Genomic DNA, 144,179 nt, shown 5'->3' with positions numbered 1-144,179 from the left:
TCTTTTTGTTTTTGTGAAAAACTTTATGTGAATATATTTTTTCTCGTGATTAATAATAATAATAATATATAAATAAATCAAATGAAAATTATTTCTTAACTTCTCTTATTTAGTTTGTGTGAAATAGTGTAGTTTTTTACTAAATATTTTTAGAAAATTATTCTATTTCACACCAAACTAAATAAAGGCAATAAAATGATAGTTTTCCAATTGATTTTAAAATGCTACCAGATATGAGAAAATGAAATAGTTTTTTAAAAAATATATTTTTTGAAAATTTTTTTATTTTCTAGAAAATATTAATGTAGAAACAAACGGACTTGGTAATATTTCTCTAAATCTTAAATTAGAGTAATCAACCTTTTTTAATTAGAGAATTAGTTGCAAATTTTTTTAACTGTAACAGTGAAAAGCTTCAAGTCTATCAAGATGTTGTAAACCTTAATTAGTATAATTAATTTCTTCTGGATTGTTTTTAGTCAGATACAATACAAGCGTAGATGATAGATCTATTGAGTTTATATCTCAACGCAAGTGCTAAGAATTACATAATCAACATAATTCATTTGTTATTGGTTTCAGATTTGCAAGCCATGCATACAACCATGGATGGCAGCTCCTACATTTTTACACACCGTCTCTTTTTCACTCGTTATCTTACATAAACAAAGCCAAATAAAGGGAAAATCAAAGGAAACATAAAGAGAAATATTGGAGGTAGCCATTGTAAATTCTAGCTAGCTTTTTGGCCCACAGATCGATCTTTTAAATTGAGAAGGTTACGTTGAGGGGAGAACATAACCTAATTAATTTGAGGACCACTCCCAGTGCTTAATGGTGGCCTTGGAGGCGCTCTCACGGCAACTGTACTCGCGGCAACTTCCTGCACATAAATGACACGTTAAACCAATATTCATAAATGGGAAATGCTAATGAGTGACCCATTGATTAACAATCCATTTTAAAAAAATTTTGGCATCATTTTTATAAGAAATGAAAAAAACTGTCAAAACATTTTTTTTTCTCATAAAAATTTTCTTTAATTGGATTGTTAACCAATGTCTTAAGGACACTCGTTAGCATGACCCATATTAAAATAAAAGCTAATTATTGTTTGGACAGTGTTGTTATACACACCTAGTTACACCCAATTTCTTTTAATTAAAATCCTGAGTTAAAAATACAATTTGAAAAGAAAAAAAAAAAAGTATTTAATAGGGTGTTTAACAGTTTTTATTCTTATTATTTTACAGTCCCTTAATTATGTGAGATGTTTCATATAAAATTGTTTGTGCTTTCACACCAAAAATCTAAATTTTACATGTGAAAAAAGAGAGTGAATATTGTTAGATGTGAAACAATTAAAGCCCCTGAAAAGAAAGAGAAGAGAGGGAGAGGGAGAGAGAGAGAGAGAGACTTACAGCGGTTGCTGTGCTTGAAGGAGGATCAGCTTCAGGGTCTGTTGTTGAAGATGGAGGATCAGGGTCCGTTGATGAGGGAATTTCTGAAACCTCTTCAGTGGTTGAAGAAGGGTCTTGGGCATTTGTTCCATTGATGTTCTCATCTTTTTGGTCTGAGCTTGAAGATTCCTCTTGTTCTTTAGTATCAACACCCAAACACTTCAAAATAGCCCTTAGAGCTTCTTCAAGAACATGGCATGGATTGAAGGCAGAGTAAACAACCGTTTCTTTGTTGACGTCCTTAGCTGCTGCTGCTGATGATGATGATGACGACTCCATTTTTGAGTCCTTAAGCTTTCTTGATCTTCCTCTATAACTTCACCGACCACATGCAATAGATAGCTCTTTAATTGAATTGCTTGGTGGTCAACTTTGCTCTTAAATGAACTGTGTTCTTTCACTTGGGCGAAAGTACAATGTTATCCTCCTTTTTGTCTTCTATATTCTATTACACCACGCATGCATGGCAATGGCATGGGTGGTTCACTTTGACAAGCTACATGTTCTACTTTTATGTTATGGTTTGATTATTTCCTGTTTGACCCAAAAAAACCCCTTGGGCCAGCATTTTGTAGTGGTGTCGCGAAATGTCATTGCTTCATACATTCTTGGCTAAAACAAATTTCGAGCTACTGCTAGCTTTGAAAAACCAAAAAAGTTTTAAGTATACTTGTCCATTTTTTGTAGTGTATGCCATATTACGGTGCATTTTTACATGTGCAATAAACTACATTTGATGGATGGTATCGTATTACTTCACAAGCTTTGGAATTGTTAAGTTAGATAGGATTCAGTTTGTGGGTAAGGTTGTATCAATCTTTTGGCGTGGACATATCTGTTCACTATAACACATATATCTGTTTCCAATAGGTGTAAGTTTGCCTTAAAAAAAAAAAAAAACAGGACAATCTTTTGGATCGTTACATAATTATTGGCAGACTCACACAAGACTAAAGTATGTGATCACCATTAAGAGAACTGCCATCCACGTTTGGGGATCATCACCTCCATCCAACACAATTTCTCTCACCTGCTAATGCTATATATATATATATATATATTCCAACTAATTAATTAAGCAACCAAAATCCATTCTGATCCAGGAATATGACTTTTTTATTATTAATTTCTTTCAAAATCAAGAGCATTTTTATATTGGGAAATGCTAACGAATGCCTTTAGAGCATTGATTAACAATTCATTTTAGAAAAGTTTTGACATCACTTTTATGGAAAATGAAAAAAATTGTCAAAATATTAATTGTTTTGAACATAGGCTCATTAAGTGGTTTCGCTAATACTGTTCACAGTTGTTGGGGTTGGGGGCAATGTTGTGCTTGTTTCATAAGCAGAAGGGCACACCAACTTCACTATTAATTTTACATCATTCTCCATTAAAAGAACATAGTTTAATTAATACAAGTGGAAATTAATATAATAGGATTATATGAGAGAGAGAGAGAGAGAGAGAGTATGAGTCAATCCTGAGGGCAATAGAGTAATGTTGAGTGTAGATGAAGATGATAGTAAATACATAATTAAAGAGGCATAACAGCTATGCTACCTACTCCAGTCCCGTGCAAGGATGTCAGATGACAGGTATTAACTCATGGATGTTCGCTCCTTGTCTTCTTACAGTTAGACCTAATCTCCTTTTTTAACTCTTCTAATTACTGATCCACCTAATTTTTTCAGATGCCATTGGATTAATGCTAACCAAAAATAAATAAATAAATAAACTTTGAGAGAAAGAAAATTCACATGATCAGGATCATGGTCATGGTCGCTCTTTTTTAATGATTTTTTTTTTTTAAATTAATGATATTTTAAGGATATTGATTAAGAAAAACTTTTTTTTAATTATTATTTTTGTCGTTAGAGCCAAGTGTCACAGTTTTCACTTTTTATTTTTTGATTGAAAAAATTGTTTAGCAAGGAAAGCAAAATGCTGTCGTTCATGAACAGCAAAGCATGAGTGGATTTATGTAAAGAAGAAGGTTAATGGATTATATTTTTACAAATGCCATAATGAAATTAAATAAGAAGGTTAGCCAATTAAATCAAAGTCGAATTGGGGCAAAGAGTTAAAGGAATTTCACACTAAATCCAAGTTCAATTCAGCATAACTTTCAGCTCATATATCAAATTGCGATGATTCAAGTTGTCCCTTATATCCACGTGAGTATGAATGAGCTTAAAACCATGGCTCTTCATGGATAGGCAACATCTTTGTGTAGGAGAAGCCGTTTGGTCTGAGATTTGGTTTTTTGTTTTAAATTTTTTATTATTTTATTATTTAAGTATTTTAATGAGAATTTTATTCAATGTGGTAGTCCCTATTCTTTTAGTTGCTAAGTTCTAAGGTTGCACTGGCATACTGATGAATCAGAAAATTCCCATCGTCCAAAGAAGTTGTACATTTAATGTGTGAGCCGTTACGCATAGACGAACATAAAGGCACGATCGTTGGTAGTATCTTCGCCCAATTAAATGGCTCGAAGCATTACAAGAAGACATTAAAGCCACCATTGAAGGCCTCCAATGGCTAGAAAGGTTAATTCCTATATAAACTACATCAGACCTCAAGAAAAGGTACAAACACATCTTTCATAATCCTATTAGTTCATTATCATCATCTTCCCTAGTGCTTGACTTTATCATCGACTGGCACCACACCAGTGACCCTTTTGAGAGAAACACAACTCTTTGGTTTTGTGCAGGATTCTAGGTTCTTTTGGCCATATTCCATCTGGACAAACCTATCAATTGACAAAGTTGGCTTCATTAGTTTGGCACCGTCTGTGGGGAGACTTTCAATCTGTAGTTTGGAAATGTAGCTCTACCATCCCCAATATCCAGATGGAATCCAATACACCACAGGATCCAATGGCATTGGCCTTACAGGTTCAAATGCTAACGGCCAATATAGAATAACTCACTAGGCAGAATCAAGAGATGAGACAGTAGTTGCAACAAGAAGGGAATCGTTCGCGAGCAAGAAATGACGTCAACAAGAACAAAGATGAAGAAAATAGCAACAAGAGAGATGGTTCAAGGAGGACGGAGCCATCTAACAGGGCAAGTAAAGACCTCCTTAAAAGCATGAGGAAGGAGATGGATGAGCTAAAGAATGTCATGAAGGAAAAAACGAATAAGAATTTGGACAGAATGGTGAAGAGGACTAACTCTCCTTTCACCACAAAAGTCCTGGAGTGCCCTTTGCCCCCTAAGTTCCAGTTTCCCCAGCTTGAGTCGTATGACAGCCTGAAGGATCCATTGGATCACATAACAACCTTCAAGATGACCCTAAGCTTGCAGTAGAGCCCATATGAGATCCTATGCCATTATTTCCCAACAACCCTTAAGGGAGCAGCACGAGTGTGGTTTAGCAAATTGGCCCAATCATCTATAGATGACTTTGAGCAGCTGAGCAATTCATTTGTACATCATTTTGTCGGGGGACAGCAATAGAAGAGACCAGCAGATCATTTGCTCACGATTAAACAAGAGGAAGGGGAATCACTGAGATCATACGTAAAACAATTCAATAGAGAAGTGCTGGAAGTGGACGAAGCAGAGGACAAGGTACAACTGATCACCTTCAAAGCCGGTTCAAAGTCCAAGGAGTTCGTGGTTGCATTGGTGTGGGTGCAAGGGGAAGTCAAAAGAGTCACCACCTAGTTTTTGCAATGGCCTAAGAACCATATATATAGCGTCCTCTCGTGGGAGGATCTTTTGATCTTACTACCAGAGATATGAGTTCAGAGTTAAGGTACAGTCTTGGAAACCTTAAGATTGGCTTCCCATCATTGTGTCCTATGTCTTAACCCTATTAAAGGCACACTTAATATTGTTATTCTAACTCACATACACACTAACATTCAACTAACAATCAACATGGCATCAATCATCCCAAAAGACCTAATCATGCATCTATCATGCTTACAAACAAAGACATAACATTCATCTAATCATGGCATCACATATCAAAGGTCCTAACACTTATCTAGCATGGCATCAAAGCATTCATCACATCACCAACCCTAATCATACATCTAGGCATGCTTTATCATAAGCTCCATGTTATTCATCCAAATCAACAATCAAATCATGGCAAAAACATAAACATAGAAAGATCAAAGCAACATGTGATTGCATCTACACATTGGAAATACTCATCCAAACAAGCATGTTCGTATACATTATCAAAGCAAGATCATATCACAAATGCATGAACATCACAAATGCATGACAAACCTTTCCTTACCTTGTAGCAACTCAGCACCTATGGCATTATGCATGAGCATGTGAATGCATGTTCATAGCATTAAAGCAATATAACCCTAATTCTAACATGTGAAAGCAAACAAACAAATAAACATGGAAACAGAGACTTTGAAAGCATAAAAACATGAAAAAAGAAGCTAAACAAAACAAACATGTGAAGGTAGGATCAAAAACAGATGAATAAAATTAGGGTTTCTAGGCAAGTTCATGTGCATGCATGAACAAGCCTGCATGCGCAGGCAAGATTATGCATATGCAAGTTTCTGTCCAGAAACCCTAGAAACACAGCAAAGACTTAAAACACTAAATTTAACATCCTAACATGCATTTTAAACATACAAAAATGTAAACCTAGACTACACAAACATGATAAAACATATTATAACAAGAAACTAAGGTAAACAGAAAGATTAAAAAGCAAAAAATGAAAGAAGAGAAAAAGAAGGGTTTAAAACTAATACCTCAAAGAAAAACTCTCCAAACTTGATTTTTAATTGTTCCCCTCAGTTAAATTTATTCACAAGAGTGCCATAGGAGTAGGGGTGGCAAAATTTGACATGACCTGCGAACCCGACACCATTAACCTGTTTATAAACAGGTTATGAGTTGAGGCTAAACGGGTTCGGGTCATATTCGGGTCATTTAATAAATGGGTCGGGTTCGTGTTCAGTATGCAAACCCGTCTGACTCGTTTAACCCATTTAGCTTATAAAGTTATTAGTTATTTTGATATTATTACTTAATTTATGGTTTTTTATATGTTTATTACTATATTTATAATTATAATTGTATTTTAATTTTATATACATGGGAATTGATAAAGATTATATTGGTTAAGTATGAACTATTAATTAAATAGATTATAAAACAAGTAATTTATATTGACTTTTACATAACTTGTTAATTAAACGAGTTAAATGTGTCAGGTCGGATTGACTTGTTTAATAAACAGGTCATGTTCGGGTTAAGGATTCCTGACACGTTTAGTAAACAGGTCGAGTTCAAGTCAACCCATATAACCGAATACTCATAACTTGACATGACACGAACCCGTCCTGCGAACACGAATTGCCACCCCTACATAGGAAAGATAAGGATAATCAATGGAGGTCCAACAACAGGAGGATCTTTCAAGTCCCTCAAAAAGCCACAGCAGAGACAGGTCAACAGTGTCCACATGGCACCACCATTGAAACATAGAAGAAGAGAAACAACGGACATGGTGTTTTTAGAAGAAGATGCTAGAGGAGTGAAATAACCCCATGACAACCCGCTGGTTATCATGCTCATGATAGAAGGATTCAACACTAGGCGAGTCCTAGTGGATAACGAGAGCTTCGCAGACATCATTTACTTGTCAGCTTTCTAGTAGTTGAAGGTAGATTTAAAGAGGTTTCGTCCTTTCCAATCTCCCTTCGTCAGCTTCAGCGAAGATAGGGTATACCCGAAGGGAATAGTGACGCTGACGATCACAGTTGACTCACACCCACTCCCAGTAACCAAACAACTTAATTTTTTGGTTGTGGATTGTCCCTCATCCTATAATGTGATCATAGGACAACTCACACTCAACCGTTGGAAAGTGGCAACTTCAACATACTGCCTGAAGGTAAAATTCCCAACAGAACACGAGGTGGGAGTGATAAAGGGAGACCAAGTTTTAGCTCGCGAATGCTATTAGGCAGTACTGGCCTCAAAGGAAAACCACACATGAATGATAGAGGAGAAGACCTCGGAGAGGCATTGGAAACAATCAAGTTGGTAGCAGGAGAGCTAACGAAAGTAACAAAAGTAGGGACGAGCCTAGATCCCTCGATAAAAGAAGAGATAATCAAGTTCATGAAGGAGAATCTAAACATATTTTCCTGGAGCCACAAGGACATATCCGGCATACCCTAAGATATTATTCAGCATTGCTTGAATGTGAACCTTGAAAAGAAGCCTGTCCAGCAAAAAATGAGAGTTTTTGCTCCTGAAAGAAATAGGGCCATAATAGATGAAGTAGACAAATTGCTGGTGGCCAATTTTATCAGAGAAGTCTATTACCCAAACTGGTTGGCCAACGTCATCATGGTAAAAAGGCAAATGGAAAATAGAGAATGTGTGTGAATTTCACATATTTGAATAGTGCCTGCCCGAAGGACAGCTTCTTATTACCAAGAATTGACAAACTCATTGACTCAATGGTGGGACATAAACTCCTGACATTCATGGACGCGCTCTTAGGATACAATCAAATTCAAATGTCAAAAGAGAATCAGGAAAAAACAGCATTCATCACCAATCAAGGACTTTATTGTTATAGAGTCATGTCGTTTGGGTTGAAAAACACGAGAACCACTTACCAGAGGTTGGTAAACCAAATTTTCAGCAAGCAAATTGGAAGGAACATGGAAATTTATGTAGACGATATGCTCGTCAAGAGTAAGGAAAAAGGACGCCATCTGGACGACCTTAAGGAAACTTTTGAGACACTAAGGCAATATAAGATGAAGTTGAATCCAACGAAGTGCGTATTCAGGGTTTCCTCAGGGAAGTTCCTTGGCTTCATGGTATCACAACGAGGAATTGAAGCTAACCTAGAGAAGGTGAAGGCCATACTAGAGATGTCGTCGCCTAAAACCGTTAAAGAAGTAATGAAGCTGACGGGAAGAATCGCAACCCTCAACAAGTTCGTCTCTAAGGTAATAAACAAGTGCCTTCCTTTCTTCAAGACTCTCAAGCAGGCTTTCGTAAGGACAGACGATTACAAAACAACATTCCAAAAGTTAAAACACTATTTGAGTAACCTACCACTTTTGAGTCCGTCCAAAGAAGGCAAGGACATATTCCTATTTTTAGCTATATTAGCCACAGTTGTAAGCATTGCATTAATTCGAGAAGAGTCCAAGGTCCAATGCCCAGTGTACTATGTTAGCCAAGCTTCCTAAGGAGTAAAGGCAAAATACCCATGCATGGAGAAGATCACCTTCGCCTTGATCTACGCTTCTTGGTAATTACGCCCATATTTTCAAGCAAATCTGATTTTAGTTGTGACAGACCAACCAATCAAGAAGGCAATGAACAAACCTAAAGCAGCAGGGTAAATGGTGCAGTGGGCGATTAAGCTGAGCTAGTTTGACATCGAGTTAGACCTCGAATAGCGATCAAAGCCCATGTATTAGCTAAGTTTATCACCAAATTTACTTTTCCAGAAGATGAGAATACACAGGACATATCAATGCTGTGGACGGTTCATATTGATGGATCGTTAGTATAAAAGAAAGGTGGAGTTGGAGTCATCATTACTTCTCCAGAAGGAGACATCCTAAAATATGGGGTACAGCTTCAGTTCCCTGCTACCAATAATGAGTCAAAATATGAGGCAATATTAACAGGGCTTAGGGTGGCAAGATCCCTTAAAGCCAAAAATGTACTCTTGAAAAGTGATTCAAGGCTGGTGATAGGACAGATCAACGGTGAATACGAAACAAAGGAAAGTAGGATGCAAAGATACCTAAAACTGACAAACCAAATGATTGGAGAGTTAGAGAAGGTGAATTTCATACAAGTTCCTCGGAGTCGGAACTCGGAAGTAGACGAAGTGGGTAGATATGCATCATCAAACGATAAAACAAGCTTGCCCGAGTCTAATGCTAGAAGTACAGAAGTTCCCCAGCATCGAGGAGTTTCACACGTTTTCGATAAAAGGTAACATCAGCTGGACAACCCCAATCCTATCATACCTCAAAGATGGACAGTTGCCACCGGATTCAAACGAGGCAAGAAAGATTAAGAAGTGAGCTACTACATTCACAATCCTGAACGGCATACTCTACAAAAGGGGTTTCTCATTGCCTTACTTAAGATGCGTTGAGCAAGAAGAAACTAAGTACATCATGGAAGAAATTCATGAAGGTACATGCGGAGATTACTCAGGGGCAAGGTCATTGGTAGGGAAGATCATCAAGGCTGGTTACTTCTAGCCCATAATACAAAAAGACACAAAGGAGTTCGTTAAGAGATGTGAAAAATGCCAGAGATATGGAAACATCCAACAAATGCCTGGAGAGATGATGACGGCCATAATGTCACCATGGCCATTTGCACAATAAGGAATCGACATAGTAGGGCCTTTGCCCTAAGGTAAAAAACAGGTAAAGTTTTACTCGTAGCAATTGATTATTACACAAAGTGGGTAGAAGCAAAGGCCCTAGCATCCATTACAGAAGCCAGAATATAGAACTTCGTATGGAAGAACATAGTTTGTAAGTTTGGCATACCAAGGACGATCATTTTAGATAATGGCTGCCAATTTGACAGCCAGGGTTTTAGGTCGTTCTGTTCAAGCCTCAGTATTAAGAACCAATTCTCGTCGCCGGGACATCCCCAAGCCAATGGATAGATGGAGGTAACTAATTGAACATTGCTGAAGATCATCAAAATTCGACTAGAGGGGGCAAAGGGTGCATGGCCTGACAAACTGCCAAATGTCCTATGGGCCTACCGAACCACGGCCAGAACCCCAATAGGAGAAACACCGTTCAAACTCACCTACAGCACTGAAGCAGTAATCCCTATCGAAGTAGGAGTCACCAGCATGAGAAGGGAGTTTTCCAACGAAGAAGGAAATGACGATCAACTGAAGGTGAACTTGGATTGCCTAGATGAAGTAAGAATGGAGGTGTCCCAAAGAATAGCAAAGTACCAGCAGAAGATGGCTGGTTACTATAACTAGAGAGTGAAGCTCAAAAGATTTTGCGTAGTAGACCTTGTCCTACGAAAAGTCACACCAACAACCAAAGATCCCACATAGGACAAACTAGGACCAACTTGGGAAGGCCCCTACAAGATCATCAACTACTCAAGACAAGGAAGCTATCATCTGGAATCTATGGACAGAAGCAAGTTACCTCGTCCATGGAACATTGAACACCTCAAGAGGTATCATCAATAGACGTCAAGTTTTGTAATCATTAATAGCTTTTATTTATGTGTTAAAATAGTGCAATAAAAGAATTATTCAGCCTCAATCATCATAAAGGTGTTCAAATGAATGTTCAAAAGAAGAACCAAACAGTGATGAAATCCTTACCAAAAAGGATATAAATCAAATGACATGGCCAATGATAAAATCCTTACCAACAAGGATATAAATCACATGATGAGACCAGTGATAAAATCCTTACGAAAAAGGATATAAATCACATGACGTGGTAGTGATAAAATCCTTACGAAAAAATATATAAATCACATGATGAGACCAATGATAAAATCCTTTCAAAAAAGGATATAAATCATATGACGAGGCCAGTGATAAAATCCTTACCAAAAAGGATATAAATCACATGATGAGGCCAGTGATAAAATCCTTACCAAAAAGGATATAAGTCACTTGATGAGGCCAGTGATAAAATTGCTAACAAAAGGAATGTGAATCACACTAAAAAATAACACAAATTCTCTTGCGGAGAGTGCAAACTAAACGAACTAAAGTGATATGAGCTCTCCTAAAACCAATCTTAACCTTCACTAAGGTTCAGGATGACCCAGAGCGACGCAAGTCCCCCTAAGGAAGAATGCAAGTCATCTGAAGAGGGAGAGTGCGAGGTTACAGGGTAGCAAGTCCTATCAGATAAAGGCTCATAAGCCTTCATGCAGCTCAAAAGAACAGAAATCAAATACATACAAAGTATAATGCAAAAAATATAGAAGCAAACCCAATGACGAGCATACAAGCAGAACATAAATTAGCTTCAATAAAAAATATTATTCAAAAGAGCAAAGCAGGTGAGTTGTCTAACAAAAAAAGAAAAGCCCAAAAACAAGCAAGGCACCATAAAAATTAAAAAAAAAAAAAAAAACACACACACACACACACACACACAAAAGAAAATATCATGCAATGGGGGCATCGTCTCCAACAACAGGTTTAGGGACTTTGTCCTCAACCTCAAATGCATTGCCCTCGACAGCAACGACAACCTCTGCAGCTTCGTCAGCTTCTATGTCCTTGTTCACCGCCTCAACACATCCCTTATATCTGCTCTTCAACTTCAGACGAATAGCAACTAAAGGACAAACACAAGATAGAGGTTAAAGTCAAATTCCACAACAAAACAAAAAAAAAAAAAAAAATATATATATATATATATATATAATTAAAAGTTTTTTGTAGAAACAACACACCAAGTTTTGGGACCTCCTACCTACGCAACAATCTGGGAATATCACCCCAGAAATCATCAGACGGAGTTTCCCAACTACTATCAGAAACAAAGAAAAACCTAGTTTCCAATGTTGAAAGGACGAAGGGAAATCAACTATGAGCCTAGATTTCCTATCCCAAGGTACGAGCTCATAATAACCAAATTGCTTAGACTCCTTGAGACGATATAGGTATAAAAGCTCATCCATCCTAATCATATCCCCGTCGTTTACAATCAACCAAATGGTCATGCAACTAATAACGGTCTGCCACGAGTTTGGCAAAAGTTATCCCGGAGCGATGTTAAGACGGTGAAAGAGCTCCATTATGAAGGGATGGACAGGGAACCTAAGGCTGCACAAAAAAGTAGCCTCGTAAAAGCAGACTTAGCCATGAGCAAAGGCACAAGCTCTCTTGTTCTTGTGAGGAAGACGAATCCTAGTTTTATTAGAAAATTGAAACCTATCCTTGAATCTAAAAAGCATATGTTCGTCTAAACCACATGGTTGATTGAGAGCATGGAAGGACCTAGGATTTTTAGAAGATGGGGGTTTTGAAGAAGAAAGTTTAAAGGATGAGGGTTTCGAAGCGGCGGTATCTATCTCCATTTCCGCCATTTTATCACTGGAAGATAAACCTGTTTCCATCTCGCTAGACTTAACCACAGACCTCGGCCCCTCTTCCATAGACACTGCACACAACAGACGATACCAATTTAAAGATTGATGCAAAAGTGGGTACAAGCTAGTCAAAATTGGTCTGAATGCACTATCCCTAGAGACAAAGAGGCCAACGTGGGGGCAATGGCTACTTGAAGCTTTAAGAAAAGCTCCTAGGCGAGCAAAAAAGAAAGAGACAGAGGGGTAAAGATTCCTAACCTCAGAAAATTCTACCATTAACACATTGAAAAGAAAGTGGAAAGGGTTAGAGAAGATCATACCTGAAGAGAAAAAGGCCTAGGAAGCTCTAGCTTAGAGAAGGAGAGATCTACAGAAATAAATTTCAAGAAAATAACATGGAGAAGAAGAAAGAGGAACGAAAAGCTTATAAACGCCCCCAAAAGAAAAACTGAAGCGCAGAAAAACCAAAGGTCTCGTCGAGGGACGTGTCCACGTCCAACCAACCAACACCTGAAACGTGGCCACAGTGCATGTGGCGTCATCACATCGCATTAAATGTGAAGGAAACGGAATCTCAAAAGCTACAATCGGAATGGAGCGACCTCTCATATTCCTAAAACTGTCAGTACTTGTGAAGATGATCGTGGAATAGGGGGCAAATGATGAATCAGAAAATTCCCATCATCCAAGGAAGCCATCGGATGATCAAATCACCATAAATAAACATTTAATGCATGAGCCGTTACGCATAGACAGACATAAAGGCACGACCGTTGATAGTATCTTTCCCAATTAAACGGCTCGAAGCGTTACAAGAAGATATTAAAGCCACCACTGAAAAGCCTCCAACGGCTAGAAAGGCTACAGGTGAGTTTGGCTCAGCTTTTTGATATTGTGCATTTTTAAAAAGTGGGAGTTTTAAAAAGTGCGGTATGAAATTAAGCTTTTTGTAAAAGCTGAGTGTTTGATAAAAGCCGTTAAAAAGTACTTTTTGAAAAAGCTGAGTGTTTGGCTGGCACTAATAAAAGTGGCAGTTTGAGAGGTAAATTACCAAAATTGACAATATATATATATATATATATAAGGAAGTTTATTTCATACTTAAATCAACTACTTCATATACTTACTCAAAAATCAATTTTTGAGTAAGTATATAAGGGATTTTAATTTTAACACACCACTTAAATTAATTTTTTCTCACGAATATTAACTAGTAACAACCCATTATTTAAGATTTATTGTGAAAATATTGTTATAGTATTTCTCAATTTTAATTTCTTATTCTTTATTTTATTTTTCCCTATCTCTTTAATTTTTTTTTTCATCCACACGTTTCTTTTATTTATTTTTCCTCTTTTTTTCTCCTCTACACACATAACTCTTTATCTTCACTTTTACTTTTGCTTTTCTTTTCTACCACTGTACACTCTAGAACATATGAGTACCAAAAGCTCTCTCTCTCTCTCTCTCACTCTCACACAATTACACACACAGAGATCACCAGCGGATGTTCACGCATGCTTGTCCTCTTCCCCACCACAGCTTGTCCTCCTCCCCATCGCGGCTCAAATGGGTCAGATTTGCTTTGTCCTTTTTTTTTTTTTTTCCTGGTTTGATTAATTTTGAAATTGTGATTTGAGTTTGTGTTTTGATTGAGATTGAGTTTAGAGATGTTTGAGAGAGAAAAGATTCAAAATGATTTTGTTGTTAACCGTTGTAAATATTGAGTAAAAAAAAAAAAATATATATATATATATATAAGACATAAATAAAATTAAAATATATATATATATAGAGAGAGGAGAAGAAGAAGAAGAAGAAGAGAGAAGAAGAAGAGGAAGAAGACTTTTACCTGCAACAACACGGAGAGGATTGTAGCAATATGGAGAGGCTTGTTCTGTAGCAAAGCAGAGAGATGAGAAGAATCCAGCGTGAGGTGAGCTCTAGAGAGGTGTTATCCTTTGATTTATCAAAGGGTAAAATTGGGTTTTTAATAAAATATTTGGGCAATTTGGTAATTGAACATTGCCTCCAATGGTAATACTTATGAAACGCGCATTGGCTTTTACAAAAGTCTCTGAGAGCTGTCCATTGTTAAAGTGCTATTCCTTCACATTTTAAAATGCAACTTTTTCGAAAAAAGAAAAAAAAACTTTTAAAACCTTACCAAATGCACATTTTATTTTTTTGGTTTCAAAAAATGCGTTTCAGCTTCTGAAAGATGAAACAAACGCACACTAAGTCCTATATAAACTACATCAGGCCTCAAGAAAAGGTACATACACATCTTTCATAGTCCTATTAGTTCATTGTCATTCTCTTCTCCAGTGCTTGATTTTATCATCAAAGGCTCATTGGTTGGCACCACACCGGTGACCCTTTTAAGAGAAACAAAACTCCTTGGTTTTGTGCAGGATTCTAGGTTCTTTTGGCCATATTCCATCTGGACAAATCTATCAACTGATGAATTTGGCTTCATCACACACCATTATTGGAGGGTGTAAAAGTTCCCTTTTAAATTAGGATTTTTTTTAAATGTGACTCTTCCTTTCTTTCCTCCTCCTTCTTCATTACGTATTAATAAATATGCATTTGTATTTTTTTAAGCATCTTTTAACGTGCTTTCCATGATTATAAACCAAATTAACGAATTAATTTTTGTCTATTTATTTATTTATTTATTTTTAATTAGTGATGTACATGAGTCAGGTTAGGTCAAATTGTTTTTGGGATATTTTCCATCCAACTGGATTTTCTTAAGTTAAGAAATCTCTTTCCTGTAGTTTTATGTTCAAATATTGAAATTCTTTCATATCTAAAAAATAAATTTTAAATTAAAAAAAAAAAAAAGTGTTGTGAATTTAATCTTGTGAACAGGGGGTGTAACAATACTGTTTTAGCCTTAGCCGAGTATGCTTGTAATTATTGTGCCACCTTTTCCTTCCCATGTCACGAATTTATGGCTACCCAAAGCCAACAAATTTGGCTCTACAGCTACCGTGCATAGCAAGTGGCTGTGCAGTGTAGCTAAAAAAAAACATTATTAAATTATATGTTCACACTACTTGATATTAAATATATTATTTTATTAATATGTTCACATTATTTGGTAGTGAATATATTATTTTATTGTATTGTTTATGTTATTTTATTGTGTTGAAAGCTAAAATAAAATAATGATATCGGATGTTTTGTAAAGTGAAAATGTAAGATAGATAAAGTAATTTTTTATGGAGTCATATTACTAAATTTATAACTCCACTAATGTGAATGTTCTAAGAGCAACCCCATCAACTCATGCAAAATCTTGCAAAATACAAAAAGTAGTCCATTTTACACATTTTGAGCAAAAAAAACTCATATCAATAGATGTAAAATTGTGCATAAATGTATAAGTGCTATAGTAACCGTGCATATATGCACGGCTATTGTAGTTTATGCATTTAATAGATAGACCGATGTAAATGTTTTGTAAAAAATGGTGTATAAATTTTTTTTTTAAAAAAAGTAATTTTTTTTGTGTGTAAAATTGACAAAAAATTTGCATGCAATTGCTCTAAGACTTGTTTATTGCAGTTATGCAATAAATAAATAAATAAAAATGATATAATAATGAGAGAAAATAAAAGCTTTAAGTAACATTTAAAGTTTGAACACGTGAGTGTGAAAAGACCAGGTACTATACATCTCTACGAATTGGTACAACAAAGATAGGAAGCAAGCCAAATTAGTGGACACGTGTAAAGATGTCAACCTATATATGCATAGCCCAATATCTCCATTTTAGAAAAAGGCCATTACCTTTTTAATGGGACCCCCCACCAATGTTTGAAGATTGTGACTCTTTGGTTTCTCTACTCATTATTCTCCCCATTTCATTTGGCCTTTTTTTTGTTTTTTTTTTTTCAGTGTTGGCACTTGGCATGACTTTCAACAACAGTCAACTAACCAAAAACAATAAAAAAATTTACCTAAATAAGCTGAGAAAATAAAAAATTGACCAATAAAACATAACAAATAATAGGCACTAAATATATAGAAGTAAACTCGATGAATGTATCATATAATGTTTCATACAAGTTTTATGCTCAGTTTATAGGCAGATATTTCATACGCTGGGAATGTAATGTATACGCTGCAATTTTTGAATCATATGGGCACAAAGTAAAGAAAAGTGCCTATGAAGAAAAAGTATGATAACCTCGACCTTTCTGTAACACTAGTACATGTCAATTGGAAATTTGGAATACTACAAAACCCCACTTGTACCTCTAAAAATTGGGCACTTCAAAGGAGTGAAAGATGCCATCATTTTATTCAAGAAAAATGATGCCCGAAAAGGACAGGTTGGACTCAACATATACAGTGAGAAAGTCGATAAATTTTTCATCCAATTAGTTTTGTCATTAGGAATTGGAACAAATTTCAAAGTAGTAAGCTCTTTCTTCCCTTGTAAATAATGGGAAGTTTGACCAATTTTGATGTTTACCCGAAAGTGTTTGAAAGAATAGTTTGATATGAAAGAAAGCACTACGGACAAAAAAAACTTCCAACAATCTTTCAGGTATAACCTAACTTTGTAAGACCCCTTCCGGTTGATATCAGTAAGTACCTTCATTATTCAGTGCACCTGTGCAAGAAAATCCTACCAGAAAATTTGAATAAGATGGATTCCTAGGCAGTTAAAAACAATAGTGAAATTTTTTTTTTTTTTCTAAATCTAGTTATATCTAAATTTTATGGTCCTGAAGTCTGCTAACCTCAAGAAAAATTCTTGGTCCAGAGAAATAGTTGAAAAAGGCAAAAAGATCAAAATTGTTGTTGAGAGGACGAAATGCATTGTTTTATGTGAGCATGCCCTTCAAATATTTATGTTATGATGGAAGTCAAACAATTTGAAATGCAATCATGAAACACAATTACGTGATTGCAGGGCATGCCTTATTTGATAATTATAATGTCTGATTTAAGATAACTATACTTACGATCAAATTTTGGACAGTCTGAGAAAAGAAGTCCGATGGTCAACCTTAGTGGCTTTTGACACCCAGGAAGCATTAAGTTAAGGACATCCCTTCCTCTCTCTCTCTCTCCCTCCCTCACAAACAAGTCCTTCTAGCGGTAAAACTTCCTTGAAGTATTTTTAAGGAGAGTGACAATAGAAACCCCCTTTTTATCTTTTTATTCTTTTCTTTTCACAAATATATAATAAAGTTTCATATCTTAATTTGAATATATATAAAAACTTACCATATATAACATAAAATGAAATTCTTAAAAACGAGGCCCCCCCCTACCCCCTTTTATCCCTCAATGCATGAGGACATTCATATATCATGATCCATCCACTAATGAAATTCTCTCTCTCTCTCTCTCTCTCTCTCTCTCTCTTCACACCGTCAACGAACCCAATTCACCAACAATGGTTACTAGCCAAGGACGAGGCCACGTCAAGCTCTTTGACGATAAGGAATTGGATTTATTTTTCCCTCCTTTTTGATACTCTTTTGTGGAATTTAATGACTTGGAGTTTCTGTTAAGTTCTACATGTGTATAAATTTGTTGGCAAACACGTGAACATAAATTTGTCTAGATATAAATCTTAGTGTTTATAGGTATGATTACACAATACTCAAGCTGCTGCCAAGACAATGTACAAGAATGTGAAGCTGTAGATTATGAAAGTTTCGACTGATCAAAACTTAACTTCAACCAATCGAGAGATGAATCTGCAGGATTTATTTTGCAGCCCATCAACCATCAAACGTTTAGGGTTTTAGTCCTGCTTCACTTAGTATATAAAGAAAACCCTAAGGCATATTTTCTATGACTTTGGAGCTTTTGATTTGAGATCTAAAAGGTTTTGCGCCTTCTAAGTCACTACCGAGAATCAATCTACATACTATCAGAACCGGTAGATTTGAAGTTGCTGTAAACCAGTCATCAAAGGTGTTGGATCTAAACCTTCAAGAGTGATCTTGGAGTCGTAGACTGAAGGTCTATGTTGGAGAAAACCTTCAATGGTGTTCTTGAAGTCGTGAATTGGAGGTTCCTATTTGGAACACATCTATATCAGAGAAGTTTGTGGGATTCAGAGCTAAGTTTGTTAACTTTAGTTAGGTTTACTATGAATTGATATTTAGACTATAAATCTTCATCTGATAGTGGATTATTCATCTTAGGATTAGTCTCCCATGGTTTTTCCTTTAGAACAAGTTGTTTCATAAGGTTTCATGGATCATCATATCTTATGTTATTTACTTTTCCACTATGCATGATATGCTTGATTATTTGTTTAACCTAAGGCTTTCATAATTGATCTAATTAACAACTTGGCCTTAAAACTAGTTAAACACTATCTGTTTAGGGGTCTAAATCTAACAATTTCAATTAGTTCATTAAGGCTATGATCTTATCGCATATACTAGTGTGATTCTTGTGAGGGTCCTTTTGGACGGTGCCCAGGCCCAAGTAGGAATGAGGACCTCGGGCCTTTTAGTTGTTGTTTTTAAGGGGACTGGGCTTGGTTCACCGCAGCTAAATGGGTTAATTACAAACCAGATGATGCACAGAACAGGAATCCTACAACATATACATACTAGCAAACAAGAAATATATGCATTGAACAGCAAGAATCAATAAAGGAGCAATGCGATAGAGAAAGACACAAAGTAAACGTTAAGGGTCCTTAAGATATTGTGTAATATTTCATTAATTTCTCAATTGTGTAATACATCATGCTCACTAGGACGTATCACAAGGTCCAAATAAGTTCAAAAATCATAGACTTAGATGGCTTTTCATGCCTCTATGACTTGCAAAGTTTGAATCCCTTTGAATCCCAAGTGTGTTCTCTAATGGCTATTGGAGGATACTAAGCGGTATTTCCTTCTCTTTTCTTACTTTCTTTTAATACTAACAGAGTTTTCTCAATGATTCTACTCTAATTCACTGTTGCTGAATGCCCCTTCACTATTAGCTGCTTCCCCATTTTATAGTGTCATCCTAGGGCTCCGAGGTACCTGACCCCTCCCATTTGCCCCTCTTAGGTACCAGAACCAATGTAGTGTCAGCATCCTTGGTGGCTGGTCCCTTCTTTATTTCTAATAATTTTCTCATTTTGGTGCTTCTTCCTCAAAAGTTTCCTGCTGACTTTCCATTCTGAGGTGTCCTTAAAGAGCTGACCTTTGGCCCTTCTTCCTTCAAGGCCTCTCACCCTTTTCAGACTCAGCTTTTGGCTGCCTTTCCTCTTGTCATTTTTCCCAAGTGAGCTGATTCCTTCCTGCCAGGCTGAAAATCTTCCTAGCTGCTTCCCTTCATGGTTCTTCATTCTGGGTTCTCCGAGGTACCAGCCCCTTGCTCATGAATTGTTGTTTTCCAAGCATTCTAGTTCTTTTCTGCATCATTGGGTGGCTGATAGGGATGTATCTATTCTTGTTCCTTGTGTTTCTTGGCACTCCTTCTGACCTGTCTTGATCTCATCCTGGTTTTGCTGCACGTCCCTAGGATCCTGAGTTTCTGGTTGTCCCTGGGTATCCTGGTCCAATTCTTACCTGGACTACCTAGTGATTTTCTGACCTTGGTGGGCTGGGCTTTTTTTCTTCTTCCCTTTGTTTCATGAATTCTAAGGCCTATTTATTCGTGGGTCTGGGTTCTTCCTTAAATCCTTTAATGGAGTTGGGCCTACCATCTTTTTTCTTTATTGCGGGCTCAAGTCTTTTATTTTCTCATAGAGTTCAACTCTCTGTGCCATTTTGGGCCTTGGTGCATCATGGTGACTTTTTTTAGACCTCAACAATTCTTCAACTAAAAGAATCCACACCAATAAGAGAAAGAAAGCATGAGAGAGATAGAGTCGTTGGCAAATAATAATAATAATAATAAAGTTTGGCTACAAACTTAGTTGTAACTTCCTTTAAAAAAATTAGCATTGCTATATATATTTTGAAAATTTAACTGTTAGGTTGCATATTCTTTACGCTCATAACATGCATGTTAAATTTTGTTATAATTGAATGTTATTTACTATATAATCCATAAACTTATTTTTAATGCCTAATTTTAAACTACAAAAACTTGCAACTTAAAAAATTTATTGATGACATAACTATTGATCTTTAATCTCCTAAAAATTAATAAAAAGAAAATGTAATCCAATGGTGAATTTGTCAAAATTCATATCCAATAAAAATATATTTAGTGAAATTGTAACCTTAAGTTACAATAAAGTCTGTTGGGAAATTTAGACCCCGGTGGATATAATTAACAAGTTTTAAATCCAAATTGTTAATTAGATTTATTATGAATAAAACTTGTTAAAACAAACAAACATCAATATCATGTCGAAAATATGCAGCGGAAAAATAAATAAGACATGATAACCCAGGAAAACCAATGAAATAAACTAGTTTCACAGTAAAAAACCTGGGGGGAAACCTTCCCAAAAAGCAATCCACTATAGTAAAGAGAAATTTCAGATCTAGTACAAAACATTTGTCCCTAGACTCTACAATTCCTGTAGATGAACTTACAGCAGAAACCTTCTACTGCTTCAGAACCTCTGAACTCTTCAATATATGAACGCTACCCTTTGATGCACGAATCCTAGTATATGACTAACCAATTGCACGGATCCCAGTACGCGACTTAATCATCAATTAGAAGAAGATGTTGGTTGCAAAGTTCTTCACTTCATCAACAATGAAGATCAAGAAGCACTTGGTTACAAAACCCTAAGGCACAAAGACGCAGTAGCTTCTTTCACAGAGAATAAGGCATCTGTCACCTTTTGCATATGTTCTCCTTGTATTCTCTTATGTGACGGCCTCTAAAATAAGCCTTATATAGGTCTAGGGTTGTGAGAAAAGAAACTCTACACAAATACAAAAGCCTGGCCCAAAAATCAGATCTGAAAATTCTGATTTTCGTAACCTCGATAGATAGCAGGTGTCGAGTAGGTGTCGAGGTTTAAACTTCGACAGATACAACTATCGAGGAGGTGTCGATAAGGTGTCGAGGGGACAGAAGCTTTCTGGATCAATCCACCAACTGTTGAGAGGTGTCGAGCTATCTGTCTGCAGGTGTCGAGCTATCTGTCCAACTTTAATGAACAACTTTTCTTCACTTGTTTTTTGGTCCAATCTTCATGGCTTTAATACTAGAATTGAATAACATGTTTTTTGAAGTATTAAACATATCCTAGATCTACCCAATTACAAGTAAAGTGTGTTTTGTCAAAGAATTAGCTAATTATACAAAATCATGACATATGTTCTTAACATGTGAACCACATATGTCCTAACAAAGTCTATAGCCAAACTTTGTCTTAATACTAATAGCTCAACTACGATGGTTTTCTCAGTCTTAAGAGACCATAGAAAATCAAAGATTTTGGGCAATGAAAGATAGTTTGTTAGAGTTTTGTTTTCAAAATTTGATGTTTTTTTTTTTTTTTGGCCACTATCTATTGAAGATGACCATATGGGATAAACAAACTATATGCATAACCATCATTTATTTTGGACTTGATAAAAGAAAAATCTAATGCATACTTAGTATTGTTGTTAAACTTCATTACTCTCTTTCAAATGCTAGCAACTCAAGTTGTTACAGTCTGTTTGGTTGGAATGAAAATAGGAAATTGCATTGCATGACCGATTGAGAAATGTGTTTCCCCCTAGATCAAGAGTTGTACAATAAACTCGCTAGTTACAAATGAATAAAACATAAATGAATAAAACATCTAGATTTGCATTGCATGACCAATAGTAAAATTACATCTGTTAGAAATTATAAGGCTTTACTTCCTAGTTACAATCTACCAAAATGAAAAATTACATTGAATAAGGTATTGATCTAGAACCCAATATTTAGGTTCGGAGATGAGGTTACAAAGTAGGAAGGTGTTAGGTACCCACTTTACTCAATAAAACTGGTCTTTTAGACTAAAGATAGTCAATCACATATCCACTAGGCATAAATGGTAAAAAAAAAAAAAAAAATTACTCAATCATGTTAATTTAAACATTAAACAATACAAGCACTTGAAATTCATGTCATTCATTTATTAGGTTTGTAAATCTAAGATTAAATTTTGGACTAAAAAAATTCATAGATCATATTTAAAAGAAAAAATTTTAGATTTGAAAACATGTAGAAAACTATTTGACAAAAATAGATTTGAATTGCAAAAAAAACACATATGGAATTTAAATGTAAAGAAAACTCATTTGAATGCATAAAAAATCAAATCTGAAATTTTGTTGAGAGAAAATACATACATATGCTAGGAGGATGAAGATAGAAGATTATCTCTGTGAGAAGATGTTGCATCTGCCACTTATGGGGAAGAAACCTGATAATATGAAGGATGAAGAATGAAAAATGGAACTTTCTTGATAGACAAACACTGGGAGTTATTCGATTAACTTTGTCAAGATCAGTTGCGCACAATGTTGTGAAGGAGAAGACCACACTGGATCTGATGAAGGCTTTGTCTGACATGTATGAAAAGTTGTCGGTTAACAATAACGTGCATCTGATAAAGAAGTTATTCAATTTAAAGAAGGCATAAGGCATTCCTTTAGCGCAACATCTAAATGAGTTCAATACGATCACAAATCAATTATCCTCGGTGGAAATTGATTTTGATGATGAGATTCGTGCATTGATTGCTTTGGCTTCTTTACCAAACTGGTGGAAAGCCATGAGAATGGTAATGAGTAATTCTGTAGGGAAAAACAAACTCAAATATAATAATATTCGAGATTTAATTTTTAAGTAAAGAGGTTCGTAGGAGATACGCGAATATAGACAATGCATAAGATCAAGCTTTTGTCACGGAGAACAAGAGCATAGGTAGAAGCAGAGAACCTAATGATCAAGCTAAGATCAATGACAGGTCAAAATCAAGAGATAGATCTTAATTTAAGGAAACTAGATAATGCTTTTATTGTGAGAAAAAGAGCCACATGAAAAGAAATTTTTGGCATTGGAATAAAGAACAAACTGAAAGCAAAGAAAAATATATAAAGAATGATAGTGAGAAAAATACTACAGCTGTTGTGATTATTGAGGATGTTTTGGTGCTCTTTGTTGAATAGCAAAAGTGTGGGCATATTACTAATAATGATGTTGAGTGGATTGTTGATTCGGCATCCTCTCACCATATTATCCCTATGAAAGGGTTGTTTACCACGTACAAAGCAGGGGACTTTGGTATAGTAAAGATGGGTAATTCCAGTTATTCAAAATTGTGGAAATTGGTGATGTGTGCATAAAAACTAGTGTTGGTAGCACCATAATATTGCAGGATGTGCGACATGTTCCAAATTTAAGGATGAATGTGTTTTCTACATTGGTTATGGATTGAGTGGGTTATTGTAACCACATTGGTAATGGAAGATGGAAACTTACTAAATGATCATTGGTCGTTGCAAGGGGGCATGCTTGTTGCGGTATGTACATGACTCATGTGAAGACCTATAAGAAGAAGTTCAATGAGATCAAAAATTTTAAAAAGACTCCATAGATGAGAGTTGGGATTGATGATGATGATGCCAAGAGGGTAAAATTCACATTGCCTAATAATGCTTCAGATGAGGAAGTAATAAATGATGAAGAATATGAAGATGCTAAGGCTACATGGGATGATGATGAAGTGAAAGACCTTGGAGGTCTTGAGTAGGGGGAGCAATATCCTCCACTAAAGACTGATGAACCTCACAAGAAGAGGACTAATGAAGAATGTCGAATTGTTAGCTTCAAGAATGATTGGGCTTCTGGTGAGAGAAGGGGGGGGGGGGGCAAAGGATTGGACTAAGGAAATCCAAGATGAGATTAATTATTTGATAATGAAAGGTATTGATATTGATGAGGTGTTCTCAGTATTGGTGAAGATAATGAAGAAGGTCAAACTTGGTTTTGGCTTGATCAGCATGGATTTAAATTAAAGAGAAAGATTGAAAATCTACTTCATTAGTGGGCCAGAGGGGGAGATTGTTGTGGGTCCATACCACATAGCATTAAAGCCCATCTATGGGCTTGTTTGTTCTAACCATGACTTGCAAGCATCCTAATTCAAGTTGAATTAGGATCCGTGTGTAGTAGGTGTGTAAGGCAACAAAGGTTAATATATAAAGACAATTGTATGTGGTTTTTAGGGTAAGCTGAACAAGAGAAAAGAGAGAGTAGCCAAGAGGGAGTTGCTTAGAGAAAAAGAAAACAACCAAGAGAGAGAGCTGTGTGAGGAGAAGAAAATAGAGAGGAGAGAGAAAAGTGTTACCACCTTCAAGATAAATAATTAGTGTGTGTGAACGTAAAGAAAATAAGGAGATTTTCTTTAGCCATGAGACGTATAATAAAGGATTTATTATTGTATTTGGTGAATCTCAAGTCAGGCATAAACTTGAGAGTTATTGTAATTGATTTAATAATAGTGAATTAATTCAGAGTTTTTCTCATGGTTTTTCCCTTTAAGAAGAAAATGGTTTTCACGTAAATATTTGTGTTCTTGTGTGTGATTGTTATTTTGAATTGATTATATTTGTGATAATATTATTTGGGACCCAACAAGTGGTATCAGAGCTCATGGTGGTGTGGGGCAAAGGTGGCAAGGTTACTAAGGTAGTAAAGTTCCTTTCGCAGTTGGAGCGGGAACAGGATGCGTGTACTTGGAGCCCTTTCTCAAATGGAGCAAGGATAGGTCCCTTTTGGAGTTAAAACAGGGACAGTATATTGCACCAATCAAGCCCATAAAAGCCCACACAAATGATCTTGGAAAAAGGCCCAACAAAGGTGTATTATTGCCAATGGTTCTATTCAACGGTGAAGTGCAAGGTTCCCATGATGGATAAAATGATAGGCCAAAAATGTATTGACAACTTGTGATGAATTAACCAATCAATTAGTCAAGTTAATTAATTAGATTCAATTACATACAATAAGCGTGGTAGTACAAACAAATCACCAACTAAGTTAAATGTAGTGAAAAATAAAATTGACACGGGTGATTTGTTTATAAATGGGGAAAACCACCGAAGCAAATCCCCACCAGGTGAATTTAAGATCACCATTCCCGAGAATCCTCTATTATCAAAACAAGCGATTACAAGTAAAGGAATTCCAGTACCTTATACCAACCTACAGTTGAACCCTTACACCAATACCTCATTGGACTTGTTCTGTAGTGACAATCTCTCATTTTCAATGCACGGCTCCCAGTACATGACTAACCAATTACACGGATCCTAGTATGGGGCTTGATCACCAACTTAAGAAGGATGTTGGCTACAAAATTCTTCAGTTCATCACACGATGAAGTTGCTTGGTCACAAAACCCTATGGTGTACAAACACAGTAGCTTCTTCAAGAACTAATGCAAACTAGGTTTTCGATCACACTCTTCTTCACATTGTGGAATTGTGCTCTTATGCAACTTGTGTCGCCTTTTACGGCCCTTAAAATAATTCTTATATATGTTTAGAGTTGTGAGAAAAGAAAGCCCCAACATACATTCACGGATTGAATGAAAATCAGAACTAAAAATCAGAACTTCATAAATCTCGACAAATACCCTATCTATTGAGCAGCTGTCGAGCCTCAGGCTAAAACAACTCTCTTTAAACCTCGATAGATGCTAGCTATCGAGCTTTAAAATCCTACACTTTCTGACTTGATTCTTGGATAGACTTGCATGGTTTTAACACTTGGACTTGAAACATTGTTTCTTAAAGCATTAAACACATCCTAGATCTACCCAATTACAAGTAAAGTACGTTTTGTCAAAAGATTAACCAATTACATAAAATTATGACATATATTCCTATCATTGAATCACATATGTCCTAACATAAAAGACGTGTAGGGTTGACATGTGGAGGCCCATAGATGATGCACTAGTGAAAGAAAAAGTCCATTAGGTAAGGGGGGAGGGGGAGTGAGTAGAACTTGTTCATAGCCCACGGAGAGGTCTTGAAACCCACAGAGAAGTAGAAACTCATAAGTGAGGGAAGATTGTTGGGTATATACGTGTAAGTGAAGTCTCACATTGAATAATGATGAGAAGAATGAGTAATTAATAGAACATAATTGAGTACAAACTCATTGGGCTTAGACCTTTTGGGTTAAAGTGTGTCTCTATATATTATATTAATTATTTAATGAAACTCTCCAAGGTTTTTTTGTCCCCCAACAAAATTTTAGGGCGTTTCAAAGGAAACTTTCTTGGAAATTTTGAAAATCTGTGAGGCTTTTATCGAAATTTTTTATTGAATCTGGAATTTTATTTTAACCAACTAAGAATTTTTTTTTTTTTTGGAGAAAAAATTGGATGATTGAAAATTTTTTCTCGAGAATTTCTTTTGATTTTTAATTTCTTTTTGGAGTGAGTTAACTCAAGTTTGAGCAAGTCAATTCAGTCAGTTCAACTTAGACAAACTTGAGTGTATTTATTTTATTAAAAAGGGGGAAAGGGTCGAAATATTCATCTTTTTTTTTTCTCTCTTTCTTTATTCCTTTCTTCTCGACTATTTTTACTATTCACCAAGCTTTCTCTCTCCATTCAACAAATCTTACTTAGAAATTTACTTCTTTTGGTTTCTAAATGTGAGTTTTAACATTGGCATGAAGTTTTCTCTGCATTTTTTAGTGTCTTTGAAAAGCCCATTTTGAGAGAGTGAATAATACATTTTGGAGCATAGTAACATTATCTTCTAGGAGTAGAATGACACATGGATTTCCTACCTTTAGTGGGAAATGATATGAACCTACCGATTGGGAGGAAGATAACGACCTCCTTTAAGACCCAAACTCATATATTTCCATGATGGAAGATTATGTTGAAGGTGGTATTTCATGGTGGCATTTGATGATTTTTTTTTATAGCCTCTTTTGTTTTTGAAAACTTAGATTGGAAATTGGTTGAAGTGTTTTTTTTTTTTTGGGGCATTTTTAATGCTAGGACTTTTATGTAGGGTAATCACAATTGCAAAACACAGGGAAATCTTATCATGGTAGGAGATTGCTGGGATGTGCTGTCTCCAGATACTAAGGAGATGATTTGCATGTTTAGTTTCAAAACTTTTCTCTTTACATTTTCTAAGAATGACGCCTCGGAATACAAAAATATCATGCTAATTCTAGCCTCATCTAAGCATTTCTGGGACACCACTAGCATATTCATTTCCCGAGTATTGGAGAGGTAATGCTAACATGTTATGATTTTTCCATAATCCCTAGTTTTGAGGAATGGTGCCAATTGAATCGAAGTTTTTGATAACATTTCTCCGGAGGAGGTTGAGCTTCTTTTAGGAGTGAATCCTCCTAGGGAAAATGATTGTTGTGTTGCTGTAAGGTGGCTTACAGAGCATTTCCACAGTTGTGAAAATGTGGGCACAAATGTTCGAATGTTTATGCTCCTTTTGATTGGTGGTGTGTTGTGTCTAAATTTGAGAAGTTGTCAGACTCTGTTATCAGTGGTCTTTGAAAAATATTGATCAAATTGGGAGTTTTAATTGGGGGAACATGGCCTACACAACTCTTTTGCATTATATGACTCAATAATCTCGGCAAGAACTTTCGATTTTGGGTAGTGCATTATTTGTATGGCTGGTAAAATTTTCAATTTTGATTTTGTTTTTGCATAGGTTGTTTATTCAATCTTGATTTTGTTTTATATGTCTTTCTTTTTTTTCTTTTTTTCTTTTTTGGGCAGATTTGGATGTATGAATACTTTAAAGTTGGTCCAAAGTTTCGAGAGAACATACTTCATGACTTTCCAAGATTTCTCTGTTAGTCACCTAAGTATATTCTTAGCAGTGCATAAAAACACTCATTGGCTGAATGAAGGGCTATTATTGAGGGCTTAACCATTAAAAAAGTGAGTTATTTTTTTTGTATTTTTTAAAAATCATTTGTTTTGTTTTATTGTAAAAAACTTTTAAGTTTGATGCCTTAGGACAATTTTTTATTAATGGATTTTTAATCTTGGAAAATTTAGTTTGTGAGCTCTAGATGAACTTAAACCCTAAGGAGGGCCTAGTGACCCCTTCTGAATGCTTGACACTTGATAGCTTAGAATTTGAATGATAACCTCGTTTTATTTGAAACTAGATTCAGGCGATATTGGTATTTGGGGAATCGAGTATTTGCACAAGTGTACCATGTATATCATCATGCGTCAATTTGGTATAGTAATTTCTCAGTTGCGGGAGGATTTTTTTTGTCACCCGGGGGGGGGGGGGGGGGGGGGTGGCTTTGGTTTTGGATTTGGGGATGATTAAGATTGCTTTGAGTCTGTAAATGAGTGATGTGTCAAGGAAGAGGTGTAATTTTTAAATATTAAAAATGTTGTCATATTACTAAAAAAATGCAAAAAATGCTATGAGATTGTTTTGTAAATAAAAATACTAATAATAATTAACCAAAAAAAAAATTTGAGAAAGAAAAAAATAATTAATAGTGCTTATTTGAAATTAAAAAAAAAAAATACTTGCTGAAATTTCATGGACCAATCCTATATTTTAGTCTTTAAATAATATTAAAAAAATACATGGAAAAGAAATATGCACCGTCAAAATCGAACAGTGTGTACAAATAATGACTAAGATATACTTTGAGAGTTGGGACTAACCATTAATATCCGAAAATTCAATTCAATCCAATTTAATGGAATGCATCCGGGCCCGTCAAAAGCACACGGATACAACTTCTATGATACCTTCCAGAACGGAATGTGTACACAGTACACACACTAGCTAGTCAGTAGTCACCGAGTATAAATGTGTGTAATAAAGGCAAAGCCCATAAAAACCCATTTTGACGAAAATTGGACCGAATTTTGACATGGCAAAATTGTTGGTGGGGTAGATGGGTCCCAAGCAAACAAAATTTGACCAACATGCAACAACAATAGCATCAACAACAATAACCTTCTTTGGGACATCCGATAGTGAGTTCAACATATTTGAAAGGGAGATATATCCAAAAATCTCAAGTTTCATTCACCACATAATTAATCTAACAAAGAAAAACTAAACGTTTAATTCTTTTAGTAAATACACTTTGTTATAACTATTGTCATATCTTAATAACATGTGTGACTATAATGGATGAATCAACAACTCTTTTTTTTTTCTTTTACAATTACACATGTCACAAAAATTTGGGTTCAACTTTCTCGATCGACAAAAAGAGTAGTGATACACTCATCACCAACTCCTAGGGAACAAACTACTACGGGTTCTTCTCTGAACCGACATCTGACATTACTTTTTTTTCTCAATATTAAGGATCTGTTTGGTGAATGAGTTCAAACTCATATTTTCATATTTTAAATAAGAACTCACATTTTCATATTTTAAACAATATTACACACTTTTTCACTTATATGTATTTCAAAAAATTCTAAACAACAATTCTCAAATTACTCTACTAAACACCACCTAATTATTTATCTTATAAATTTTGTTTTGAAAATATTGTAGCTATAATTCTTTAAAAAAAAAAAAAAAAAAAAAAAAAAAAAGAAACAAAAACAATAATAACGGGGTTTGCCTCTGCCTGTGTAACCCCAACCCCGAGTCACGTCACTTTCCACGATATAGCGCGCAACTAGTTTTGACTGCGTTCGGGCAGCGGTCAGCACCGTTTCGGGCAGGTCCCTCTCCTCCTACTCTCTCTCTCTCTCTGTCTGTGCACTCAAAGTTCTCACTAAAAAAAAAGGAAAAGAAAGAGAGCAAAAAAAGAAAAGAAAAAAAGATAGATAACAATCCCACACATTCACTCACACTTTTAGAGAAACAGAGAGAGAGAGAGAGAGAGAGAGAAGGGAAAGTTTTAGTTTTTATTTATATTTATTTGTTAAAAAAAGAAAATGCTGTGAAAAATCTTTGCTTGATACTGTTTTTGAAGTGTTCTTTCATTGCTGGGTTTTTGAGGCACTCTTCTACTGAGCATTCTGAGTGAGATCGGGTTTTTGGTTGTTGTTATGTGAGATTTGGGAGGTGGGTTTTGTGTAGGAGGTTGTTTGTGATGGTGGGTGTGGAATACCATTTGGATCTGAGAGAGATTTACTGAAAGAGAAAGGGAGAGTAATGGAAGGGAACTTTGTTATGGCTTTTCTTTCGCTCTTCCTCATCTTCCTGCTTTCTCCATTATGCTTGATTTCAGCTAACATGGAAGGTTTGTTTTCATATTCATATACTTGCTCTTATTCTTTTAGTGTTTTTCTTTTGCTTTGATCTTTGTTTCTTAATTTCTGGATATGGGTTTTTTTTCTTTTTTTTTTTTTCTTTTTTTTTTTTAAAAATTTTGGCAAACTAAGAAAAAAAGAAGAAGAAAAGACTGCTGTTTTTTGTGTTGGTAGTGGAAATGGGTATGTTTAAGTTGGTTGAATTACTTATGTGATAATTGTATTTCTTAGTAGTTTCCTTGTCTTTTGTTGATTGGCTACTGTTACTGTGTTTGTATTCAAAGTAATAATTTTGAGTAGATGGGTACTCAGCACAGCTTTTTTATGGTTATGGTCAAGAGTTTGAAAGAATTTCCAAAGACGATTCTTTCTTTTCTGGATGCCCTTATGAGATGCTTCAGAGATGGTTCAAGCTGGGCGCTTAGATTAGTGTACATTAAAATAATGAGTGGATGATTTGTGAAAATAACGGCAGTTTTAGAAAATTTGAATAGCTTTTAGTTTACCCTTCTCAAGATGGCCATAAAACCAAGCTATTTGATACAAAAGTATCATTTTTTTACCACTTTTCCATTCTTTATGATCAACGAGGGATCCGCTAGTTTATTGGGATCTGACATACATTTTCTTTACATTCAATATTAAATGCCTTTCAATATCCTCGAATCTGTTATTGAAGTGTCTTACTTTAAGCAACATTTAGCTTTCTTCTGATTTTTTTAGAGATTTAGAGGTGTTTCTGGTAATTGGAGATGAGTATACTTTCTCACTGTATATTTTCAAGTTCATGATCACTTATTATCAGCACGTAATGGAGTTCACTTACATCTTGAAACAGGTGATGCTTTGCACAGTCTAAGGACCAATTTACAGGATCCTAACAATGTCCTACAGAGTTGGGATCCTACCCTCGTTAACCCCTGCACATGGTTTCATGTCACCTGCAACAATGATAATAGTGTCATAAGAGTGTAAGCTGCCGGCCTCTTTTATGTCATTGAAGTACATGCATATGCTGTAACTTTCGGTTTTTATTTTTTATTTTTTATTTATTTAGAAATATTTCATATCACATTTTGCAAAGGAAGCCTATTCTGATGCTTCTTTGAATGTGTTATCTCAGTGATCTTGGAAATGCAGATTTGTCTGGTTCACTTGTCCCACAGCTTGGCCTGCTCAAGAATTTACAGTATTTGTAAGTCATACTTATTAAAAAATCCTCATTGCTAAGAGTGGCAAGTCTATAATTCCACCTATTTATAACTGGCCAACAAAGAGAGAGGGATTGTGACTGACAAACCCTCATTGCTGAGTGTGTTTAGTCTATGATTCCATCTATTTATAATGACCAACAAAGAAAAAGGTCTTATAACTGACCTGACTCTCTGCCTTTGTGTATTTCATATAGGATTGAACTAAAGGAAATGCTATTTTATGTTCAGGAGTTTTAGTTTTCAACAGATTATTTGAGCCTGACCAATATTGGACCAACCTATCCTGCTTAACAGCTCGTCTAGATAAAAATTATTAAACCATCAATAAATATATATACATACACCCACACACACATATATGATTTCAAAACTAATAGAAAAGAATATTTTACTACTAGTTAAGCTGGCATGTCTAGAGGCCTTGATGAAAGCTAATCAATTTATAGAAAGGATTTTGGTTTTGTGAAACTAATCTGTTGTCAAACATTCTAGCAGGATTCCATTTATCCTAGGTGGGTTTGGGTCAAGTTTTACCATTTCAAGATTGAAATACCATATGTAATGAATGAGATTGCTCCATGTAAAGAACTGCCAATGGGCATGTTGTGGTCTTGATAGCTTGATAGTTTTAAGTTTGCTTCCTACCAAAGCTCATTTGGTGTAGTGCTGTTCTAAATTTTTTTTTGATAATTTGAGGTAACATTTATTTTTTCCCCATTGAGTGGCTATTGTAGTACGTGGGTTAGCCCAACCCCATCACTTAAAATATCCGGTCCTAGTTGAAGGCAATATTTGATTCTAAGTCCTAACTCATCCTTTATCATCTGCCTCTACACTTAATCTAGACAGCTGTTTAGTGAATCAGAATATTCAATGTTAGAGAGATGCAAATTCCCGAAGAAAAATTGTTAGTTTCTCATATGAATTACTGTAATTACTTGTGAATGTTATCCCAAGCTACATTCCATAAGTATTGAACAGGCCAGAGGGACATGGTATAATACACATTATAGGTAAGCAATATAGGCTCTTCGGAAAACTTGAAATTTTGATTTGGACTAGGTTCATAAAAATTTAACCATATAGAAGTCTTATGAATTACAATTTGTTTCTGTAGACATTATATACCACTTTTAACATTTCCGTGCACAATTCATTTATTTAATTTTTCTGACAGGGAGCTCTATAGTAATAACATAAGTGGAACAATTCCCAGTGACCTAGGGAATCTTACTAGCTTGGTGAGCTTGGATCTATACTTGAACAAGTTTACTGGTCCCATCCCAGACACATTGGGCAAGCTATCAAAACTGAGGTTCCTGTGAGTGTACTTTTCCTCAATTTTTTTTCCATGTTGTTCGTATACTTTCAATACCGTTTCTTATATTGTGTCATTTTGTGTATTTTTCAATATCATTTCCTGTAGAGTTAAGAGTTAGAGATAAGTAGAGATCTCTTTGAAAGAAATGCCCAAGTCAATTCGCTGAATATACAAGGGTTGAGGCCTAACAAAAGGTCCAAGAACTGCAAAGAGCACCTTGAGAACTAAGACTTAATGTAATGTGTCTGTATATCATTCAATACGTTTAAATATATCGAAAGAAATAGAAATAGTAACATATGTTATTACTTGAAAAATCTACATAGCAGGACAGTAAAACTTTCAATTCTTCATGTTTAAGATTAAAATTGGGGTTTTGATGAATTGCATCTTTCTATAGAGTATTCTTGGGGCAGTAAAGTGTGAACAAAGTTTGGGCTTCTGGATACCTAGTCCTGTCAATTAATAATAATCCCTGTTCAGTTTGATTCTAATTTGAGTAGCATCCCTTGATTGTTTTTGGATCTCAACATTATATTTTCTTGTAATGTTTGTGTAAGGATAGTCGGCTCAACAACAACAGCCTGTCAGGACCAATTCCTATGTCATTGACAAATATCACAACATTGCAAGTGCTGTGAGTGCAAGATTTTCTAATATTCAATCTATCTCTCATGAGGGTGCGTGTGTTGGGGCATTTTATGATTGCAAAAATATTAAGTTGTCACATTGCATTCCCCAAATGCAGGGATCTATCAAATAACCATCTCACTGGTGTAGTTCCAGACAATGGCTCCTTTTCATTATTCACTCCCATAAGGTTCCTCATTAATCATGTGAACTGTAATCTTCTCCAGTGAATTTGATTTTGAAGAGTATGCTGATAGCTATTTTCCTATCTGCAGTTTTGCTAACAACCAGGGTCTATGTGGCCCGGTTACTGGGCACCCCTGCCCAGGATCTCCTCCATTTTCTCCTCCTCCTCCTTTTGTACCACCGCCTCCAATTTCTGCACCAGGTGATCTTATTATTGCTACTTACAATTTTAGTGCTACTTTTTCTCTCTTCATGTCCGAAATCTGATTGGCTTGGCTGTTACATTTGTTTTCCATTGATCTATCATTGTCAATTTCCATTTGAATTTTTTTTTTTTTAGTCTTTAATTGAATTCTCATTTTTATATAGCAGCCACACATTTTACTTTGTACTTCCTTTGCTTTTTGTTAAATCTTTATTCAACTCCAGCTGTGTAAGAGCATATCATAACTAGCAGTGATGTTCATTTTGGTCCTCCAATTTGCTGGTCAATTGCATTGCATCTTGCACGGGCAGATATCTCTTGTTTTTCTCCATTCCTATTGATTTTATAGTACCTTATTACCTTAAATCCTTTTGTTTTTTTAACAAAAAGTACTTTAGTTCCAAAATTGAGATGAACTTCCTCTCCAAATGAGTTTTGAAGTAACCCATTCTCTAAGGCTAGAAATTTATTATGTGGATCACGTCTATTCTCTATGTGGGCTTTTGATCATGTTTATGTTTTAGGTTGTTGCAATGTACATCAGGAGATATGATGTAAACCAAATGTTCTAATTTTTCATTTCAATCTCATTTCAGGAGGGAATAGTGCCACTGGGGCGATTGCTGGAGGAGTTGCTGCAGGTGCTGCTTTGCTGTTTGCTGCCCCTGCAATTGCATTTGCATGGTGGCGTCGAAGGAAACCTCAAGAATTTTTCTTTGATGTACCTGGTTAGTCATTTTACTAAATGTTTGTTCTTTTGAACTTGGTTGATGGATTGACTGTCACTTCTTCACATCTCTCTACAGCTGAAGAGGATCCAGAAGTCCATCTGGGGCAGCTTAAAAGGTTTTCACTACGAGAATTACAAGTTGCAACTGATAGTTTTAGCAACAAAAACATTCTGGGTAGAGGTGGATTCGGGAAGGTTTACAAAGGACGCCTGGCAGATGGTTCACTGGTAGCTGTAAAAAGACTGAAAGAAGAACGTACACCTGGTGGTGAGCTGCAGTTTCAAACAGAAGTAGAGATGATCAGCATGGCTGTTCATCGAAACCTCCTCCGGTTGCGTGGGTTCTGTATGACTCCAACTGAGCGGTTACTTGTTTATCCCTACATGGCTAATGGAAGTGTTGCATCATGTTTAAGAGGTATAGCTTGTTCGCATTTTCTACATTTTTATGATATTTTTACTGCTTCCATATAGACTGTTTCGTTTGTCTCGTTGATTGGGAATATTTTGCCTGTTATTGACTTCCAACTTCTTACCCCTGCTTACTATTTTTTTTTTTCCTTCTTTAAAATGTCTTATGTGCATATATTTTCTCAATAAAATGTAGGTGTCAAATTACCGTTTGTCCCAAAAGTTTTATTATTAGGAAATTGTGAATTTAATCATTTAACCATAGTTCTAACCGTAAGAAAATAATGTAATGAATTATAATTGTCAATCACTTCACATCTTAGCATTTGGAATGATCGTTGTAATTTTCAATTAATCTACTCATGATTTTTTGGTTCGCATTCCTGTAGAACGCCCACCATCTCAACCACCACTTGATTGGCCAACACGAAAGCGGATCGCATTGGGATCTGCAAGGGGTCTTTCTTATCTGCATGATCACTGTGACCCAAAGATTATTCATCGTGATGTGAAAGCAGCAAACATTTTGTTGGACGAAGAGTTTGAGGCTGTTGTTGGGGACTTTGGGTTGGCTAAACTTATGGACTATAAGGATACCCATGTTACAACTGCAGTACGGGGCACAATTGGGCATATAGCTCCAGAGTACCTCTCTACCGGGAAGTCGTCTGAGAAGACAGATGTTTTTGGCTATGGGATCATGCTTCTGGAGTTAATCACTGGACAGAGGGCTTTTGATCTTGCTCGGCTAGCAAATGATGATGATGTCATGTTGCTTGATTGGGTATGTTTATCTACTAACTGATGTTTCTTGGTTCAATTCACTTCCCTCTGCCATTTTATTTCATTAGCTTACTCCTAACCATGCAACTTGTCCAAGTTCATCTTGATTTTGCATTTCCTTTTTCTTTGGACCGTAGGTTTTAAATTTATGTACCAGGTGTTAGGCAGAGGGTATTGTTACTTAATGGTCAACTTGCAGTAGATATCTGAACCTTATGCCTTTCAGTTATTCTTTAGCCTCCAATGAGCTTCTCAGTTGGTATTTCATGGTGTCCCCACCAGACCTCTTCTAAAAGAGATTGGTCCTATCTGAAGTTTCTTCAAAGTTGCCAGTTCAAGCCTGCTTTTAGTGCAACAGAAGTAAATAAATGTTTAGAGGCAATGAGGAGTAATAAAACATTACTCTCTAGGCTTTGCTTGGTTTTTTGGTTCCGTGACTTTCTTGCCAAATTTTTGTTCTCCACCAGAGAAAAGAAAACATAACCAAGCATGTTAGTCTGGTGAAAAGAATTGCAATAAAGAGAAGAAATTTGATGAACTATATATATATTTTTTTCTGCACCAATAGTCTTTTTTTTCTTGAGCTAGAAAGTGCTCTGGTTGTGAACATTTCAAATATCTGATATGACCTAGTGATTTCTCAGGTGAAAGGACTTCTTAAGGAGAAGAAATTAGAAATGCTAGTTGATCCTGATCTCCAGAACAATTATGTGGAAGCTGAGGTAGAGCAGCTAATCCAGGTTGCACTGCTTTGTACACAAGGCTCCCCAATGGATCGGCCGAAGATGTCGGAAGTGGTGAGAATGCTTGAAGGTGATGGCTTGGCAGAGAGATGGGATGAGTGGCAAAAGGTGGAAGTTCTCCGGCAGGAAGTGGAACTTGCTCCTCATCCTAACTCTGATTGGATTGTTGACTCCACAGAAAATCTACATGCAGTCGAGTTATCTGGTCCAAGGTGACCCTGGCACAGTAGAAGTAAAGAAAAAATTACGACTTACTTTTTTTTTTAATTATAAATTTTTCTTCCTTTTTTTTTTTTTGGCCCTCCTTTTCTTAATGACCATATTCTGATTATGTATCCTGTAAGTCAACTCTTGTATTCATTACATTTGTGCATATGAGTCAGCTTTGTCAAGGTGCAATTTGTATCATTTGCTGTAGTTTGATGAAGCCTTGATGTTTTTTGCCTAGATGAAGCTGTGGCAATTCAATCTTTTGTGCACTCAGTTTAATTGTTTTTCTGATCTGTTTATGATATGGGATAGGAAGCGTACCAAAAAATCCTCATAGTGGAACTTCCCCATTGGCCACTGAAAACGTTTATGCATTATGCCCCACAATTGGAGACGTAGTGATTATTCCAATTGACTAACAAACAGACTGAATCATCTCAGATGGGGAATATTTAGACTTAATTGTTTCAAAAAATAAATATGCGATATCTGAATATATCTGTGCTTCATCTACGTCCAAAGTTGGGGATTCTATTTCTGTGGTATGAAATATTTCTATTAGCCTCGGGAGACCAACTTTTTGGTACAAAGTTTTAGTGCTATGGCATCAGCACTTTAAACCCACACCATTCCTATTCTCCTAGGCCCCTCACCATGATTAATTACTATGGTGGATTTTGATTTTTGAGTTGCCTTAAAGCCTCTACTATTTTTCGGTTTGGTGGAAGCTGGTTGACTAATCTATAGATTAGAGATTTTTTTTTTTTTTTTTTAATTTGGTTAGTCAATAATAGATATGAAGTTTTTTTTTTTTTTTTGATAATCTAATAGATATAGAAGTTGCTATCCATGTCAATGTTCATTACATCGCGCAGTTAAATCGCCTAGTAGCTAAACCATATTCCTTCCTGCCCGAATTAACTTTACATAAATTGACAAAATCAAAGCATCTAGGACTAACGATCAAAAACAAAGAAAAAAAAAAGCATCTTGGACTAGATATAAAAATTTAATTATTCAATGCTCCAGGAGCATAACAAATGCATGATCTCCCCCTCACATAATAGTAGATCTTACTAATTAAATTCATAATGAGATTCACTATTCATGTTAGAGCATGTATATATTGTGCTCCCGAAGCATTGTATAATTACTAGATATAAAAAGATGTTAATAATGTGATTAATCAAAAGGATGTTATATATGGGTCAAATTTCTATTTATTCAGCCAAAAAAATAAGTTTAACCTGTATATAATTTAGAACCTTTGATTTTTTGGCACCCCCCAAACAAGTGAAATAAACAATAATTCTAGAGTTTTACAATATATTTCATAATTATTGACATGCCAACTTGTAATGGTAGATAATAATGTAATGTTAGTGGTGAGCTTAAATGAGAATCAACAAAAATTTGTCAACTCAAATATTATAATAAGTGTTCTGAAAATTATTGTGCCGGTAATATTAATTGTGAAATAATACCCACCTCCCAATTGGCACTTACATCGCAGACAAAAATCTACTACTAATTAAGAATAACTACTAATTAAGAATAACCACAATTATATATATGCTTTTACCTTATAAATAACAGACTTTATACATTCAGAGTATTCCATACAAGCATCACAAATTCGAATTGAGTCTTCATATATGTTGTAAGTTTAGACACATGAGTTTTCATATAAATATAATTGACACAAAATTAGAGTTTAATTGGAATGACACTAGACATGAAATTGGAGTGCATTTAAAATCTAAATACACTTGGCATCAACTTATAGTGCAATTAGAAGGACACTAGGCACAAAATTAGAGTGCAATTAGAATAATTCACATTGCTTCTATAAATTGTTGATCACATGTCACATTATCTCGTTACATTCTTCTTACTTGTAAAATATTGAGATGATCAAGCATCAATTACTATTTCATCTTTAAATGCCTAAAATTTTTGTATTTTTAAAAAATTATACAAAAAATTGTGAGTTTACTAATCAAATAGTAAATAACTTCTTTACTATTTAGTGTTCTTGTTGAAGATGAATATAGATCTAAATTCATAATTTTGTTTTTTCTTTTTTATTTTGTTAAAATTGATAAGTTAATTTGTTTTTTTTTTTTTAATTGGATGTTGATGTGGCATTTTTATTATTATTTTATTGGCCACATCAGCATTTAGTGTGCCAACACAGCAATCTATTTGCCACGTAGGATATTTCCGTTAGTGAGATAACAGTAAGGACCAAAATGGTACGCAATTTTCATTTAGGGACTAAAAGCAATAAAATAAAAAAGTATGGACCAAAATGAGAATATGGTCAAAATGTAGGGACGAAAAAGATATCTACGCCATATATATATATATATATATATAGAGAGAGAGAGAGAGAGAGAGAGATTAATATTAAGTAGAATAGAAAGATAAATGTTGAGTATTATGCAGGTGTATGTAAATATGAGTTGGCTAAAATAGAAAGTGTGAAGTTTTTATATCAATTTAGCCAGGCTAAATTGTGTTGATGCTGAACTATTTCATAGAGTATAATGAGGAATATCTAAATATATAATTTGCTTCAAAATTAGGACAATAAGACAAATCAACTAAGAAACGTACTTAAACTTCACTATAGATTAGTCTTATATCGGTAGGAGGGGAAATGAGATTTGAACCCTAAATGTCTTTGTTGAAAAAACTAAGAGGTGTTAATCAGTTGAGTTACAAGACTCTTGGTAGATATCATAACATTCTTAAAATAGCCTAGCTATTCACATACAAGTGACGGTCATTAAAAATTAATTAAATTGCAAATTTTAGTGGGCCCATATGTTAGATGATAGACTAATTTTAAAATATTGTGAATTTTTGTTGTGTCTATAACTCTATATTGATAAGATATCTAGACAATCTACTCTATTGTTTGAAAGATTAACCAACAAAACTTAAAAAATAAATAAATAAATAAATAAATAAAAATTATTAGGCAAAACAGCTTACTTTTTTTTTTTTTTAACATTTTAAGAAATCAAGTTGCTTGACTTCGCAAGATTGCCAAAAGCATTCATATCAACTAGTGCAAATTTTTGTTTATTTTTACTTTTGAGTATTAGAACCTACATTTTCTATTTTACATACTCACTAAACTCCCCACATCAAATTATCTGTTTGCACTACATTTCATTAAGGACCTTATTCAATATCTTTTTATTAGAGGTAAATTTTGAGAATTTCACCTTTAGATTACATTTTCTTCTTATATCTTCCATGATTGCAAAATTTCAAGAAAATTAAAAATCAATAGCTATACCATCAATAAATTGTTTTAATTGTTAGTTTTTGTAAAAGATTATGCAAAAAATATAAGCTTATAGATCATATATTAAATAATATCCGATTGACGCAAAAATTTTAAATGTGTATTAAAAATGTAAAAAACATGCAATTTAATGATTAAATTTTCAAAATATGCAGTAATGTTTATTTTTTTAATTTTTTTTAATTATTTCTCTTTCTTCACACACAACCACCACTGTCCACTCCTTTCTTTCATCCTCGAGATATTTAAAAAAATAATAAAAAACTAAATGCAAAATGAATACTATCAATGTAAATTTACACAGTTACTAAAGCAACTATGCATTTTTACACAATTTTGCATAACCCAATATGAGTGAATTTTAGGTTTGATTGGTTAAAATGCGGTCATTTTTCTATTATATAAGCACTTATGCGAGTGCTCTAAGCATGGATTTCTGACTTAGTAGAGCTTAGTATAGAGAGGAATCACCAAAAAAGAATTCTTACAACATGAATTCATCATTCTCTATAGCATACTATGTCAGCAACTTCCCTGACTAACCCATTTGAGTAAACTGCTAGACATTAATAACCAGATCACTATGATAATAGCAATAAATGTTTGTTGGCAACAACAAACAAAAGCAATACTTGGTTATTCATCAAAAAGCAATACATAGTTGTACACTCAACGATCCTTTTGGCTTGCCAATATACTGTAGCATCAACTATCAAGAATGGTTTTTCAACCACAAAGGCAGTTCCATATTCTTGATCCTACCACAGTTCATATAAACACAAAGGGAGCCCTTTAATGTAGATTACACTCCTATAAACATCTAATAACTGCACTCTTTACAATTAAAAGTAAAACCACAATTAAAAGTTCTACGATACCTCATACCATAACATCCACTCACCAGTATGACCATGAAACAAAGATGAACAAAGGCCTTACAGGTATATAATTCAACTTAGAGCTAATGGGTGGATCGGGAGTTATCTATGGAAGAATGAGCAGCTGATCCAAGATTTGGATTCTGTGATGTCGTAAACAAGTTTGGGTATGAGAAGTATGGATCATCATCCATTGAAGTCGATCTCTGGGGCTGGTGCTGACCAAGCTCATTTTCAAAACCATTATCATTTGGAAGAGAGGAATCAAACTCAGCTTTGAGCGTGTCAAGAGAAGGAAGACTTGATGCCTCTGATCTCAGGGAGTCTTCATGACCCTGATGGGCATCCAGAGAATTTAAACCAACATCAGAATTGCCAAATGAGTTATGATGATCAAAATGAGTCCTTTCTTCATTGGCTGACTGGTGAGGAATATCGTTACAAAACACGTTCTCACAGCTATTTTCAGGGACACTGTCACTATTTTTATTGGTAAGCTCACTAATTCTGATCTGTGCCAGACTTGCTGCTGAGCGAGCTGCAGCTGCTGCACGTTCAGCACTCTCTGCAGCAGCCTGAGCAGCAGCCAAGACATCCTGCAAATCCACGTTGGCCTCACTTTTTGCTCTTGAGAGTGGTGTTGGTGATTTACTTTGTGTCACAGAAAATGATGCAGAAGATAGTGATGGAGCAGAGGTGAATGGCACAAATTGTCTATCTTCCATACCACCAACTGGAACACTAGGTTGTTCATCTTTGTTAGCCACTGATCTTTCTTGCATCACTTCCTCAGTTTCCAAGTGTTGTCCATGTGATGGATTTTCAATTCCTCCAATACTTTTTGATGATTCGTGATCCATATTGGGGTGTGAAGTAGTTTGTAAAGATGGGAACACGGCTGGTGCAGACGCAACATTTGCACTTGGCTGTAATGATACCTTAGGAACTTCAGGAAAATCTAATGGATCAAAGCTGGAATCAGAATCTGGCTGTTCTTTGTGCGGTTGTTCAGGGGAAGAGTACAATGTTTCATCGTGTTTTTCATCAGGAAGGGGCATTGTAGACCCACTTACAAACTGTGTTGGGCCATTCTGACACCCAAAAAAAAAGAGAGAGAGAGTAAAGAAGACATGCAAAGTAGGAACAGAAATTAATAAGGATTTAGACAGAGTAATAGACAGGGAAGTAATTCAGATACCAATAAATCTTCATGTGGTTTTAAAAACTCAGTTTCAGAGGCAGCAGGATCCCAATCTAACTCATGCTCTTCAGCTATTTCTTTCAGAAGCTTTAGTTTCTTTTCAGGTGAAGGTGCACGAACGGATAGCAGTTCTATTAACTGCAGTGTAATTCAGAGGAAGATATCATACAAAGTTGAAGAGTAAATATTAGTCATCTTCACAATTAAGTCACACTATCTTAAAAATTCATCAGACCTGACGATTAACACCGCAATCTGGCATGAGCTCTGTTGCAGCTGCCACAAATTCCTTCCCATATTTGGATGCAAATAGCATTTGAACCTGCAGCAACTCTGGTAGATCAGCACATCTTGGTGCTGCAAAGCACACACTGGATATTGCTTCCTTCAAATCTAGAGGACATTCCCTGGAATAAAATTGATGGTTTAGACTTTCAATCGTTGAATATTGGGTGAGTCTTGACTGTGAGTAACCAGAAAGCTCCTAAGAGTAATAGAATTTTCTGTTTTAAGGGTTACAAGAAATTAAATGCTGAATCTAACAAAACAAGTAGCATGCCTAAACACGCATAATAACATTCATGGCACTAACAGGAACAGGTAGTGGGAATATTGGAAAGCATAAACAAATTGACAGTGTGAAAAACTGTGAAGCTCCAAGAGATACGAAGTAATCTAACCAACGACCTCTTGTGCAGAGGTTGTAATAAATTCAAACACTGACTTAAACAATGAAGTGGCTGATATAATGGCATTATGCCAAATGAAGCGAATAGGGGGATACACAGATAAATCAATGGTGTGAACTAGAGTAAAGCTCCAGTAAATCCAAAGATAACTCATTGGGCTCATCACAAGCTTCTTCAAAAACCATGCCAAGCTTCCCACAACCAATGGCATTGGTGACCTAAATGAATTTTAAACCCAGAAGGTCAAAAGTCACAACCACCAAACTACATCAAGTCAGGTAGTGAGCAACTTACTCAACCCCATGTTTACCTTCGGGGCCAACTGGGCCACTACCAAGCAGGAATTTGTGAATGACTAAGCTCAGCTTCTTGTATGTAGGCTATAGCACACTACTATAGATGTCTATAATGCACATATTGACATAAATAAATCTGTCTGGCAAAAACTGAACCAATGTAATTTTTTACCCCCTGGAGAGGTCCATTCTAAGATTTAAGCTGAAATAATAATTAAAAAATTTATACATGTAGCTGCATGGGGGTGTGATAATTAACTTGTTTCCTTATACATGTATGCATGTTTATACAGAAACTACTTTTAGTGTTAGCCTACACTCTCTGTGTCTGTGCATCTGTCTGACAATGGGAGTTCTGATGTTCAAGGATAGCCACTTGAACTTGGAAGTATGAAAATCCTGATTAATGACATCTGTAGAAATATTTGCTAAAATGTACTCCCCATGTGGCAGCTATTTGAGTTTTTCAAAAAAAGATTAGTTTTTTTTTTGTTTGGCTATTCAGATGTTGAAAAAATAAAACAAACACAAATGTCTTAATGGAAGGAGAAGTCTACTTGCTCTCTAAGGGATAGGATGCAGAGTGCAGTTCCTCTATGTCTGATGTGGATCATTTGGCAAGAACAGAATATTGCATCTTTAATAGTGTTGAACACACACTGAACAATATGAAATCTTTGTTTTTATGATGCTTGTATTCTTTTTTTCTTTTCTTTTTTTGATAAGTCGATCCTCGTATGCTTTGATGACTATTTTAGGCAGTATTCAATGCTCTTCATTTTTTGTATTAAATATATATATATTGCTCTCTTTAATATTAGATTGTAAGACAATGATGTACACTCCCAATGCACCATTTCAGCTTTTCAATAGATTTATTACATATGAAGAACAAAAAAAAAAAAAAAACAACCAAGTTTTACTCAAAAACTTTGGAATCAGCTATAGATCCTCAAAAAACTAATGAGGGTTGACCACATTCATTCTTTTCTACCGTCCTATCATGTAAAAAATCATACTCTCTATCACCATACTAATTGACATTTGATTTTTTGCTAAATACTACTTTTATTAATATTATTTTAGGTTTGATTTAGTTTTTTTTTTTTTTTTTTTTTTTTTTCAATTATTATTGGCAAGTTAAACACACACATGATGTGTCTTGAACTCACAACTACTCCCCCAACCTAGGACTTATAAGGGTGCCAATTGAGTTAGAGCTCATTGGCTTTCTAAAATTTAATGATTTAAATTAAAATTATACATAAATGTATCAAGAACCTTACATTGCTATTGTTTTTACTTTTATCTCACAAACATCCAGGCTATATTCCATTTTTTGGGGTCTCAATTCAAAGTTCACTAAATTGCCCATGTTTGTTAAATTTAACTTCTAGTGAACTTTCAAACCACTTTAGCTGAAAACTTATGTTTTTCACAACAACCCTCAATTTGATTCTAACAACACCATGAATGTAATCGAAGAAGAGTCATATTCTAGGTGCTTTGTAAGCTGGATATAGAAAAGTGTTATGATCATGTGAATTGGGACTCATTATTTTATCTGCTGGATAGGATGGGATTTGGGGAGAGATAGAGGAGTTGGATGAAGTTCTGTGTATCCACTGCTCCTTTTTCTGTTCTAGTTAATGGCTCTCTAGATAGATTTGTAAGTAGCTCCCGTGGTTTGAGACAAGGAAACTCTTTGCCACCACCTTTATTATTTCTATTGGTCATGGAAGTGTTGAGTAGACTATTGAAAAAGAAAGAGGAAGGAGATTTCATCCATGGCTTTCACGTGGGGCTTAATAATTCCGAGTGGGTGAATATTTCACATCTTTTGTTTGCAGATGATACCATTCTTTTCTGTGATGTTTTTAGAGAGCATTTGTTATATATTCGGCTGGTTTTAATCTGTTTTGAAGCTCTTATTGGCTTTAAAGTTAATGTGGGGAAAAGTGAATTAGTGCCTGTCGGGGAGATGAGTAATTTGGCTGCATTAGCTAATGTTCTCTATTGCAAAATTGGTAGTATGCCAATGACATATTTGGGAATGCCTTAAGGTACAAACTATAAGGCAACCTCAATTTGGGATCCCATTTTGGAGAAGATGGAATGGAAATTTTCAAGCTAGAAAAGACTTTATTTGTCTAAGGGAGGTAGACTTACAATATTAAAATACACTCTCTCAAGCCTTTCCACATACTAATTATCCTTATTCACCATTCCCAAGTCTGTGGCTGAGATATTGGAGAGGCTTCAGAGGAATTTCTTATGGGGAGCTTTGGAGGAGTTTGAATATTCCTTGGTGCTGGAGATAAGGTACGTTCACCTATCAAATTAGGGGGTTTGGGGATTAGGAGGCACGTGCATTTTAACCAGGCTTTGCTTGTAAGTGGTTGTGGCATTTTGGGCATGAAGTTTCTCATTTGTGATGACAAGTGATTGTCTCTAAATATGGAGAGGATAGGGGGATTGATGTAAGAAAATTGTTAGAGGCACTCATGGGTGTAGCTTATGGAGGAGTGTATGGGCAGGTTGGAATAGTTTCTCTTCGCATGTGGCTTTCACTGTTGGAGAGGGTAACCGTATATAGTTTTGGCATGACCGTTGGGCTGGGGATCTCCCTCTAAAATTGCAGTTCCCGAATCTATTTGAGTGTTCAGTGGAGAAGGATGTTTTTATTTCTGATGTATTGGAGACTCAACCAAATGGACAGGTATGGAGTTGGAACTTGGAACGTGAGATTTCACAAGGCCTTTCATGATTGGGAGATGGATGTTGTTTGCTCTTTCTTTGAGTTCATTTATTCTCGGGTTCCTGAGGGAGGGGATGGATAAGAAGAGATGGTGTCTTAAGGGGAATGTAAAATTTGATTCCGGTCTTTTTATAAAGAGATTCGGGGAGCTACTATTGTCATCTTTCCCTTGGAAAGGTATTTGGTCTGTGAAGGTTCCCAAGAGGGTGTTGTTCTTTTTGTGGACAACAGCATTGGGAAAGATTCTTACTTTGGATAACCTTACAAGGAGGGTTTGCCATTGGTAAATTGGTGCTGTGTGTGCCGAAGTAATGGGGAAACAGTGGATCATCTTTTAATCGAATGCGATGTTGCTTATGCTTTATGGGGGAGATGTTTGGGATTCAATGGGTCTTGTAGGGGAATGTTGCTTCTTTGCTATTTAGTTGGAGAAATTGGTCTAGCAAACAAAGTTCAAATATTTGGAACATGGTGCCAGCTTGTTCAATGTGGCTAGTTTTGAAGGAGCAGAATAGTCGTACCTTTGAAAATATGGAGAGATCCTTGGATCAACTGAAAGCTTTGTTTGCTTGTACTCATTTTGATTAGTCCCGGATTTGGGGTTTCACACATTGTTCTTCAATTTTAGAGTTTCAAGATTTTCGTAGATTTTAATTTTGAGTTATCTATACTTTTTGTCACTTTGTTTCATTATCGTGAACATAAAGGTTTTTATTATTATTATTAATAATACTACATTACTTACTTATAAAAATAAATAAAAATGAATGTAATCAAATCAGCTTTATAGAGTTGCACATCACTATTTATTTAATTCAACAAAGCATAAATCAGAACAAGAACCCAACATTACAAACGAAAATAGTAAGTAAACACAAAGCGAAAAAACATAGTAGAATACAGTAATTAGTTACCTTTGAGATTCAATAATGGGAAGGCGGACGGAAATAAGCTCAGAAAAGAGCTCGAGGATCTCCTGAGCAGCCATCATATTCTCTTCTCTAATAATATGCTCTACCTGGAAAAGGAATTGGAAATCAAACCTCAACAAATAATAGAACCAAAAAAAACAATGCCTTAGTCCCAAATATTTTGGGGTCGGCAATGGACTATAGCCTCAACAGAATTAGTCAGGGTCGGTCACAGGTATTCTTTTCCTCCATTCTATTCTAATTGACATGTCCTTCTTAACTACTTATCCTAAAGTTATTTTTGGTCCATCCTTCCCACACCCAAAACCACGCCCTCCTTATGTGTCAACTAGCGATTGGATTTTAGAACTTTCAAGTGGGTCCACCGCACGTACCTGAGCACTAATCACAAGTTGACACATATGCAGTAGTTGGAATTGGGTGTGTCCCTAGCATTACTCCAATTCGAATAAACTCATGTTTGTTTCGCCAATAATGTTTTCTAAAAAATGAGTCAATTTTCAACCTTAAATGAGTTAATAAGTAGTCTCTTAACTTCTTTTATTTAGCTTGCTGTAAGATAGAGTTGTTTTTTTAAAAAAATTTATAAAATACAATCTCTAAAAATAAGCCATACTTTTTCTGTTATCCAAGATAGTTTTCTTTTAACTCATTTTGTCCGATACTACCAAACACTAGTAACATGGAAAATTATCTTTACATAAGATTTTCCATTGAAACAAACATAATGAGCATTACAAGGATTAATGGCTCAACAAATAATAATAATAAATAAATAAAAGAGATACCCGAATGCGAGCAGTGGCTTCTTGACCGGTTTCAAGAAGCTTGGCAATGTCACGGCGCATCTGTCTTATCTGAATCTCTCTCCTGTTCCTCAGCAACTTTATCCTCGGAATCGTCAATTTCAGAAGTGTTTTACTGTTTATTTATCATTCAATTTTCAAAAGTATATATAAATAATTTATGAAATCAATCAGAAAAGAAAAATACATAATAATAATAATAATAACAATTAAAAGATAGAGACAGACCATTTGGCAGCTTTGAAGCCCTTGCTAAAAAAGGAATCGAGCATCGACATGATCAAATCCAATTCTTCTTCTTTTAGATCACAATCAGACTCTCTGAAGAAGAGAGGGACAACTTTTATTTGAAGAGTGAGGGAGAGAGAGTTGTTTATGTATATCTATATATATGAATGAGTTTTTGGGGGTTTTATCGACCTTACATACGCGTATATTACGTATTAAAAATCAGCTTTAAAGTGTTTGCTTATGGGAGAAGGTAAAGGATCTAAACTTCTAATAGAGATAAAAAGGGGGTCTTAATTTCTAGTAGAGATGTGAAAGCGCGTCAGTCGTCACTACGTTGGCCTGTTCCTGTTTGTTTGCTCAGCTGTGGATGGTTTTGGTTGTAATAAGTAATAGATAGGAGAATTGGACACATTTAGGGGGGTCCCAACTAGGTAGCTTCTGGCGATGCTGCCTTGGGCTTCTTCTTTTTTTTTTCCTTTTTATCTTTTTCCTAGTATTGGGCCTTCATTTTTTTTTTTTTTTTTTTAACTATCCTTTTCGGGATTTGCTTTGCCAAACTGTAATAATTTTTCAAGGTGACACTTTATTCTCCTCGAGTTACTCCATTAACCTGGCAAAATTTGCTGAATAGTAATTTTTAAGGAAAATTTTAGGTGGAGAGCATGAAGGCGAAGTTATTTAGTTATGTAAACTCTTTGTAAGACTCGAGTTTGTCAAACTTGAATTCCAATTCAAAATCGAGTTTATCAAATTCGAGTTTCAATTAGTTTAGGTTGCGTAGTAGTTTATCATTATATAACAAATTGGAATTCGAGTTTGCTAATCTCAATTTTGGGTCGGAACTCGAGTTTGTCAAACTTAAGTTCCAAAAAGAGTCTACATAACTAAATAACTTCACTCACATACTATTCTCCTAAAATTTTTCTTAAAAAATACTATTCAACAATTTTTTCCCTATTAACATCATTTGATATTTTATGAGAATGGGAATCCGTAGAAACTTACTAATTCAATAGAAAAATATTGTTAAATTTTTTTGTGTACAATTCTTTTCCCACTTAAAATTCTCTCTTTTTCTCTTATTTTTAGATAGATGAATGACGTCCGGAAGACAAACAATCCAAAGGTTAAAAAAAAGTACATGTCTTTCTTTGCCTCTTTCTCCAACATCAACATTGTCAACCTGAGCATTATGAGTTTGTCACTCACACTCTCATCACAATCTCCCTATATATCACCATACGCAAAGGCAAAAGCAATAACAAATTAGCAATGGTAGTTTCACAATTCTCAGCAACTTCTACGAGATGATCAGAGGCATTACAATTGCAAAGTGATTCTCGCTCTAGATTACTCGACGGTGTTTCTCAGTGAAGAACATGTCCAACTGGTCCAATTTTTTTTTTTTTTTTGAATGATCCAATATCCAAGGTCTCTCTTTGCCCTGATCTTGAGTTCTGACTTCAAATCAATTCACTTTTACCCCTTATTCTTGGGGGCTGCTCTATGTGTTGGTGAGGGTGGTGACGTGAGTTGTTATTGACTACCCTACAAAGAAACTTGACCACCCTAAATAAAAATTTGAGTCTATTAAAAATAAAATTTGACCTCTTCAAAATTTAGATTTGTTGAAGGTTAATTTTAGTAATTTGCATTAAAACAACAATTTTAGATCAATAGCTCAATTGTCAAACTGCACTTTTATCAGATGTTTAATTATGATTTTTAAAATTGTGTTTTTAAAAGGCATATTTTAAAATCTCTATTTTTTATAATAAAAAAATCACACTTTTTCAAATAGCTTGTCTATTAGTAATTGTTTTAGTCTTTAGTTGAATTTCTTGGATTTATGTGATAAATTTTGTACATATGCATATGCACTAAAATAATACTTGAATGTTTTATTGAACATGATTAATGTAATGGTTGAATGCCTAAGTTGAGTATGTTAAGTGACCTTATAGTTTATCCTTTTTTCTTTTGCTAGTATTATGGACAAACTTCTTATAAGAAAATCACTTGTATTGTAAGATGCATATCCTAAGTGAATTTGTAATGAGTTGAACAATTTTCTTTTGGATCCTAGGATATGAGAAAAGGTCTCATATTTTCATCATAATGATCATGATGAATTAAGAAGAGGATATTTACAAAAAGGTTCTTCTTAACCTCTTACCCATAATTTCCCTAAATTAAAAATTAGTGGAATGTTGCATCGATTTAATCATGATTGGTTTAAAGAACACAAAAATTGGTTGGAACAGATCATAAAAAAATGATGATGCATTTTGTTTATATTGTTACTTATTTAGGCAAAATGTTGGTAATTGAATGGGAGATCAGTAGATGAATGATTGATTAGTTATGTACATTGAAAAATATGTAATTTATAGCAATGATAATGAAACTATTATTCAATGATTTCACTATTCATATATGAAAACTCATAGAATAAAATTTTAAAATTTTACATATTTGTGTGTGTGTTTTTATTTTTATTTTTTATTTTTTGTGATGTCAACATATTCAAGTTTTATTTTTATTAATTTGTTAAAAAAAAATATAAGTTTCTTAATGACCACTTTAAAGAAAATTCTTGGAGCCGCCACTGCTTATTCTTTGACAACTTTTTTGTCTTGACACTAGTGGTACATCTCTCAAATAATCAAACATTCTGTAGACATGTAGAGATTTGTTTGGATAGGAAAAATCAAGGTGGTCTTCCATAAACCCTAGACACCTTCTAACATTAAATACACAATAATTAATAAAAGCGTAACTAACAAAGCCATTAATCAGGATTTATATATGACCATTACATAACAACTAGATAATCCATAATAGCTCCATCAGCTACATTCAGACCCCTAATCACCCCAATTAAGAGAGGCCACTTAAATGGCCCTTTAAACAGTCACATTAGGCAAGTATAAAAGCCTATCTATAGCAACCAAAAGAGATAGAAATCATTTTTATTTTTATTTTTTTAAATTCAATTTTCAATTACATAAAATACTTAAATATCTCTGTTTGTGTTTAATTTTCTACTTTTTTTATATATAACATGTTTGGATGATGTATCGTTTGAATTAGATGACATGACATGAGATTGACCACCTTAGCCTAGGAGACCGATTTTTAACAGGCAAGATGGTTGCCTAATACCTTCCCTTTTTGTAACTTAGCCTTCAAACCAAGATCAAGGATTCTAGGTTGAGAAAGGTTTTCTTATTTTTCCTTGTAAATTAAATAAGTGACGATTCAATGTAAAACACTTAATCTAGGAGTGAAGAGATTCATAGTGTAACAGTCCATTTTGAGCGACGACCAACATGAATCCCACCCATTCGCACAAGTTAGGCCTAATTGTAAAAAAATGGTGTTGACACTCAATTTTGCACCCATGATTTAATCAAGGAGAATGATTAGAATGACCATCCATGTACCCAAAAAAATCATGATTGCATTACATGCATTAATTTGTTCATTACATATCATAAAAATGATCTTGAGATTCTAACAATCGCGACGGTATGCTCGGTTTCCAAGTCAGACCGTCGGATTGGAAGATATTGCATGATCACGTTTGCACGGTCAGCATACATTGTGTCTAGGTGGAGTCGACCACGCATGATTAATTTAAATTAATTCTGATTGGCTAAACAATTAAAATTAATTAAATAATTTTGTGATTGGTTGATGATTAGTGTCAAAAATAGGATTGTTTGCATGGGAATAAAGGGGATGGTTGGATAATAATAAAATTATGGATAATCTAGACTTTATCAAGATTTATTTTAGAATATTTATCTACAAAATAATTGTTGCTGAAAAGACCTAAATTATCAAGAAAGGAGTTAAAAATCTTAGAATACGGATTGAAAACACGTCTAAGTGCAAGTCCCGGCTTAAGAAAACCTAAAAAAGGAGTCCAAAATGAACCCGAACACGAAAGCGCAATTGGCATCCAAGAGTGCCATTCGGCACTTTTGGAGTGCTGATCGACACTTTCAAAGTGCCAAATGGCACCTATTAAGGCTTTGGCCTAACAGTCTTTGGGTGACGATAAAACACATCCTTTTCGACTTTTTAGCAGAAGGACGCGTCTCGATTCGTATTCTAATCGTCTTTGCTTATTTTTTAAGCATTCTAGCCTCCATAAATAGGGACTGGATCTCAAAATTCAGCACACTCTTTTACGCTCTCAGAGGGACAATTTTTCACGCTCTCAAATTTCTCATTTTTCTTGACCCCCATTTTGAAATTCTCTCTCTTAGTTAAAAAGGTTCTGGAGGCTTTAGTCTTAAGAATTTATTTTTTGTAAGCAAGGGTTTTTAGGTTTCAAAAAAAATTGTAAAAATTTCTTTGAATCCAAAAATATCCCCTCAAGAAGAAGAGTACTCCATGCAATGAAGCACGGGTTCGTTTCCGGGTGCAGGTGCGTGACTCGGCAATTTTTGAAAAAGTAGGGTGCGGGTGCGGTGGGGTGCGGCGATCAAAAAATTATTAAAAATATTTTTATTTATATTTTTAATATATTGCTAAGCATACTTTTTCATATTATATAAACATATAACAAAACATTCCATGATGTTCATAAATTAAATACAACCCACAAGTTTGAAACTAAAACATTCCATGATGTTCGGAAATTAGAATACAACTCACAAGTTTGAAACTAAAACAAAATAAAAGATAATTAACAAGACAATCAAACACCCTCGTCATTATTGAATGTTCAAATAGTGTGTAAAACACCTATGAACATTTAGACCCCCAAATTACAAATTACCAATTCAAACTTATTATTAAACAATGTATGTGCGGAATATAAAAATAAGCTAAAACAGAATTGATAAAACAATCTAAACCAAAAATAATCACAACCACAGCAGTAATTAAATGGTAAAGATTAAGAGAAGAGAGATGCAAACACAAAGACAACACAGCGATGTGTTATCGAAGAGGAAACCGAAGTTATCGGCGTAAAACCTCTCTGCCGCCCTCCAAGCGGTCAATAATCCACTAGAGAATAAAGTTGGGATACATGAATAGCAAAAGACCCTCCAAGCCTAATCTACCCAATCCACCTAAGCCCTCCAAGTTTCTTGCTCCAACAGGGTTACGCCAAACCTTGTCTTCTCTAGCTTACCGGATCCCGTAATAGCCCATTACATCAACCAAAATGAATTGGTCCCTTTTGAACTGCCTTCCAAGCACCAAAATACTTTCTCACAGATATGGGTATGGTGAGATAAGGATTTGGCTAAATGTACCTCTTAAGGATGTAACAATAGAGAGGGTGAGAGTAGAGAAATTTGGAGAATCAAATGATGAAGATTATGGATGAGTCAATCTTGTTTTTCTCTAAGGTTTCTCCCTCAAAATTCTCTCTAGAAGTTCTCTACATTCCGTGGGTATAAGGGTATTTATAGTAAGGTATATATGGAATGCGAAAAGTCAGTTACAACCAAACAAGGTGTTCTGGTGACTCGAGCTCGTGACTGGAACAAGTCGCGAGTTTGAGTCACGAGTTAACTGTCTTGCCAAATTGGAGGTTTTGTCCTATAGTGCAACAGCCGGCATGACCCTTCAGCTCCTCTGCATGTTTCACACATGTGCCACTTCTAGTGATTTGCCAGTCGCGAGATTCAGTCATGAGGCTCTTCTTGATTGCACAGTCTTGAGCTTTTCTTCACACTCTCTCACACACTACCCTTACATGATTCCTACCTAAATACAAAGTTTCTAAATGCTAAATTATAAGAAAATTTGGCACGAAATAAAGTTAACAAAATGATTGAATAAATTCAACCTTACAATCATCATCAAGATCAATAGCTTCATTTCGAACTTCACTTTCACTAGTAGTAAAATTAGTGCTAGCATTCCCAATAATCATGGCCTCCAACTTTGGCTCATCAAGTGTAAGGGCTACATTCTCAAGAATTCCTGCTCCTCCATGTATGTTGCTCTCATTCTAAGAGTCTCCTACAATATCCCACATCTTTGTTGTTGTCTTTACGTACTCCTCATTGTGCCTTGACAAGAGTCGAAGATTAGAATGCATATATACCAAATTCTTAGCGCATGCAGGAGCCATTTTGTTTCTTTTTAAGGAATGAATGAATTTGTATATACTCCAATTCCTCTTAACACATAAGGATGAACAAGGTTGTCCAAGAAGTTTAAGGGCAAGGGTTTGAAGAGTTGGAAATGCGGAGCTATGGTATTGCCACCAAACCAAAGGTTTTAAGGCCCACCTATCTGTCAAGGCATCTGGTGAAGGAAACCCCCCTCCTGAAAATGTAGCAAACTCAAACTTCACCACCTTTAATTCATTCTCATCTTCAAAGTATCGATCCAAACACTTGCTCCTTTCCATAGAAATTTCATGATCCCGATGTGGAAAGATGCGTCTTGGATTCTCTGAAAGCCATTCAATGGAGTAATACATAGTTAAAGATTAAAAAATAAATATAGATGAAACGTGTGTTTTACAAGAAGGGGAAACTAAGGAAAATAGAAAATAAATGTACTTACTTAAGATTTAAGGAATGAGCCAAGCAATGTAGTGGTGTACAATTTTTAGTCCATCAACCAATGAGTATATCATACACCACACCCCAAAATGAGCTATACTCATCATCTTCCAAGCCTTCGTGCCGATATGTTATTGCCTTCACCTTCTCTATCATTGAATCCCACATCTCATACACAAGATGAAGACAAGACTTATCTGTGTCGGCTACTCATAGCATATCATAAATAGGTGCTATGAATTCAAGGATTTAATCAACATTATCCCACTAAAGATCACTTAGAATTATATCTTTCACCTTTTGAGTTTTTACAACATTATCCTCCCTATAAGAAGCCCATTGGTCACTAATAGCCATGGCTTGAAGGTATCTTTTTATCAACTTCAACCTTTTCAGCATTACAAAAAATGAAGCAAATCTAGCATCAGCAACTTGGAGCAGTTTTAATGAACAAAATTCATTAAACATTGCCAACCTCATTGAATGGTTCATGATAAAAACTCGTATGAAGGATGCATCATCAGCAATACGTGTAATCCAACTACATTCCTTATATGTAACTTCATTCTTTTCAGTGTTTTTTGCTGCACAAATATTCTTCAAAACTAGATTGAGAGTGTGGACAACACAGGGTGTCCAAAATATTTTAGGATACTCACCTTCAATAAGAGCTCCAACAGACTTCATCATATTAGCATTATCAATGATGACTTGGACAACTTTTTTGTGTCCATTTTTTTTTATAGCATCCTTCAACACCCCAACAATATAATGTTTGTCTTTGAACTCACTTGACCCCATCAATTGCCTTTATAAACATTGGACCCCCATCTGATACAGCCATAATATTAATAGGAGGCCTCCTTTGTGGATCTGACCATCCATTAGAAACTATATTTACACAAATTTCAAGCCAAAAGTCCTTAATTGGTTTCAAAAGTCTTTCAACATGTGCTCTTTCTTTTTACAAAAGTGTTTTTCTCAAGACATTGTATCTAGGAGGTACATAACCCTGAATGCTATGGGTAGCAGCATATGCATAGGAATTACGATAATATGGGTTCCTTGCAAAGTTAAATGGAAGCCCACTGGTGTAAAACATCCTAGCAATTACTATCCAATTCATGTCTAGCATTATTCTGGAATGCTCTCTCCAAAGGAGAATTTATAGTCACCTTCCTCCTCTTACCATCAACCGGATTCGTACTATCACTCCCTTCCTATCTCCGAAATGGGTAAATAAGTATAGGCCCACAGCCTGGGGGAGGTGGGGGTAAGGGAATTTCACTTCCCCGTTCTTTCTCTAACTTATCATTCTCAACTTGATCATGCATTTGTTGCATTTCCAGCTTATGGCTCGGTGTCACCTTAGGGCATGCTTTAATACCTTTATTAGGAATTTTTAATAAATGAGCCTTAACCCTAGAATAGGATCCCAAATAAACTACACCACAATAGTTGCACTTAAAGTATGTGTTTCGACCTGATTTAGCAGTAGAACCAGGTGGTTTTCCTACTTTATTCACATACTGCCAAAGAGGAGCTGCATCATTTGGCACTTCTTGATTAGATGATGGTGAAGTTTCTATGCTAGTAACTTCATCCATTGCAAATTCAATAGATTCAATTTAACCTACAAATAATAACTATTAAGTATTGTGAGAGTGCCTTTTTCTTTAGCACACAGGCCCAAGGATCCTGGGCCAAATAATTGTAGTTTGGTGAACTGGGCTTTGGTTCACCGCAACTAAAGGGCTGTTTAAGAACCAAGTGGTGCACAGTGCATGTTTCCTACAATACACATAAACTAGCAAATGAGAATATTTGTATCGAACAACAATGAGAACAGCAAAAGGAATGCAAAGTAATCAGGAAATACACAAAACAATAGTTAGGGATACTCAAATTAATAAGAAATACTTCATTAGTTTTTCTTTATTATGGTTACAATGTGCTCACTAAGACGTGATGCAAGATTCAAATAAGCTCAAAAATTACAAACTTAGATGGCTATCCAAGCCTCTAAGACTTACAAAGTTTGAATCCTTTTGAATCTAAGTATGTGCTATAGTGGCTGTTTTTGGGATACCGGGAGATATTTTTACTACTTTCTTTGAGTTTTTCGACAGAGCTTTCTCAACGATTCGGTTATGATTTTCTATTACTTTCTCACAAAAATTCCTCCTCTTTGCTGGCTACTTTCCCTCTTTTTTATAGTGTTACTCTAGAGTCCCGGGGAACTATTGATTCCCCTGTTTTGCTCCCTGGGTACCAGAGCCCGTTTTGTGCCCATCGCCCAGAAGGTTGAGTCTTTCCCTGTTTCTTATATTTTTCTCCTTTTGGTGCTATTTCTTCGAAAGCCCATGGCTGACTTTCCATTCCGGAGTGCACTTGTTTCTAATGTCACGTTCCTTATGGTTCAGCTTTTGGCCGTCCTTCCTCTTTGTCATTTTTCCCAAGTGAGCGGAATCCAACTCTGTTGATTCGAAAGTTTTTCGCTGCTACTTCCTTTTTTATAACTCCTTATTCTGGTTCCCCGAGGTATCGTTCATTTGCATTGTGAGTGGTTACTCTAGGCTTTCTCCTTTTTCTTGTTGGATCTTTGGTACCTGAGAAGGACGTATCTGCCCTTCGTTTCTTTTGTTTTTGGCATTTCCTTTGAGCTGTCTTAATCCTGTCTTAGCTGTGCTACACGCCTTGGGGATCCCAAGCCTTTGGCAGCCTCTTGGGATCCCGACTCAGCTCTTTTCGCTGGTTTTTCTCCAATCTTCTGATCTAAGCCTTTTTTCCTTTTTCCTTTTTCTTCCTTCTTTTCTCATAGGCTTTAAGGCTTGTCTCTTTATGGTTTTTGGACTTCAAGCCTTTTGGGCTTACCACCTCTTTTTAATTTCATTTTCTATGGCCCCTTGTGTTATTTCTTTGGGCCTGGGTGCTGTGATTTTTTAGACCTCAACAAGTATTAACTAAATAAATTAATAATAAATCAAACCCAAGTTCACAGATTCACAAATCACAATGAGTAATAACTACTAACTAAATAAAAAATCAAACCCAAGTCACAACATTATTACATTACAGCTTATATAAAAAATTTAAACAAAAATTAAAAAAATCAAATCAGGTGAGGTAAGCCTCAAACTAAAAAATCAGATAAGCTTGAGCTTAAAAAAAATTGAAAACCTAAGATTGAAAGCTTTAGTTTAATACCTGAGTTGAGACTCTTGAGAGTGGGTCAAGCTTAAGAGTTGAGACTTGAGTTGAGTTGAGATCTTGAGATTAAGAGTAGGTCGGTGAGGTTGTGACTTGTGAGTGAGTTGAGAGTGAGATTGTGTGTGTGACTGAGTGGCTGACTTGTGAGTGAGTTGAGAGTGAGATTGTGTGTGTGACTGAGTGGCTGAGTCTCTTATAGGGGAGACAGAGAGCAGAGACAGAGAGGAAGAGAGCACAGAGAGACGAGTGAGAGAGAGAACTGAAGTTTAAAGTGAAGACTGAAGACTGAAGAATGCGTGAGAGAGATTAGGCCATTAGGGTTTGTTATTAAGTTCAAACGGTGCATTTTGCACGTTTTTTTTTTTTTGAATTTCAGCCTAAATCGGCCGTTTTGGCCGGTTTGGGTGTTTTGCCCGATACAGACCTATACGGCCTGAGTCGACCCGAGTCTGTGCCGCGTTGGCGTGAGTCGACGCAAGTAGTGAAAAAAAAATCTAGATGCAGCACCGACTAGCAGGCAGCGGTGTCCCTCACGCATCGCCACATTGGATGCAGGTGCGGCTCCTCCAGCGCTGCGTTCGTGCTTTCCAGACTCCATGCAAGAGGTTGTTTCTTATTGACCCTTTTTCTTATATTTCTCTTATTGTGATGATGCATGTTTATATATTTCTTTAGGTTTAGTTGTTTTAAATATTCATATCATGAATTGTTGATTTATTTTATTGAAATATGTTCTTGATTCTTTTTATTATTCTCATGATCTATTTTTAATTTAAAAAATATGCATGTTATCTACATCTTTTTTTTAAATCAAAAATTGATCTACATCTTCCTTAGATGCAGATTTGAATTCTTCTCAAATAAAAAACTGATCTGCATCTTCCTTAGATGCAGATCTGAATTTTTCTCAAATCAAAAACTGATTTGCATCTTCCTTAGATGCAGCTCTGAATTCTTCACAACTAAAAAACTGATCTGCATCTTCCTTAGATGCAGATCTGAATTCTTCTCAAATCAAAAATTGATCTGCATCTTCCTTAGATGCAGATTTGAATTTTTCTCAAATAAAAAAACTGTTTTACATCTTCCTTAGATGTAGATCTGAATTTTTTAAACAAAAACTAATTTGTATCTTCCTTAGATACAAATCTGAATTTTTCTTATTTAAAAAATTGATTTATGTTTTTTTAAGATGTAGATCTGATTTTTTTTTTTTTAACATAGCCAATTTTGAAATAAAAAAAGGGTCATGAGTGGTTTTGTTTGTTTGTTTAGTGCATATAGCATAGATTTATTCATGAACAAATCCTCTTCTTAAAAAATCTTTTTCTTAATATTGTTTACACATATAAAACCAGATTTGATTTTTTTTAATATACAAATCTAATTTTTATATATATATATATATTTATATTTATCACAAAACAGATCTGATTTTTCTTTCATCAAAAAACTAATTCTTTTAGTTCTCAAAAATAGATCTGATTTTTCTTTCATAAAAAAACCAATTCTTTTAATTCTCAAAAACAGATCTGATTTTTCTTTCATCAATAAACCACTTTTTTAGTTCTCAAAAACAGCTCTGATTTTTTTCTAAACCCAATTCAATTTTTTATCTCAACACATATCCGAAAAAAAAAAAAAAAAAAAAAAAAAAAAAAAAAAAAACAAAGAAGAAGGCATATTCATAAAATAGATTCATGTGATGCAGTTTTGATTAGTTTTGTTCATGTGTGCAACATACCATTTATGTCATGCATAAAAGGGGTATATTGGTCACGAGAGTCTAGAAGACTAGACTCTGTCTGGGCAGAATGGGTGCCTAACACCTTTCCATTTCGTAACCTAGCCTCCAAATTTAGTGCATTTGGATAAATAGACCTAGGCTATATCTTTATTTTTATTTATTTATTTTGGATAAATTATAACTAGGACAAAAAACCATGTAATTATTTGGTAGTTTGTAATTAGTACCCAATTTATCAAGCATGTATTCTTTTTTATTTAATCAATGAGAATGAAACAATTCAGTCATGTATTTTGTATTTAGTTTTTTTCTTATTTTTTTTGTATAAAAAATAAGTGGTGACTCTACACCACTTACCTAAAAAGAGAGGTGCCCCTAAAAGCATTCAAAGATCTCTCTTTTTTTTGAGGCACTTTTGCAGTCTCTCACAAATGGTAGGCTGGGGTCACTCACAGATGCTGAGTGATAGAATGGACTAAAACTCTAAGGGTCTGTTTGGATACAGTTGAAAACTAAAAATTGAAAACACTGTAGCAAAATAATTTTTAAATATGTAAATAATACCGTGTGACCAATTTTTAATGAAAAAGTTGCTGAAAAGTGAAGTTTGTGGGTCCCATGAACAGTGCACATGTAGACTGTTCACTGAAGAAAAGTCAACAATCACGGCTTAAAAAAAAGAAAAGAGATAAAAAAAAAACGCAAAACGTGGACGTGAGAAGCGCAAAACACCCTTCCTAAACGCACACTAAGGGCCTGTTTGGTTTGTAATTCATCACTCAATTTTCATCACTCAATTTTCATTACTCAATTTTTATCATTCATCACTTAAAATATCTCAATTTCCCAAACCCCCTGTTTGGCACCTTAACTCAGACCAAGTTTTCAACTTCAAAAGTTGCGGCTGGGTTTCACCAAAAAAAAAAAAAATCAGAGAATTTATCAAACATTGCGGCTAGGTTTCACCAAAAAAAAAAAATCTATTTGTCAAACATTAAGGTTGGGTATGTGGGTATAATTATGAAAATGCCATTGAAAATTGAGTTTTGGAAACTGAAAACACCTAAAATGTGTTTTCAGTTTTCATAACTCATCACTCAAAAATCAGAAAATTGAGTGATGGAAACAATGATCCAAAACTCATCCAAACAAATGCTCATCTGTGGGACCCACATGATTTAGATGGTGGAAACAAAAAATTGAGTGATATCACTCAAAACTCATCCCGTCCAAACAAGCTCTAGAGACAAGGGAGACTTAAGAGATATTTTGGGACTCACTAAGTGAGAACTGTGAGATTGAGAAAGTTTGAGACTAAGAGAGAACCAGATGAGAGAGAAGTGAGAATGCGTTAATCAAGTTAAGTGAGAAGCGAAAAACTGAAGGAGGAAAAAAATTACATTTCAAGTTCAAGCAAGTTAGGTTAATTGGTTGTGCTTAAAATAGATCCAAGATCGACTCAAAACTAAAACAGGCTAGACTTTTTGGACTCAAAATCGATCTGGGATGCGACCTAACTAGCTTGAAATGTTGCAGGTTAAATTGAGTTGGGCAGACGGGTCAGTTTCTGGGGTTTCTGCTAAGCCCTATGCATGGTAACTAATTTGAACCGTTGAATTGGCTAGCAAATGGTAAGAAAGCACTAAAGATTGTGTAAACACCCTTGCTTGAAATTGGCCATATTAGAAAATCCTCAAAGTTAAAAGATAGTAAAAGGAATATTGGTGATACGTTCCACATCAGTTGAAAGGGAAATTGACTACCACAAAAGGTACATTATACCACTTTGGATCTTGATTAATCAAATCCACCACCAAGGCATTTGCATCAAGTCCGTTTAATGGTGTAATTTGCTAGGTATGACTCAAGAGAGAAAATCCAATTATCTTTTTGCACTAGAATACTCTGCCAATTTCCAACACACCAGCACATAACCTTTTCAACAATTGATCTAGCAAACAAGATACTCTGCCATGTGTAAGAAGGTCGATACACCAAAATTAGTAGTCAAGAACATCCTAGTTGGGAAGTTGATTGATATTAAAAATTCTAGGACCACAACAAATTCTAAACTCATTTTTGTGACTGATTGTGAGTAGTGAAAAAAAGAAGAAAAAAGTAGTGGATTTATATAAAAGTGACAAACAACTAATCACAATTTCCCATATAAGATAATTGTGAATATATATATATATATATATATTGTAAGGACTCGATTTGTAACGACCCCAAATTGGTGTATTGGGTTCGAACGTGAAAGGCCTAAACAATAAAATTTGTAGAGAGTGGGCTAAAAGGCTAGGCCTTGGTGAACGAACAGCCGTTAGTCATGGTGTTCGTAATGATTGCTAAGAGGTGAACTGAGCTTGTCCAAGAAGACTTTCTCTCCGGCACGGCCTGAGTGGCTCTGGTCATTGGACCTCGTCCGAGGAGCTTAATGTTCTTATTATTCCTTTTACACTAGGTTACAATAGTCCAAGAGACGATACCTCATGCTCTTGTTTTTCTCCCCCCCCCCCCCCCCCTTTTTTATACTAGCTTTTCCCCTCTCTTAAACGTCCACGTGTAAGTTTAGCTTTTTAGGGTTGATACTTGTCTTGTCAGCCCATACCCAAAATGGTTGGAGGTGGTTGTAAAAGCTGAAGAGCATGGCCCTGTTAGGCGCAGAATACTTAATTGCAGTATTGGCAGCCTTTCCCTTGAACCGCCCCTACACTGTACTCGCCTTTTCTTCTGGGAGAGCTCTGGGGGCTGCCTTTGATGGCGTGCCATTCTTTCCTTCTAAGTATTGGGATGTCGAGGACAGAATCATTCTCGGCTACACTTCTAGGCCATTTGGACTTTCATTGCACGTCCTCTGCAAAGTCTCTCCTCGGCTCGGGCCTTGGGCCCTAATGTAAAGTGGACCGAGATCACAAATTCTCTGGCCCCACAATTGCCCCTCAAAATCCTGCTGTCCAGCTCCTCGGACGGAGAGGAGGGTTTTGGTGACATCGGGCCTATGTCACGGCTTGCCAAGTCATGTCCTTCACCAATGCTGGAGCCTCTTTGTTTGCCTAGGACACGCTCCTGGTTATGAGACATTCTTTTAGTTTTACCCACACCGCATTCCTGCTGTTTCGGTGCACGAGGTGCGTCTTTAATAAGGTCTCTTTTACGAGGCGACGTAAATCCAACGACTGAAGACAGCTTTGGGAATTGAGCGGACTTATCTCGTTTGTAGTTTCTCTTGGAGATTTGTACAGATTAAATGTCGCAAGGCTTGCCCCCCATATAAGAAGCACGGTGAGGGGTCATTTCCTTTATTTGCAGACCTTTTAAGCTTTTCAAATCCCTAACCCTCCAGTTGTGCCCCTAGTCCCTATTACTAGTGTGACTGAGCCTTAAGGGGTGATATGGTCAAGGCCAGGATGAGGGTGAAGGGATCACACCCTCTCCAAAAGTCTTAGGTTTCTTCGAGACTCAAGATGGCCCGGTCAGGGCAAGGGAGATAAAGACTTAAACCACTTCTTCCCCTTGATAAGGCAAGAAAGAAGCCTCTTCTTCCTTCAGCCAAAATCCGAAGCAAGTGGAAATCGCATCAGATTTTTGGTGCAACAACACCGAGATTTCTCGTTGTCGGTACCATCCATTCTCGCTCAATTGCTGCTAATATGATACTTGCTCGATTGCAGTCAGAGCTGGTACGAGGATTTGGTATCCCTGCTTCTTCCTCTCTTCCATCACTGGTGCCACCCAGGTGCCTCCGCTTCTTCTTCTCTTCCATCACTAAGGCCACCTAGGTGCTTCTGCTTCTTCTTCTCTTCCATCACTGGTGCCATCCATACTTTCTTAGCCGCAGCTAGAGCAAAATTGAAGGTTAAAGGGTCCATCATTTCCGTGTATCCCCCTCCCCTTTTTTTTTAATTTATTTTTTATTATTTTTTTTATGCTTCTGTAGTTAGCTTTTGGTATAGGCTTGTTTAAGCCCCTTATTGTACGCTGTACTACTTCTTTGTCTAATAAAAGATGACTTTATCCCATTTTGCGTGTTCTTTCTTTTCTGCAATAATTATTTTGTGAATGGATATACTGGTGTCCTTTTCATTCAAACAGTACTTAGGGTCGAAACCCTTGTTAACAAAGAATTATCAATTTGAACTTATTAAAACTGACGGGCACCATAATGCCGACCTGAAGTAAGTTAACCATATGAGACTAACCGGGATAATAGCTGAATGTTCTGTATTGCATATGGGGTGATCATCCGAGGATGGGTAACCTAAAAGGAACTGTCCGAGAGGGTCGCCGGGCACTAGGGTGCTTTGCCACGTTCCCGACGACATTCATAGCCTTAACTTGCTTTGGGCATCTGGTCCGAGGACTGAGGTATGATTGTACCGGGGCTAAACGCTCGGTTGTGTTAGCTTCCTTAAGGCTGGGGGTACAAGGATTGCGCAGGATTTTCATTCTGTCTAGGACTTAAGCCTTACTTGATTGTAGTTAGTTTCTCGTAGGTTTGAGTCCGAGGACCATGCAAGATCTTGGTTCTGTTCAAAACTTATATTTTTTCTTAAAGTAGTTGGTTTCCCCATAGGTTTGAGTCTGAGGACCATGCAAGACCTTGGTTTTGTCCAAAACTTATATTATTTCTTAAAGTAGTTGGTTTCCCCATAGGTTTGAGTCCGAGGACCATGCAAGACCTTGGTTCTATCCAAAACTTATATTTTCTCTTAAAGTAGTTGGTTTCCCCATAGGTTTGAGTCTGAGGACCATGCAAGACCTTGGTTCTATCCAAAACTTATATTTTTCTCTTATAGTAGTTGGTTTCCCCATAGGTTTGAGTCCGAGGACCATGCAAGACCTTGGTTCTGTCAAAAACTTATATTTTGTCTTAAAGTAGTTGGTTTCCCCATAGGTTTGAATCCGAGGACCATGCAAGACCTTGGTTCTGTCCAAAACTTATATTTTCTCTTAAAGTAGTTGGTTTCCCCATAGGTTTGGGTCCGAGGACCATGCAAGACCTTGGTTCTGTCCAAAACTTATATTTTCTCTTACAGTAGTTGGTTTCCCCATAGGTTTGAGTTTGAGAACCATGCAAGATCTTAGTTCTGTCCAAAACTTATATTTTTCTCTTAAAGTAGTTGGTTTCCCTATAGGTTTAAGTCCGAGGACCATGCAAGACCTTGGTTTTGTCCAAAACTTATATTTTTTCTTAAAGTAGTTGGTTTCCTCATAGGTTTGAGTCCGAGGACCATGCAAGACCTTAGTTCTATTCAAAACTTATATTTTCTCTTAAAGTAGTTGGTTCCCCATAGGTTTAAGTCTGAGGACCATGCAAGACCTTGGTTCTGTCCAAAACTCATATTTTCTTGTACTGCGAGGATTAGCCCCTTGGCATATGTGTGGGGCATAAACTTTCTGTTAGAAGCCCCTAGAACTGCCCGTGCCACTAGCGCTTCGAAGCGAAGCCCTGAGTGGGAACTGAGTTAGGGCAGCAGCCGCGTGCTGCTGGAAATGATGGAGAGGCTTTCGCATGGCTCACACCACCGCCAATACTATTTCTTTTGAGGGACCCTAGTTGACAGGGGCTTGATCCCACCATGATTAACTGCCACCTGTGCCAACACACAAGTCTTCCTACAGACGACGCCAATTGTAAGGACTCGATTTGTAACAACCCCAAATTGGTGTATTGGGTTCGAATGTGAAAGACCCAAACAATAAAATTTGTAGAGAGTGGGCTAAAAGGCTAGGCCTTGGTGAACGGACAACCGTTAGTCATGGTGTTCGTAATGATTGCTCAGAGGTGAACTGAGCTTGTCCAAGAAGACTTTCTCTTCGGCATGGCCTGAGTGGTTCCGGTCATTGGACCTCATCCGAGGAGCTTAATGTTCTTATTATTCCTTTTATACTAGGTTACAATAGTCCAAGAGACGATACCTCATGCTCTTGTTTTTCTTCCCCCCCCCCCCCTCTTTTTATATTAGCTTTTCCCCTCTCTTAAACGTCTACGTGTAGGTTCAGTTTTTTAGAGCTGATACTTGTCTTGTCAGCCCATACCCAAAGTGGTTGGGGGTGATTATAAAAGCTGAAGAGCATGGCCCTGTCAGGCGCAGAGTACTTAATTGCAGTATTGACAGTTTTTCCCTTGAACTGCCCCTACATTGTACTCGTCTTTTCTTCTGGGAGTGATCTGGGGGCTGCTTTTGATGGCGTGCCATTCTTTCCTTCTAAGTATTGGGATGCCGAGGATAGGATCATCCTCGGCTATACTTTTAGGCCATTTGGACTTTCGTTGCACGTCCTCGGCAACGTCTTTCCTCAGCTCGGGCCTTGGGTCCTAATGTAAAGTGGACCGAGATCACAAATTCTCTGGCCCCCCCCCCCCCCACACACACACACACACACACACACACACACACACACACATATATATATATACATACATACATAATTAGTTATGGTCCTAAATTAACTCTTAACAAGAATGAGTCCCAATAGATTGGTATCACATTTAATAATATTAGTTTTATTACATGCGCTCCGCATATGAGCGATAAAGCTCTTTTTTTAAGGATAAATAGCAAATTGCATTCCTAAAGTTTGGGAGTGATTGAATTTTACACTCCCAAATTCTGAAACTTTAGGGTGTGAAATTTAAATACTCCAAAACTTTAGGGAGTAAAAATTAGGATTTGAAATGGAGTAAACTATTAGGTTTAGTGTGTACTAATTTTTAGGAAAAAAATGTATTAAACGTGCGTGAGATATATTTAAGAGAAATGATATATCCACAACATTTTTACAACAAATTTTAAGTGGCAAGTTGTTACTAGTTGTTATTATTAGGGAAAAAAAGAAATCTTAGTGTCAGGTTCAAATTTGAACTAATAACAACTAACCACTTACGATTTGTTGTGAAAATGTTGTGGACATAACAATTCTTTTTTTCATATTTAAATAAAAAGTGTGTTAATTTTTAGGGAAAAAGTTTATTACTAATTTTTTTTTTTGAATTTTGTTGAATTACAATTTTAACCATATTTTTTAATTTTTTAAGAATAAGAATTATTTTATTAGGTTAAGGATACTTTTGAAATACTTTTTTGACTAATGCCACTTTAAAATTTGTCATATTCCTATTATCTCTGGAAATAACTATTTTCATTTCCCTTAAAAAAAAAAAAAAAAAAAAATTGCAAACAAGAAAGAGAGGGATTCGAAAACCCTTGAAAAACCCTCTTCAAGGGTTGGTTCTGTGCGGTGTAAAATCTTGAAACAGCAATAACAGGAGAAAAAGAAGAGGAGAGAAATGAACAGGGCATCCCCACACCACGAAGAAGAAGAAGAAGAAGAAGAAGAGAACGACGCCCAAGTCTTTCTCGACGAATCCGACATCATCCACGAAGTCCCACTCGACGAAGAAGGTCCTTCCTCTCTCTCTCTCTCTCTCTCTCTTGCTTTACGTGTATATGTATATATCTGTGTGCATGTTCATTCATATATGTATGTGTGGATTGGCAGATCTTCCTGATGCAGATGACGAAGCCGCCTCTGATGCTGAAGTTTTCGGTACCCAATTCATCCATATTCTTTATTCTTTCTACATTTTTAGATTCTCTTTGTTTTTTGCTTTTTCTAATTTATGAATTCAATAAATGGGTGTCTCTGTTTTTGTGGTTTCCAGAGGAGCCTGATGATGATTCTGTGCACGTCTTCACTGGTCATACTGGTAAGATTTTCCAGTTCTTCTTCATTATTATCATTTTTTCTTAAGTTTATTTATTTACTTATTTATGCCTTTGAGCAATTTGAAACTATCTAGATTTGGTTAATGAATTCATCCTTAACCAAAAAAAAATTATGTCTTGAAAGCTTAAAATGGAAGTAATAATTAAACTTTCTGTGTCATGTCTCTTGTCATGGTTACTTGATAATCTACTATGTTTCATTGACATAATTTACAGAATTTTAATGAGGTTATGAGATACACTTATACCCACTTTCTTCTTCTTTACTGGGGTGATAACAATAGAGAGGAGATAGCTAGAGCAATTAGAGGCTACAACCCCTATGCTTGTGATGTGATTGTCTTAATACACTTGAGCGATTGACCTTGCCTCTATGGAAAGGCATTTCCTTTAGTTGAAATGATGGGGTATCTGTTTTTCCCCCTAATTCTTTGTTTGTCGGAGTCCCACATGAATGAATTAATAGAGTTTTAATCCTCCTTGTGGATTTTGGGCACAATATGGCTTTGTTTTTTCACAACTTGATGCTTGATACGAGGATACTTAATTTGGGGACGGTCTTGAAACTCACTTTTGGCTTGATTAGTGGATGGTGAGTCTCCTCTCCTTGAGAGATATCCCAACCTCTTCCAAATAACCCAAGACACAGATGCTAAGTTAGCAAATTGCCTAGAATTCAGAAATGCCTGCTGTTCTTGGAATCCCATCTCCATTCAACCAGTGAATGATTGGGAACTAAAATCTATGGCACAACTGCTAAATGAGTCATATGCTACAAAGATTTGACACGGGGTGGCAGATAAACTGATCTGTTTCTCCATTGTGTGTTCGCTTATGAATTGTGGTCATTGATTTTTTGCGTTTTTGGGGTTGCCTTGGTTATGCCTTGTTCTGTCATGGAGCTATTGGCTTGTTGGGAGGGTTCTTTTGGCAAAGGGAGGATTTGGAAAACAGTTTTTTTATGCATAATGTGGTGCAAAGGGAGAGAAATGGCCATTGCTTTGATGGTGACAAACAAGATTGATTAAGTTATTTATCAAAAAAGATTGATTTAAGTTGAAGTTCTTGATAAAGACCCTTTATGAATGGACTTCTGCTTCCATTTGATTCTCTACTGTGGATTGTTTAGAGTTTTTGGATTTCTTACACTAGTTTTTTTTTTTTTTTTTTTGGGTGTTTTGTTTGTTATTTTAGCTATTTTCTCTTTCTTTTTTGTTCCTATTTGGGTCTCTCTTTTGTATATATCCCAGGTACAAGAGCAACACCTTTTTTTTGCACCTTTCAATTTAATTTTATTCCTTAAATTTTTTTTTCCCAGGTGTTATGCTACTAAGAAAATCTATGGACTTATGTACACTTACTCCCTTTATTTGCACAGGTGAGCTGTACACAGTTGCCTGCAGCCCAACTGATGCTACATTAGTGGCAACTGGAGGAGGAGATGATAAAGGTTTTCTTTGGAGGATTGGTCAAGGAGATTGGGCTTTTGAGCTCCAAGGTATGTGCATGACATGGTAGCTACTTAGTTTTCTCTCTTTATAGGTTATGATTGTTTGCTCTAGCACTTTCCAAGTGAACCGAATTTATTTTCTGCCCCTGGTTACTAAAGAAGTAAAACATGCACAAGTTATAATCAATTCTTTTTCGTTGCCTACTTCATTTTTTTGATGGAGTATTTTTTTCTTAATATAATTTTTCTTACCTATAAAAAAAAAGTTAAAACTCTTGTAAATTTCTGTGTAGGTCATAGGGATTCTGTTTGTAGTTTAGCCTTTAGCACTGATGGACAGTTGCTAGCATCTGGATCCTTGGACGGAATCATTCAAATCTGGGACGTACAGTCAGAAAATCTCAAATGCTCATTTGAAGGGCTTGGAGGGGGCATTGAGGTGAATTTGTTATATTCCTTTAGACGCACTATATTTGTTGTCTCATTTATTGAAAATTGACTATGAACTATGTTCCTTCTCAGTGGATCAAGTGGCATCCGAGAGGACATTTGGTATTAGCTGGCTCAGAGGATTGCACTGTTTGGATGTGGAATGCTGACAAAGGTGCCTGTCTCCAGACATTTTCAGGACATGGTGGCAGTGTCACTTGTGGTGATTTTACCCCCGATGGTAGCCAGTTACTCTTTTTCTTGGTGCTTTTTTGTTTAAAGAATCTTTATTGTTCACACTATTTCATTTTTTTTTTCTGTATCTTCCTTGTTGCTTTAGGTAAACTAGTCTGTACTGGTTCTGATGATGCAACTTTGAGGATATGGGATCCAAAAAGTGGTGAAAACATTCATGTGGTAAGAGGTATGTAAATGAATTTCCACTTAAAAATCTTCTGTTTTTGTTTTTCCCTAGGAGATTAGCACATATAAACGGAAACATCCAACTCTGAAACCAAGTAACAATGGGTAAATTCCTTGATGATCTGCAAATTTGCCTGGCAGAAACTGGAAATATTGGCTCACAATTTTTGAATCCACCTCAAGAAGAATGTAAAGAAGCTTTTCCCATCTGGCATCTGTTGTACCTACCTATGACCATTTGGCAGGTGCAATGCCTTAAAACCATAATTGTAGAGACTATGACTGCAGCATTTTTAATTTATTATAAGGAGCAAAAAAACCTCAAACAAAAGGCCAACCATGAATTTTTGTTGAAGTGTTGTCACTATTGGATGAATGCATAAAAGCAATTTGGACCCATGTTCCTTACAATTTTTGCAGTCTTTTCTTAGCTTTTCTCTAGCTTCTTTGATTTGTAACTATTTTGGTGTGAACATACACCCACCCCCCCCCTCTCCTTTTGGCTAAGTTGAGATGGTCTAATTAGACTGGTACTAAATTTTTTTGATAGTTGTATCAAAGTCTAAGTGGCTAAAGAGTATGTTGGGTCAATAATAATACATAACATTAGTTGATATTTTTGATATTCAAATTATGGAAGTAGTAGTAGTTATGAGGATCAGAGAGACACCTCAAATTACTAAATTTGATGCCTTATCCTGATTATTTAAGTGGACAAAGAACTTTGGCTTGGCTTTGCCTAAAAATGTGTCTAGGTCTAGGAAGCATGGACACTTCATTTAGAGTGCCATACCCATGTCATACTGGTATTGTACCAGCCGTTTTATGTTATAATTTTTTAGAAATTGTACATGTCACCATGTTGTACCTGTGTTCGTATCTGTACCCGTGTCCGTGTTCGTGCTTCCTAGATCTAGGTTGCCAAATGTGATGCACTATCGAAATGTTGAATATCTGCTACATTCTAATTAAGGCAAAACATGGGAAATGATAGAACAAAATGAGAAATGATATTTTGTTTTATTAAGTGGGATAAAAGATGACAAAAAAAAGAAGTGGGGTGAGTGAAAGATGGGACAAAAAAAGTCGGTTATCAAAAAATTCTTTCTATTTCTATGCGTATGCTTGTGTCCGTGTGTGTAAATATTTACAGTTACTTATAAAAAAAAAAAAGTGTGTAAATATTTACAGTGCTCATGTGAAACTTTGGTGTTTTTGATGGTGCAACCATCATATGGCTAGTAAAAACAAATCCTCTTTGCAAGCCTAAAATTAGGGAAAAACCTAATAATGTGCGTCCCTGGAAGTTAATTAGGTTTATTTGGCTTTTACAAGATTCAAGGGTATTTTCATAATTCTATAATTGTTGGTTGTGAGTCATAGTTGTGGAACTTGGGTTGTTAATAAGTATGTCTTGTTTAGTTTATAGGCTTTTGTGTGTGCTTTGCTTCAATTCAATTGGGAGTTAGTAAAAGTAGGAGTTCTTGTCCTATTAGGGAAATTTAATATCTAGAATTTACACACCATGCCATTGTACTCTAATAATGAGAGTTGATTAATAGAAAAATTTGTTTTGAGTAATGACTAGGGAATTTTTTTTTTTTGACATTATATCACTATTCACATGACTATTCACTTTTAGATTCTTACCTGTTTGGCAACCCAAAATCAAGCTTTACTTTCCCCAAAAACAGCCTAGTCATTCTTGAACTATAACCCTTCTTTCTAGTGCCCTAAACCATAAATCCACAAATTATTTAAACCCTATGCCTGCTGCAATGAGTAGGAAGATTCCCTAATCTGTCCTATGTCAGTTTTTTACCCCCTGAAGGATTGAATGGTGAAAGAATGGTATGTAAAATGTAGATACTAAATGGTTGCATCCTCCCTTAAATATCAGTTGTATTGCATAGACAGGTTAGGGTTCTACTTCACTTTATTTTAATCTCTGTATTTTTATGTATTTTATGTGTATGAAATCTGTTCTGTTAATACCATTGAAAAATGAGGAATGTAGAAGCTGGAAAATTCTCTCTAATTTGGGATAGTTCTGTTCATTTTTTTTTTAATTATTGACATGAATGGATGGTATTTGTTTTGGGGTTTTTGTTTGACGTTCTTGGCATCTATGTCTTCTCAAGGTCATCCGTATCATACTGAAGAACTTACATGCATGGCGATAAGCCCTGATTCTACACTTGCCCTTACTGGTTCTAAGGATGGTTCCATCCACATTGTAAATTTAACAACTGGGAAGGTAAGTATTTTTGTTTTACTTAAATCCTTATGTTCCGATTTTGTGCAATTCTCCTTGTCTTATCATGTGAGTATCATATGTTTGGGGTGGGTGCTTCAAGCGTCTCTCTAAATTGATCTTCAAGGTGTAAGCTTTGGAATCCTTCTAAATTCATGGTGAGCTACAATAATATAAGACAAGCATGGGAATGAATTACCGAATTATGCAAGGAGTAATTAGTCAGTGCTCCTATAGCACAATAAATGCATGCCCTTCTCACATAAAAGTGAGTCTTACTACTTAAATTCATGGCAGGACCCACTATTCATGTGAGAGGGGAGAGCATGCATTTATTGTGCCCTAGGAGCACTGAATAATTACACTTATGCAAGTTTGATGCCAATTATGTAGCTCAAAGTGGCAATTAGAATTTGGTGCAATATTTAAGAAATTTCTTTTAGGCAACTTATACTTTTAAAATTTATCAAGTTCTAATATGACTTTTTTGGATGATTGGTTGATTGCCGTGTTTTGTTCGTTGGATCCTCTACTAATAAAGTGTACCAATCCTTATGTTGTTCTGAACTGAGCATCTTCCATCTGTTAGGATAAAGCTTTTCCTCTACTTGTGCAGTAAACCCCATACGCGTAATTGTTGATCTTCATAAAGTAGTCCCTGCAAGGCTTCTAGTGAAACCCAACCAACCCAATGAAGAAGAATCAAAACAAACAGACACATCTTTTTTTCCATTTAAGAGTGTACTTTGAGTTGTGGTATCTTGTTGGACCTCAAGCTGAACACTTGGTTCTTTTATGGATATGCAGGAAGGGGTGCTCCTAGGTGTGTATAGGGATTGCATTTGTTCTCAAGAATGAGTTCCTTGTCAAGTCAATTTGGGGGTTGTGGTCATATGCAAATTCAGGTAACGACCATAAGGGAGAAATTGGAAAGGAACTATACTCGACTAGGGATGGATGTAAACTCGTAAGCTACTAAGGGTAGGGATTATTGTCCAAGTCTAATTGTGAAACAAAAAATTGCCTTGCCACAACAGGTGACTTGGTTTCTCTATCATATTGCCATGGAGGTCTTGGTGAGGAGACCTTAGGCTAAGTTACTAAAACACACAGGAGGGGAGGATTTATCTGTTTAGTATAATTTGAAAGAAAGACTATTGGCAGCAGATGGAGACATTTCTTTGGTCCCCTTCAAAAGGAAATTGGGGGCAGAGGGTTAAGCTCGGCAAAGGTTTTGAGAATTAGATAAGTTATTGTCCTTAGATTCAGATAAGAAAAGAGTTTTGAACCTTTGTGCATGCAACTCTGAACCTAATCAAGCTTTGACCAACCTCCACCAGTGAATTCTGCTTTGGAGCACCCCTACTCTACTCTTTTTATTTTTATTTTTTATAGGGATATGGGGTTTTGAGGCAAAGAAAGATCAAGCCAGCATATCACTTTTCCTTTATTGTTGGATCCGTACCAAAATTTCTAACCAAGGCTATTTGTTCCAAGTGTCAGACATTAGCGGAGTCAGACTCCTAGATTATCTCTAGCACCTGATAGCTGCACACAAGTCCAGGCAACATAGTTCATCAGTGAAAGGCAAGATGCTTTTAGAATATGTGTTGTGTCAATGATATTTCTGTTTCTGTTGATGCACCACTGTGAATCCTTACCCTAATGAAAATGCTGGCTACCTATGACTACAGAGCACCCTGGCCTCTACTCTTATGTCAGACTTGATTGGGGGTCAAGGTGAACATGGAATCTAGCTTGCTAGGGCCCTTACCTTTTATTGCTTTTAAAGTGGCTTTTCATAATTCTCCTGCATTTTACATGTGTTGTTGATTGTGTCTCCTAATCATTTTTAAAATTTTGTGTTTGATCTTTTTTTGTTGATATTACATTATGTCTGTATTTGTGTGTGTATGTGTGTGTTGTTTAACATGATCAAAGAAATTGGTGGATGTGGTTATTTTTAATCTAAATGCAGCCCTGTAAAAGATTTGCATGTCTCTACCAACAGGTTGTCAGTTCACTGGTTTCACACTCAGATTCGATTGAATGTATTAGTTTTGGACCAAGCCACGGGCCAAGGTCATCTCTCTCTCTCTCTCTCTATTGGTGATGAATTTCTATTAACTGCCTATGATAGGAAAAATTTGTTTCTATTAATTGTAAAAGAATATGTGCATCATTAAGAGAGTCTTTATAGATATAGGACATATCTGAAATGAAACCAACATGGGACAGGAGTTTTGAAATCCAAGACTGGAGAATTCAGCACCATACTCAAACAAAAGGAGGATGTGCAGGACAGGTTTAGGTAGAAGGTTAGGGTGCTATTGTAATTGAGATACAGTAGTATTTTGATTGTATTTAGGGTCTGGAATACTGCTTTGAAACTAAAATGTAGCAGATCAGGAGTAAAAAAGGGAGAGAGAGAATAAAATAGAGGGAACCTATGTGTCAAACTTGAAGTCTTAGGCATTAGGAAGACATCAGACATCCAGAGTATGGCCTGACAGAACATCAATAAATCACAAGGTGCTCAATATATGCTCTCAGTTATTCATTTGCTTTAGAAATATTAGGCCGAAAATCACTTTTGGTCCCTATAAATATAAGGTGATTTGATTTTTCTCCTCAGAAATTCAATTGTAACAATTTATTCCTTAATTAATTTTTACATCATTTCAATTTAGTCATTGCTGTCATCTCACTAATAGAATTTTCTGACCTGCTACGGTTGACATCGTTGTGGCATACAACTTTATATTAGAAGCTAGTGTTTATAAACTGATTGTGTCAAATTATTGGCTTATGTGCCAGGACAGCGGCCATGTTGGTATTTTTCTATTTTTCTTTAATCTTCTTTCATTTTCTCTCTTCCCCCCCTTCCCTCGTTTCTATCTATTTCTCTTGCCACTGATTCCCTCTCTCTACCATAATTTCTTCTCTCTCACCATTGAAGACATTGTCTCCCAGCTTTTCTCGCTCCACCATGCCTACCTGGCACTCTCAGTCCTCCGCTCCTTCATGGTGCCTCCCTCCAATCCACTCTCCACAAGGCCTGCTCTGACCTTTTCAAGAAGCTCTGTGACCTCACCTTTATCGATGACCTCAAAAGGCTCAATCTTGCCAAGGTTGCCCAACTCAAATATGAGATTCTCACTCCTTGCAAGGAGTTCGACCTCACTGACATTGATGTCATCAATGAAAGGCCCAGATTCATCAAGGAAACCGGGGATAAACTCCAATCCAAAGTGTGGGTATTTTGAATGAGTGCCTCAATACTCTAAAAGAAGAGATGGAGTTGATTTATAAAAATATTGAGCGCTTTGTGCATTGAGGCTTGTTGGCCTTCGTGTGTTGTTTTCTCCTTTTCTCCCTTTTCTTCTCTGTGTATTCTACTCTTTCTTGTGATATTGTTGACAGTACTGTTCATACAGCCCCTACTCAACATAAAATTCCCTCTTTTCCATCTTCCTTACAGCCCCAAATCAAACCTTTTTTACTTTTCAAAACCCTAAATCCCACATATTTCTACCAAATAGCCATCAAATGAGTCATCAAATCACTTTTTAATCTTAACACAACTCCAAAACTCTTTTTTCAACAATATGTAACCATAGATCTACAAATTCTCGTAACCCTAACCCCACAACTGCCACATATAGACAAATTTTTTTATGTCAACGAATTCTGTTAGTGAGATGTCTGCAATGACTAAATTGAAACAATGTAAGCAAAATATTTAAAATCAAGGACTAAATTGATACAATTGAAACTTTGAGAACCAGAATGAAACCACCCCCATATATATAGGAACCAAAAGTGATTTTTTAACAAAATACTATTACATTTGTTAAATATAATCCTATCAACACAAGTTTGGGTCCAAGTCACCAAAAGGTGAATCTAAAAGACCCACAGAAATCAAAACTGATCCAACCCAGAAATTCACAAATCAAAAGGCAGAAGCCAACTAAGCTGCTACTAAACAAACTTATGGCCAAAAAAAAAAACCTTCAGCTTCTAAGTCTAACATGCTAAGTTTCCAAGCTAATATTATCCAGTAAGCTCCAGAGTTATCAAGCTCCCAAATGGCATGCATTAACCTCAGATCAATTTTCTATCAATTTGATGCTTCACTTCAGGTGAAGTCATTAACAATTCATTTGGTCAAATGGTATTTCTTGGTGCTTCCAATGGAGATGTACAGGGCTTGAATCCTCCCTCCTCCACTTTTGTGTATAAAAAAAAGGTTAGGCAAGACAATACAGCCATGAAGCTCCTACAAGAGCTGTTTAAAAATTTGTTTGGAAAGCTGGGGTTTAGGAGTCTTACCTTCAAATCTTTGATAGTTCAAATGGATTTCTTGAATCAAAACTATCTAGATTGTAAGTCTCACTTGTTAGCATCACTTGGTCACAACAAGAATTTGATTTTTTTTTTTTTGATAAGTAATAAAGATTCATTGATATCAAAAAGAGAGAGACACCCAAGTACACCGGGGGTATACAGGGGAGAGCAAATCAAAAACAAACATTACAAAAATCAAGAAAATCCAAAATAGAAGAAAAATGATGGTTTCTCCACACAGAGAACCAATCAAGTAAGGTTCTAAAGAAAATAAGCTTGAGATCAGGCATGGAACGCTCTTTGACTTCAAAACACCTACTATTTCTCTCCTTCCAAATACACCACATCAAACAGTGAGGAACAACCATCCAAATATCTCCATTACAATGGCGGCCAAAAAGACCTTGCCAGCAAGCCAAAAACCCAACAATAGAGAATGGCATAACCCAGCAAACTCCAAATAACCCAAAAATCATATCCCACAACTCCAAAGTTACTGGGCAATGAAGGAAAAGATGGTCAATAGTTTCACTATTACACTTGCACATATAACTCCAATCCAAAATGCAAACCTTTCTTTTCCTTAAGTTATCAATTGTCAGGCATTTCCCCAAGGCTACGGTCCATACAAAGAAAGCCACTCTAGAGGGAATCTTCTGCTTCCAAATGCTTTTCCAAGGGAAAAACTGCTCACTATGGCCAACTAGAAGATGGTAATAAGCACTGACCGTGAACCCCTTACTCTTACAAAGCAGCCAATATCTCTTATCTTCCCCGTTCACCCTTACAGGAGTGCAATAAATGGAATTGATGAAGCTTTTGAAAGCTTCCAATTCACGATTATGCACCTCCCTGCAAAACTGAAAATCCCAATGGAGGACTCCATTGGTGAACCTCATTAGATCCGCCACACTTACCTCTTTGTTACAACAAATCCTATATAAATCAGGATAGTGGTCTGCGAGAGGAGAAGATCCACACCAACGATCTAGCCAAAACTGCACTTTTGATCCATCTCCAATTTCATACAGAATAAACCAAGATAAAGAGTGCCACTCCCTTCTAATATTTTTCCACAAACTAACTCCATAAGGACCAGAGAAAGAGCTAGAACACCAACGACCCCAATTACAACCATACTTCACCTCTATCACTTGACACCATAGAGCATCCCTCTCTTGCCCAAATCTCCATAACCACTTCCCTAATAAAGCTACATTGAAGGTTCTCAGGTTCCTAATCCCCAACTCACCTGAAGAAAGCGGAGTACACACTGTAGACCAATTAACCAAATGAAATTTGGGCTCGTCTCCTAGGCCACCCCATAAAAAAGTCCTGCTGAAGTCTAGCAATTCGGTTGGCCACAGAAGCGGGAATAGGGAATAAAGAAAGAAAATAAGTAGGGAGATTAGAGAGAGTGCTTTTAATTAAAGTGACTCTACCTCCCTTGGATAAATATGATTTTTTCCAACTTGCTAATTTTCTTTCCATCTTCTCTAGAATAGGATTCCAAATAGACTTGTCCTTAAATTTTGTCCCCAAAGTAAGACCCAAATATTTCATTGGGAGAGACCCTTGCTTACAGCCTAAGACAGCCACCAAAAGATCCATGTTATGAATTGCCCCCACAGCCACTAGTTCAGACTTATCCAAATTTACCTTCAGACCAGACACAACCTCAAACCAAATGAGCACCATACGGAGAATCAGAATTTGATCAATATTAGCATCACAAAAAATCAGAGTATCATCAGCGAAAAGGATTATATTCTGGATAAAGTTTTCCAAAAAGGCGAATTAGAATTATTGAACCTGCGCTGTTTATCAGCCCAATAAGCAAACTTGATAGAAAATTTACCCTAACACTGACATTAGGAACACATGAATTCTAAAACTGATGCAATATTTAATTGAGGGTCTACTGAGCGTTCCCATAGGAGTCCATCAAATCAATGCATCCGATCCCTTGTCTGCTTGATGTCATCATGGGTTTTGACTGGCCATAATCCACTCTCTGGACCTTGTTAAGTTATGCTAGTTTAAATATTGGATCCGTCAGACTTTCTGAATTGAATAGCTCAATTATTCATTGCTCCTGAATGGGCTGGGAGAATGGTGAGAGATGCAATGCAGGACTGCTTTAGTGCTTTAACCAAGTAAGAACTACAGGCACGTTTGGTATGCTGTAATAGATATTGTAATGGAATGGTTATTCATGTGTAATAACTATTTGGTTATTTGGTTGCATCTTTATTACAATAAATAGTTAGTCCTTGGTAATAGCTATTCCTTAAATCAAGGAATATTTATTACTTCCTAAAATGATTGTAATAGTCATTCCTTAATACATGTAACAACTTTTAAAATCAATATATTTCCAAAAAATATGAACTTTTCATGTGCATTGTCTTTTACAAACTTTTATACGTGACAACCACATTTAAGAATAGGAATAGTTATTTCATTACAACATCTTTTATTCCTAGTAATAATATTACAATTCTTGACATAATCTCTATTTAGTGTACCAAATGTGCCCTTAAAAATTATGCAATTATGAAGATATAAAATCATAAGATCTTGTAAATGTCTTCACAATTTCTCTTCTCCTAAAAAGAAAGCTCATCAAAGAAAAAAAAAAAAAAACACTTTTCGAATTTTCAATTGATATAAATTTTGTTTGGAAATTGGTTTTGGCGGGGTGGGGTCAGTTGTCCATAGGTTTTACTGGCTAGAGAAGAGTCCAAAAGGCTCTTCTTTAGAAAGGTGCTCTGCATTATCAACGAAATAAATAAATATTGGTTGGAAAAATATGTAATTGATTGTGGTAACACTTTGATGATTCACACCTGTTCTTTTTTTTTTTTTTCCTCAATAATGCATAATTTCTCTTCTCCTAAAAAGAAAGCTCATCAAAGAAAAAAAAAAAAAAACACTTTTCGAATTTTCAATTGATATAAATTTTGTTTGGAAATTGGTTTTGGCGGGGTGGGGTCAGTTGTCCATAGGTTTTACTGGCTAGAGAAGAGTCCAAAAGGCTCTTCTTTAGAAAGGTGCTCTGCATTATCAACGAAATAAATAAATATTGGTTGGAAAAATATGTAATTGATTGTGGTAACACTTTGATGATTCACACCTGTTCTTTTTTTTTTTTTTCCTCAATAATGCATGGCAGCTCTCTTTGGGCTGCAACTGGAGGCATGGATCATAAGCTTATTATCTGGGATCTGCAGCACTCAATGCCCCGTAGCACATGCGAACATGAGGTATGTCTGAGATTTATTTTGTAAATCTCTTGATATAATTAATTTCTAGTTAGTGTTCTGTCTATTGTGTTGGCAGACTAAACTATGTAATTTAAGATTTTCATCACTAATCAATGCACTTCTACCTTCTAACAGGATGGAGTGACATGCTTGACATGGCTTGGTGCATCCAATTACCTGGCTACAGGTTGTGTTGATGGGAAAGTACGATTATGGGATGGTCGCTCTGGTGATTGTATAAAAACCTTCGGTGGGCATGATGCTGCGATTCAGTCCCTTTCTGTATGTGCTAACCGCAATTTCATCGTTTCAGTTTCAATTGATGAAACTGCCAGAGTTTTTGAGATTGCAGAGTTTCTGTAAACAAATAAGCCTTTTTATGCTTACAGCTTTTTTGGGTCTTCCTGGGGTATCAAAGTTTTCTACTTACAAAGAAACAAATTGTTTATTACCAATATATACTTTATGGCTACTGAATTTGTGACATTTTATTATACACAATGTAGTTTTATTTTTTATTTTTTTATAAAGTTTCTTTCTAATTAGAATTAAAACACTCTTTAACTGATGCACACAAATTTTACTAGGTTCTTACAAATTGTCACCATTTCAAACATTTATTTATTATGTTGTTAAACTAGTATCAATCACATTCATTATTACATTAGCTTGTAAATGTTTTATAATCAAATTGGTTATAGCAGCCAAAACTGGGTTCAAATCTCCCTTCTCTCCTGAAAATCATCTTATGAATTATGACCAACTCGTTTGTGAAGCGGAATCAGGAGAGACTTTTTCTCTCCCATCCCATGGTGCCATTGGTCAGCAGACCAGATACACACACAAGTCACACATGAACCAAATAATGAAACTCCCGAAACAGGAAACATTTGAACAATATATATATCTATAAAAGTATGGAATGAAAGAAAGTTCATTTAAAGCTTCATTTAAGCCAAAGGCCTGATCTTCACGCTTGTGGTAGAGCCCTTCTTCAATTTCCCTTTGACACATCATTGCAACAATATTATCCTACTTGCAAATTACAATAAAAATATTATCTTTGATTTCAAATTTCATTTTCAAATCTTCCTTCACTGCCTATCCACGTGAACTCCCTCGTCTCTCTTTGGCTTTGCTGCTCAACAGCCACTGCATGGAAAGTATGGTATTGTTCATACACATTTATGGAGTATAGAAATTAATAGTGGTTTCCCCTCCTGCGTTATTTGTACTTTTAATGTTTCTGCTACTAAGTATTTTGTAGTTGTTCAAACAAATCAATTAAATAGCCAAATTAAATTATCACAACAGTAGAGGACTCAGATATCAGGACTGTTGTCCCATGTGTTGAATACCTTCCGCTTCTTCTCCTTATTCTTGTATTTGATTTCAATTTTTAAATCCTATTAGACCTTTTTTTTATATGATAGAATTTGAACCTTGCTCCATGATAATTGTTTTTTATAATTAGATCAAGACACTAATTGATTTTTATGTAGATGGGATTCAAGTCTTAGATCTATTATTTGACAACAAAAAATTTTACTAGTTGAATTAATTGGAACCCACTAAATCTTATTACACTTATGTTTAAGTTGGACAGTACCTAATTTTATGTGACTGGATGAGCATACTCTTAATTAAGCTAGGAGACCTCTTTTCGTTGTTCAAACTACAAACTGGGAGAGAATTGGCCATTGGTGAGTGGAAGGTGGCTTGATTAATTTGTGAATTGGACCTCAGATTGACTAATTCATCTTAAGCTAGGATTATTCAACAATTAATAGTTACTTTTCTTTCACCAAGTGTCTCACTTCAGGATTATTTCATTACTATTTAATTTGAGAACTTGATAATTTGGTAATCTAAATTTGTCAACTTGAAGAAATTGTGGAATATTCATTAAAAGTATTTGAAAAAAAAAAAATACTAATATACAGATAACAAAAAATGTGAAGCTTATTATCTTAATTTTTCTCTAATAAAATATTAGTTTCCTCTTGCTAATTATAGCTATACGATTTATCTGCTTGGCAAATTCGAGGTTCCAGCTGAACTGGTCCAAAAATATTGAACTCTCATAAATGAATTTCTTCATTTAAATTTTAATGATTTTTGGCTTGTTTTTGGTGGCCGAACAAAACATGTGAAACTTTCAAAAGATGGCCGTGGATCATGTGAAGTCCACCAGGTCTACCTCCCACATTTAAACCCATCTTCTTTTCCATCTTTATATATATATAAGATATATTGTGACTCAAGCATCCAATACCTGCCCAGGCACTCTTTTCTTTCATGGTTCTGGATTAGCTACCATTTAATGAAACATCTCTTCAGCTCTTCTCAAATACCTATAGTTGCTACAAGGACTTAGAAACATGAGGAACTTGTATCTTGGAGCCCACACTTTTGTCCTACTTCTAATTTTCTTCATGGTACTAGCTAGTAGTAGAAGCCTTCGAGTGACTCATCGTTGTAAGTGCATCACTCCTTGTTATATTCTGTTTCATTCTTAATTTGTGTATTCTAATAGAACAATGGTTTTATACAAAGATATGGATGCTATCTCTTTCCTTTTTATAACAAATTTCGCAATTGTTAAGACGATGAATCCTGATTGATGTACAGTAGAAATAATGTTAGTGGTGGTGATGTTACACTAATCATACTATGCTACTTTAATAATTGTGAAATTTGTTACGTCTATAACATTTTTGATAGAATTTACCTATAATATAATTTTATCTCATTGTTGTTCTCTTTATTCTTTTCTCATTTTGACTGTGTTAGACATTTCAGTCAGCTTACACGACAAGGGAACCAATGTTGGAGAAGGTCATGTCTCCCCTAAGGTCTGTTACCAATAATGACTTCATGTTATACATACAAGTTCTAACAAAGCACACATTGTAATGAAGAGCACAATTAATGAGATTGAAATGTGATTAATTTGGTCATTGAATCCTTTTAGTATGTGTGTTATTTAGGAAGAAGCAAAAGAAGAACTCGGTACTGAACTGTACCCAACTGGTTCAAGCTTGCCGGACTGTTCCCACGCATGTGGACCATGCTTTCCATGCAAGAGGGTGATGGTGAGCTTCAAGTGCTTCACAGAGTCATGCCCCATTGTTTACAGATGCATGTGTAAAGGAAAATATTACCATGTTCCTTCCAATTGATCTAGCCACAAACTGGACATGCAATGAAAGTAGTGGTTTGATTTTTGATTGAAATCATGTATTAATATGTTTGCTATGTGAGTGCGGATTTTATGTACATCTCTTTAGGCACATGTAGTATTTGAGTGATGATAGGAGTATTACAAATTCTATTGCACGTTCCTTGCAAATTAATGGGTCAACTTTCAAATTCCAAATGAAAAATGTATTTAAGAAAATTTTTTAGTAGTCGCCATTGAGATGGCATCAATTGTAAAAGTTGCCCAGTTAATTTGTACAATAAATCTAGAGTCACAACAAATTTCATAACTATCTTTGGTGATAAATTGTTAATGGTCGATAATAAAATAATAGATGATTGACCCATATGAGAATGAATCATATCTTGACAACTTAACAGTTGTAAAATTTATTGTAAAAATTGTTGTGTTTGTAGCATTACTCTAATTTGTAAGCTTGCTTCAATGGCTCTCCATTGTTACCTGACTACTAATGCTTCTTGTCACATAAAAATGAAGTTAGCATTTGCTTGCTACACCCACACCCTAGCTTTCAAAGCATCACTCTGGTAGTGTCTCGCAATGACAACAATGCAAGCTTTACCCCTCTCCAAGCTGCATTAATATTGACCTCAATCAATGAGAAAGGAGGTTTCTTCCAAGAAACTAGTTGAGTCAATCAAACAAGGAGAACCCTCAACATTGGGTTTGTTGGTTTGTATAGGCCCAAAAGGCAAGTAACCAATTTTAAAATTAAGTAGTTAAACAGTCCAATAATGATCAGGCTTTGGTTAAATAGAACAACATCATTGTTGTGTAAATAATAAAACAAAGACGAAAATAAAGAGATGCACAATATAGTGAAGCAAAAAAAAAAACCAATGAAACAAATCATCCCAAAAGTAAAATCCACTATGGGGGCTTAACCTACAAACCCTATAGGCAAAATAGATCCACTAATTGAATTGAAGTTTTTACAAACGAAATAACCATATTCTAGTTTTCTACAACCTTGTAGTACTTACTGACATTACCCAATGAAACTCCTAATCCACAGACTCTTCAATAGTAGACTCCATCTCATGTGAACCTTCCATCCAAGACTTCAAGTACCCACTTGAAAATTTGATTCTAGTAATTTGATCTTCTAGTAGTGGTAGCAACTTTTACACTACTGGATCTAAAAATACTTCAAATTGATCATTTAGTAGAGGCTTTTGAGAGCATGAGGTACTAGAACCCTAGATGCACATGTAGTAGCTCTCCAAACGTCTTTTTCACATTCTCTAGGTTTTTCTTATATAACTTGACTTTGTTTGCACGTGATGATGCACAAAAATCGTCAGTTAACTAATTGTCCACGAGCGCTCCAATGGGGTACCTGAGGAGCAAGAAAACCAAGAACCAACAGAGACCATCGATAGGGTGCCAGCCAAAGACCCTTTGAAAGTTAAGTCAGTGAAAGAAAAATCACCAAGAACTCAATAGTGTGAGAGTTAGGGATTTTCTGTGTTCCTTAAAGAAGAGGAGGTTTGGTGCTTATATAGTGGTGAAGAGCGAACCAAGATCCCTTGAACGTAAGAGCTTTCTTTGTAGAGGAGATTTGGAGTTAAGGTTTCGAGATCTTAGGGTTCTCTTCCCATATAGGGAAGATATGAATGTGTAGTAGGGTCTTTAGACGTGGTATGCAAGTTATTTCTATGTAGGAATACATGTGTAGAGAACACGTAAAGGATTGTGGGACCCAGTGTACTCATCTGTCAGTATGATCATCCATTCATCAATATGCAAATAATAAGGTGCGAATCATTCGTCAGGTGTATATGCGAGCTACCCGACGGGTCTTCAAGGAGAGTGGAGCATCAATTTGTCTGGACTTTAAGAGATCGAATGAGGAATTTATTTTGATGGGCTCTTTGTTGGTAGGTCTTGTGTTTCATCCGTTGGGATGGCGGGGAAGAGAGCCGTCGGTCATTGCGAATATTTCGTCAAACGGGAAAGGGGAAAATTTCTGTTCGGACCCTCCTGATAGAACCTGAAGGACGAATAGACAACGAAACCTTCGCAGGACAAAAATACCCTTATCAGCACGAAACCTTAGAGACTTGATAGGCTGAATTGCATTCCCAATTTAACACAGTTCAATTGATCGAAATAATGGCTCAATTAATCAAAAACTTAATATCTCGATTGATTCAAAAATTATTGAAAGTTGTCGTCTGAAACTTGAATCAGATCTACAAAACTTTTGGCAATTGTCTTTATCTCAAAATACATTCAAAAGATACTTTTAAGACATATTGTATTCACATTTTTTCAACCTAAACTATAGACTCAACATGGTTTATCACGAAGGAAAGAAATTGAAAGTCTTTTGAACTGTAACTTAGATAACTTATGGAACCACTTCCACTATCGAGAAAAGAACCCTATTCCTTGAGCTCCAAATTATGTTGAAAATTACAAAAATGTTCTAAAGCAACTTAATGATGGAGAAGAGCTTTGGGAGGATTTAAAAACATACTTACTCTGCCCTCAATTGGCGTGAAAGTCTTTAATTCTCATACGGTCATACCCCAACTAGAAGCCAAACTAGGCCACAATGTAGTGCTGAAACAAATGAAGTTCATTCTCTTGAACTTGCCCATATAACAAACAAATCTAATTTCTCAACTTTGGTTGCCATTTGAAGTCTACATCTAAGGGGTAGAAGTGTAGAACTCCAGATGCCTATCATTCAAAAGTTTTTCTTTTCCATATCTTTTTTAGTTGTTCAACCTCAATCTGTTACAAAACCCAGCTTATAAGGTGATGTCACCGAAAATTTACCACTCGTTTCTCGAAGCTAGAAAACTTAATCATCTCTAGAATTCTAAGGAGTATAATATTCTTGATTTCAGCACAGATTGGTCATTAAATAACTGAATAATCCACAAAAGATCCTAGGACCTCCTAGATTGGACAATAGGTCTTCCACAACTAGATTTTGCTATGGGCTATATTAACGAATACCCTTATGGCAATTGTTAATAAATTATAATAAAAAAATTTTAACACCATTTTCATGAAAAATATAAAAAGTTGTTAACAATATTTATTATTTTATCATTCTCCCAATAAAATGTTTCTAAAAATAATTCCTAAACTAATATCCTAAGGCATTAGTTAACATTTCCCTTTTACTATAGAGCTTCTTCAATTCTAGGCCTTGGCTTAAAGCCCTCTACCCATGACACCCAGGGGTCTCACCAAACATTAATACATTTGGCCATTACTATTTACCAATCAATATGTATCTTCCTTTAAGAATGACTTGGACCTATCAGCCTTTACATTTGGCCATTACTATTTACCAATCAATAAGCATCTTCCTTTAAGAATGACTTGGACCTGTCATCAAAGGCTGATAGGATGTCTGAGTAGGAGGTTAAGTAGTACCCAGGAAATGATTTGCTCTTCTCCATGGCTTATGATGCTTATTAATGAGGTTAAGTAGTTCCACTTTAAAAAAAAAGAAAAAAAAGAGACTTGGTTTTGGATATCATGTAAGATATTGAAACATTAGTGCCGTATGCAAGGGTAAATGATAATGGTTTAATTGATCATTAAGTAATTGAGTTAATGAAATTCGCTCAGTGTAAGAGAGTACACTACAAGAAAAAAAAAAGCTCTTTTGCAACAAAGTTATTGCAACAAAAAGACATTATAGTGGCAATAAGCATAAATATGTGTGTATATTACTTTTTGTTGCAATAACCAATAAGGACTTAAAATGGACATGGTGGCAGACAAAATGTACAGGATTGGGTGCTCAAATAATGTTGCATGATGTAGTATCAGAATATTCCAGTGCAATTTTGATGTGTTATATTGGCCGTAATTTTGTGGGTTCTACTTTTTTTCGTCTTTCTGTTTATACCAGAGAAAAAAGAAATCATTTTTCTCTTAACTGAGTTGATAGTGATAGAACAAACATCATAAGGGTAAGTCCAATATATATTCACAATTAAAGTAAATTGGATACCCAATTTTTTTATCAATATAGAAGAAACCTATGACTTCTCATTGTATTGTAATGAAGTCTAGTAAGCAAACCTTTTTTTTTTGGTAAGTGATTATTAGATTAACTTAGAAATGCAAATCATAAACTTTTTGTGACATGACATGAACTTTAGTGTACAGCTTTCTCTACAAAAAAAGGATTTAGTGTACAGCTAAATAGGGGAAGGATATCAACCTCTTAAAGAAGACTTTTAATTTATTGGGCACCCTACAATGAAGTTTAGCAACAAATATTTATACTGTCTTTTGTTGTTAAGCTTAGTTCAGTTTCTCAACTTCATTTTTTTTTCAATTGTTGCTTAAGCAACTAAACTTAAGCAAGAATGTTATTTTCTAAATCTATTTTTTTTTAATTAATAATAAATAAACCTTAGAAAAATAACCATATAAATTATCAAAGCTCTTGTGACTCATTGGTATTGCGCAAAGAACCCAAATTTAAATCCTCCCTCCCAACTTATTATCAAAAAATTAAAAAAACAAACACACACACACATAAATGTCCTTCTTATATTAATAATTAGTGCAACATCTATATATAAAAAAAAAAAAAAAAAAATTAATCTTAAAAAGGAATGCATGTACCTCATTAAACACATGACAATAAATTAACATTTTGTCATAAAATAGAACACTTTTATTTTTTACCAAATAGAAAAGATATACTAAAATAATTAAATAATTTATCAAAATTTTTATTAAGGTGGATGGAACAAGGAAGTATTCTATTTCCATCTCAAGGAATGTGCCACATGGCAAAACCTTAGATTATTGTAGCTTGGAATAAAAGGTGTGGAACAAAGTTTTTAATTGGGAACTCTTGATTACTAGACACCTTTTATTTTGAATATTTATCGACTAACACGCTAGTTTACATACTTGATATTTACATGATGACAAGCCATTTATGGTGCGTAATATCATTAATTGTTTTAGGATTTTTTTTTACTATGAAATACACACACTTATATATCTTGCTAAGTGGTTGCCCAAATTTTTATTTAAATTTAAATAAAATTTTAATTATTAAATCAATTCAAAAATCTTTACTTAGGTGGAAGGTTAAATAAATAGTACATATTTTTCCATCAAAGAAGAGTGACACATGATACTAATTAAAACATGAGGTGGGAGTTTATCAAAAAAAAAAAACATGAAGTGGGATGCTAAATGAAAAAAATTCTCAAAGAATGGGCCACATGTCAAAACCCCATACTCTTACAAATTAATGAGGTTCCTACTTTTATATATAGTTATATACTAGCAAAGGGTCTGCGAGATACGAAGATAATGATGTAAGCTGCTATATGGGAAAATTACATAGAATGTTCAAAATATGTTAAAGTAATAACATGAACTAATGCCATGATAACATGAAGAAGTTTTTGTTGAATTAAAGTAAATCAAAATTAAGGGGATAAAGAACTCTAACTATAGCATAATTGTCATAAAAATTAGAAATTAGTTGAATTAATGAAAAACCCTATAAAAAGATTGAAGTAATGAAGTCATCATAAAAAGTGAAAATTTAAAATTGCATGCGCATGTCCATTATAATTGTTAACTTAAAGTAATGAGCATTTAAAGGATAAAAGAATAGCATAGAAATATTGTAGTTTAAATACTGATAAAAACATTTTAATACATTCTATATTATTGATGTTTATTATTTGGTGTAATAAGTTGATTATTTGTTAAATATAATTTATGTTTCTTCAATGCTTTGGAGTTTGCATAAGATTTTTATGATATCATGTTAATGTTAGTTGGCTTATGGAGATATCATAGAATTATTTTTATTTTTATTTTTTGATGACATATTTATGTTATTAGAGTATGATAGTGGTAGGTTAAATTAAATATACTACTAATAGAGTTTTATTATGATATATTTACAGATTTTGCAAGGAAATTAATCTTTTCTTTTTATTTTTTAAAGGAGAGTGCAACGAAGGTGAGTAAGAAGGTTAAACGAAAAATTATTCTAAAAAAATTTTATATGGCATAACCTCATGGTTTCTTGCATGAGATTTTTGCTTTCTTATATAACATTTTAAAAAATAATTATATAAATTATTTTGACATATATGGATGCAATCTTTGTTGAGGTTGAAGCCTAAATAAAGAGAGTTTCAATGAATGTGTCACATGGCAAAAGGATTGGCTATTTCATTAAAGGTTCATGCTTTTATATATTGATATATTGATTTCTTTAGAGCTTGTAATGCTTCTCCACACACAAAATGCAAAGTGAGGTTTCTTGAGCTTTAGAAAATCCTCAACACTACCATATTTTGTTAACAAAAGTTTAACATTTTTTTTTTTGAGAATTTAAATTAAATCCAAGCCAATTTAGCGAATAGAGTTAAATTTATGTCTCTAAAGTATAAAGCATATATTTTTTAGGCTCTATAATAGTTTTTTTTAAAGGCAAATTTAGAATTTTCGTATGAAGGTGTATAAAGCATCATAGCTTTTAGAAGGATTTCTGAAAGTTGACATAGCATACAAAGTCAAGACTTGAGCTTATCTTTCTGATCATCGCTTCCTTCCATAACAAGCATTTGCCAACCCAGCTTTTACTCTTTCTATATGATAGGGGAAAATCTTTTATTTTCCTTTTGGATGAGAATCCAATGTCTTTAGCATCTAAGCTTATCTTCTTAGAGCATTCACATTAGGAATGGCATATGCCATATGTAGGAACCCCCCCCCCCCAACACATCCAGACTTGTAAAAATCAACTATTGCAAAAAAATTTTGCAATAATGCCACAGTGCAATTCTACCTTTAGAATTGCACTGTAGCTCAATTCTAAAAATAAAAAAATAAATAAATAAATTATTCACTACTTTATTAATTCCTCTCTCTCTCTCTCTCTCTCTCATCGGGTTTTTGAGTTTTTGTTTTTTTTTTGGGTTTTGGGATATATTATTTTATTGTGTAAAAATATTATTTTAACATGTTATATTATAAAATAAAAGTTGGGATGCTGAGAGTATTGTAAAATGGTATGGTATAATTGATAAAGTAGTTTTTTGGGATGATAAAATAATATGTGATAGAATTTTGGGATGTGAATGCTCTTACATACCCCTCAATTGTCAAAATGATCAGTAAATTTAGAGATATAAAATTGTTTATGTGGTCTGTTGTAAATTATTACATAATAAAAATGGTCCCGATGATCAACTTATGCAAAAATAATGTTTCTTTGATCACAATCTACCCAAAAAAAAGTATAAATTTTTGTGCCTTAGCTTTATTGTATTGTTTACATTCTTTGATGCAAATTGTGTTATGATTACGTTTTTGTTTAGTTTATTTGGTTGAGTTTACTATCATGTTGTTCTTGTTTTTTCGTACAAGTCTCTCTCTCTCTCCTACGATGCATTTGCACGCCATAGTTTCAGGTGACAATAGTAATATCTTATATTCTTACACTCTACGTGGGAATTGTTAAAGGGAGTCAAACTTTTTTGTTATAGTTTTTTACTCCAAAAATGGATATAAATAATTAGTATTTTATATTCCATTTTACTAGAAACCAAATGGATTTTGAGTTGTAAATGGGAACTGCCTCTCATCACCATTCTCATGTTGTGCACATTAATTGCACGCCATTTAAGGTGATAATGGTATTAATTATCTCACAATATAATGGGACAATGTTAATGGCTCACAGTCACAAAGGGATTTATTATTTTGTATATGTGGAGTGAAGCATCCCATGTGAGAGGATACTGAAAAAGTCAAACTCTTCTTTTATCCTCTAAAATAGATTTTCTTTTGTTTTTATAATACCAAAAATTCATTAGATTTATGAATTATACCATGAGAGATAGATGGGAAAATGATCATTGGATCAATTTTATGATTTGGATTTAATATTACCTTAAGGTATATCGAGAGCTATATTATTCAAAATGTCAAATGATGTGGAACTTGGTATTATTTCAAATTTAGAAGAAAACAAAATCTTATCAATAAAATGGATTGTGGTCATTTTAAGTTAAATTAGGAGTATTCTATTCTATTATGATTTAGGATGATCCTTCTTAAATCACCTTTTTCTTTTTTTCTTTTTTGTGAGAGGATTCAACCATCTTTTTCTAATGTAGGTAAGATTTCAATTCTTTTTTTTCCTTCTTAAACATTTTTAAGAGTGGGTAAGATTTCAATTCTAATTCTTAAATTTCTTGTTTAATGATAGGAGAATTCATTAATTAAATTAATTGACACTTATAAAAAAAATGGATTACAATTATGGTAACAATGGTATTGAACCGCCAAAAAAAAAGGTCATAATGAGGTCATAATGGTGTACGACTGAAAATTTGAATATAAGGGATATGTCCTAACTCCACTTCATTCGATATTATAAAATTAGTGGCTTGATTGATGGGGGTTTTTAAATTAAAAAAAAAAAAATTCAAAAACTTGTTTGGTAAAAATACAAAAACAAAAACAAAACCTTTTTCTCTTATCTTCATCAGTCATCACACAAATGCAACCAAAATCCCAAAAACAAACTAATAACCTCCAGTACATCCCAAAAATAGCCACAACTAGCTCAAACCACAAAACCTATTGAGCACAGGGCACACAACTCAATTCACACGCTACTAGTTTGAGACCCATTGTCCAAATCAAACCCATGTCAAACCATGTGTGATCCGAATTCACAAACCCCAAAGGATCATTTTGTTGAATCCACCCAATGCACTACCAAAAAGAGACCCATAGCCCAAACCAAGCCAGGACCCACTCCAATCCACCCAATCCAAATACCATGCGTAGCCCAAGCTCCCCAATGCCCATCGTGCCTCCACCAAACCAAGCTTGTGGCTCTTTACACTCAAATCAGTTGTATTGATGAAGAGCTTTGTAGCTTAATTAATTGGCATTTTATGATATTTTCAACTAAAATATTTAGGATTTAAATCTCCTTTTACTGTTATAATTATCGAATTTATCAACAACAAAAACTTGCTCATCTTGACCTACATGTAGTAATACCTCTCCCAATTTACTCCATCAATTTGTATCTATCGGCACCCTCAAAAAAAAAAAAAAAATTGTATCTATCAGCCACAAACTTAAAAATACCCAAAACACACGTCTTAAACAAACTGAATTTTTTTAGTATAAAATTGAAAATAATTTTTACAAATCCCAACCAATCAAATCCATAGTTTTCTCCTTTCCTTTTTGTATTTTTTAAATAGATATAATATATTTCAACCTATGGCGATAAGTTTTCTCCTTTCCTTTTTGTATTTTTTAAATAGATATAATATATTTCAACCTATGGCGATAAGTCAAGATACTTTTCTTTCTTCTTTTTTTGGTGTGCAGGTGAAATTTAGTCCAAGTCTTTTTTTTTAAGACAAAATACCTTATCAATTGAGTTAATTTTAACTCATGTTTCCCTTAAAATCTCTTTCTTTAAAGTCAACAAAATATATTTCAAAGGTATTGAATAACAACAAGAGATTTTACCAACCACACAAAGACTCCAAACTTTAGATTCATACAATATTGACCATTCCTCTCTTCTTTACTTATTTGTTTTAAAAAAAAAAATTGGGTATGAATATTGGCAGTGGCAAGAACCTTAGGATGACCTTCCCAAAAGAGTCTTTCTAGGCTCAAACTAACACAAGCCCATTGAATAGAAGACAAAGTGTGGGGCCTTAGCCTAGAACTAGAACAGACTAATGAAATTTTGGGTACATCTTGGCTTGGATCAAGGTCTGCTTTTTTATTTTTTCTGATTCTTTTGGGGTGAAATTGTAACTTAGTGAAAAATTGATGTAATTATTCTTTATTCATCCATTGAAAAGCATATTCGGAAAGCATATTATGATTAGCCTAAGTCCACTCATATTTCATAAATATAATATAATATGACATATTTTCATTGCCCAGCCAAAATTTTTTTTTTGACATATTTGATATTTTCATCATTTAGTATTCCATGAATTTCGCCATATGTGTTATAGTTATATTATCCCTAACCTTAGATTTCTTTACTGTACTTGTATGTCTGTTAAATGGTCAAATGAAAAAAATGGATGGATGGATAATAATAATAATAATAATAATCTTCAAAGAAGTTATGGATCTATGGCTGGTTCAATTTGCCGGTTCAAAGAAGTTATGGAATTTTTTGGTATTTTGGTTTTCAACAGAGAGGTTTTAAATTCAAATTTCTTCTTTCTTTCACATGAATCATAGATTCCATAATGATGCTCTTTATTATCTTTATCTCTCTCACTTGTTTTCTTATTTCTCTTTTTTTTTTCTTTTTTTTCTTTTTTTTTATATATATATATATATATATATAAAAAATTCAATAATTGAGAAAAGAGAGATTTGGATCTGGACATCTCTGCAATAAACACCAATAAATATTAGTTGAGCCATAAAGCTTTTGATCCTTGTTTCCTTGTTGGAGTAATAGATAACTTTTTGGTTCTTAATTCCAATCAATAAAAAACCATCACTTTAATCTTCTGAAAGTGACAAGGGAAGACTGAGCATTGCTTGATATTTTAGTTAATAGTTTGCTCAACTTTCTTAAACTACTTGAATAAGTGGCAAGAATTGCCATTGGCAATCCCTTTAGTTTAATTGCAAGTTAGAAACTAACCACTTATTATGCAGTTGTTAAGAATCAACTAAACACTAAAGTATTTCGTTTACTTTTCTGCTTGATCATCTATTTGGAAGGGTTGCTAAGGTCACATAAATGGGGGCCACCAACCATTACCTGAATCAGGAAGTCACCTAGGTGGGAAGAGCTTCGCAAATTGTAAGGTTCAACCACTTAATCACATCACAGTATATTTATTTATTATTAAGCGGATCAAATGGTAAATTACACTTTTAAAGTTGCGGTGATTTTGATTTTGTGTTTTAAAGTTTTAAAATTTGAATTTGTACCCATAAAATTAAATAACCTTTTAATTTAAACCCTTCCATCAATATTTAGTGCTGAGGTGGTCAAATATGTGATTTGCATCAACAAAACAAAAGCTCTTGAGGTGAATTGAAGTCCAGAGAAAAGAGCTCTAGAGTAGGACGACAAGCTCGACAGAGAGGAGGGTGCTTGAGAGAAAGAGAGAAACAATTTTTTTTTTTTTTTGAGAAATAATTACAACATACTATTAACCCTGCAGCTCGAATTCTTTCCCCCCTCAACCCCCAAGCACTTCGTGCATGGGGAGGTGCCAATTCAACTACAAGGCCTTTGGCGAGAAACAAATATATAAGAAAATGATTTGTTGATAAATTGTAGCCCCCAACGAATGTATTGAGGATATTGTTCATTGCTAGCAGTTTTTGTTAAATTGCTAAGATTGATGCATGACGGTTTTGGTTGGATTTAATCAAATTTTGATGAAATGTTAAATTGGTGAGGTTCATGGAATGCTTTAATATATTATCATAAAACTAGCTTGTAATCCCATTCATATGCATGAATACACTTAAAGATATACAATAAGATTGATGCATGACGGTTTTGGTTGGATTTAATCAAATTTTGATGAAATGTTAAATTGGTGAGGTTCATGGAATGCTTTAATACATTATCATAAAACTAGTTTGTAATCCCATCTATATACATGAATACACTTAAAGATATACAACAATAAGATGCATAATGTAATTCCTATATATTAATATATATATATTTATATAAATTAAATTTTTGATAGTCATTTTTATATTTTGTTAACTCTTTAAAAAAATTTGTAAGGATATTATTAGGTATAAAATGTAAATTGTCCATTTTTTTAAAATTATTGTGAAGCTCTTTTTTTACGATTCATTTATTCTAAACTCTTTGGTTTTTGTACTTAATAATTCACTTAGATGAATATTTATGATGTGGTCCCATATTTGATTCTAAAATAAAGAAATAAAATTATTTAAGAATAAATAATTTAGGATACATGGCGTAAAATTGGAACTCTAATTTGAAATTCTAATTTAAGTTTTTCTCTACTTCACCTATTATTATATGTATAGATTATGATATATAATAAAAATAAATATTAATTATTTCCGCTGATTTACCAGCAAGTTAATGAAATTTCAAGTTGAATTTTTCCTCAAAATAAAAAATAAATAAATAAATAAATAAATCAAAGTCCTATGCATCCGCTTATGATCCTTTATTATTTCAATGGCATTTATGTACTTATAGTCTTCTAAATCAAAATTTCATCTATCATATGGATATCTTGAGGTCACCTCTAGTTTAATTACATTATTTTTTTTTTTTGAATTCAATATGTTGTGATTAATGAATTAATGGAGGACCCATTGCTTCGGGTGACAACTATAACTAATCTTTTGGTTTAAGTGAATCTTTTGGTATTTCCAATAGAAACATCCAAGATTTAAACTTCTCTTGTTAAGAAGAAGACTCAGGAAGCAATTGAATTGAAGAAGGGTAAAACAGAATTGAAGAAAGGAAGCAAGAGTGGTTTGAAGAAAACTATTGCACAAACAAAGCAATGTAATCAAAGCAAAAACCAGAAAAGTCTTAAGGTGTGGTATAAGAAGAATTTACTTGTAATTTTGAAGAGTTAAGCAAAAGCATGTGGGTTACACATGTGAGAGAGTAGTTAGTTAGTTAGGTTTAGAGTGACACTTGTCCTAATCTTATTGGAGGAGAGTTTTAGGGAATTTTGTTAGAGTTTTCCTGCGCTTTGGCTCCTCTCCCTGATCTATAACTGCTAATATAAATAGTGCTCAATATGTGTAATTTAGTTAGTCCTTTTGATTCACAGAAACTCAACAATAAAATTTTCTCTCTTTCACTTAGAATTTTCTCTCTGTTTCTCAAGTTTTCTTGATCTTTCTGTGATTTGCTTTTGAGGCTTATTGTTTTAGCTTGTGATGTTAACATTTCCTTAACTATCATATTTTTTAAAAAAAAATTGTATGTTATAGTTAATTTTCCACTCGTTAAATATTGGAGACTTAAAAATGCACGGTCTTTCTCACGCGTAAAATCCACATTTATGTGAGAATGAGATGTAATGCAATGAATGTACAAAAAAATTTCTGATGATTGCAATTCTCACTTCTCACCCCAGCAAAGCAAACTAGGTTGATATGGATTTGGTTCATTCTCATTGTTTTTGTATTTAATGAAGAAAAGGTCAGCCATTAAACGCAAGTTTGAAAAGGGCATTATTATGATATTAATGCCTACAAATTAAAAGTTTTCAAGCGAATTAAAGTTTGAACTAAATGAGATTACTCATGGATGAAAGTGACCTCACCCCCTATTAAAATAATAAAGTTATTATTCTTAATAAGATTTTTTTTCCCCTCATTTCCTCGTGCTTTTACTTTTTCACATCATATATATATTTGCTCTTTGTTCTCCTTTCCCACCATATTTTCAGTTCCTTAGTTGTGTCATATATATATTTTTTTCACTCGAGAGAAAAGTCAGGAAAGTGACATAATTAGGAACCTTCTTTCTATTGTATATGTCTCACCCCCAAAATGTTTGATATTGAACAGATGTACTAATGTACTTGCATTTCCATTTATTCACACGTGGTTCAAATTTTCATTTCCTTTTTTTTTTTTGGCTGACAACTGACAAAAACATTGGCAAGGATGCTGCTGTGTTCACAATTATAGGGTTTTTTTTTTTGTTTTTTTTTTTTAAGAGGTAGAGTTTCAACTTATATTTATAGTTGGATAAAGACATACGATATGAGTATAATTGTTCAAATTCATATCCCATAAAAGTCACATATGTGAATAATTAATATCATATAATTAGGTTTAAGTTCATAGATTTAGGATTTTAAGGTTTTTTTTCTTTAAATTGTTTAGGATTTTTGGTAAGGTAGTTAAAATTATAGAAAATTGGAACCACCATATGGCAAACATAAAGGGAGCCATCCTCTTTCTGGCCTTATGCAATAAGAAAAAATAAATCCCATATCGCATAAAAGTCATATATGTGACTGTGTGAGTAATTAAAATCACACAATTAGGGTTAAATTCATAGGTTTAGGATTTTAATGTTTTTAAATTTATTTATTATTTTTTAGGATTTTTAGTTATGGTAGTTGAAAATATACAAAATTGGAATTAGCCTATAGGCTATAGCAAACATAAAGAGGGCCATCCCCTTTCACGCCCTGAGCAATAAGAAAAGATAAATCTCAAATCCTTCTCCAAAAATCAAAATTTGACTAAGGCCTTTCTTAAGAGAGTTTTGGACAGGGCATTATATTACCACCCAAAAAAAAAGGACAGGATTGCCAACCTAGCTTAATAATATAGGAGGCATTTTCTTCTTTAATAATTTAAATAGGCAATTTTTTAAAATAAAGAAGTCGAGAGTAAAATCTGATTACCTGACTTTTATACAACAGATAAAGAAGTTTAAGAACACATATTATACATGCAGTTGTGAAAAATAGTTGTGCCCTTACACATTACTAAATGGTATGAAAATGAAACTTATGAAGGACCATTTTTTTTTTTAATTATAAAATATTGTGTTTCTAGAATTACTAAATAGTTTGAAATAAAGTTTTCAAAAAAAAAAAAAAAAGTGAAATAAACTTTGCCAATTGCCTTTTATATATAATAATAATAATAATTTGATAGTTACAATAATGAAGAATAAGAAATTTGAACTTTGATTCTTCCCATAAAGGAGAGAATGTCATATTATTATTAATCATTAACGATATTGGCCTTGAGCAAAGTTAATTTAACCTCATCTGATGGAATAAGATAGAATTTATCTTATGGAATCATCAACCAAAGATTCTAAACTTATGTTGTCTTCACTTAAGTACAAAACAAAAATTATCAATTAAAGATTTTAAGCTTAATCAAAAATAGGTTTTGTTATTCACCCTTTTTCTTTTATGCGTCTATAATTTATTAATTAGGTGAAAAGTCTTGGTTGCACTCAACTACTACTTAGATTGTTACTTGTTATTATTAGTCTCTTCCTTTAAAATAAAAAATAAAAATCATTATGGGTGAAACACACAACACTCTCATTAATACTGCGAGTTGTCTACATTTTTTATTATATTGAAGACGGAAAATACTACGTAGACGTAGAGGATACCTAGCCTCTGGGCAACTGGAATGAGGTATGAGTTTATGACTTAACTATAAATTAAAATACAAAAAGACAACAACCTGAAATGAGGTCTAACCAGTATCAAACGATCTTTTTAGTGGTTCTAGAAACAAATTTCCGATCTTGAAGATTGCTTTGATTAGAAAGGATATACAAGAATTTTTGCTTGGAGGAAGACAAATATATGTGTGTGTGTCTGTGTGTTTTTATGATGACGAATTATAATATTGATCCACAAGTAATTAGGATATATATATATAAAAGGATTTTCTTCTCCTTTTTTTTTAAATTTTAAATAATGATAATAATAATTAAATAACTATTTAATTTATTTTATATTTCTTTACTTTTGGTAATAGTATTTTAGTTGGAATATAATTTCAAATTTTTGAAAACTTTTTATTTTTTTATTTTTTGGGTAATAGAGTTTGGGTAGTATTAAGTTCTATTAACGGTCATCGTAAGATGCCCGTTAAGAAACAGTTTTACATTTGTTTTTTATCATATTTTTACCAACTTTTTAAGGTATAGAGCTAATAAAGTTGATTTTTTGAGTTTCCCTTGTTATTTTAGTACTATTTTCAGTTATCTTATCTATTTATACCAATTTTTTATTAGGTAAACCTCACAATAAATCATTCTTAACGGACACCTTACGGTACTCGTTAACATTTCCCATAGAGTTTTACATAAAGTACATTGTCTTAGAAATCAATAAGATAAGATAAACCCTTTGAATAATTAATGTGAGAGTGTACCCACCTGTTTTAGTGAAAAAATAAATATTAAATTTTATTTTAAATTAATAATTAATAATAAATGCTTCAAAAATTTAATAATTAAGAAGACAAATTATTTTAATAATTAATGAGAGGATAACCACTTGTCACAAAGAGAAAATAACCATTTGGAACAACCACGGCTTATAGGACCTAATTTTTATTATATAGTATATGATTTAAACATGTTTTTTTTTTTTTTTTCAATTTATATATTCATTTTATGATTTCGCAAACTTATTTTGATTATTTATTTAATTTTTTGTAATCCTGCAATTCAACCAATGACCTACAGTGAAATCAGTGACCCATCTACTAAATCCTGTAAAGGTCCCGTTTGGGTTTAATAACTAATACCTACGATCGACTCATTTTTTGTCTTTTGTTAATCTTCTCGTTTTTCCCTCACAGCCATCAACCCTAAAAGAGACTCTTAAATATACTATCCCTTCAAATTCATCCTCTGACAGTATAAGCTAATCTTCTCGAAGGGCTTTTGATAAGCCAAAAGGCTTGTAGTTGTAATTGTTTCACTTTCATCAAGCTTTCGACAAAGGCCTATTGTAAGCCAGATTTTTGGTCCAGTAAACTTGTGCTTTCTCCCATAAGTTTGAAGTCAGCAGGAGAAGATGTATTAGCTCCCATCAGAGAATAGGCTTCTTTTAACTTTGTCATAACTTATATGATCATCATCCCTTTCATGTACTCCTCGTCTATTATTGTCGTTTCATTCAATAATTAAATTATAGTTTTAGGAGACCTTAACATGGACATGGACATGGACAAAGGCCACCTATATAAATTATGAAGGAGCAGCAACCAATTTATTTTCCAATACAATATTAGTTTTCATTTCTTTCTCATGTGATGTTCATTTTTCACAATCAAGAAAATGTTGGGACATAGACCATTTTGAGATATATATATATTTTTGGAATGACCATTGTGATGTTAATTGATCCGGTTTTTATTTTGGAAAATTTTTTACCTCTAAACCGATTTGAAGCTATATTCTTCTGATCACTATTGATTTATTGAAAAGATCATCTATGTATATTTTTATTATTTCAATCACTTGACTTTTTTGATGTGTTATCATATGGCTTGTTTAAATAATAAACATAGATAGTCTTATAAATTGTATATATAATAAGATAACTCTAAAGTAGTTTGAAACTAAATTGTATTATAGGTTGATTTAACCAAATTACCTTAATAATAAGCATCATCCTTTTTCTCAAAAAATAAAAATAAAAATAAAAAAGAGTTTAAAATTAAACTTTATCCTTTTAGTTTTTACAGGGTCAAAATAACAATGATCCCCCAAGTGTGGCTGTGACATTAATTTTTTTTTTAAAGGTGTTACTTTTGGCCCCAGTGCCAATGGGAATGATTGAATTGTGAAGTTTTGAAAGTAAAATAACCGTACGAATTGAACCCATCTTTGTTTTTATTGGCTGCAGCAATATTTGACCAAGATTTCATAAACTTAAATACAATTCAATTTTTTACTAAAAAAAAAAAAAAATACAATTCAATTCAAATATTTTTGCGCTAAATCTTAACATCTGGCCCTTTAAAAATATAATAAATCAGCTTTTATGAATATATGTAAAATATTTAGGATAATTTTTTAGAACATACTTTTTTACTTTTTTTTTTTTGGTTGAGAAATCATACTTTTTTACTTAAACATTATAATCTACTCACTTAAAAAATATATATATTTTTGAACCCTATGTTGTTGTTGACAACCATTCATGTGAAGGAACAATTTTAGGGGGGAAAAAAAAAACTTGGCTTGTCTTTAGCATTTTTTTCTTCTGTTCTACCTAGCATTATTTTCTTGAATCGATGTCTTTAGCATTCTTTTCTTCTGTTCTACCTAGCATTATTTGCTTGAATCGATGTTCCCCTATGTCTTTTTTTTTTTTTTTTTTTTTTTTTTTTTTCCTTAATTGGATCATAGTCATTACTCATTCATTAGTCAAAGTTGAGGACAAGGTGGGGGAGTTTGATGTGACTAGCCATTTGTTACCAATAGTTTTGATAAACCTTTTTAATTCTAGCCATTTTGTGGATGTTCCTATTTATTATGGAGGAGCCAAATTTTTAAACGAATTCATAAACACGAATTGGCTCTGCAATTTAAACGTTCAAATTTTAAAAGGTGGCAAATTCTAAGTTTGATGATCCCTAAAATAAAAGAAAAGTAAGATTTTTTTTATTATATATATATATATATATATATATAATTTTTTTTTTTTTTAAAAAAACCTCTTTTTGGTCCACAAGAAAAGAAAAAGAAAATAAATTTCGGGTAATATTTATTTTTTAGAATAATTTGGATTTTTGGGACAATTACTTCTTTCCGTTCAATACACGAATCTACTTCAATACTCTTCACTTTCAACTCTCTAGCCAGTCACAAACCTCCACCTCATAGCAAGAAAGAATTACCTACACTCCACGAAGAGGGCAATTTGGTCATTCCGTATAGATGAAATGACTTAAACACCCTCTTTCTGCCACGTGGCAAACTATCGTTGCACCAGGATGCCCTTTCAATTATTTGAGTGTCCTCTCCTCCCAACAAATTTGATGGTCGGTCCTTTAGCCATCCAAGAGCTAACACGTGGAAAGGAGTTTAAGCTCATACACAAAAGTCAAGATCTTGATGCCGGTTCTACAGTGTTCCCACTACAGTTGATTTTTTCCACCCAGCAAAGAGAGGGGGTGCCCATTGGATAAACCCTTGGGTGCCCATATTAATTTCTCTTCCAAATTTTCAACATGCTGTCCAATCAAAGACGGGGGATTGTATCGAATGGAATTTCTATGTATTTAACCATAAATACCATGATTTTAAAATTTGTTACGATTAAAGAATTGGTTTTAATCATAGTTTTTTTATTTTATTCCATTTTTGACCGATTTTAAGAGTTTTTATCATATCATATTGGTGCTCGGTTTTCAGTTAAACCGACTAGTTCGGTCCAATTTTTAAAACCATGATTAATACATACATTAATAACTTTTTTTCCTTTAATATGAATTAGTGTTCCATTGATCGGAACATTCTACTCTCTACTTGTGAGAAACCTTGAAAACTCCATGGGTTGATAATGTGTTAGATGGAACTTGAGATCTTTGACCTTAGGACACATTCTTAAGTCCATTAAGCTTAGAGTTGTAAACATGTAAATTTTAGTATTAAAAGTTCAGGCTTATTTATTTAGTTCTATTTTGAATGTAAATCGAGTTCAAGCTCATCACCAAATGAGAATGCATGTTTAAGCTTAGTTTATTTTCTTGTTAACCAAGTTTAATTTTTTTATAAGTTACTTAATTAACTTATTCTTTTTCTATATATATAGTAAAACTGTGGCTACAATTTTTTTATTTATTCACAAATTTATGGTTTTTTATTATGAATGAACTAGTTACATTATCAATAAATCTATATATATAGTTAAAGCCAAAATTTAGAGAAAGTCCATTTAGATTTTAAATTGGAGTCCAATTTTGCGCCACGTGTCCCATCTAATTTTAAAAGTTTTTGTGTCAAGTGAATTATTACGTGTAAAAATCAAAGGTTTAAACCCCATTCGATTCAAAATTGAATTTCAATTGGAGTTCAATTTTGTGCCATGTGTCCTATCAATTTTTATTTAATTTTTAAATTTGTGGTTAGTGAATTATTGGGTGCGACATTGAAGAATCTAAATCATATATATAAATTAGAAACCATTAAATATTTTAGAAATTCATGATTTAAAAAATGTGTAAGTTGTAACTCTAACAGTAAGTATAATTTGAACTCATATATGTGTGTAATAGTAATTGTTTTTTAATGTACTCTTGCATATACATGGGGTTATATACTAGTTACAAATAATAATTTGATATCTTATGGACCTATTTACAAATTTACACAATATAATCCCAAGTCCATATAAATTTGTTTTTAGAAAAGTATACATAATTCCACTAGAAGTTCTCTTAGATTACTTGATACACAGTCTTGACAGGTAGGATCGTGTATCCATGGTTTACTCCTTAAAGATGGGCCTTTTGTCATGGTGAGGTTTCATGTTATAAAAAAAATAAAAAGGAAAAAGTTAATGAATTCTGTAAAAAGCATTGATTTAGAAAATATTTTTATAAACTTTTTATGGAAAAAGAAAAAAAAAAAGTTACTGATTTTTTTTATAATTTTTTATATTTTCCATAAAAAATAAAAATAATATAAAAAATTTCTTAAAATTGTCCATTAATAGATGCTCTAAAGGCACCCATTAACTAAACCTGAAAATATTATATATAATCAAATTGCATCTTATGTTTACAAATTTATTTTTACATATTATTATGTTTGAACTTAACACGCTTAATAGTTTAGCCTAAATTTTAGTTTGAACATATTTAGTATTATTTACTAAATAAACGAATATACGTTTTTTCTTAGTCAAGCTTCAACCGTTTTTTCAAATTAAGCCTACCACAGCACCACCGACTCTTGTACATAAGGGACTTTTTCAATAGTACTTTCTACCGGTTAATAACTAATTCTGCTATGTTGGAAATTGAAAACAAATACCTCGTAAAAACCGCTATTGACAAACATAGAAACGACAAAGCCGTCTTGTTGCATGAGGGCGTTGGACAAGGTTTTCAAAGTTCAAACCAGCTCATAGTTACATTTCTTTGAATTTTTTTTTTTTTTTTGCTGAATTACATTTCTTTGAATTTCTTACCTTATATTTTGGCCTATTTATATTTACACCCACTTGTTGCAACATTTTTAAAATTGGCGCATATGCACACACGTTTTTTTTTTTTTTGGGGTTAAAATTTCATGTCAACCATGATTTTAAAAGATCAAATGCTTATAGTTTATATTTACACTAGTTTATTACTCATGCATACGCAGATGTAGGGGTTCAATACACACACACATATATATACATAGAGTATTACATAAAAGTAATAAATTCTATTTGATATTTCCCTTAAGTTATGAATTTGTATATAAACAGAAGGCTTGTTTGGATGGAGAGGGAAAGAGGGAGAATGAAGGGGAGTAGAGTAAAATTGGCTAAAAATAAGCTAATTTTATACTAAATCTACTCCCCTTCTCTCTTTTTCCATCCAAACGGACCAATAGTTCACACACAATTGAAGTATAATTGGTTGGAAGTGTGTTCAAAATATAAAGATACTTGGTATCAAATAATATGATATTTAAAATGACACTTGGCATAAAATTGAAATGTAATTAACTAATTATAATAAAATCAGGATTCTTAATTGAAATTTTTCTCAATTTTTGCACATATATACCTAATAAGTATTAGCATTACACATTTATAGTATTACTTAGAAGCATAGTAGTTTGAATTGATTTTTTTCCCTTCTTCTTCTTAGTTTAGATACATGAATTTGATTGTATTAAATTTCATGCCACTAATGATTGGATCATAGTGTAAGACATAAGGGAAAATTTAGCAAACTCTATAAAGTAGACTAAATTGGTTAAAAATTTTAAACAATAAGATTCTTAATCTGTTGTTTTAAAATTTGTGTCTGCATATGACCAGCAATTTATATGATTTGGATTTTCATATTAACCAAATTTAATTAACAGTGAATTGATATCTATTTTAAGATTGATTTAAATTCAAACTAAACCAATTTAGTGGCTTGACAAGAACTCTTAGAGTCTATTTAATTGGGGCGATTCTGGGGATGGAAAATTGGGGAAAAATAGGAAAGAAAATAAATAGTTGAATTGTTGAAGTGTTTGATTTTGGGGAGGGGGGATTTTTGTTTTCTCCCCAGGCCCACATTCCGGGGGGGGGGGGGGGGTTGTTTTCTCTCCACTTTTTATTTATTTTATTTTATTTATTTTTTTATAGAGTTAAACGTTCAATTGTTTTTTCTTATAAATTATTTGTTTATGTAATAAGGATGAGAGTAAATTTATACCAACACAATTTTTTTCATCTTATTTTTCTTTTCAACCAAATAAAATATTTTTTCATCTTTACACTCCCCCACCCCCCCTTCCCTCCAACCAAACACACGAGGAAAAACTAAATATTTTTCATCCCCCAACCAAATGAAGCCTTAAAGGCATGTAAGAAATTTGGTTCAAATTTGGATTACATAAAAAAGAAACTCATTGATATCTTCATACAATAATATATATATATATATATATAACAATTATTATAGAATGAGCAATTATTTGGAGAGCCTGTATGATATTCTTCCTATGAAGGTAAACTTTGTACAGGAAATGTTTGAATGCATCAAGAAGAAAAATAGGTGGTTCATGCTCTCTGAGTCTCTGGGGATGTATAGCAGTAAGAGGGCTATGGTATATTTGCCAAAGTACTATTCAGAAGACCAGCCAAAAGTTTTAAATTTTATTAGGTAATTAAATTGAAAACCATGAATTCTTAATGATAACGTAAAAGTAAAAGTTTGAGATTGACATTTGTGGCAAAAGTACATTAATCCATATTCTTTTTACTGTACTTCAAGAAACTTGATTTTTTGTTTGCTTTTGTGCCATTATATCTATGAAAAATCTGGACATTTAGAAGTCAAAAAAACATTTGGGCTTAAAAGAAATTTGACAAGAAAGTATGAGAATCAATAATCACAAATAAGCTAATACATTATGAAAATTGAAAACATAATCATTTTCTTTTTCACTTGTAAAAGATAGTGGAAACTCATCAATATTGTCAACTCCATTTATAATGACAATAGATCACCATTTAATTAAAAAGCTTAAAAGAATAAAAAAAAGGTGCAATATTCCAGTTAAAGAAAAGGTTGAGTTCCAATCTTATCAAATAATATATTCGCCTCAGACTTTTCTAACTTGAGCTCACTTTGATCATGGAGACATGATTAACCATGCAATAGATTAGGAGTATTTCATGGTCCGATTGATCGATGCTGAGCCAATAAAAAAATAAATTGTACGTATTAAATAGTGCCATTTTTTAGATGACATAAAATAATGTCATTTAATTTAAGAAAAATTAAATAAAATGACGTTATTTCATTTAGAAGAATAATATAAAAAAGAAAAAAAAGAAAAAAAAAAACTGAAATGATGCCATTATGCCACTTCCCATTTCTAGCAACTTTTTGCTCTCCTGTCAAAATCCGCTAGGGGGAATATAGTGAAGAAAATTGGCAAATTAATCGAACTGATGAACATACCCTCCAATTGATATGCATATCCCCGCGTAAATTTACAATTAAGTTGGTTTAAATTGACCAATTAAGGGGTTTGAATCGTTTGATACCAGTTGATTTTACTAAAATTTTTGGACCGATTTGCCCTAAAAAAGCAGCCTTTTTTTTTTTTTTTTTTAAAGGGAAAATAAAAAATAAAAAGAAATTTTGAGGTGATATCTCTCTTTCTGCGTGTGATTTGGGGAAGGGGGTTGGAGAGTAGCTGAGTAGCACATAGGGTGCAACACACCATTTTAGATCAATCTTTTTGTTTCAAATTACAGACAAGGAACAACATTTAATTCCCCCCCCCCCCCCAAAAAAAAAAAAAAACTCCTAGGTCTTAAAGACGGGCTTAGTTGTGCCTTCTAAGACAGGCTTGGGAGTTGGAATGGGATACACATATATATTAAAGGAGAAAAAAGCTAATTGGACATACTCCTAGCTTTTAAAAACTTAAAAAAAAAAAGCAAAGGGGATAAAGCAGAATCGTATATTTTACCATAAGATCTACAGGTTTTGTGGTAATACAAATCAGGAAAATTAGAATCTTTTTCAAATATTAATGGCTCTACATCTACATTAAAGAAATGATAATGAATTTGATGTAAAAGTAAATGATATGTATTAATTACATGCATTGATTTTCCCTTTTCATCGAACCAAAAAATTCAACAAACATAATGTAATATATATATATATTGCTTGATTAAAAAAAAAAAAAGTTCTATTGACTTTTATCAATCTTATTTTGAGAATGAAAAAAAAAATTGTTACATTGACTTTTTTTTTTTAATCTAAATTATTTTGCACATATATGATTTTGGTGACGCTTTTGGCACTATCCTATATGATCTTTTCCAAAATTATTTATAAAATAGTGATATTGCATTATGATATTATTTTCGAAGATATTTTTTCCCAAATAACAAAAAATATAATGATGTATCATATAAGTTTAAACAAATAAAGTTACACAAGTCGGTAGAGAAAAAAAAATGTACAACAAGAGATTCAGAACCCTCAAGTTTCCATTGACTATGACAACTGAATGTAGTTGCAAAGCAAGCCATGATGTATTGTAAATCTTAACAGGCTAAACCTAAATTCATAGAGAAAAATATTAAAGACTTCACATAATAATTGGTTACGGTTGTTGTTGTTCTTTTAATTTATTTATTTTTATTGCTTTTGACTTTTTTTTTATACTAATTACGATGTCATCAATAATCCTCAACCATATTGAAATTCTTTTTGTCTTAATTATCCATATTAATTCTTATTTTATTTTGAAATCAAAGATAGAATTATCCATATTGATTCTTGATTTTTTTTTTTTTTTTTTTTTTTTTTTTTTTTTTTGAGAAGATGATTCTTAAAAGTTGAAACGAATAGATCAATAAGTCAAGACAAGTGTTTGATACATGAACATTTCAACGGATCCAATGTACTCGAAGCTGGTTCCAACGAATCACTGCCATTGGTCACAGATGTATGCATGCATGGATTTCGAAATTCCAAAAAGTAAAAACGAAATAGAAGAAGTATATAAGTACAAATCTCAAATATAGGGAGTTTGAGGGGGTACAAATGAAAAATCACAACTGAGGGAGACATATTAATATTATTAATTATTATTCACAAATACATTACGTCTGTATCTGCACTGTCCCCAGACATCTCAACAATCGGCCAAAATCTAGCGTATAGCTGTATACAATTGTATTTTACCTTTCACCAAAAAATACAAAATAAAAATAAAAAGCTGTATACAATTGTATACATATATTTGTAAAAATATTTTTTTTCTCTTTTTGTTGCCTTTTAAGAACACAGAGTAAGTTTAATGAATTTGAAAAATGTGGTTTCAAATTGGGTCCAGTGTTCTATGCACTGGATCCGATAGAATGCTAGCATAAGTTCAAAAATTAAACGTGACAGTACTATCAAATCCTGTACTTAGAAGTATTAGGCCTAAACCTCGCTCTTGTAAAGTAAACTGTAACGTCTAAGTTCCATTCATCCTCTTATTATTTATGGGATATTCAGTCTCTCTTAAGACTAAAAACTAGAATACCACTTTCATCGTATAAAAAAAAGAAAGAAGAAAAACTTATCCAAAAAAAAGAAAAAGAAAAAGAAAAAGAAAAAAAGAATACCACTTTCATATATATATATATATATATCAGTATTTCTTGGTATTTTTTTTGAACTTCAAAACTCTCACAATTTTTAACATTGGTGGGGTCGACAGTGTGGATCCCACTTAAATGTTCTAAAAAACTCGTAGTATAATTTCTTTCTATTCTTTATATTTTCTTCTCGGTAGATTTCTTCCCTCTTCTTCTGTGTCTTTGTCTCTGAATTCTATCTGTCTGTAACACTTTTTTTTGGGACTCTCATCTCAGGCATCACTTACTGCTTACAAGTTACAGTTCATTTGTTGTTTTTCTATCCAAAGCAGAATTCTTGGGGTATCAATGAGATTTGCAATCTTGTTTACCTTGTTTCTTGATATTTGGGATTGATTGATGTGGAGGTCACAGCCAAATCTTTGTTCTTTTGGATTGCTTTGCCAGTAAGTCATTCACTTTATATTTTTCTTTTTGGGGTTAAATTCTTGAGCTTGCTTTGAGCTAAAAATGGGAAGTTCCTTTGTGAAACTTTGGTCTGATATGGAAAATATTTTGAAGATATTATTTTGTTACCATTTGTAGAATTGACAAGGTTTATTGGGGTAGCTTTAAATACTGTATATTGGGATTATGGGGTTTTTTTTTTTCCTTCTTCTCAGTTTTGAGTCATTGAATTTTCTTGAATTATTGTTGACATGTTTGGTCTGTTGGAGTTGTTTTCTTGGTGGTGGTAAAGATTCAAGATTTGGGTATTCCTTCTCTGCTCTTGAACAGTTAAATTCTAATTTTTGATTATTTTCTTCTATATTATTTGAATTCATGGTATATGTGTATTGGTTTTATTGGATTCTTCTTTTTGTTGTGATTGTTTGGTTTAGCTTAAGGTTGTTCTACCATCAAGTTTTGGCAATTGATTCTGCCACAACACTATTTGAATGAGTTATGGACTAGACATTTGGATACGTTATTCTGTTAGATGAATTCTGTGCCTTTCCCCGGGGAAGATTTGTAGTTTTTAGGCATGGAAAATTAATATCTGTGTAGTATAAAGTTTTGAGTGTTTGGATGGCTTTGATTATTTTGACAACAACAACCAAGCTTTTTAGTCCCAAAATTTTTTTTTTGGGTCGGCTATGGATCCTTAAAGGTTATGCAAGGTCAGCCTTATGCATTCTTTTCAGTCGTTACTTTTGATTATTGAATGTTCTAAATTTTAAGGATTTTTGTCAATATATTATATTGTATGGTTTATATAAAGTCCTCTGTCTTCTCTTTTCCTCTCATACTTGGCTCGTTTATGCATATATCTTGCTACTTATTTTTTTATTTTAATATTTTGTCTATTGGATTTCAGTTTCAAGGGGTTTGTGTGTGTGTGTGTGTGTGTTTTTTTTTTTTTTTTTTTTTTTTTTTGTGATAGTTGGTTTAGTGGGTGGGAGATTTCATTGGAGTTTCAAAAAATGGTTGGCAACTTTAGGACTTCTAATGATCCTTTTACTTATAAAAGTTGTTAGAAATAAAATACCTTGTATATTAATTATACTTAATCCTTATTTTCTTTATATCTGTAATGTTTTCTTCTTATTTTTGTGTTTTAGAAGTGTTTGTATGTGATGATTTGGTTCGTGCACATGGGATTATAATTATTAAATTGAGTTTTGACAAAGTGATTATTGTTGTGATGATTTTAGTGATTTTGGATTATTATATTGCAAGAGTGGCTGGTTTATTTACTTGTTTGTTAATTGATCTTTCCCTTTTGCTTGACTAAATAGGTGATCAATGTTGGACATCATTTAGAAAAAAAAACTACTTGCTGGATATTTCTGTCGTAGATAAGATGTGTAGTATGTGTCATAATTGTGGTGTGGAATTGTCGAAGTTGGAGGAAAAGAAGAGGCAGGAGAATGGGAATTCTTTAAAACTAGACCCTGAAGGCCCCATCTCGTATTGTAAATTTTGTGGGAAAAAGCAGGAGGGAGAGTTGATAAAGCGGGATGGTGCCAGTCCATACACAACACCAATGATCAGTCCAAGTACTTCATCATCAAGCAGTGATAGCTTTGCATCTAACTGCAGTAAATTTCTTTCCTTTTATTGCTTTGATATATTTTGGCTAAGCTAGATTAACATCTTCGGCAGTGTTGGTGTAGTCTAATCTAACGCTTTCTCTTATCTTCTGCTGTTACAGGTGAGTTTTCGGTTGTTGTTAACTCATATGACAGGTATATATCCTCTCTGCTGATTGTAGGTGCTGGTACAGTATTTTTCCTTACTTTTTTGAATGATGTATAATATTTCTAATTCTGATTGTGTTAGGGTTAATCGAGAACAAAGTACAACAGGTGATAGTCAAGAGAATTGTAAAAGGATGGAAAATAACTTAAAGGAAAGCAATAATGGTGATGATCACATTGTAAGAGATGTGGAAATACAAACAAGTAATGGTCAAGAAGCAAAAGAAGAATTTGCTGGAAATCATGGCAAATCCTCTAATGATGATCAACTGGATGCTGAAATTTGGGAACCTCCTGAAGCAGAAGACCCAGAGGATGACATGGAGGGGAGCATGGCTTATAATGATGATGATGATGATGAATGTGGTGATGGGACTGATTGGGGCAAGCCATGTTCTTTGAGTCGCTTTAGAGATGAAGGAAGTGGGAGTTACAAGTTTAAAGTGGAAAAACAAAGAGCAATGGAAGAGGTGACAAATGGAAAGTTCAAGGCCCTCGTATTCCATCTTCTTAAAAGTGTGGGTGTTGCCTCATCTGGGGAACATGGTGAAAGTTGGGTGGATATAGTTACTTCATTATCATGGGAAGCCGCTTCATTTTTGAAGCCTGATGCTATTGATGGTAAACCAATGGATCCAAATGGTTATGTGAAAGTGAAATGTGTTGCAACTGGTTCTCGCAGCCAAAGGTACTAGTAAAGCCCTTGGATATTGAAATTTAATTTTATCATTCATCTGACTTCTAGAAAGCATTTCTTTGGCATTAGAAGTTACATGTCTAGTTAGGGGAACAAATAGTATACTACGGTACTGACGTTATTAAGTGTTAATTACATTAAAGTATATTGGCTGCACATTTCCTAATATTCATGCTCTTCAATTAACCTGATTGTTATTACATATTTTTGGTTCCTTAATTTATATTTCTTCTTCAATTCGTTAGACTCCTTAATAAGGGAAATGCATATGTTCATGCTTCCAAGTGACACCAAATGGCATTTAAATCATTTGGTACATTTCCACTTGGCATCAGATCACCTCACAAATGTCAGTTAGCAGATGTGGGCTGATTCTCTTTTTTCCTTAGTTGTATAACATCTTCTCTCCTCTCCATTTCTTCCCCATGGATACTTAATTCTGGGTTTGATGTTGCAGCCAAGTAGTGAAAGGTTTTGTCTTCAAAAAGCGTGCTGCTCACAAGCACATGCCAACTAAGTACAAGAATCCAAGGTTGTTGCTGATCAGGGGTGAGCTTGGTCAGTCTTCTAGTGGGTTGTCATCATTTGCTTCAATGGAGCAGCAGGTAACTTGATCAGAATGTCCTTAATTTTTGCATCTGGAAAATGTAGTACCTTTTCTAATTATTTGCTGGCAAACAGGAAAAGGATTATCTGAAGTTGCTCATTGAGATGATAGAATTGTGCCAACCAAATGTGATTTTAGTAGAGAAGTGTGTTTCTCGTGATATTCAGGAGTCTATTCGTGCAAAAGGAATGACACTAGTGTATGATATGAAGCTTCATCGCCTAGAGAGAATTGCCCGTTCTACTGGCTCACCAATTCTATCATCGGATACTTTGACTGGTCAAAAGCTAAAACAATGCGAGTCTTTTCATATTGAAAAATTTGTGGAGGAACATGCTGCTTGTGGTGATGGGGAAAAGAGGCCAACTAAAACATTGATGTTCCTTGAAGGCTTTCCTACACGTCTTGGTTGTACGGTCAGTTTTATTACTTGCCATTATAGTTTGTTACGTGCATTGTAGGGTAGGTCTTTTGGCTGTAGTCCAATAATTATGGCAACTTGGTGGTGAAAGACATTAGACTCTCACTCTTGAATGCATGCATTCACTTGTAGCATTTGTCTGCTTCCTGGGAAATATTGTGATCTCATCTTTTATGCAATAAGTTGGTTTAAAGATTTGTTAATGTTAGCAAGTCCATAATTCTGGGGTACATTTCCAGCAATATATCCATCCCTACCCCCTTCACACCAATCCCTTGGGGGTCCTTGACCATTGTGTATAAACAGGATATCATGTATGACATAAATGAGTGTTTTAAAGTGATAGCTAATAGTTCTACACTTGAATGAGGTCTTACAGGCTCAACCTAATTGGAAAGTGTTTTTATAAGTAATAAGTTAACTTCTAACATTGTATTATTTTAAGCGATAGTAGAAAAACTTTGAAGTTGACAAATATGCATTATATCCTTATTCACTGATTTAATATAGCCTTCTTGAAATTGGTGGCATAATTCTCAGACAAACACTTGACTTTCTTCCTGACATGACATTGCAGATTTTGCTGAAAGGTGCACACAGTGATGAATTGAAGCAGATTAAATATGTCGTGCAGTATGCTGTTGTTGTGGCATATCATTTAATTCTTGAAACGTCTTTCCTTGTTGATCAGAAGGCAATGTTCTCTACAATTCGATTTCCTGACGAAGTGAATGTCTTGCTGACTGATCAACAATCCCCTAAGCTAGGATCTAGTAACTCAAGTGTTCCTAGTATTGAGGTAAGTACTTCCACAAATGAGTCATGTGCAGTTGATATTCCCATATCCAATGGATTCCATGAAGAAAATACCCAAAATTCAAACTTAGAATCTAAAAGCCACTCTGCATTAACTTATGAGCCATACAATCCAGCTATTTTCTCTGGGTTGTCATCTCTCTCAGCTTCTCTAAAGAAAGTTATAGGGGACAGTTTCCCTCATGCTGCCTCTGCTTCGTATCAGTCCCTGTCATCATACTTTGGGTTCAATGGAGGGCAATTCAACAGTCATGTCCGTAAACCTATTTCTTTATCAACATCTCCAGAGGGAGTTTGCCATTGTGATATGGAATCTAAAGGCAGTTCTGATGAAGAAAACTCATCTGATGGTGGGCAATTTCAAACTTCTTCAGGATACACTGAAGTCCCCATAGAGATGCAAAAAGATGGTGGTAATAGTGAAGAGCAAATGCAAAGTAGGGAAAACATCAATGCAGTGGTGGATTCTCGAAGTATTTTGGTTTTGATGTCTAGGCGGAATGCTGTAAAAGGGGCAATCTGTGAGCAGAGCCACTTTTCTCATATCATGTTCTACAAGAATTTTGATGTTCCTCTTGGAAAGTTCCTGAGGGATAATTTACTTAATCAGGTTTCTCTCAACTCCACTTATGAAGAGTCTAAGACATTTTTGCCAGTAATGAATTGTCACTTTGTATATATATGCTTCTAAATGAGTTAGGCTCTATATTGGGTTTGACTGTTCATTTTTATAATTGGAAGAGAATGATTCTTCACTATGTCAGGTTCCGAAAGTCACTTTTGTGATTTCTTCAAACGTACGGTTTATGCTTTTAAAGAGCTGACTCACTGTCTTTAGGAGGGGCCTTGTATACTTCCTATGTACTGCCCTACTAGGGCCTTGTGCTTTTCTTTCTCCTTTTCTCTTTGAAAAACAAAATCTTACTTATTAATGACAAGAAAAAGGGTTAATGATTTTCAGTGCTCTGACTTAAGTTACCTTCAGTTCCATGATTTGGTGGGTTAGGATTAGCATCAAATTTTTTTTAAAATATAGCTTGCACTAAATGAAGATGGCACACTGACAGAAACTGTTGCATATGCAGAAAAGCCAGTGCACCACATGCGGTGAATTACCAGAAGCTCATTTTTACTATTATGCACATCGTAACAAGCAGCTTACTATACAAGTTAAACGACTCCCTGAGGGAAAGCATTTGCCTGGGGATGCGGAAGGCAAGCTTTGGATGTGGAGTCGTGCTAGATGTAAACCTGGGAATGGAATCTCAAAATCTACAAAAAGAGTGTTGATGTCCACTGCTGCCCATAGTCTGTCATTTGGAAAGTTCTTGGAGCTCAGTTTGTCTCACCCCTCTTCATCCAGCAGATTATCCAGCTATTGCCATCCTCTTGAAAGGGACTTCCTCCATTTCTTTGGGTATGGAATGGTTATCAGCTCTTATTGCATGTTTTAATTCTAGAGTAGTGTGGGAAATGATTGAAAATGAGTTTTTCTTGCGTTTGATTCTTGGTGCCCCTTGTAATGTATGATTAATAATGATATGTTTACTGTAGTAACTTGATTCAATAATTGCAGCTTAGGCCCCATGGTCACAATGTTCAAGTATTCTACAGTTGCAATATATAATGTTTCTGTGCCTCCTCGGAAGCTGGAGTTCAGTAATTCAATTAGACAAGAGTGGCTTAGGAAAGAAACTGAGAATGTATGGTCTTTTTTTATCCCCACTTTTTGGTTTGCGATAATGCTTTTTTTTTTTTTTTTTTCACACTTTTTGGTCTTTTTTGATAATGCTGGTACATATAATTGTGTTACCACTCCAATTTTTCTAATTTAATTTCTTGTCTTTATCTTTTATTTTGTTCAAGGTATACATGAACGGGATATTACTATTCACAGAGACTGCGAACTTTTTGAACAAAATCAGATCTCGATTTGTTGGCAGAACTCTGAACTTACAAGGCACCTCATTAGACTTTTCTGATATCGAAGAGATGCTTAACCAGGAAAGATCTGAGTTTGAGGTTAGTTTTCCCATGGTACACATATTTGACAGTTTACTTCTGTATCATGCAATACACAGGACTATCAATCTTGTGTTTGTGCACGTGGCCCATCTGTGTGCCTATGTTACAACTTAGTGCTACTAAACTTGGTCATGTACAAGCCTAAATGAAAAATATTTAATTTCTATGCATTCAATATTTGGGGAATGTTTTTGACTGTTGATGGACTCTTATCTTTTATCCCTAGATATATTGCTTGGTCCTTGCCATGACTGAGGATTGTTTTTCCTTCTAGTTTCAAATGTAATGGTTGTAGTAATTTTTTTTTAGCTTGAAGTTCCTCTACTGGACATTTATTCTTTTTATACTAATATAAAATATGTAGGAAATTTCTTCTTCTTCTTCTTCTGGTTCTATTGATCATTGATAAACTCTTATCTTTTATCACTAGATATATTGCTTGGTCCTTTCCAGGATTGGGGATTGTTTTTCCTTCTAGTTTCAAAAGTTCTAGTAATTTTTTTAGTTTGATGTTCCTCGACTGTACAGTTTTTCTTTTTATGCTCATATATAATGTAGGAAATTTATTTATTTATTTATTAATTTTTTGTTCTGTTGATATAAAACAGGAAAACATAAAGAGTGCTGTATCGAAGAATGGGAATCCAGACCAGGCTGTCTACATACCTCTCAACTTGAACCGATTATTATGGGAGCTTTTGCTTGAATCTTGCATTTGGGTTCGGCGCTTGCATTCCCTGTTCTCACCTGATCCAACAGCGAGTGACTCTAATGCCTCTGAGAGAATAATGCAAGAACAAGCTAAATCAAAGATGGATGGCTCTGCTGCTGGAGGCAATGAGGGAATGGAAACAATCTTGCAGAATGGCCATGTAGGCCTTGATGATGGTGTTGATTTCAAAGTTAAGTTAGATACATCTACAGAAGCAAATGAAATTCCAATAAAAGAAATTCCAGTTGAAGTTCAAGTTCAAGACTTGAGTGATGGAGGTGATGTATTAAATGCTTCTACTGTGGCTGAGGGTGAGATGCCAACTGTGGGTATAAGTACAAATAGATCATCTGACCAAGAGTTGGTTGCAAGACAAAATGGCTCTGCCCATTGTCAGTCTGGTGATGATAATTGTCAAGCAGTGATTCTTCCTTTGTTTGATCATCCACAAGAGGATAGAACCATTCCAGTTTCCACAGTTCTTGGAAATAGTGATTCTATTGCCGATTTACATGTATTAAAGAAGGATAAATCTCTACGATCCCTATCATCCTGCATAGAAAATTCGATTGGATGGTTCTGGACACCATTCTCAGAAATACGACAGATTGACATGAAGGATCTCCCAAAAATTTACTTGCAGAAATTCGAAGCTATCAGTAGATATACACAAGAATATATACCCACAGCAAATCAACTTATCACTGAGGAAGGCTCGAGGCTGCACATTCCTCTTGAAACTGATAATCATATTTTGTCAGACTTTGAGGGTGAACTCTCAAGCATAATTGCTTGTGCACTGGCCTCCTTGAAGGAACTTCCTGTTCAATCGGAAGTTCTTGATGAGGATAGTAGGAGAGAGAATGGAATGGCTGCTAAGTCATTTGAGAGTTTACACAGCCTAGCTCGAATATCCACCATTACTTCCCTGCGTTGGTCTTCAAATGGATTTTCAGAATCAGATTCAGTCCTTCCTACCCCTAGCAGTTCTTTAGAAGACTCTCGGTTCTCCAGTTTTGATGGGTTGAATTTGTTGGATTCTCTTGTTCCTCCAGACCCTTTTAATCCAGTTGTCAATCTGGTTGGGAAGGGTAAATATTCTGTAGCTTGTCTATATGCCAATGAGTTCCGTGATCTTCGCAGTCGCTGCTGCCCATCTGAGGCTGATTATATTGCCTCCCTAAGCCGTTGTAGGAACTGGGATGCCAAAGGGGGGAAAAGCAAATCTCTTTTTGCTAAAACACTAGATGACAGGTTTATCATAAAGGAAATTAAGAAGACAGAATTTGATTCTTTTATGAAGTTTGCTCGGGATTATTTCAAGTACATGACTCAGTCATTTGAGTTAGGGAACCAAACATGCCTTGCAAAAGTTCTTGGGATCTATCAGGTTAGTTGGATTGATTTCTCACCTTTTAATGACCTCACTTCTTGTTCTTAGCATTTGAATTTCTTTGCAGGTAAGTATAAGACAGACAAAAAGTGGGAAAGAGAATAGGCATGATCTGATGGTGATGGAGAATCTTACATTTGGTCGGAAAATTACTCGCCAGTATGATCTTAAAGGTGCTCTACATGCGAGGTACACTGCAGCAGCTGATGGTTCGGGTGATGTTCTTTTGGATCAGAACTTTGTCAATGACATGAATTCCTCTCCCTTGTATGTTAGTAATAAAGCAAAGCGTCTCTTACAACGGGCTGTTTGGAATGACACAGCTTTTCTTAATGTAAGTTTGCAATTAATTCTTTCTTTTAATGGCCCTATAATCTGAAATTGTATTCTCTGCATTATTTTCCTGCACCGTATTTAGTTCGAAACATTTTTCACAACGTAGTAATATACTGATTTTGATAAAATGTGAAGCCATCCAGTGAACCCCAAGAGCTATACTTCTTATTTTTCTATCTTTCATTTACTCTTTCTTTTTAATTTATGGTGTTTTACTGTTTATCTGTTCATTCATGATGGATTCTAGTTAGTTCAACTATTAAAATCTCTTATTGTTAAATAAGAGACTTGGGTTTGAAACCCGTCTATGCTCTATACCAAAAGTTTCACATCCACAAAATATAATCTATTGGTTCAACTGACAATTACATATTTGCTCTATCTGCAGTCAATCAATGTTATGGATTATTCTTTACTTGTGGCCGTGGATACTGAGCGGCGGCAGCTTGTGTGTGGGATCATTGATTATCTGAGGCAGTATACCTGGGACAAGCAACTTGAGACTTGGGTGAAATCTTCACTTGTTCCAAAAAATGTTTTGCCAACTGTCATCTCTCCAAAAGAGTACAAGAGGCGATTCAGAAAGTTCATGTCTTTGCATTTTTTGTGTGTCCCAGATCATTGGTGCTCGGAAATATCCTCTCATGACCCTTGTGAACTTTGTAGTGTCAGAGATGATCATGATATTTCTCAACCAAAATCCCAAAAGGAAGAGGGGCTTAATGGTTTTTCTGCATGAGTCTCTTTATCTGTTGATATTGGTTTTTTAATTGCTGCTGCTTCACTCAAACTGTTCATGATACTGTAAATAGATGAGCATTTCAGATTATATACACCATCACCACCCTGTTATTCTGCGATTTTTAGCAAATTTCTGGGTTAGTTTCATTACTATAGGTCCAAGTCCATCTTGAGATAAGTTTTTGTAAAGCATTTGAGAAATTGTAGAGAGGTGCGGTAGTTTGAAAGAAAGAACGATAATTTGGAATCAATGAAAAGTTGCTTTTATTCTTGATGACTTTTTCTTCTCAAATATGTTCTTGATGTATATTTTAAATCAATGAAAAGTTGCACTTATTCTTCTATCTCAAAGATGTTGTTGATGTATTTATGAAATTGTTTTTATATATTTTTGTCACTATCAATTAGCATTCTTTTTGGTAGAGGTTATCCTTACGTTTCCCTTTTCTTATTTTCCGAGAGAAAGTTAAGTAATACGTTTCCCTTTTCTTAAAAAAAGAAAAAAGAACGAGAGTATGTGTTATGAAAATTAAGTTTCATACGTATATTCATGATGATTTTTAACGGGTTGTAAATCCTATAACCCTTATCTGGTCTTTAACTGGCCGAGTAAACTCGTATTATCTGCATTTCCTTTTTTCACATAAAATCTTAATTAAAATGAAAAAATTGTGAGCATATTCTTTTTGTCACAAAGAAGTGAAAACACCAAAAGTTAAATAATACAAATTCTTAAGTTTTTGGTTTGAAAGCTATATAATACAAATTCTTAAGTTTTTAGTTTGAAAATCAAGGGTCTTGTAACTGAATTTGCATCTCCTCATACTCTAAGTGTTTAGGATGGAAAAAAGTTTGAGTTGTAGAGTTAGCAGTATATTGTAATCATCTCTTTAACAAAAAAAAAGTTTTTGATTTGAAAATCACTTTAGTCCCATAATTTCAGAAAATTAATTGTAGTAGGTTGAAAATAAAGTGCTCCTGTTGTAGTATATAAACTGCGTAATAAAGTTAAGAGAATAGTAATAAAATCATTTCAAAATTTACCCAAAAAGACATAATTATATTTATTATAGTAGGGTTATGCGTAAACTATGTAAGACAACGTTTATCCAGCCAAGGTAATTTAAAGAAGTTTGATAGAAGTTCTAAAAAAGACAATAGTATATTGTAGGAAATAATCGGCACTAAAAACATATTACACAAATTTTAATAAATTAAAAAAAAAAAACTCACCCACCCCCCAAAACAACATATATAATGAATTCACATAAAAAAAAAAAAATAGTGATTTTTTGTTACATAGATGAGTAAAGAAAACCCGATATAAAGATTAAAAGAAAAGAAAATAAACAAGAAACTTTTGCTATAATTTCTTTTATATAAACTAGTCGATATCCCGCCCGATGCACAATGCATTTTGATAAATTTTGTAAGAAATTATTTATGACCCATTGATTTCATGAATACTATTATTGTTAGTCACACTTAATCTATGAGGTTTTCTACTAAAATTAAATTCAGACTAAATACATTGGTGTTTGGGGGGGGGGGGGGGGAATTTCTCTAATTCATGTAACCAAGAAATGTCACCAGATTATAGTGAAATTATTACCTACAAACGTGTTGGTTTCTGAGTGTCTTTCTTGTATTATTTATGTTTTATATATCAATTAGCTATAAAAACTTCTAGAATTTCATGATACAACAATAGAAAAAATAATGTTATAGTGATGCAATAATATCACAATTTAATCTCCAAATTTTAATTGAATAAAAAGTAGCCAAAATAGATCCTTACCAGGTATACGCATCATATAGAAAACCAAAAATATAAATTGGCACATAATATGAAAAAATAAACCTAAATAAATTACAATGCTACATAAGTAAAACCGTATACATAAAATCTAAATAAATATTTAAGACGAACGTAATATTTTGAAAATTAACATACCTCTCAGAAAGAAAAACAAAGATATTGTGAGAAAATTATGGAAGTTTAATTTTTAAGTCCAAAGAAAATGGAGATTTATACTGGATAAATGTAGAGACAAATAATATTTGTCCAATTCATTGAATTCAACTCTTGCAATTCTGCATTGAAGTTAGTCTTATGTAGAAAATTGAAAAGTTTTTTTTAATTCCTACATTTCCTATGACTTTTTAGATTCATCCGTATCAATTCAAAATATGTAAAGTTATTAATGCATACAAATTCTTTGAATTTTATTCCTACATTTCCCATGACTTTTTAAATTCATTCGTATAATTCAAAGCATGTAAAGTTATAAATGTATACAAATTCTTTGAATTTTATTAATACATTGAAATAAATGCATTTGCCATTACTTAATAGCTTGACATAAATGCTAAATTTAGATGAGGTCGAAACCTAAATGAGAAGGATGTCATATAATGTGCCACTTGGCAAAAACTCATACTTTCCCAAACGAGATCTCCGCTTTTATATATATGTTGAATTGAATTGATGTGGAGACAAATAATATTCGCTCAATTCATTGAATTCGACTCTTGTAATTCTGCATTGAAGTTAGTCTTATGCTGAAAATTGAAAAGTTTTTTTAATTCTTACCTTATCCATGACTTTTTAGATCTATTTGTATCAATTCAAAGCATGTAAAATTATAAATGTATACAAATTCTTTGAATTTTATTCTTACATTTCCCATGACTTTTTAAATCCATTCATATCAATTCAAAGTATGTAAAGTTATAAATATATATAAATTCTTTGAATTTTATTAATTCATTGAAATAAATGCAATTTCCATTACTTAATAGTTTGACATAAATGCTAAATTTAGATGAGGTGGAAGCTTAAATGAGAAGAATGTTATACAATGTACCACTTGGTAGAACGTCGTGTTTTCCTATATGAGGTCTCCGCTTTTATATATATATATATATATATTGATTTTATTTTCTTTAATAGTAAAGTTTAAAAATAATAATGAAGTTCATTAGAAACAAACTCACAAACTGGGGGTGTTTTGAATAAAAAGAAAATTCCATTAATGTTGATAGGTGACGGGCTTGGCAGAGAGAGATCGAAGATTAACAAATTGATGATTGCAACGTGAGAGTGTGAGGCCAAAGATGCGAAGATAAGCCACAATACTAATAGAGGGAGGTTGGCCCTCACCAGACTTAGGAGGGAAAAATAATTTATTGAGAAGAGCAAAAAGAAAAAAAAATGATAATAAGAAAGTGAAAGATTTGTGAGTATAATACTGTGAAACAAACAAAACAAAAACCAAAACCAAATGAGAAAATAATCTAGTTATTAACTTATTGTAATTGCCTTCATTGTACCCGTTTTCACCTTAACATTTAACAAGAAAACAATCTAGTTATTGTCATTGCCAATATTCCCCCCTTTTTTTCTTATAAATATTCATAAAAGGATATAAAATTTTATTGATGAGAAAAACAGTATTACTAATAGTCCCATTTCAAGTTCAACCAATGCATTTTAAAAAAAAGGGTTGAACCAGAATGTAGCCACATTTTAGTTTAACTAACGTTGGCACTTGTGTTGTGTTAGTGTATCATGCACATTACATTTAGCACATATTGATATCTTTGGTTGATTAAAATCAAGGAATATTATTTGTCTTTGATTTTGGTCTAATTAATGGATTTTCTTAAGTCAAATTTAGTTTTTATAAATAGTATAAAAACATAATTCTAAATAGTAAAGATGTAGTCATTAAGAACTTTCAGTTGAGTCCAGAGCTAAAATTTCCTAGTGATAAAACTGACACTTCATATTTGAGACTTATAATCTTGTATGAGACTTATAATCTTGGTCATACAAGAAGCATGAGAGACTTTTGTTCTCTCTTACAATTTGAAATGGCAAAGCATAACTATTTCTTGCACCAAAAGCAAATGCCAAAAACTCATTGATGGGGAAGGAAACCTTTCTAAAGAAACCAGAATAAGAAAAGACAAAAAGAAGCTTGGGAAACAGAATAGCTTGTCCCCCTAACTTGAACAAAGAATCCCACTCTTCCATCCTCAGATGCTACTATAAACTCTCACTTGGAGTCATGACTCTGCATATCCTCCCTCAAAGATGGATAGCTCAATCAGCCAAGACTTGATTGAAAGCCATGAAGGTGATGATGGTTATTACTACCTTAAAGATGATGGCACTGATGAATCCTATTACATATATGTTATCAATGCAGTCCTAAGTGGTACTGCACGTCTAAATGTTCTATTACCCACAGCCACCATCCTTGCCTTCACCATTTTGGCTCCTCTATTGACCAATGATGGAAGTTGCACCACCTTCAACCGCTGGCTAATGGGTTTCTTCTTAGCCATTTCAGCAGCCTCTTGCATCTTCTTTGCATTCACAGACAGCTTTCGGACTTCCACCGGTAGGTTATATTACGGAGTGGCAACATTTAGAGGGATATGGACTTTCAATGGAGGCCAGAAGAAACCACTTATACCGTCCGATTATAGGCTGAGATGGACTGATCTCTTCCATGCATCACTTTCGTTGATCGCTTTTCTTACTTTTGCAGCGTTGCACATTGATGTGGTACAGTGTTATTATCATAAACTGCCTAGGAGGGTGACCAACACTGTACCTCTTGTGGTTGGTTTTGCGGTGAGTTTCTTGTTTGTGGTTTTCCCTTCCAAGAGAAGGGGTATTGGGTATCCCTTTTTGCTGCAGAAGGACACTTCGTACTCAAGACGTTGAGAGAATTTTTCTTTTTTCCGGCAGAATCCCTGAAAAGCTGTAGCAATTTTCTTGTTGAAAACAAGACTTGTATAGCATTGTACCAATTCTTATATGATAAGAAACGGTGAAGTAATTTCTTTAAGAGCTGTAATTCCAATAATTCTCACTCTAACGGCAGGATAAGAGTTATGTTAGAAGTTGAAGTTTTTAAGTCAAACTTCAACGTGTTAGAAAAACTTCTAGAAATAGGTAGATCCGGGGAGGTTTAAAAGACTGAACATTCCAAGCATATTAATTTCTATTCATTCCTAACAAAATATCAGCTGATAATGAAAGATAGAAACTCTATTAAGAAAGAAGATTGCTATCTAGTTCTTTAGCATTAAACAAATTTCTTTAGGGGCTATGATTTTATGATATTTAACGAATAAAAAACATGTAAGAATAAAAGGTAAAGGGCATTCAAGAATATGTCTCACATGACTGGTGGATCATAATCTTATCATGACAGTAGCTAAATAGAATACAAGAGAATGAATAGAGAAATTAAACTTTGATTTTAGGTACAATGACAGCGAAGTGGAATTGATACACCAGGTGGTTTTCTTTTCTCTCGGACTATGGCTTCCTTAATCATGGGCAATTTCTGATGAACCTTTTTCCATACGTGATTCACAGCACCATCAGGATTAATTGGCCCAATACCTCCTGGATGCCCGTTGTCATATTCAAAAATAGGCTGAACATGAGCCATATTTTGTCGAAATTTATTCTTCTGCTCCTCAGAAAAGCTTTTGAGATAACCCACTAGCCAATTTGGCCTTAACGCATCATTAACTGCCACAAAAACCGAGAACTCTGAATAATCTACCATACCTTCAAATGGGAGCTCAATGTTATCACTGACAATAACAGGTATACAGAGACTTTGAATGGCATCAAAAAGTCGGCATGAAGTGGGAGTGTCCCCAGCTGGGTGCAAGCAGAACTCTGATGTTCTCATCCCTCTAATTGACTGCTCCAGCCCAGTAGCATTAGGGAAGCCTTCTTCCATAATAATACCTGGTTCCTTAACCAACAGGTCCCACAATTTCTCTCGAACTATGCCTCCCTGTTAATGGAAAAAGATAATAATCAATGTTGCATGCATGGTAGGATATTCAGGAATATTCATAATACAAAAAGACAGCTGAAACGGGGAAACTCTTTTGTATTACCGTTGTAGGGTGTCAATTATTGTTTATCACACAGTAAAAAATGATAAAGAAAACATGAAATGTATTATGTATACTTTAATTCAATTATGAAGCAGGATAAATAACCTTGAAAAGTCTTCAATATAGACATCATCTCATCTATTTCACACAAGCATAAAACCTATTTCTAAAAATTGCCAAGATTGTCAATTGTTTATCAAAAGAGAAAAAAAAAATACATTTAAGGAAACTAAAATGCCCTTACAGCATAAAAAGTGTTGACGTATCACATATTAATCAAGAATGCAAATGATGGTAAAAATTGTCGAAGCAATCATAAGACAAGATGCCAAAACTACCTATTCTGAGGTGTCCCAAGTGAAATTGAAACCTTCTACTAAAAAGAGCTAAGACATTTGCATGACAAACCAGGCAAGGCCAGGTGTTGTTATCGAGAGAGAGAGAGAGAGAAGGGGGGGGGGGGGGGGGTGGAGTTTAGTCAGTAGAGAAAGAGTGACTAAATAAATATACATGTAATGAAGAGTATTAAGGCAATAAGGCAGGAGGAATTTATCTTCAAGTGATATTTCCTTCTATTGAGTCCAAGGTGTCAACATAAGATGCTGTTTTTGAGGCCAAGTTCAGCTAAATTGAGGAAGTTGAACATCACAGAACAAAAGAAAGCAGGAAACATAGCATATCAAACTGCAATAGAGATTTAGATGTATGTTACTGACCCGGTGCCTATGTTTAGCCCCTTTAAAATAAAGAAGCATTTGGCGTCTTTGGTCTTCTGATAATTGCAATCTAGGTAGTAGATGGGTGTATGGAACAATAACATCTTTGAGTAGTGAAACTTGGGTGTGTTGAATCATATCTGGTGTGCTACTATTGGATGATTTTGAGTCAAGCCGGAACCATCCGCCAAAATCTACCACAAGGAGAATAGCTGGGGCTATCTCAGCTCTGACATGCCACATTGCAACTGGGTCTGCCAAAGAATGCTTCAAGTTTTAACATAACCTGACAATCCAAAGACTAAACTATAAGCTGCTAAAACATGCAACAAATCTTTTGTTCATTTTCTTTCTTCGCACTGTCAAGCAGTGTGAAAAATCAGGCAAAAAATGACTGTTTTCATCTGAATTTAATTTTCACATTAATGATGAATTGATGATAACTGAAGTTTGAGTTTTCACAGTAGTCTTGAAAGATTTTGTTACAATCTACACTGACATCCACCAGATACTTGAACTTTGAACAGATTCAAGGAAATTAATTGTACCAAGTTGAATAAACATCCTATAGAAACTGGAAATATAAATTGGTTTGTCTCAAATAGCTTCATGTTACCCAAAATTCAGATGGATAAAGGCAACCATTCCAAAATTTTAACTAAAACACAAAAGCAAACTTGAATTTCAGAGTTAAATGGTTTCTCCTACATTAAGGTATCTTCAACAATTTCAATTTGTTTATTTGGTTTTCCCACATACTCAAGGCATAGAACTTAGTCCAAACCCTACGGAAACTGTCTAAATTAGGTTTTCTAGGAGTTCATTAAGGGAAGTTAATGAAGATAAGATACATAACAAGGAGGTTAAAAGGTTCAAAAGGTGAGGAATTTTCCTCTAAGATGCACAGTTCTTTTATGACTTTTAACACCTGATCGTTTTTTATTAAGAAAAAAGGGAAATATTGACCAAGCATGTATACCAGAAACTGGAACGCACATATTTAAGGCTCCTCATCCTCTAAACAGCTACAAGTCAACCATTGTACAAGGCACATTGCCACAAATAGGACAGGGGCCAAATCAAATTACACCTATAATGAAGCAAATGAAGATTATTAACTTTTGTTGTGTGTATTGCACCAGATGAGACTCCAATTTCTCAGAATGCCCAACCTCAGCATCAAGTTGAGAGGATCCATTCAAAAGAAAGGATCTATAGGACCAAGTACTAGCTAGACAATTCAAATCCAAAAAAACCCAACAGATTAAAACAAAAATTTGTGGGGAATCTGGGGTTGGTTTCAACAGAAAGAACAGAAGCCACAAAACAATGATATGGAAAATAACCTAGCACCTACTAAATTACTACATTTGCAAAATCAAAAAACCTCTAAAAGGTTTTGGAAGAAACGGGCACTCCTAGTCCTGGATCATTATTATTTTAGCCCAAAATGATCCACGGCCACAATAAGGGAGTGACTAATAACCAATGAGATTCTTTGTAAATTTATGATATCCAAACAGCCCCAATTATACACCCATGTTATGATTCACTGAAATGTCATTTTTCCTCCTAATGAACAGAGGGATTCAAATAGGTCTCTAAGAAATATCCAAGTTATGATTTTCAGAAAAGATAATCTCAACTCATTATCATTGAACCTGGGCTATTAGGGTAATTTTGATAATCCAAACATTATTCTAACATGCCATGTCCAAGGTGGCACCCTTCTCATCCTGCAAGACACAATCAACAATCTCATGCTAGATATTGTTCAATGCTACACTTTGTGCCATGTGTTTGAAATTAACTAGGGAACTATATGTAACTGTACCTAAGTTTTGCCCTTCCTAAAAATATAGGAGTACCTCAGTAAAAATATTTGCTCTCCACAGCATTTTAGTTGGGGATTCAAATGGTTTTTAATCAATTACATGTAATGAAAAATAGAGAGGAGAGAGAGGGCTAATTACTTCATGCAAATATTAAGATTGAGTAATTAACTGGGATCAGAATCAAAGCAAAACGATTCATATTTAGAGTTTTCCTTAAATGGGTCATAGAGGAAACAGCAACTTTCCTTCCTCAGATTCAAACACAATCATTGAAAGTAAATGGTGTCCTATTGTTATCCTCAACCAATTTCTCAGTAACCCAACAAAGATTAAGCATTAATAGTAATGAACCCAAAAACACAAAAATGGAAAATGGATCATCAAATTAATAGTACCAGTGAGAATATACAACCCAAAAAAAAAAAAAAAATCCAAATATACAAATGGGATCAGAGTCAAATAAAGAACAATTCAAACTTAGAGTTTTCCTTAAATGGGTCATTAAGAAAACAGAAACCATCCCTCCTCAGATTCAAACACAATCTTTGAATGTAATGGTGTCCTATAGTTATCCTCAATCATTTTCTCAGTAACCCAACCAAGATTAAAACATGTTTGTACAAAATTAATAATAAAAACATACCAAGCATTAATAGTAATGAATCCAAAAAGGAAAAAAAGAACCCAAGAACACAAAAAATGGAAAATGAATCAAGAACAACTCAAAACACTAACATTACCAGTGAGAACAAATACATGGTCTCGGCCACCGGAACGGTTCCAAGCTTGACTTTTGGTAACGAAATCGAGAACCTCTCTCTGCCTCTCATAGTCCTTGTTCTCATCAACCTTTTTCCTAAACACTCCCTTGTTTGTTCCAAGCTGTAACTCAGCGCTTAAAGTGGCAAAAAAGGGGACAAAAACGACATCAGCTTGGTTAAGATCGAAAACCCGTTTGGCAAACGAGCTTGTTCGTAGGTTGTCGGGGGTCATGAGGTCAGCCATGATCCAATACTCAGCGCTGTACTGTTTGATGAGTGGGTTTTCAGGGTAAGGAGGAAATTTGAGGTTTGTGGGGATGTGGGTTTTGTGGTGGGGATTGTTTGGGAGACGAGAGTCGAAGGTGGGGGAGGAATAGTAGGTGTCTAAGAGGCCATAGTTGAGGGATCTGGGGAGGTCGGAGATGTAAACTTTGAGGTGGTGAAGGGGAGCTTGGGTTTGGGTTTGGGTTTCGGGGTTGGAGAAGAGGAAGAAGAGGGTGACGGAGAGAGTGCAGATGAGGGTGAGAGAGAGGAAGAGAGTTGGGATTGAGCATAGGGACGGGACGGGTGTGGAGGTGTTCTTCAGAGCCATGTTTTTTTTCTTTTTTTGAGAAGAAGTTGTTGTTAAGAGCGTCAGATGAGGAAATATATGGTTCTAACTAGGAAGTGGTATCCTTCTCACAAAAAAAAATACAAAACTAAAAAAAAAAAAAAAAAAAACACTAGGAAGTGACCAAAATACTATAACTTTATTCATGAAATTAAAGGTACAGAAATATCATAGATAATGGCTTGTTCTAAAAAAATAAGGAAACTCTTCAATCCAAGCAGAAAAATCAACCAGACCTAAAGCATGTTTAGCTAAAAAATAAGTAGGCCTATTGCCTTATCGTCAAACATGAGAGAAACCGACATTTCGAAATTCATGACATTCAGTTAGAGATCCATAAATCACATAAGCAATAGGAGATGAAGCACATGACACTTCTTTTAAAGCTTGGACCATTACAATAGAATCCCCTTCCAATATAAATTCTCTAGTGCCCACTTCCTTCGCAAAAAAGATGCCAGCTTCAAATGCCATTTGTGACTACCACACCAATACCAACAACTTTTTGAGATGAGAAGACTGCACCATCAACATTAATCTTATAAAGAGGGTATTTAGGTGGAGACCACTTTGCTTCCAGGTAGTGAGATGCTTTCTGTGCAAAAATTTTCGGTGAAAAACAGGACACATTGCAGTACTCATCCAAATAATTTTTGCACCAACTAAGTAAACTCATACCAGCCTTTCTTTGTTTTCCATGACACACATCATTCCTATTTTTCCATATTGCCCAAAGAATTGTCACTGCCAGCCTTGAATCCTCCATTCCCCATTGAGCATCCATTAGAATGTGCCATAAAAATTTAAAAAAACTTCTAAAGTGAGTTGTTGACAGCAGAGGGAAGAGGGAAGAAAAACTCAAAGTTTTCTTAGCTTTAGTACACTCCCAGAAGAGATGAAACAAAGATTTTGAAGCTCCCCCACATTCTTCACATGTACTGTCACCCAAAACATTCCTACATACCAGATTTGATTTTGTCGGCAAAATATCACAGGCTGCTCTCCATGCAAAGTGTCTAATCTTGTGTGGAATTTGGAGTGACCATAATCTTTTCCAAAACTAACGCAAGTTGGTTCCATTTGAACAAGAACCTATCTCTCTATTAGCCTCTAACTCCACAGCCACCTTGTAAGCACTCTTGACTGAGAAAAAGCCATTTGAATTTTCTGCCCAGATCTGCTTGTCCTCAAGTAATCTAATACTTAAAGGAATTGCAACAATTTCCTCAGTCTTAAAAGGAAGAAAAGCTTAATTCAATAGTTTCAAATCCCAGCATTTCTTCTCATCATCAATAAACTCACAAACCTTATAGTCCAGTGGAAACAGACCCCTAGGAGAGATAATTTTATGTGAATATGAATTAGGAATCCAATTATCTTGCCAAAACCAGATTTTCCTACCATTTCTCACACGCCAGCAGAGCCCTTTCTTTACAATCCCTTGAGCAGCCACAATACTTCTCCACACATACGAATGTTTCTTTCCCAAAGAAGCATGCACAAAATCACAATTAGGGAAACACGTAGCCTTAAAGACTTGATAAAAAAGGAAATTATGTCTAGTTTGGAGTTTCCACCCCTGCTTAGCTAAAAATGCCAAGTTCAAAGGTTTCAACTGTTTAAATCCCATCCCTCCACATGCTTTTGGTACACACATTTTATCTCAACTCAACCAAGCCATTTTTTTTTCATCCTTTTTTGTTCCCACCAAAAATTCCTTATCATACTAGTCAATTCATCACACAGGGAATTAGGAAGTCTAAAACAACTCATGGAGTATGGTATTATATTGATAATAATGAATATAGGTTAACAAATTGTTTTTTTTTTTTTTTTTGGGCTAAGACAAAAGTTCTAATTTAAACTAAAAGGAAGCCAAATCCATCTTCCATGCACCCAAAATCGAAATTGCAAGGTTTTACTGACTTGTTATGATATAAGGGATGGGTCGGGTGTTTTTCTCGAACCTGAGTCATTCAGATCGGGAACTGGTAACACTTGAAACCAACCCCATGAATAAACTTTCCCGAGAAAAATCCCACTACCATCAAATTCCTTTATCACATAGTGTCCAACCAAAGCCATCGATTTCGTCTCTATGGGTTGCTTTTTCATGTTAGGTCTAATCACTAGAGGCTCCATTTTACTAATCTAGAATTCATGAATTTGGTCTGACACTAAAATCTAGGGCTTGTTTGTTACTATTGTTTAAACAACAGTTTTCAGTGTTTAAACAATATTACACGTATTTTCACACACTTTTTCACCCACACGTATTTCTAAAAAATATAAACAATGTTATTATCGAATCCAATCACAAGTAATAAGCCAATAACTAACTCGACCCAAACTTGGTAAACACCAAAAACACTCGCATCTTGTCATGCATCATTGCTCAATTTTACACATTGCCATAATATCAACATGTATATCATATTTTGTTTTATTCACTCTTGTTGCTTCTTTCTCTATCTCTTATCATTGTGTCGCTGTTGTTAATGCTGGTGTTGGTAGGGTGGGTTGTTGTCATCATTTGTTCTTGCACTCTTCCTCCTCCCTTCTCTTCCTCATTTTTTTTAGGCCCCCACCTCTTAGATTTGGGTTGTTGTGGTTGTCACAACTTTCATTGTGGTTAGGGTAGGTTGTCAATACTAGTGTTGCTGGGTTTGGTTTTGGATTTTGATGGCAATGATTTTGGTGGTTACTGTAGCTAGGGTGGATCATTTGGTGTAGGTTCTTGTTGGCTTGGAGGATCTAGTTTTGGGTTTTGGTAGTTGCGGTAGGTTTGGTTGGCCATGAGTTGGTGAGGTTTTGGGTTCAATTACTGTTGTTGGTATAGATAGAAAATAGATTATTTTAACAGGATTAGTGGTAAAATAAATAATGAGATGCAGGATGTATTGTTAAAGTGGTTATATAAAATAGATAAAGTAACTTTTAGTGATGTAACTTGTGTCAGGGATGTTTTGTGTCAAAGGCCAAGATTGCAAAAATGAGCCAAAAACTCCCCTTTGGTTTGTTAAATTCGTTTGTTATTTGGAGAGCCAAGCCCAAAATTCGCAATGCGAGGTACACAAAGGCTAATTGTGCTTTATGGAAAGAGAAACCAACACAAAAATGAAAACACAAGAAAGTGCAGAAACTATATGTTCATAAGTCAGAAATTTCAGCCCGCAGTCACCGAGAGGAAGAAATTGAGGTAGGTCCCGAACAAGAAATGGAGAGTTCCCCTGTATTAGTATTTTCACCTTTAGGCCTTCAAATCGTCCATACATTGAGTAGTTGACTGGGTTTTTGTGTCAAAGTTTTGGGTTTTTTTGTAGGGAAAATGTTGTTGTTCTCTTGTGGACTAGTGATGCATATTTATATCAAGTTTTAGGGGATGCTTGTGACCAGTTTTTTTTAGTTGGGAGGAAGGCCTGGGAGCTTTTAGATGCTATTTCTATAACTTGGTGTATTATGTTTTATGCTTAGGGAAATGTTTGGTTGCTTTTTGCATGATTTTGGAAACAAAATTGTTTTCTCTTCATAGTTGCTGTTTCTGGTCTTTGTAGGCCTTAGAAAACTACATTTGGGTGGCCAAGTGGGCTAGGCTGTTCAACCTTTTTCTTAGAGTCAGCTGTGCCTTGGTGTGGAAAATGGAACTGGGTTGAAAATTTGGGGCACAATCATTCGGCGGAAATTTCTAACACTGGACCTCCTTCATGGGCCTTAAATGCCCCCAGCATCCCTAGCTCACTTTGTGGCACATACGGGCTAGGCCCATGTAAAGAGTCCAATGGGAACTAATCCACCCACCAAACCGTTCCTACTTAATTCCCTAACCGTTTGCATGGGCTTAGGCCATACAACAAAGAAAAATACACTAATAAGACATTAGTCGGATCCGCTAAGTAATTGAGCTTAGCCGTTTTGTTGAACCATAAAAATTGTCGCGAAAAAGACCATTAACATTAGCCCCCCTCGCACGAGTGGTGCTTGCGGCATGCGTGTGAGCTTCACAGAATTTTCGCAAGCTTCGAATACTTGATGAATCATAGCATGGTCCATTAAATCTTCGTAAGTTGCACAGACTAGTACATTGCCTGTGCATTTTATTTCTCTTTCTAAAATCCCTCTTTCTCATCTCATGTTGTTGTTGCCATCATTGTTATTGTCCTATACACAAAATATTTGTCTCACTCTCCCTTCCCTTCCCTTTTGTTCCTTTTTTTTTTTTTTTGGTCCACGCCTTTTTCCTTTGTTTCCTTGGTCTACATTTTTTTCTTCTTTACTTCAAGTAACAGGCGTGTCAAAGTTAGGTTCCTTTATGACTTTTGTCTTATATACATTTATGTAATATTTGTCTAGCCATTTCTTCTCTTCTTCTTTTTTTGGTCCACACCTTTTCCTTGGGTAAAAGACGTGTCAAGGTCAGGCCCACATAAAAGGGTGGCCTTCCACACCACTTGTTTGCACCCACCAACATTAAGCTCACCTTAGAAAGAGGGACACAAATTTCTCAGTTTTTTCCACTGAATGGATCTCCATTTTTCCTGTGTTGGGCACTCTGTCACTCCATTTTGCTATCACCGTGACTGACCAATGAGGCAAGATGAAAGTCAAGAAAGAAAGAGTACAAGGGTGAGAGTGAAGAGATCAGCTCTTCCCATGGTTTTATTTTTATCTTCCTAGTCTTGCCTTATCCTCCTACCATATGATTAGAGCCAAATGGGTTCAAAACGATTGCTCTCCAAGGGTGGCAGCAAGAGTTCGAAGTGGTCACAAACCAAGGATAGTGGTGGTTCTTCGCCATCGTCTGGTGGGTCGGTGGTTGACGACTCGCTGTTGAGATCGCTTTACGATCCATGGGTCATGACAACTTTGCCCTTCCCCTTTCCGTTGCTGCTTGATCCTGCGACTCCGAATGAGGAAAAAATGGAGATTGGGTCTAACATTATGGATTTTGATGAGTTTAACCTTCCACCATTGGATAGCATGATAGAGCTCTAACTTCATTGCCAAGAGGTACTTCCCATTCCTATTATGTTTAGTATGGAATGTGGCCACTTTGTTGATTGGGACCATTGGGTTGATAGTGAGTTACAAGATGTTGAGTTTGTGACTTTATTGAAGTGGTCTCGAATCTATGGTAGTGTATTGGTGTCCCGCGGTCTGAACATGAAAAATGACATTGCTGGGTTACGACGTTTGGTTCATAGGTGGAACTCTGCAACCCACACATTCTTTTTTGCTTGGGGCGAGGGTACTGTAACTTTAGAGGATGTAGAGAAAATTTTATTGTTGCCGCTAGTGGGTTACAAGCGACCATGGCCAATTGTGCCAGTTGAAGGGAGTGAGGGTATCATTGAACAATTGTACACGGATCATGGTGGCCGTGATGTTCGACCATGTAAGACGCACTCTCGATTTGCTGCATGAGTTTGGTATTTTGAAAACTTTGAGGGAACCCTTGTTCGCCGTGTTGCTTTCATGGTTTATTGGTTGAGTCGTTATGTGTTAACTGAGTTCCCCTTTGATCATATAAAAGCATATTCGTTTCCTCTTGCTATATTGCTAGCTCATGGCGAATCTCTCGTTGTGGGTGCCATGTGCTTAAGTAACTTGTATAATCATTTGGATGCTCTTCACATTTCCGAAATGGAGGGATCACCATATTATGTCGTGGTGAATCGTTTGAACTTGGCATTATTGCAAGTTTGGGCGTGGGAATGTGCTCTTCCTCTCGTAACACGCGCTTGTTCCGTCATAGCTGTTCGTAAGTGCTATCCACCAAGTTCTAAGAACAACCAGCTTGATTTTTTACATAAATTCCGCGAATCTCCTCCCATACTTCTTAAGTGGATAGGAGTTAAGTCTCCCTCACTATCTTAGGTCGAGTTGATGGATAGGCAGGCTGACTTTATCTGGTGTCCATATGTTAGCATTGTCGATGGTTTTTCGTTAGTGTTGTTGGATGAAGAAGTTGAATTTGATGTGAGTGCATATAGTTCTTTGTTAGCTCGTACTCCGCTTTGGTTATTTCCTTGTGGTCCCTCAGGTTCTTGGGCACGGTACAACCCACACAAAGTTAGGCATCAGTTTGGGTATGATCAGGGTGTGCCAAGTGAGAACCCAGTGGTCCTTGGCCATGAGCATTTTGTGACTCCATTCGTTTTGCAAACCGAGTGTTCTTGTTTGAATAAGGCACCTCTGCTGGCATTGCTTCCTGAAAATCTAAGAGTTAGGGTTCTTACCCAGAGGGCTTGTCGATATTGGAATGAGATAGCTGTTAGGTTCAATGATTACACAGCGGCTGGCAGGGATGAATGCACTTTTCCTCCCGCTCCTTTGGCACCAATTAATAAGTCGCGCCACATGAAATTCAATCGTGGATTGGTCGCATATTTTATGAAAGAGAAAATAGGTTTTGTGGCTTGGCATGATGAGGTAACGGCTTGGGTGGCATACGCAGGCGAAGTTTTTGAACTTTGGAAAAAATATGAATCCATGGCTAAAGCTCGCATCTCTGCTCCTTTGGCGCATGGTGAGGCCTTGAATGCCAAGCCCCCAGCCAAAAGGGAAAGATCAGAAACTTCTGTCGACACCTTTGCCTTTCCTTCTCCCTTACCTTAAAAAGTCCGCTCTTTAGTAGTTACGGGCTCGAGGGTTTTACCTCGTATAGTGTTGGTGCTTCGCGCCATGAAGGATGATGCTCTCACACCCTTAAATTCTGTTGTCACAATGCATCCTTTGCCTGGACCTGAGGTTTCTAACAACCAGGTACGTCCACTTCCTTCTCTTTTCCTCATTGTTTCATTTATTTGTATATTTTATTTATTATTATTTTTTGTTTTGGTTATTTTATCATTCATATATACATACATATATTTATATATATATGTATGTATGTATGTATGTATGTATGTATATATATTTATCTATCACTCCACTGGACTAACATTGCTCCCCCTTCTTCTTTTTTTTTTTTTTTGGGTTCCTTCTTCTCTTGTGGTTTCTAAAGGAAAAGTGGACATCCTAGAATCATTTGAAGATGACTTGTCGGACGATCGTGAGAATGTTGCAGTACCTATTGCTGCTGCCTCTTCCTTTATCACCATAGAACAAAGGTCTTCAGTGGGCGCCGGCAATGAGATTACAAGTGAAAGCTACGATGGGACAAGTGAAAGTTCAACTGGAACCGCAGTGAGCCTCACAGTGAAACTTCCTTTCTTGCCCCTTCCTTTCTTTAAAAAAAAATAAAAATAATAATAACTTTATGCCTCTGCTCATACTATGTGACTTTTGGCACGTAGGGGACTTTGGATGTGAACAAGGGAGTCAATGTTGTCGGGGAGGCGACCAACATGAAGCTTGTGATTGCAAAAGCCTCAGTGAGTATTTTAATGCTTTTGGGGGTGCGCACGTTCCTATACATGTGTGCGTATACACACACACACACACATATACATCTTCCACTTTTTTTTCTTTTCTTTTCTCTTCTTTTTTATTTATTTATTTATTTATTTTAGTTCATACATACATTTCAACTGGTCTTTATGCCACTTACCTACAGGTTTAGGTTACACTTGGTATGGGCGTTGAGGCACTCGTCGATGCCACCATTGTACCAAATTCTTAGATTGAACCCATGTTCACATGTCTTGATTCCCTAACTCTCATTTCTAATGGGGAGCACATCGAAGCTTTCTTGGGCAGGTTTGAACAAGATAGAAATAATGAGCACGAGGCTTCCCATTTCTACAACTTAGTAGGCCCAAGCACATGTATCCACTAGTTCTTAGTCCCTTTAGAGAGTGTTCCATTGTTGGAACATCTACGAACTAGGCATAATGATTTCATCGGGCTATTGACAATCAGTTCAGTTGTCGGGAATCCTTTATTGAGGATCTTGGCTGCGGTACTTATGGATATGCAAGAAACTCAGGTGAATGCCTTAATTGAAAAGCGGTTGTTTGAGTGGAGGGATGCGGTGAGAGACTTACATAAGGCTGGTTTGGAAGTTTCCTTTGTTCTCCGTCATCTTTGAGATGTTGCTACATCGTGGTTTCGTAGAGATGTGAAGATTCGATTGGCATCTATTATGCGTCAGATTTTTGAATTGGAACCAGAGCTCGCGATACTGAAGTCAGAGATGGTCCAGTTGCAAAGAAATCCTCTAGATGTTGTTATCTTGGATAACACTACCATTCATGGCCTACTTTGAATTTCCACCGTCTCCTTATCACATGCCTTTTTTTTTTCCCGGTTCTTGTGTATGGAGACGCCCCACATCCTTTTTTTTGTTTTAGGTTGTGTAAATGTACTAAACAAACCTTTTGGCTCTGTATTTGGTATTTCGCTTAGATTAACCTGTCATGGTTAATGCGACCCCCATTTTGTATCTAAACATATTATGTACAAAATATATTATCAAATGCATTTAGCTTCGAAAAAGGTTGTTCATGCTTTGTGGGTGTGTATGCATCTATTTTGTAATACTCAAATTAAAGTAGTTCCGTACCTTCCTTTGAGATCATGTATGTTTGTAGGCTATGAATTGCTACTTAGAAGCAAGTTGCAATTAGTCAGACAGTCAACTTACCCTTATTCCATCCTCCAAGGAAGTGTCAATAAGCATGGTGCTTGACTATTGTGGCCCTTAAAGGGTGATTTGGGCCTTCTCATACCTCATTCTCTGCGTGGATTATATATATATATATATGTGTGTGTGTGTGTGTGTGTGTATGTGTGTGTGTGCGTGTGTGTGTATTTTTGGCTTGCCATTTAGTGGTTGCCTCCCCTATATAGAATGTAAGGCCATCATGCTGGCGTTTTTTGGACTGTATTTATGTGCGTTGCAAATCATGCTAGTTGTTGTTTTCTAGGGGGATTGTTTTGTTTTTCCTATGTTTGTAGTTAAATAGTACACCTACCATCCTTACCTATGGCGGGCTATGACACCATTTGTATCCTCACACTCAGTAGCTCTGTTGGAGCAACAATCAACCATCGCTTAATAAATGTATCATTTGTTAATTTATAGCGTATGACGCTAGCTTTTGATTCATAAGCCCACTCGTTGTTTTGCAAGGTTTTAGGTATGAACGTGCATCATTGCCCTTCCCCTTTTTTTTTTGTTGGTCCCCTTACTATTTTGTAAGGTGTACATTTGAGTGGATGTCAGGCTCCCTCTTGCAAATGAGGATTTTGCTATGGCATTACTTCATTGACTTCCTTACCACTTTGTAAGGCTTGTCGTTGAAGGGGTACCTACCTGGCCTCCTTTACCTTCTTGAGAGCATAGTAGTCTCGCATGTAGGGGTCTTGCCTTGATCGTGTTTTCATAAGCTTCCTTATGAATTCGTAAGGTTTGTTGTTTGAACAAAGTGATTCATGTTCTTTTGAGACATGTGTGCTTACATGTGTGTGTGTATATACATATCAGAAAAAGGGAAAAAGCAAAACGAGAATGTGATGATGCCATTTTTTTTAAAAGAAAAGTGGGCATTCTTATTGATTCGTTACACTCATACATCATGTCTCCCACAAGAAAGTGTAAGGTAATAAACTAAAATGCAAATCACATGGCGGATGACGCCCAAATTCAAGAGTGAGATGGTGTTTTTCGCCTTAGAGAGAGAAAAGAAAAAAAAAGAAAAAAACACAAGTGACGCACGATACCTATGTTTCCCAAAATAGACCAGAACTTCTTGACTTCACTAAGCGTGATAAAGCTTGAGCCACTTGCCATTGATGAGGTCCATTATGGCAGACTTGTCCATGCTACAAAGGCGATAATACCCACTTCCATGAGCTTCCTTCACAACATATGGGCCTTCCCAATTAGGCGCAAACTTGGAAGGGGCTGCTACGTTTCTTTTTACATAATTTGCTACTCTAAGAATGAGTTGGCCTTCCACGAAGATCCGTTCACGCACATTTTGCTTAGACATGTTGCTCATTTGCTGTTGGTATTGCCATACCCTCTCATGTGTGATGTCGTATGTTTCATCCATTGTTTCTAAGTCCACCATTCCTGCCTCAGCACACATATTCACATCTGTTTCAAGCTCTTAGCCCTGCAATATGCGAGCTATTGGCACCATCAACTCCACCAGTGAGATGGTTTCGGTGCCATATACCAAAGAAAATGGTGAAAAGCCAGTGGCCATTTTGGTAAAGCTTTTATAGGCCCAAAGTGTGTCGAGAAGATGTGTATTCCAACCTCCAACATAGTCAAACACCATCTTACTAAGAATTTCCAATAAGACCCTATTGGTTGCCCGCTTGTCCATTCCCTTGAGGGTAGTAAGGGGTTGACCTTTGATGCTTAATTTTGTAATACTCGGTGATTGCTCGAACATCTTTGTTTATGAACGAAGTACCATTGTTGCTCACAATCTTGTACAGAATCCCAAAACGTTAGAGGATGTGCTCTTTGATGAAATTGGCCATAGCTGGCCCTGTCGCTCTCTTGAGCGGAATAGCTTCCATCTACTTCGTAAAATATTCAGTGGCGACAAGGATTAAAATGTAGCCATTCAATGGTGGATGGATGGGGCCGATAAGATCAAGCTAATAGGTATGGAAAGGTTATAGTGTACTCATGTCTTGCAAGCTCATGGGATGGGTATGGATGAGGCTCGCATGCGTTTGACAGGTGTGGCAGCATTTAACAAACTCAGTGGTGTCCCTCTTCATCGAAGGCCAATAATACCCCGCAAATAAGAGTCGTTCGTGAAGTTTCTTTCCCCCTTGATGCTCTCCACACTCTCCATCGTGTACTTCTCTCATTATAGCTTGCGATTCTGCGAGGCCCAAACATCTCAGCGGCTCACCATTGTATTCTTTATGAAAAAAAATCCCCCTTTCAGCAAAATAGCGTTTGGCTAGCTTCTTGAGGTAATAAGCCTCCTTCTTGTCAGTAGGTAGGACTTCTTCCAAGATGAATTCCAGAAATGGTGTTCTCCAATCAGTCGTCTGGAGGATAGCATATGATTCTGCCCTATCGAACACATGTTGGCATGTTGGGCAATTGATTTGCACTTCGCTTGCTTGGGTCTTCATATCAGGCCAAAAATAACTCAAGCATTGGAGGCATCGATAGAGGGGGATTTTGTTCTCGGCACAACAGGTCCTCTCATGGACTTCGCTTAACCTCTTCGTTGCTTCTTCTAAATTTACACACCTTGCTAACACTCCTCTAGGTAGCCTCCAATAAAGCTCGCTAGCAACAAGCGTATAGTCTCAGAGCTATTTGACATTAATTTCTATTCCCTGTTCCAATAAGGCATCTCTCAAAGGTACTCGCCAATCTTCAGCTCATGTGGTCCTATTTTTAAACTCCTCTTGCAAGAGTAGTGTAATGGGGATGCTTCTTTTAAGGATGGTAACTTTGGTGCTTTCCCCTTTGAACATGATTTTGGACCCAAGTGTGGCTAAGGCATCAGTATGGCGGTTGTCTGATCTTTACGTGTGTTCTAGGGTCAACTAGTCAAAGTGATCCTCCAGCCTCTGAGCCATTGCTAGATATGGGGCCAGTGAGGGCTCTTTGAGAGAGAAGTCACCCCTCACTTGACTTACCACAAGATTTGAGTCTCCCTGCACCTTGAGCCTCTTGATTCCCATTTCTCATGCTATTGCTAGGCCAATAAGATATGCTTCGTACTTCACCGCATTATTAGAGCAAAGAAAGTCTAACTTGAAAGACATGGATAGGGCTTCGTTTTCCCCATTAGCTAGGACAATACCAGCTCCTCCGCCGGTGGAAATGAAAGATCCATCAAATGTCATCTCCCACAAACATTTATTCTCCTTTAGGCATGCCACCTCTGCGACTTCTCCGGGCACTTCACCTGTGATTTGTGAGATGTCTTCTCCGGGGAATTGGGCTAGAAGCTCTGCTATTGCCTGGCCCTTAACTGCCCTGGCATGACGAACACCATATCATATTCGGAGAGTTGGGGTAACCACTGTGCTAGCCTACCCAAGAGAACAGGCCTTTGTAAGAGTGTCCTTATCGGATTGGACTTCGTCATTAAGTGCACCGTGTAGACTAAGAGATAATGTCGTAGTTTTTGTGCCGCATATATCAAAGATAGACAAGTGCGTTCAACTCTTGGGTAATGAGTTTTTGCGTCTCTAAGGGCTCTACTCACGTAGTATACGGGCTGCTCAGTACCATCTTCACCTATTTGTGCGATTAAAGCTCCAACAGCCTTGTCATTTGAGGCAAGATAAAGTCGCAGTGGCACGCTTGGCATTGGTTACCTAACAGTAGGTAGGCCGGTCATCATCTCTTGCAATTTGCGAAAAGCTAACTGGTGTTCATTGCTCCATTGAAACTTCACGCCTTTCTTTAATAATAGGGTGAATGGGGCGATCGTTGCTGCTAACCTTGGTATGAATCTTCGAATGTAAGAGAGCTTTCCTATGAAGGACTTCAATTCTTTGACTGATGTTAGGGGTTTCATCGTGACTATGGCTTTCACTTTCAATGGGTCCACATCGATTCCCTTTTGATGAATAAGGAATCCTAGAAATTGTCCAGCTGTCACCCCAAATGTGCACTTCAAAGGATTTGTGCACAATTTGTAATGATGACATCTCTCAAAGACTTTCCTGAGGGTTCTCGCATGACTTTCTCTAGTTTTAGACTTTATGACTATATCATCGACATAATCCTCGAGTTCCCAATGCATCGTGTTGTGGAAGATAGCGGTCATAACTCTTTGATACATGGAACCTGCATTCTTAAGCCTAAATGGCATCACGATTTAGTAGAAATTTCTGATAGGAGTGCAGAATGTGGTCTTTGCTACATCTCTTGGTGCCATTTTGATTTGATTGTAGTCGCTAAAACCATCCATAAAGGAGAACATCTCATGACCTGTAGCTGAGTTGATAAGTAGGTCCATATTAGGGAGAGGAGACTCGTCCTTTGGATAGACCTTGTTCAGGTCTTGAAAGTCGACACAACATCTTATTTTTCTGTTCTTTTTCTTCACGGGAACTATGTTTGAGAACCATTGTGGGTGTTCAATAGGCTTGATAAACCCCGCTGCTAACAACTTCTTAATCTCTTGAACAATTTGAGCTTCGACGTTGGGATGGAAAATCCTCCTTGGCTGCACCATTGGTTTGGCTCCCGATTCAATATTAAGAGTATGAGCCACCATTTCAAGATCTAGACCTGGAATTTCTTCGTATTGCCATGCGAACACATCACGATACTCTTTAAGCAAAGACACTAATTCCTTTTTCTCTAGTGGTGTGAGTAAGGGATTGATGGAGATAGGTAGCTCCATATTATGATCATTGCCTAAATTGATTATTTCAAGTTCCTCATTGATTGGTGATAGCTTAGGCGGGGTCAACACTTCTTGCGATACCGCTTCTCTTTTAGTTGGATCAAATGTTTCTCCTAATAGACTGTAGGAGATAGGACAACCGCCCTTTGTCAGTTTGAGGCCCTCTTGCTTGGCTCATTCAGGCCCTGCGTGCCTTCACAAGCGATAACTAGTGCGCCCATCAGGCAGCTGAATCTTCTCGCATCTTGGAGCATTAGGGGTCATCTCCTTTCGCTCTTTGCATTTCTTCCTCCTTTCAAGGAGATTTCGTAAGTCCACTTCAGACCCCCTTTTAATGTCTTCCCAACTAGGCAAAGGGGTGCCCAAGGGCTTTACAATTGTGTCTTCTCCACTTATGGTCAATTGATCATAAAATGCTGCTTCTAGATAATGAGCCTCTGATTGGTTGAAAGGAGTAGGATTGGTTGGGATACGAATTGGTTTTCCGTTTAAGCATCCCTTTAAGTACTGATGGTAGGTAGATGATATAAGCTTGTGCTTGTGCAGCCATGGCCTCCTAATAACAAATGGTAGGACACAGAAGAATCTAGAACATGGAACGTGGTGAGTCCCACGAGTGGTTCGACCTTTAGTACTAACTGAATGTGTCCAATGGTATGTTCACATCCTCCTCCAAATTCAGTAATTTTCATTGGCAATCCTTGTATTTTTCTTTGGGAAATGCTTGTTGCAACAAGCGTACTTAATGGAATAACATTGAGGGATGAGCCGTTGTTTATGAGGGCTCTCCTTACATGAACTTCATTTACCATTGTTGAGACATATAATGGCCTCTTGTGATTGAGGTATTGGACATCCATGTCTTCATCAGTAAAGGTGACCGTGTTGGTCGTCTCTAGAAAGGCTCAACTTGTGTGAGCTTTTGCTGTAAAACAATGGGATCTGGATGAGGACGCAATGCTGACTATAGCTTCTATCGCTGCCGTTCTAGCCTTGGGGGTTAATCCCAATTGGTTGAATAGCGAACGAAATGCGGGACTTCTTTGCAATGTCTTAATAGCGACTAAAGTAAGTGTGGCAGATATCAAGAGATCCTCTTCTTTGTTCCCAACATGTATGACCACAGTGACTATCCCCTTTCCCCTGTTATGTTGAGGCAAAGGATTTCTTTGTACACCTTGAGTGCCACAACCTACTTCGAGAGTGCCGTCTACCAATTTCTCGTGAAACAACCTTCGTATGTAGTGACATTCCACAGTTTGGTAATGAACATATTTGTGGTAGCGACAGATACGTGAATGTTTCTTGTCTTCCTCGGTTGGCTCTCTATCAATCTTGTATAGTTTTACCACTCCGTTCATGATCCACCAGTCAAGGATGACACTAAACTCCTTTGACGTGCAAGATATGGGTGGATATTCTTTAACTGCCTTGCCTTTCTCGTGCTTCTTCTTGCTAGCAAGCTCATTGGCAACCACCAAGAGCGCTTAGGGAGCATTCCTCTTATCAGTCTTTGACCGCTTACTTGTTTTCCAAGCTCTCTCGTTTGTCTTCCAAGATGCTGCGGTTTTGCTAGCCTTTTGGAGTAGCGGAGCAAATTTCTTGATCTCCAAATTCTCAAAGTGAATTTTGTACTCAGAGAACATATTATCAATGCAGATTTCAACCAATTCATGCTCCTCATACCTCACATGACATTCGAGGGTTGTATCTCGAAATTGCCGTATGTAATCGAGTAAATCTTCGTTGGTCCTTTGCTTAGTGTTGTGCAACCCAATCAACGTAATCTCCTCTTGCTCTTGGTAATACTTCCCACAGAAGCACTCCACCATATCCTCCCAAGACTTGATCGATCTGGCTGGGATCGTGATGTACCACGAGTAAGCCTTGTCAAAAAGCGACTTGGAAAACTCGCGAAGGCATAACTCCGAATCACTAACGTATGGGCCCATAGTATCTATGAACTTGCTTACATGCTCAAGAGCTTTTCCTCGTCGTCCATCATAGAGTGAAAATGTGGGAACTTCATAATTTCGGGGATATGGTTTGTGCAATAGCTCAAACGGGTAAGGAGGTTGGTGAACGAATTGCCTTGGCACTTTGGAGATTTTTGCTTGTTCCCTCTCAATGAGCTTTGCTACGTTGGCAAGTGTGAAATATTGAGAATCATTATTAGCATCAAGAGCGTTACTGGCTTTGTCCTACCTCATCTTTTCACTATTATCCGCCACCTTTTCATTTTGACCTTTTTCGAGCATGAGCTCCACTCGCCGTGGATTTTCCTTATCGTGAGCCTTGTTGTATTCTTCAATGTCTTGGATAGCCTGAGCAAGGCTGTCCTGGTTCCGCTGTATGCCTCGCATCATTTCAAATAATTCCTTCATTTGCTAAGGGGCTTGTTTAACCTCTTCATTAAGACGTACTTTCCTCAAAAAGGAAGCGTCAGCGGTTGCCCCTTGAGATGGCATAATGGTGTGGGACGTAAGTTGGTTTTTTTTACTAAGGAGGCATGGTTTCTCATTCCTTAGTTGCTTGACTCCCCTATGGAGTCACCAAAATGTCGGGGACATTTTGCGACAAAGACCGAGATTGCAGAAATGAGCCCAAAACTCCCCTTGGGTTCGTTAAATTCATCTGTCATTTGGAAAGTCAAGCCCAAAATTTGCAATGCGAGGTACACAAAGGCTAATGGTGCTTTATGGAAAGAGAGACCAACACAAAAATGAAAACACAAGAAAGTGCAGAAACTATATGTTCATAAGTTAGAAATTTCAGCACGTAGTTACTGAGAGG

At 35.2% G+C, this 144,179-nt stretch overlaps 9 protein-coding genes across 11 annotated transcripts; 5 read left to right on the top strand and 4 right to left on the bottom strand.

Moving 5' to 3' along the window:
• Positions 1-517: 517 nt before the first annotated feature.
• On the bottom strand, positions 518-1,855 carry LOC115978031 (mucin-7-like). The gene is made up of 2 exons (XM_031100062.1): positions 1,422-1,855; positions 518-883 (listed from the first exon to the last, which is right to left on the bottom strand). Exons 1-2 carry the CDS (start codon positions 1,737-1,739, stop codon positions 803-805), a joined length of 399 nt encoding a protein of 132 aa, XP_030955922.1. The 5' UTR covers positions 1,740-1,855; the 3' UTR covers positions 518-802.
• Positions 1,856-30,258: 28,403 nt separating this feature from the next.
• Positions 30,259-37,449, top strand: LOC115975446 (somatic embryogenesis receptor kinase 2). Its single transcript, XM_031096225.1, has 11 exons — positions 30,259-30,733; positions 31,582-31,714; positions 31,867-31,938; positions 33,135-33,278; positions 33,844-33,915; positions 34,027-34,098; positions 34,184-34,296; positions 34,896-35,027; positions 35,106-35,447; positions 35,830-36,224; positions 36,868-37,449. Exons 1-11 carry the CDS (start codon positions 30,646-30,648, stop codon positions 37,180-37,182), a joined length of 1,878 nt encoding a protein of 625 aa, XP_030952085.1. The 5' UTR covers positions 30,259-30,645; the 3' UTR covers positions 37,183-37,449.
• A 3,633-nt stretch (positions 37,450-41,082) lies between these two features.
• On the bottom strand, positions 41,083-48,636 carry LOC115975445 (IST1 homolog). The gene is made up of 6 exons (XM_031096224.1): positions 48,284-48,636; positions 48,038-48,170; positions 47,232-47,335; positions 42,810-42,981; positions 42,572-42,712; positions 41,083-42,464 (listed from the first exon to the last, which is right to left on the bottom strand). The coding sequence occupies exons 1-6, from the start codon at positions 48,331-48,333 to the stop codon at positions 41,457-41,459; spliced, it is 1,608 nt and encodes a 535-aa protein (XP_030952084.1). The 5' UTR covers positions 48,334-48,636; the 3' UTR covers positions 41,083-41,456.
• Positions 48,637-56,048: 7,412 nt separating this feature from the next.
• On the bottom strand, positions 56,049-56,435 carry LOC115963620. The gene has a single exon (XM_031082702.1). It carries the CDS (start codon positions 56,433-56,435, stop codon positions 56,049-56,051), a length of 387 nt encoding a protein of 128 aa, XP_030938562.1.
• A 10,509-nt stretch (positions 56,436-66,944) lies between these two features.
• Positions 66,945-80,244, top strand: LOC115975444 (angio-associated migratory cell protein). The gene is made up of 11 exons (XM_031096223.1): positions 66,945-67,194; positions 67,292-67,339; positions 67,455-67,499; positions 68,897-69,016; positions 69,262-69,407; positions 69,491-69,638; positions 69,738-69,821; positions 71,962-72,077; positions 74,086-74,156; positions 79,600-79,690; positions 79,826-80,244. The coding sequence occupies exons 1-11, from the start codon at positions 67,080-67,082 to the stop codon at positions 80,051-80,053; spliced, it is 1,212 nt and encodes a 403-aa protein (XP_030952083.1). The 5' UTR covers positions 66,945-67,079; the 3' UTR covers positions 80,054-80,244.
• Positions 80,245-81,938: 1,694 nt separating this feature from the next.
• Positions 81,939-83,205, top strand: LOC115977924 (protein EPIDERMAL PATTERNING FACTOR 2). 2 transcript variants are annotated; one of them, XM_031099954.1, is made up of 3 exons: positions 81,939-82,168; positions 82,493-82,545; positions 82,681-83,205. In XM_031099954.1, exons 1-3 carry the CDS (start codon positions 82,072-82,074, stop codon positions 82,870-82,872), a joined length of 342 nt encoding a protein of 113 aa, XP_030955814.1. In that variant the 5' UTR covers positions 81,939-82,071; the 3' UTR covers positions 82,873-83,205. The 2 variants fall into 2 exon arrangements, with proteins under 2 accessions (XP_030955814.1, XP_030955813.1); XM_031099953.1 differs by having other exon boundaries at positions 82,484-82,545.
• A 25,216-nt stretch (positions 83,206-108,421) lies between these two features.
• LOC115975443 (putative 1-phosphatidylinositol-3-phosphate 5-kinase FAB1D) lies at positions 108,422-118,577 on the top strand. 2 transcript variants are annotated; one of them, XM_031096221.1, is made up of 13 exons: positions 108,422-108,693; positions 110,026-110,328; positions 110,442-110,475; positions 110,570-111,175; positions 111,642-111,789; positions 111,866-112,207; positions 112,790-113,638; positions 114,114-114,445; positions 114,605-114,731; positions 114,895-115,050; positions 115,662-117,155; positions 117,226-117,492; positions 117,883-118,577. In XM_031096221.1, exons 2-13 carry the CDS (start codon positions 110,091-110,093, stop codon positions 118,231-118,233), a joined length of 4,944 nt encoding a protein of 1,647 aa, XP_030952081.1. In that variant the 5' UTR covers positions 108,422-108,693; positions 110,026-110,090; the 3' UTR covers positions 118,234-118,577. The 2 variants fall into 2 exon arrangements, with proteins under 2 accessions (XP_030952081.1, XP_030952082.1); XM_031096222.1 differs by lacking the exon at positions 108,422-108,693 and adding an exon at positions 108,771-108,999 and having other exon boundaries at positions 117,883-118,509.
• A 3,757-nt stretch (positions 118,578-122,334) lies between these two features.
• On the top strand, positions 122,335-122,973 carry LOC115963614 (protein DMP2-like). The gene has a single exon (XM_031082689.1). The coding sequence runs from the start codon at positions 122,335-122,337 to the stop codon at positions 122,971-122,973; it is 639 nt and encodes a 212-aa protein (XP_030938549.1).
• A 334-nt stretch (positions 122,974-123,307) lies between these two features.
• Positions 123,308-128,087, bottom strand: LOC115975442 (probable arabinosyltransferase ARAD1). The gene is made up of 3 exons (XM_031096219.1): positions 127,464-128,087; positions 124,889-125,142; positions 123,308-124,066 (listed from the first exon to the last, which is right to left on the bottom strand). The coding sequence occupies exons 1-3, from the start codon at positions 128,074-128,076 to the stop codon at positions 123,515-123,517; spliced, it is 1,419 nt and encodes a 472-aa protein (XP_030952079.1). The 5' UTR covers positions 128,077-128,087; the 3' UTR covers positions 123,308-123,514.
• Positions 128,088-144,179: the final 16,092 nt, after the last annotated feature.

This window comes from Quercus lobata, chromosome 2 (genome assembly GCF_001633185.2).
Source record: "Quercus lobata isolate SW786 chromosome 2, ValleyOak3.0 Primary Assembly, whole genome shotgun sequence".
NCBI classification, from domain to species: Eukaryota; Viridiplantae; Streptophyta; class Magnoliopsida; order Fagales; family Fagaceae; genus Quercus; species Quercus lobata.
Note: the sequence above shows the minus strand (reverse complement) of the source record. Positions and strands in the feature narration are given on the sequence as shown.

Excerpts from the sequence above, each read along its gene's own strand:
- LOC115978031 (XM_031100062.1), bottom strand. The coding sequence starts at position 1,739 with ATGGAGTCGTCATCATCATCATCAGCAGCAGCAGCTAAGGACGTCAAC. Across the intron at positions 884-1,421 it reads CTTCAAGCACAGCAACCGCT|GAAGTTGCCGCGAGTACAGT; the intron begins GTAAGTCTCTCT and ends ATTTATGTGCAG.
- LOC115975446 (XM_031096225.1), top strand. The coding sequence starts at position 30,646 with ATGGAAGGGAACTTTGTTATGGCTTTTCTTTCGCTCTTCCTCATCTTC. Across the intron at positions 31,715-31,866 it reads GATAATAGTGTCATAAGAGT|TGATCTTGGAAATGCAGATT; the intron begins GTAAGCTGCCGG and ends GTGTTATCTCAG. Across the intron at positions 34,099-34,183 it reads TCATTATTCACTCCCATAAG|TTTTGCTAACAACCAGGGTC; the intron begins GTTCCTCATTAA and ends TCCTATCTGCAG.
- LOC115975445 (XM_031096224.1), bottom strand. The coding sequence starts at position 48,333 with ATGTCGATGCTCGATTCCTTTTTTAGCAAGGGCTTCAAAGCTGCCAAA. Across the intron at positions 47,336-48,037 it reads AAGCCACTGCTCGCATTCGG|GTAGAGCATATTATTAGAGA; the intron begins GTATCTCTTTTA and ends TTCCTTTTCCAG. Across the intron at positions 42,713-42,809 it reads ATTGCGGTGTTAATCGTCAG|TTAATAGAACTGCTATCCGT; the intron begins GTCTGATGAATT and ends ATTACACTGCAG.
- LOC115963620 (XM_031082702.1), bottom strand. The coding sequence starts at position 56,435 with ATGGATGAAGTTACTAGCATAGAAACTTCACCATCATCTAATCAAGAA.
- LOC115975444 (XM_031096223.1), top strand. The coding sequence starts at position 67,080 with ATGAACAGGGCATCCCCACACCACGAAGAAGAAGAAGAAGAAGAAGAA. Across the intron at positions 67,340-67,454 it reads CTCTGATGCTGAAGTTTTCG|AGGAGCCTGATGATGATTCT; the intron begins GTACCCAATTCA and ends TGTGGTTTCCAG. Across the intron at positions 69,639-69,737 it reads TGGTGATTTTACCCCCGATG|GTAAACTAGTCTGTACTGGT; the intron begins GTAGCCAGTTAC and ends TTGTTGCTTTAG.
- LOC115977924 (XM_031099953.1), top strand. The coding sequence starts at position 82,072 with ATGAGGAACTTGTATCTTGGAGCCCACACTTTTGTCCTACTTCTAATT. Across the intron at positions 82,169-82,483 it reads CCTTCGAGTGACTCATCGTT|ACATTTCAGTCAGCTTACAC; the intron begins GTAAGTGCATCA and ends TGACTGTGTTAG. Across the intron at positions 82,546-82,680 it reads AAGGTCATGTCTCCCCTAAG|GAAGAAGCAAAAGAAGAACT; the intron begins GTCTGTTACCAA and ends TGTGTTATTTAG.
- LOC115975443 (XM_031096221.1), top strand. The coding sequence starts at position 110,091 with ATGTGTAGTATGTGTCATAATTGTGGTGTGGAATTGTCGAAGTTGGAG. Across the intron at positions 110,476-110,569 it reads GTTGTTAACTCATATGACAG|GGTTAATCGAGAACAAAGTA; the intron begins GTATATATCCTC and ends TGATTGTGTTAG. Across the intron at positions 114,732-114,894 it reads TTAGGAAAGAAACTGAGAAT|GTATACATGAACGGGATATT; the intron begins GTATGGTCTTTT and ends ATTTTGTTCAAG.
- LOC115963614 (XM_031082689.1), top strand. The coding sequence starts at position 122,335 with ATGGATAGCTCAATCAGCCAAGACTTGATTGAAAGCCATGAAGGTGAT.
- LOC115975442 (XM_031096219.1), bottom strand. The coding sequence starts at position 128,076 with ATGGCTCTGAAGAACACCTCCACACCCGTCCCGTCCCTATGCTCAATC. Across the intron at positions 125,143-127,463 it reads CCATGTATTTGTTCTCACTG|ACCCAGTTGCAATGTGGCAT; the intron begins GTAATGTTAGTG and ends ATTCTTTGGCAG. Across the intron at positions 124,067-124,888 it reads GGGCTAAACATAGGCACCGG|GGAGGCATAGTTCGAGAGAA; the intron begins GTCAGTAACATA and ends TTCCATTAACAG.